General features: G+C 41.7%; 3 protein-coding genes and 1 long non-coding RNA gene across 11 annotated transcripts; 2 read left to right on the top strand and 2 right to left on the bottom strand.

Annotated features, from left to right (window-relative positions):
* Positions 1-33,467: 33,467 nt before the first annotated feature.
* On the bottom strand, positions 33,468-39,934 carry lipg (lipase, endothelial). 2 transcript variants are annotated; one of them, XM_071483471.1, is made up of 11 exons: positions 39,785-39,921; positions 39,621-39,672; positions 38,326-38,513; positions 37,870-38,049; positions 36,999-37,110; positions 36,687-36,905; positions 36,190-36,432; positions 35,869-35,989; positions 35,155-35,382; positions 34,932-35,036; positions 33,468-34,820 (listed from the first exon to the last, which is right to left on the bottom strand). In XM_071483471.1, exons 3-11 carry the CDS (start codon positions 38,446-38,448, stop codon positions 34,808-34,810), a joined length of 1,344 nt encoding a protein of 447 aa, XP_071339572.1. In that variant the 5' UTR covers positions 38,449-38,513; positions 39,621-39,672; positions 39,785-39,921; the 3' UTR covers positions 33,468-34,807. The 2 variants fall into 2 exon arrangements, with proteins under 2 accessions (XP_071339572.1, XP_071339570.1); XM_071483469.1 differs by having other exon boundaries at positions 39,621-39,934.
* Positions 39,935-43,066: 3,132 nt separating this feature from the next.
* LOC139624389 (E3 ubiquitin-protein ligase KCMF1-like) lies at positions 43,067-55,992 on the top strand. The gene is made up of 7 exons (XM_071483472.1): positions 43,067-43,375; positions 45,707-45,874; positions 48,308-48,447; positions 49,893-49,994; positions 51,647-51,827; positions 53,134-53,452; positions 54,254-55,992. The coding sequence occupies exons 1-7, from the start codon at positions 43,360-43,362 to the stop codon at positions 54,579-54,581; spliced, it is 1,254 nt and encodes a 417-aa protein (XP_071339573.1). The 5' UTR covers positions 43,067-43,359; the 3' UTR covers positions 54,582-55,992.
* A 3,191-nt stretch (positions 55,993-59,183) lies between these two features.
* slc20a2 (solute carrier family 20 member 2) lies at positions 59,184-105,038 on the bottom strand. Of its 7 annotated transcripts, none has more exons than XM_071483465.1 (12): positions 89,302-89,480; positions 88,387-88,501; positions 80,150-80,725; positions 77,423-77,563; positions 76,787-76,872; positions 75,406-75,502; positions 75,050-75,169; positions 73,668-73,898; positions 72,377-73,004; positions 71,989-72,174; positions 68,431-68,515; positions 59,184-64,181 (listed from the first exon to the last, which is right to left on the bottom strand). In XM_071483465.1, exons 3-12 carry the CDS (start codon positions 80,436-80,438, stop codon positions 64,017-64,019), a joined length of 2,028 nt encoding a protein of 675 aa, XP_071339566.1. In that variant the 5' UTR covers positions 80,439-80,725; positions 88,387-88,501; positions 89,302-89,480; the 3' UTR covers positions 59,184-64,016. The 7 variants fall into 7 exon arrangements, 6 of the variants coding, with proteins under 6 accessions (XP_071339566.1, XP_071339564.1, XP_071339565.1 ...); XR_011691652.1 differs by lacking the exons at positions 88,387-88,501; positions 89,302-89,480 and adding exons at positions 67,019-67,103; positions 104,769-105,038 and having other exon boundaries at positions 64,043-64,181; XM_071483463.1 differs by lacking the exons at positions 88,387-88,501; positions 89,302-89,480 and adding an exon at positions 104,769-105,038.
* Positions 81,442-87,438, top strand: LOC139623460 (uncharacterized). Its single transcript, XR_011691513.1, has 3 exons — positions 81,442-81,584; positions 82,954-83,106; positions 86,393-87,438. It is a non-coding gene; the product is annotated as an uncharacterized lncRNA (long non-coding RNA).
* Positions 105,039-109,626: the final 4,588 nt, after the last annotated feature.

The raw sequence follows: 109,626 nt of genomic DNA, 5'->3' as shown, positions 1-109,626 counted from the left end.
AAATTAATTTCAATTACATATACAGCAACAAATAGCTACAATGCCATTATGGTCTTTTGTTAGATAATAACATACCTCTGTTTTCTTAGAACTCCAGCATTAGGTTCGATGGGGTGATATAATTGTCTTTTATCTGCTGTTCTTACATGAAGTGTTTTATTTTACAGACTAACAAACCACTCTTTGTATGATTCTCATAGCAATAGAGACAGATGCTATATGTTCACCTCTACCTTAGACTGTGAATCCAATTTTCCTGTTACTGTCGTTTTTTTTACAATAACTATGGTCTTTCTGATTTCTGATCACTATCACTGAATATGCCCTGTTTTATCCAATGATGTTTTCATAGATTTCACAATTGCTTCCAGTGAAAACTCAAAAAGACAGCTGCTGCCTTGAACCTCTACTGGAAGTGTGTTAATCTTCACAGAATTAACAAAAATAACAACAAATATTTCCACAAAATGTGTTTGATAATTTTAATGATGACTGCAGGGAGCAGATTAAACTAATTATCTGCATATCTCTACAAATCAGTGCCCTTCAAACCATATGCCATCTTCAAATAATCAAATGCAATCTGCTGTTTGAGTGATCCATTAAATTAGAAGAAAGAGGTAATCATAACCAGTAAATTGTACTGCCGAGGATTTGATGTAGCAGTACAGAAAGTAGCACTACCAACACACATCCACTAGAGGGAGAAAGAGCCCTGTCACTCGCTCCTGAATTGTAGTCTGACTGATTTGTCACATCTAACCTATCACAGGAGACCTCACACAAAACAAACAGCGATTTATTTAAATATAAAACAGTTCATGTTTGCTTTGCACTGAGGCTCACACAGGGCTGCACCTTAATGTGTCTGTTCTCAGAGTTAGAGACAGTTTTAAATTGTTCTGCAAGTTTGAGCCGATTAGCTACTATACATCACAGTTATGTTACATTACTGGGCTGTTATATAACTCAAGTCTTTGCGAGGCCATTCTCATGCTATACTGACTTGACTAAAAAGCATTGGCTCCTGTATTTACAATATACTCGAATTCATTACTATTAACTAATTATTAACTATTTTTGATGTGCAGAAAATTGGCTAAAATATGCCAAACCACTCATATGTTCCTTTAGGAAATTATGGTAATCTATTTAAGATGTTATTCAATAGAGATTTTGTTTTGTCTAGTTGCTCCCATATAGATATCCAGTATTTACACCTCATTAATGCCGACCTCACACAAAATCATTCTCTGTAAATTCACAGAGGGTAGAGGAGTTCTGGACAGAGGGTTCATTGGCTATGACCACGGAAAACCTTGGATTCAACATTGCAAATTCATGGAAAGCAGAGCAGCGTACGAGCGTTGACCAGCCTGAGGGTAATTGTTATGGTTGGCCCCACAGAGCGGAGCCTCCAGCCCTGAGTGGGTGTGTGGTTGGTCCTCCATCTGCCACGATGTGGGGAGCCCCAGGTGCTTTTTCTGAAGCCACAGTGGAAACGGAGCAGTCCAGTGAGTGCAAACTCAGGCATTCAGCTGGTAATATGAGCAGAGTCAGCCCGTTTTGGACACTGTGGTAAAAATTCACAGTGCCTGTTTAAGAATGATATTATCCTTATGGGAATTATTGTATGCACAGTGGTATTAAGATAATAACAATTGACGTACACAAAGTCTGTGTTCTGTGTGGGTGTAGAGGAGCCACGGGGACCATTTAATCACGAAACACTGTGCTCTTTGTTGAAAAAGTTCTTTGAGCCTTTCAGATTATATCAGAGATCAGTGATTCCTTGAAGCACAGTGAACCATCACACTGCATGTCCTTCAACAGGGAAAGCCCAGCCTCAGATCATCATAGCAGCAAACAACTGTCCCACCAAGTGTCCTGGAGCAAGATGCTGATTCATTACCAGCTGCAGTGATGTTGCTCTGGGGCATCATCCCCATCTCTCTGAATACCAACAGTCTGCCCCTGCAAGGATTCATTTCATATCCCAAGATTAGTTCAGGTTTTTCTATCTTAAAACATTTTGTTTTTAGTTTTTATATTTTTGTGGTTTTTTTTGTTGCCTAATTGACTCCATTAGTAAACAATTTTACTTCTAAATCCTCAGAGGGTCAACAACTGGATCAGATATTTTCCAAGTTGTTATGTCTGTCACTTATCAGTGCAGCCATCAGGTTTCAGGATGTTCAGTTTTTAAGTGTCCTCCCTCAGCTTACACAACACACAGTGTTATTTAGCATAGTATTAAGGGAGACCTTGTAGTACAAATATTTGAAGTACGTTTTTAGCTAATGTTTAATCACTTGCCTTAGGCCAAAGTATATGGGAAAAAAAAGCTGAATTTCAAGAGGACCAGGAAAATAATTGTTCCCGTAAAATTACAAGGTGTGTGCATCTCATTACCGTGACAGGTGGCAAACCAGTACTCGGTCAACTGGAGAGGCTGGTGTTACTGGTTGTCTCTTTGAAATCAGATCGTTCATTCTCTTTTTGCTCATTCAGCCCTGAGACAATTGTGCTTTTGTTGTCTGCTGTTATTCAAAACTTGGAATTAAAAAATAAATAAATAAATAAAAAGAGCCACAGCCACATCTCCTATCATTGATGTGTAATGTGCAGTGAATTCCTGGTACCAAAATGTTGTAAGTTGCTTATCTGGTTTCATTTGAACCATTTTCACATATTACTGGGAACTCTTGGTGTTATAAGTGCAATGGTTCATATGCCTCTCCTTCCGGTGAGTCATTGCGGGCGTTTCAGGCTAAAGAGAAGCTTCCTATGGCATGTGCTCAGAGTCCTTCACCTGTGGAAGAAAAAAAGAAAACAGAGGGAGTGCCAAGAGATGAGTCATATGTAAACTACGCTGCTTTCTGGGACCTAAAATACAAAAATATCTTTATATGAAACTATTTGAAGTGTGCAGTTAGTGGCATTTCAGAACATAAACACAGGGGATATGTTTGCTCAACCTTGTCGTAATTGATGCTTAATCCTTGATAGATTATAAATGGAAACTCTAAATGGCAGGAGGGATGAAATATTGAATTCACGTCTTCTTTCAAATGTTTGGGCTTGTACAGATATCAACTTGTGTCTGCATCTTTGCAGCTGAACGTGTTTTTGTAGGTGTAAATGTGTATACACTGGCCTGTTTACTTTCCTCCTGTGAACCCCCACTGTGACCCAGTCCCCAGAGCTTCTAACTGATGCGTGGCACCGAGCCAGGATCCGAACATGCTGCTTCTGTGTTTTCTCCCCCTTCTTTCCCTTCCATCCGCTGTGCTGCACAACCCCATCTCAGCCGGAGTCACAGAGGAATTCTGCTCTCGGTGGGCTCGGGACCTCAGGACACAGAGCCATCTTTTCACAGGGCCTTCACAAACACACCAGGCCCAGAAAGAACCTGCCTTTGACAGGGGGGAACCATGGAAACTGGCAATGACCACAGAGCCTAGTTTCTAGGTATCTCAGTGCCCGGAATCACGCCCGGAGTCCCGCAGTCGCCAGAAGAGCAGCGAGGACGGAGGTGTTGGCGTTCAGAGGGCGATGCGCTTTTTCATGGGGCCTTCTGATTGATTGGAGAGAAACAGTGCGGCCATTCTTGTCAGATGCACCGGATGAATGCTAACAAGCCTGTGAGGATGCTCCAGAGTGCATTCTTTTAGAAAAAATAGTTGAGAGGTTTGGCAAGATAAGGCAGTTGATGGGGAAACTGACTAAGCAAATAAATGATAGGTAGGTAGGTGTGTGTGTGTGTGTGTGTGTGTGTGTGTGTGTGTGTGCGCGCACAGGTTGAGGGGGGGTTCAGTGGTACCTCGCTGCAACAGTTTCGTCTTTATATAGTCCAAGCTCCTTGCAAAGAGCAAGGAGTCAAGTTTCCGTGCGTCATGTCTGTTTCAAGCACTGACTGAGTCAACAGAAGGTAAAAGCTTCCCTCCACCGAGGAGCTCTCAGAAACTCTCGAATATTCAGAACCTGACATGACTGATCACCTTATAGAGCAATGAAAGAAAAAACACACACACACACACGCATGCAGGGGTGTGACTGTACCTAACAGCCATGCCCCAGTCAAACCTGTGAGCAATGCTGCAAGTCGTTATCACATGAAAAGATCCCTGTTCAGCTACACCACAGCACACACATGTGCTCATGCACACATCAACATCTCTGTGATATGGATCATATTTTGATTTGATTGAGAGGGAAAAAAAAAAAAAAAAAAAAAAACGCCACACATTGCTAACAGTTATCAGGGTGTGGCATCATGATCCACTTGCCTTGAAACCTTCAGTTAGTCTGAATGCTCTTCAGCGTTCGCAGGAAGGGCTCGATCTGCTTTAACTTCTGTAACAGCACATAAATAGACTGACAGTTCAGCTGTGTGTTACATGTCTAAGATCGCGCCTGTGCTTCTTACTCAAACTGCAATGTGCCCCGCAGCTGCATACATTGTGTTCTTTTGAGTCCTCTGTAAAGGGGAAACTGGTGTTCAAATTTTTTTGTTGCTGATTTTGTTACCGTTTGGCTGGTTGATTACAAGAATCACGCCAGTACCTGCCAGTCAGGTAGACCATGCACCTGTGGGCCATAAAAGCACCAAGCCAACTAATTTTGTTTGGGAATATGTTGCACTAATGGAAAATATGCAACTGACACGATGAGAGCCATAAGGTAGATTCAGTCATAGCAGAATGGCCCTGGGTCTGAGTCTGACAACTGTTTCAGAGGCTTTTCTCACTTGAGCTTCAGTGTTCTGCGCTATGTCTGCGTTGGTTTTCTACAGCTGCTCTGGTTTCCTCCCACAGTGCCAGTTAGTTGAGACTCTCTAAACTGGACAGACTCAAGTGAGACTGTGTTTGTCTGTCTGCGTGTTTTAGCCCTTTGAGACTGGTAACCTGTCCAGGGTGACCCCACTCCTTGTTTCATACATGCTCCACGACAGCCCACACACACACACACACTGGCTTTAACAGCAATATGAGATAACCATAGCCTGGTATGTTTTAATTCAGCACCTTTTGTTTGCTTTCCACTTCTTTGCGTGCACAGCCCGTAGCTAAGATTTAAGCACATTCTTTCCACAGCCCGTACGAGTATCATGTACTTTGGAGCTGGCATACAAAAACATTCTTTGTATTGAAGTAAGCTAATGTATTTTATAGATTTTTACACAAAAATGTCAGTGTAAAATAATTCCAGCATAAATACTGGTGTTACTTTCACCAGACCATTCCGGCTTAGCCTTCAAACTGCCTGGCAGAGAATAATTTCAAACTGGACGTGGCTCTCTGCCTGTTGACTAGGTTTCCCTACAAAACTCCATGGGGAAAAAAAAAACAAAACTCAGTGAGGAGTACAATAGGGAGTTAATGACTCACACTATACTCTTTGATCTACATCGTCATGGAGCGCTCACTGTAAAGGCTAACAATGAGAGACAGCACTGACCCTTCGGAGACTGAGCTATGCCTCAGGCACGCTGACATTTAGGCGCATGGAATTCCTCTAGTGTAGACAGAGGAGCCTCTCTTTGTCTCTTCTTAGATGTAGCAAATGTGTCACAATGATGAAAAAAAAAAAAGTTAAAGACTCCCAATAAAAGCTAAATCGGCTGGCAAGTTCCTATGCTAAGTGTTTACAAACCCATGTTATGCATATGGATCATTTGCCTAATACTTTGGAAAACACTGAATACCTGCTCTGAGCTTACTGAAGTACTGAGCATTTGCACGAAGCGTGGGGGAGGTGGGGGGATGGGATGTGGGCCATTCAATTTTGGAGCAGATCTGGCTAAAGGGACAGTCCAGGATTTTTTAAAATTCACATTCCTTAACATTGTGAGGTAGGGTTAAGATTAGACACTGTCATCAATTTATCAGAAAATAATGTATAGATTGGTGTAAAATCAGACTTATTTATGGTATTGGAGGTTTAGTTTGTACAATTTGGTGCAGATCCAGATAAAAAATTACATTTCATTCTTAGGGGAACACAAATGTCAGTAGACAGTTTATTCACAAGCTGTTGTTGAGATATTCTGGACCAAAGTGGTGGATGAACCAACTGACCAACACTACCATCCCTAGAGTCATAACACTAGCTAATAATATCCTGAAACACGTCTATTTTGCGGGTGAGGTTAAAACAAGGTTTACTCGGTTATTGTTGAGAAAACGGGTCAGTGACAGGTCAGAAAGAGAGCAGGAAGAGAGCAGGGATATTAGGCAAAACAGGAAAACAGAACAAATGAACAATAGACTAGTGTTTGTGGACAGGTATATAAACTGAGTGGGGTGGATGAGGGACAGGTGTGGTTTAATGTGGGAATGAGCAGCAGGTGTGTAAAAGGGTGCGGCAGTCAGGAGTAGAGGTTTGGAGACAGACAAACTTAAGTGTTCTTATCCACATGCATGTATTTATTCAAGCATTAATATAAAGCCAGACACTGAGATAAATTAAACTTGATTAAGTTTTCCAGCTGGTAACCTCTGACCAATAATAACACCTTTAATTCTTTCAAATTGATAAAAGATTACATTTTAATAATGAACAGATCGATTATGTCCCTTAATTAAAATTCGAACTGTCCAAGATTATCTGAGAAGTGACTGTGCCGAGGCTCACTCGATCTCCAAATATCATCCAACAGACAGAGGTTTTGTCCAGAGAAAAGGCTGTTTTTTTCCAGTGGGGGATAGAGATTAATACCCAATCTTATTTAAGAACATTGCGAAACCTTAAAACTCAGGTAACTATTTAATCGGACAAGTAAACTCATTGTGACGTATCTTCTAGAGGTTTCTCATGGCTTTGGAATTTAATCCAGGGAAAGAAACACATTTACACAAGGCCAAACATTGAGTATCATTGTGCATTTTCTTAATCTTTGGCTACGTCACAAATCTTTTGCATAGTCACTCTTTAAAACTGTTATGGACAACTTTACAGCTGATTCACTGTCCTGTTCAGGGAGTTATGAGAACGCTGTGAGCATGTAGTGATAAATAACTTCATTTGATAAAAACATTTATTTTCCCTGCAGCTTATATAGGGATGAGATTCTTTATTATTTGATCACAGATCAACAAAGCTCCCTCTAACTGATTGTCAGTCTCTTCTCGATAAGCTTATTTAATTAGTAACATGAGGAATGTGGATTTTCAGGTTTTTCCTATGAGAAGGTTCTTCATAAAATTAATTTTGCGTGAAATATCTCTGGAAGTCAGACTGTGCTGTTCTTCATACAAAACAAGCAGTGAGTAACCAAGAGCACCAAGATTCATCAGGCTCTCAAAGGACCTTGTGCAGAAATGTGCTGGATGAAATACAAACAGAATCTTCCAGTTATGTCAGACAGGTCCTCCCCCAGGTCCTCGATAGTTACTGTAAGTATCAACACTGGACTGAAATGATACCAAAAGTAACAAAAACTGAATTTTCCCATTATCTAAGTGTCAGAATCACTGAAACGTGCTCCGAAGCTGCTACACGTTGTCTCACTGCTAAAATCCCATTACACCCATTGTATCTATCAGAGAAACAGAGGTCTCATCACATGTTGAGTAAGACCAAAAAGAGGCCAAAGGCAGTGCTCAACTCACTTCATGTCAATTTTATTTGTGTATTTTGGTCTTGTTATCTGGCCCAGACTTCCCAGTGACCTGAGACCTGTCTGAACTGTGTCATCACTGTGTCCACATTCAAACCTGTTCTGTTTTCTCAGGCTTGCGAATACCTGATTTGTATCTGGACTATGAACTTTAAGGTAATGTCAAGCACACTGAGTTTACCTGCGTTGAAATATGCCATGAAAATAAAATTGCCTTCTCTTGCCTTTCTCTCGGTGGGGAAACATGTTCATTTTATCTCTCGTTAATCCTCAACCCACCTCTCTTAAACACCTGGCTGATAAAGTGGTTTGATTCCCGGCTCCTCCACTCCGCATTTCTTAGTGTCCTTGGGAAAGATACTGAACCCCAAAATACCCCTGATGAATGATTGGTGTGTGAATCTGTGTGTATGGTAGGAAAGTGCCATGTGTAGGTGCTCTGAGTGGTTGATAAGACTAGAAAAGCACTATATACACGTGCAGTCCATTTACCATTTACAATATACCTGTTGAGCTAATGATAGATATGATTTGGGTGTGACGACTGATTGGATGAAAGAATGGATGGGGTCTGTTCCAGTTTGGGTCAGTTGGTGTTGACAGTCGGCAGATAAAATCATGTACTGTCTGATATGTAAAGGTTGTACTCTCAAGCCTGCAGATCCAGACACTGACAATCCTTCTTGTTTTCAACATGTTTGATATTTATGACGTACATTGGCGACCAATAACACCCCTTGTGTTTCAGCCAGAGGAGACATACCTGTAAATAAACAGCTAAACCTGGAGATAGCTTCATTTAAGTTCACTCACCCCAAATTCCCTCTGTGGCCATAATGCCCACACTTTTCTATCCAGTATCTAACCCAAAATCTTTTCTCTGTTTTTGCCTTTTCAACATAAATTACAATGCATATAAGCAGTCGTCACTGACCACCCGCTCTACGTCAAGTGTTTATGCTCCTTCCTGACTGAATGACAAAAAGATCTGTGCAAGTTGGTGGAAACAATATTTATGCGTGATTTGTACAGTCCAGTCTTTATGGGTTTCAGCTAGTCTTTGGGTTTGTCCCTAGCTTAAGTCTGCCAGTTATAACCAGTTTAACCACAGAATAATTTTGTTTTTCTCTATTTATTTGAATAACTCAAGTCCTGGTCAAGTAAAATCATCCAGCAATTTACAACGAAAAAGGCAGAAAGTTGGGAAAAAATATAGATTTATGCCACAGAAATGTGCTTGTTCTGCTTTCTTCTCCTGTTAATCGTCTCACTGGCCCCAATGTGATCCTTTTTCTTGTTATTTTATCATTGCATGTGCATGATGAGACCCTGCATGCACATATTACACACTGGCTGTTGGTCTGCCCATAAATACTCGTAATTAAAAATTGCCCCTGTGAACCAGAGTGACCCCTCACTCATTTTAAGTCACTTTGGATGTGTGTCAGCTAAAGGCCTAAAACAAGGCTAAGTGTAAAATGAGATGTACTGTAAGACTCCATTAATAGCATGAGTATCTACTTGTGATGTGTTAAAACTGAGGTGACGCCCTCATGTTTGCTGATGTGACTGAAATGTGGCTTAAGTGTATCAGTACAGACAAATTGTTCACATAAATAAACAAAAATGTGTTAATTTCTTTAAATCAGTCAAGCCCCCCCCAAACTAATACGTGAAAGAGTATGTTGTCCATCTTTGTGGAACTAGAACTGACCCTCTTACAGTGAATGCATATTTTAAGGCCAAAAGCTGTCAGGGAGGAGACCTGGAAACTGAGAGCAGACACACTGGCGGTGTCTTGGTGTTAAATGTCAGTACAGTAAAGAAAAAAAACATAACCCATACCAAAAAAGTACTCGTAGGGAGGCAAGTGCGTAGACCGGATAGGGGAAGTGGTGGCTTTTTTTGATGCCTCTGATGGTAAATAACTGAAACTGTAGAAAGTTTCCATTTCTTTTCTAAAAAGGTCACAAGAAAACAAATTATTCAGTGAGATTTCACTTCCCTTTAGTAAAATGCCAGTTTACGTATGATAGGACGAAACTGCCGTGGGGAGGTGTTGCGTGGCAGCCGATATGGGCAGGGTTTGACTGCAAACAGCTACAGATAGTTCCAGTATATTTACTTTATGAAACATGCCATCATGATCAGAGGATCAACTTTCACAAATGGAAAAATTGTGCTGTTGACCAATAGCAAACTGTCCTGTGATGAGGGATTGGAGAAGCTGGGAGTCCAAAATGGAGGAAGCTATAGAAGTTTATTAACTGTGTACCTTCTCCTCTGTCTGACTATAAAATGTTTCATAAAAAAACAATGGTTAACACACAGTAACAATGGTACGAATCCAACTTTTGAGTCAACTCTGTGAACATATGTCCCCTTTAGCGTCCAAGCTAAGCTAACAAATTAAGCCAAAGTCAGTAACTTTTTATTGAGCATAATGGTGTGAAATAGTGAAGAAGCTCTGAGGGGACTGTAAATAGAACAGAAAATAGAGATAAATTAGGGTGTAACCTTGGAGCTTACACAGAAGTGTGAATCCACCTGTAGCCTATATGAACTTTCCAGACCACATCTGTGTCCTACGTCTATCTGTTGTCCCACAATATGATGCACAGTGGGGGGAGCCCAGCTAAAAAAATTAAAGGTCCTACACAGCCATGCTAAAGATACATGATTGATTTGAATTATCCTGTCTTTATTAGACCTCAAGAGTGTGTGGGTGTGTACTGAGAGTGTGTTCAGACTGGGCTTGACTGACAACTTTCTCACTGTCTACTTAGCACTTTTGTCCCTTTATCTTTCAAGTTACACCTTTTTCTTTTTACTACATGCCTGCAGGGGTCTAAACATCCTGGACAAACAGAATTGAAGACATTTGTTAAGTTGTGCAGGGCTTTAAACACAAATATGTGTGGTGGTGGTGGTGGTGGTGGTGAGGAGGCAGTTCTTGGATCTTGGAAAAAGTGAACAAAACCAAAATATTACATTTTTGGAAAAACTTTTTGCTTTCTCTTGGCAGTGTCAGTTTAAAGCCATGCTCTGACTTATGGCCATGAGCACATAGGTATTGCATCATTTCCTGTTAGTATTAACAGTAAAGTACACCTCAGCTGTCTGGATGTGGCCTCAGTGTGTTGCCTCAGCCCATCACCTGATCCTGCCCCTCCCTTCACTGCTGAGCCTCATTCCCTCATCAGGCCACACACACCAGATATATGAGCCAGTTTCCTATTTACTAAAGTGCCTAGCTGTCATTGTGTTTCACCAATTTCTGCCCAAATTTTACATCCCATAAGGTTTAATTAATTTTTTCTTTCAAATTTAAATCTGTCTGGTATTTGCTATTTGTGTTCAAGATTTACTGACCTGTGTCTGTTTGCCTAATACATGCTATTTTTTAAATACATTCACACTTGAATAATAACATAATTAAGTACACTATACCATAACATACTCACAAAAAATGTGTTGATGGTTGCTCTCGTCCCATAATGCAACACACAAATAGAGGCAATTACCAATAACCTCCACGTGATTATCAGTGTGTTAAATCACACAGTTGAATGCAACATATAAAGAGCCTTATTTTTAAGTTTCCTCAGGCCACACTTACAGATATGTTTATTATATGTTGACTGCACTCGTGAAATGACTTCCCTTAGACTTTAAGTCAGTCTGTAATGTTTATTGCATTTCAGCAGTTGTTTTATGGTGTAGGCTCTCTCAACTTCTCTCTACTGCAGTTACTTCCTTTCAAAGATTTACATTCAAAATCCCCTAGAGATTGGTTTGGGTCAAATGTAGTTACTATCAGTAGAGAAATTAGAATGGATTTCTTTCTAAGGGATGGATCCACATCTGTGAAAAATGAGGGGGTCTCAGTGGAAGCCATGCATGGCTTTAATTCTGAAGATCTGACACCAAAACCAAATTTTTCATGTTTTAAAAACCTGCAAACCTGAGGCTGCCAGTTTTTGACAGGAATAAGAAAAATTCACAACCAGACAGCAACTGCAGCTGTTTTTAACAGTGTTAATTGTGAATCTGCCCTGTCCATCCAGACTGTCAGCATTGTCCACATTGTCCACAGCCACTTTGATGACCACTGTTGTCTGTGAATGCGGCGAGAGGCACAGAGTCTCTGTGTTTAAGACTGATGATAATAACAACAAAACAATCAACCATTAAGGCTTTATCCTGACTGCAGCAGCCCGGGGTTCGAATCCAACAGGCAGCCCTTTGCTGCATGCCATCCCATCTCTCACCAACTTTCCTGTCTCTCTCTCACTATACCTATCTAATAAAGGCATAAAAATACCCCCAAAAATCAAAGCACCTGTAAAATCAAGAAAGTCCCCTGAACTTAAGAAAACCTTGAATCCCCTGCAGGCCAATAACTAACTCAACAAGTGACAGTTGAAGGGTGCAAATGACTAAGGTATCTAAACCTGAAATTCTCCCAACAAACACACATAATACTGGTGTGGTAATCTTAGACTCCCAAAGGGCATGTTCAACTCATGTAGTATACACAAACACACTGTGAAAAAAAAAGGTGGCAGATGTTATTTGGCACTGGATAAACTTCAAAGAGGATTATGAACAATGCAACACCTAAAAGGAAGAGTATGAGCAAAGACACAAAAAGATGTTCTATCAACAAAAATGACAATATAATCAATAGAGGAAAAAACAAACCCCATAAAAATCCAACAAAACTGCATCCACGGTTTCACCCGTGATTTTCATGCTGCTGGATTTCTTCTCTGTTTCAAAAGAAACAGCGTTTTAAGGATAATTTACAAGTACATACAGTACATACTAGTCATCTCTAAAGAATGACAGTTTCTGCCACACACACACACACACACACACACACACACACACACACACACACACACACACAGATACACAGAGTAACACCTGTTACTGGTGACTCCCTGACATCCAATTGGTGAGAAGTGGTGTGATATGTATGAGGTGACTGTGATGTGACTGTGTGGGTGAGTGTGTGCATATGTGTCGGGTTTCAAGTTGGGGGGCGGTGTCAGAGGGGCTTCGTGTGCCAAATGACATGACAGTCAGACAGAGTGGTGTGATATCAAGTCTATCTTTCAGATGGCTGAACAGACTCACACAGACGCTCGCTGTGATAACCTCAGTCTGCTGGGAACCCTCGTCTGCAGCCAAAGTTTTTGTCACTCAGAACAAAGGTGTTAAGCACGCCAAATTTTCTCTAAGCAGTCTGAGCCGATGAGCACATTCCTTTCCGCTCAAATATTGCTTTCATCATATAATCAAAGACAAAAAGTCGTGTGTTTTTGGCAATTTATCAATTGAGGTCAAATGTCTTGTGGTTGTTAGTAATCATAAACATGATTTTTGGTAAGAGATCTTGTTGGTGGGTCCACTATAGAGAGACAGAAAATGAGTAGAGAGAAAGATTAGGGAAAACATGCAAACAAAAGTCCTCAGCCAGAACAATTGTAATTTATCATTATGAAGTAAATGTTGATTGTGCAATGAAATGGAATAGAATAATGAAACTATCGACATTTAGATTGGTTCCCTATAAGCTTTGCCTTTTCCTATACAATCCTTTCTGCCACCAGGTACAAAATCTCCAAGGACAATGAGGGCTCAATTTATGGCACAATTGTAGCACGTCTGCCACTGCACGACCAAAATAAAAAAGAGTATAGCTCTTTTGTTTCCCCACCGTAGCTACTGGTTGCTTCCCCCAGTCACCAGAAAGGGCAGATGGTGGAACAACCAGAGTAAGTGTGGAGAGGGAAAAGAACCCCCTTGTCAGAGAAGGCAAAGAGGAAGAGTGGTAGACACTGAGGTAAAGCAAGAGTGAACCTAACACAGGCATGCAGCGCACAACAGACAGCAACTGCAACACATGGTTTCCACTTTGCTTGTGTGCGTTGTGGTCATGATTAGGTCAATTTCACTAGAGAGAATAAACTGCTAACGAAGCACGACGCAGAGCACAAAGTGTTGCCATGGATACCTGCAGTTAAATACAACGACTTTATAAATTATTTAGAAGGTTAGTTGACCAGAAAAAAGGATATGTTTGCATTGTTGAACTTGTGATTTAAAGGACTGCATTTGTCTTTTTTTGCAGTGTTATTTCTATCAACATTTTCAGGCAATAAGAAGAGGTTGACATTTTCAACAATGCACAGGAAAAAAGGTCTCTCCGTGACATATACATTGCATCTTAAAGGCAATAAAGAACGGACTAAATAACAAACTGGACTCCATATAAAGATATTTGATAGTATTGTACATCGTGATCATATTGCAGGTAATGTCAGTGTGAAAATTGCAATCCAGTTATCTTTTGTTGGAAGCCATTTCTGCATGATTTCATGATTCATAAACATCTAACAACAAATATATTTTCGAAGGAAATGTACCAGATTATGTTTTCTATCAGCATAAAGAGGAAACATTGATACTGAGCCTATCAGTGAAATGTTCAATGACAATGTCTTTCATTTGTTTTGGAGTCAAAAAATGTTGTTTTATCCTCTTCCAACAGAACTGTCTCCAGGACCTTAAGCTGGTAGTCTTATCCTGGCTTTCCCATCACTTTTGTCTCCTTCTCATGTAGTGTTTGTTTTAGGTCTCCCCAGGAAGGGATGAGGAAGTTGCAGAGGAAAAGGATGTCTGAGTCATTCTCCTGTGCTTTTTTCAACCCAGGTGCTGGTTGGATAGATGGACTAAAACGCTTCTGGCCAATCAAACAGCATTCAAAATGTCAAGTCATCCCTTTAGGCAGACACACACAGGTTGTGTTTACCGTGTAATTGTTGTGAAACGCCTCTCCTGCTTATTGAGCACTAAGGCAAACCCCTGTGGCTCACAACGTAAGGTCTGCTCTTTGAATGTTTGTATCGTACTGTTGACCTAATTGCACATAATAGCGCATGAAGCAACAAGCTGGAATTTCCTCAATACCCTCTAATTAAGTTTAATTTAAACTTTGTTTAGTTGCCCCCAAAGTTAAGCTTTGACTTGTCCTGTCTTGATGAGAGCAGGTCTGAATGTTTTGAAAGCTCTGAAGGTTTTAAAAAGTTTACTTGCTGTTTGTCTCAGTAAACGTGAGTCAAAATTGTTTCAGATTTCAAAAAGTGAGAAGAAAAAGAAAAAAACTCTGCAAATGCCTGCAGAAAGCCTTTTGTTGTAGTTAAGCCTCAGGTCATTCTCATCATCTTTATGTGCTTCTGTCATTTACTTAGTAAAAGTGAAGGTAAAGAGTGTGTTCACACTCTATTCAGCTGATCAACATTGCTTTCAACTACAGCCTGAATCATTTATATGTCTGTATCTATATATCACGTTTTTAAAGTCTCATCAGGTAAAATGGGGTCAGTGAGTACAGTTTTTAAACTTCATGTAGGAATTTCAAAGTTACATAAACAGTCACTGACTACAAATAACCCTCAGGTGATTTCAATCAACACAGTCAGTGGATTACATTTCATGGCTGCCAGTGGCTGCACAGCATCCTTTGAAGTGTTCTTTCATTTGAAGTAAAAGAAAGGTCAGCTGAAGGGTATTTTGACTTTCTTAGCTCACTCTGGATTCGATATACAGTGTATGTGTCAAGTTCCTGAAATATGCAACTTAAGTTTTATGTTGAAAATAAGTAGGTAGCAGGTGCACCATGATCCAAGCACCTAACACAACTAAGGTGCAGCATCTTGGGGCAATCAGCAGGACAGAGCCTTCACTGATCAGGGCTTTTACAGCTTGTTTTGTTTAACACGCTGAGACGGCCTCCTGCAGTGCACACTGCCAAGATCTGCTCAAATACTCGATCCCAGGGGCTGTGGAGTCTGAATTTTTGCCAGGCGTAATATGTAGAATTTCTATTAGCACTTTAAGTTCTTTTATTCCTTTTACTCATTTGTTATTCACTGTATTATGAAACTCCTTAAAACAGCAATGACAACAGAAAAAAAAGTTGATGAAATCTTTTGAGCTATTAAAGTTGAGACCCCATTTACATCCGGTATTAACATACCATCAGCATCTGGAAATCCTATCTGGATAAGGAAAAACACATTACTGGGTGTAAATGCATTCAGAATGCAGAACACATTTGGAGGTGGTCTGGCTCGCATCACAGTCAGCTTTTCACCCTAAATGTATACAGCGTATACATTTAGGGTCTTAAGGAAAAAAAATCTGCCCAGCACTGTGAAAGGTCAATTCAACCTCCTCCTGCTAACTCAAACAAGCCCAGCAAAGGCTGCAGATAGTAACTGCAAGGCTGACTAGCAAATCTTGTCAGCCAGCATATTGAGATCCGATCACTACGTGGGCACAATTGAGAAGGCATTTTAAAACCATGTGTAAATGGATTGGGTGTAATCATCCGTATTACATATGCGTCTATAAGACTCATGGGATGAGCGGCTGAAGACACAAACAGCTGATGCTTGTTATATTTGTTCTAGCATCATCCCTTGAGATGTGTTCAGGATGGAATGAGGTGTGTGTCTTGTGTGAAGCGCAGGCATCACTCATACTGTATACAGAGGTGGACAGCTGCAGGCTCATGTGTTCTCCAGCTGTCTTGTCACAGCCCTGCAGCTCAGTCTGAACTTCCGTTAACTGACATCAAATGCTCATCATCCTCCTCTCATCTTCACGTCTTTGGATGTGTTTGGTGGGTGAGTCACCAGGCATATATGTTACTCTGCAGGACCACATCAACCTGCTTGCACTGTCAGTAAAAGAAGAAGCAATTCTGTCTGTTTCATCGTTCAGCCTTGGCCTCCATGTGGTTTCTGGGAAATGGAAATGTCCCAGAATTATTTAGACAAAATCGAATAAAATAATACCAAACAAATATTTTGGTATGTGAAGGCGAAGTTAACTAAACAAAAATGAAGGCATCTGCTATAAACACAAGGGGGTCACATCAACTGGTTTGCCAGATCTTCACTTACAGTAAATACCCAAAAGTGTGGATTAAGCCTCTTCTGATGAAGTTGTGGTTAAGAGGTAAACACTCTTTTCAGGTAAACTTAAGACCACCCACCCCTCACAGATGCTTACTTTCAGTTTTGATATTAAACAGCAATGGCTAAGATCATGACTGCCGGCAAGTAAATCAGTCTTTTCTCTGTTATGATTGGCATCACCAAACATGTCATTTCTTACTCACTTTACAACCATCCTGTCTGCCTGTAATGAAGACAAATGGGGGATTTTGAAGGAGATCTGTAGTGCCTGGCGTCATAGGTTTTTAAGGACCTGAGGTGTTTTCTGACCAAACAGTTCTGGGGAATTGTCCACTTTTTTCTGTTTGAATTCACAGCAGCCAATAGGAACACTTAATTTGACAAAAGCCAACAGACAACAAGGTGGAGGATCTCGTGACCGGAGCTATGTGTCTGTTGTGTCGTTACGAGCCGTTGCTTACACAGCTAACATACTTACTTATAATACTTATATCACTCAAAGTTCCACAGAGTGCACTTAAAATGCTTTTTTATAGGGATTATTATTATTTCTTTGGTAGAAAGTAGTTATACTAAGCAGCTGTAAGACAATACCTGTATTATATTAGAGTGGAGACATAAATCTTAGAAACAGTATATCTCAAAACCTTGCATAAAAACAGCTTTATCTGCATGGGTAGAAACCACTATTGAAAAGATTATTTTTTGTTATCTGGTTGAAACAATGTATAAATCAAATGAAAGGTGTGTGAAAGGAGTCGCTCATAGTGACAAACCCAGTGAGAACTCAGGTCCCCTCGGCTGTACAGAGAATTTTAGCATCTTTCAGCTCATTGTTTTGGTTTGATGGTGTCCAAAATTACTATTTTGGTTTTGGTAATCAGAATCAGCTGTATTGGTGAAATACATACAAGGAATCAGACTGTGGTTTCACAGTGGCTCTCTGTGTTCTTATACATAGTATCAACAACAATTTTAAGGAGATGGAAATACACGGAAATACAACAAAAACAAGGACAACAAGATAAGTAAACATGAACATGTAATATACTCATAACCAACCTTGTGTCCAGCTGCAGTAGGAACCTATTTCAGCAAAAAAGGCTTCGATACATTCACTGCACACTTCCTGCTCACCTCCAAATTAGCAGCTACTGTATATACGCTGTGGCTGTTCAGAAACGCTACCAACTACGCTACCAAGTACTATTAACAGCCTGTGCGTCAAGTCTCAGGTTTTACCTTCATTTCAATGTCTTTGTTCATCATCTATGACAGTCAAAATGATAGTGTGGTTCCTCTCCTGTGCTACGCCGCTGATGGTGCTGTCAGCCAAAAACAGCGGATGGCAGCAGATGAAGTGATGTCAGTGGCTGCTTCAAACGCAGCTTCTTGGACTTTATTAGCATTCAGCACCAGAGAGCATCAGAGCAAGGAACTGAGGGAAGAGCAAACTGAGTAGTGCTGTTTTGCTTCTCACTGCCCTCCCTTTACATCAGCCTTCTGCTCAGGCGCTCTGTGACTTCCAATAATCAACATTTAAGGGGATTTTCATTTTTTCATTTTCATTTATCTAGAAATGTGAATTGTTGTTCTGATCTACATATTTGCACATATTTGAGCCAATTACATTCATTCAATCACAGCTGAAAAACAGTGGAAATCAATGGACTGAAACATAAAAGTACTATAATTAGAAGCATAGGTAAGTTTATGTAATTTCTCATGAAATAAAGTTTTATTATAAATTTTCCTCTGATAAATACTAAGCGGATCTGTAAATTTGGGATCAAAAGTAGGTCTGGTGGGCAAATAACTAATCATAGCCTCTTTCCCACAAAGTGCTCGAGTTGGATTTGACACAAAGTCCCTTTGTTTGGCCAAGTGCCACACATTCAATGGCTAACATTCAAAGAGAGCACAGGGTCACGGTTCAGGGATTAGGGTCACTTTAAAGGTTTGGTGGAGGAAAGTGAGGGTCAGGGTTAAGGGTAGAATTGGCATGGGGGGTTGGCTCCACTACACAGAGTAGGAATGTGTACATGCCTACAAATGAATTTAGTTTGAATTCAGATTTTACGGTCCCTAGTGGTATTTTCCAAGCGATTACTTTCCTTGCCATTGCTGATTACACTGACACACTGCTTGTCACATTTGAATGCCTGAGTGGTGCAACCGAGAAGGAAGTTATTTGTTAAACCTTGCTAATGTGATGCATCACACTGCTTCAGGTTTTTTTCACTCAGGTCTTTGAGCTACGATTTAAAATATTTATGGAATAATAGGTTTTTCCGTCACAAATACAATCCTGGGGTAACACCTCTCAGGAATTTTCTGACAATGAATAGAACAAAACTGTGATTGTTCTTCCTGGATTTGTGGTGATCAGGAATGCACAGATCAATGCCCGCACATGCTGCTGCTGATTTGGAAGGCATATCTTTGTGGTGAATGTTTTTTCTCAGCCACGCCAACGCACGCACACATGTATGGAAATCTCAGTGTCATTGAACTGGAGTAACCCTCTTTTAAGGTGAGGCCATACCTCTCAACCAATCACAATGGGCCTAGAATCAGGCACTCAGCCCTGAGCCAATCATTACGTTTGTGCTTTTTTCTCCCCCACTCTCTCTTTTAGTTTCCCTGGATCCTTTTCATTCTTTCTGAAATACTATTTCATGACTAACAACCAACCGCCAGAGGAAGAAGTGGTTACCATGTGTTGCTAGTCAGTCAGTTTTTTTTCTCTCCTAAATCTCTCGTCCTTGTAGCTCTTGAGCTTGTCTGCCACGCCATTGTGTGCTACTCATTCATTCACAAAATACACAGTCCCAGGGGAAATCCCTCAACCTCCGAAATCTATTCTGCTCATGAGTATGTCTGTGTTTGCACTGAACAGGAGTGTTTCCCATTTGTGGTCACCTTTAATCCTGTCCTCTTTGGAGAGGTTGTAGTCGGGTTTGGAGCCATGTGTGAACGTGAGTGTAGTTAGGTATGTGCACAGATGTCCCATTGCGAGTGTAACCTGAGATGGGAGCACTATCATCTGCCTTCGGGGGTTGCATAATCTTCATCAAGCCAAGACATGGCTCTTTCTTACTCAACACAGATTCCCACAGAATATCATAACATACAGTGAAGCTCAGGGGGTCAGTTCCCATACATCAGGAGGATGGGAAGGTTGAGAGGTGACTGTTCTTGATATCAAGTCAATGTTTTATTTGGTGCGATCGTTGAGGGAAAGTAACACAAACCTGCTTTTGGAGGATACTGTATGGTTTAATCTGATACAGAGATTTAAAAAAAAAAAAAGTAGTGATGGGAAAAACAATTTAAAAAATGGAAGATGACAATAACACAAGTCAAGTCAAGGTCACACCACAAATTTGCCGCAAAGAGCCTGCAATAGCTGGTATACAGAGCAGAGAGAGATAGCCATAGGAAAATTACAATATGGATAAACTGAATGACAATATAATATAAAAGTTAAATTGCAGTGACCCAAGCAAGTTGACTACATCTGTAAGAAAATAGCAAAATTGTTCACTTATCAGAGTTTTAACCTGATAAGTGAACTATTATATGTAGTATAACTATTATATGTCTGAGTTACTGTAGTTTGATACTACACAATTTCCTGTTGAAATGAAACTCCACCTTTGTATTTGCACAATTTCCAACGTTTCTTTATGACATCAGTAAGTTCAGTTGAAATCTGATTTTGAGATGATTCCCCTTTAATGTAAAACAAAGATTGGAGTTGTCATACAGTTTAACTGGCACTGTGGACACTGCATTAGTGTCCATTTGCAGTCATGTTTCTAGCCACGAGACCAATATAAGCCCAATATATGCCCTTTAGCCCTTTTTTTGGTCTCCACTAATTCCTGAGTTAACCATGTGGCTCTGTAGCTGGTTAATGCTCCACTATGTTCATGAGCCAGCCACTAACTTCCTCTGTCTGCTGTTTGGTGCTGGGCAATTAAAACAAAAGCAAGGTCGATGAGAAACATTGAATTTGTGGGCCACATAAATGGAAGCAATGAGCTCAAAGATGCTAAAGTCCCCATAGGGCTGGCAACTTTCACATTACACATAGTCATTTGGCACATTATTGAAATAAAATATTGATTAGTGCAGCTTTATAATCACTTAGCGCTGCGGTGGAATAAAGCTCACTAGACTAAAACAAACAGGTACTGCAGTTTCAGAAATCCAGTCTCTAATATCACCAGCTCCAGAAAAAGTTGTTATTTTACAATGAGTTCCCACACTTTGTACGCCAAAAAATCACCTGGTGTGTCTCCTCTTCCAGGAGGGCGTGCCTCAGGCTTACACTAATGATTCATTCGTCACTTAAGTAAATAAGGCTGCACGTAGGGTGGAACTTCTTTCTTTGCCTAGACAGCAGGTTAACAGTAGGTTTAGGGTCCTCACTAACAGACAGAAAGCAAATACCACAATGAGAAGTTTTAAACTGGTGCTTTGTAGTGAACACACATACATCGTTACCATGGTGAAGCAGAGTGTCTGCACTAAATTGCTGTGTTTAACATGTTTTATAACTTACACTTAATTAAAAAAAATTCTGCAGTACAATAGATCCAAGAGGCTGCAGTTCAATAGCAGCACAAACCCAATAAAATTCCTCCATGTTCTCCTGTGTCCATTTAAAGCAAATAGAACAACCAGTTCACAAGATCCCCTGAAACTCTGCTTCTCTCTTCATTGTCTCTTCATTGTTAGTGGCTTTTATCTTGAAAATTCAAAGCAGATGTACTTTTGGACCAAAGACAGTCATTGTCCGTTTTGTTTCACTGCTGCTCTTTAAATTATGCTTCGTCTGAGTAGATGGCATTCTTTTCTTTGGCTGTTGTGCGACTGCTCATCTGTCATTGATCATGATAAAGACAAAACCTTTTAAACAGCTGTTATAAGGGCAAGGAACAAATGGGACACAGTTGGTTAGTCACTCGCACTGGTTTATAACAGAAAATTATCATTTAAAGTATTTCTGTGCTTATTGATGCAGAGCAACCATCTGTAAACAAAACCAAACAAACAGTCATTCATTGTTTATTGATTGTTGCTCATTTTATTTTCTATATGTTGCACTGCATGTTTGTGTGACCACAAATTTTACATGTTGGCATGCTCAGCTGACCTGTTGTACACTGACTAAGGACACTTTCACACTTAATCTCTTTATTGGTCCAAATGAGAGTGAAAATTATACTTTTAGTTAATTTTTTTCATTTGGTGTAATTACACTGCACAGACTAGTAAACCAGAAAGGAAAACAAATAGCTGAGAGCCTGTATGCAGGGCCATGGCTGCAAAAAAAAAAAAGGCTTTTATCTCCTTAATCAGAAATTCAAACAAGGAAACGTTAATGTTTCACCAGCATTACCTGGTATCAGTATTGAGGAGGCCGCAGAGCCAGAGGTGAACATTGTTTCATGGTTACATTGGGGTTTGGGTTTAATCTGGCTTTTATTGCATTCTCCCTGCAAATTCACATCTGCCCAATCAAGCTCACCAGGATTGGTTTGCACCAGTTTGTGTGTCCAATGTTCTTAGTGAATGCTAGCCAGTTTTGCACTAGTGATTTATTAAATTGTGTTGCACCATAAAACCTTGAGGAATGTCTTATAGTAAAGATTTTAGTAATGTGCAAAGCAGTTGCTAGAAAACATCCAAGCACCATCCGATCAAAAGAAACCGTGTAAACTGGAAGTGACTGTAGCAGGTACAACAATATAATCTAACTGCTGATCCTTTGTAAATGTGGCTATGGCGTGGTTTCATATCTGCATAGATAGAATAATGTGTTCAAGAGTCAGTATATTCATGCTGTTTAGGATAAATTCATGTCCAAGTAACTTAACCAATGCTATTATCAACCTATTGCTGGTTTTGTCTGTTTGCTATCCAGCAGGTGTAACCTGTTTTCAGTTGTGATATCTAAATCTCCTCTAAGCCAACGCTCCTTAGGCTAACTTAAGAACAGCTGGTGCCACCAGCTTCTGGAGGGTAAATGCACCAGGGTTCGACTCAAATGAACTAAATACAATACTGCAGGTAAAGACATTTTAGCACCTGCTAAAATGACTCTAGATTGGTGAAAGTGGACCGACTGGACACTAGTAAAGTTTCCATCCAAATGTAGTACACATTTAAGTGAAGGGCTAAAGAATGGGCCAAATGGAATGGATTTGCATCCACTACTGTTAGGGGTTAAACAGTTGGAGCTAATTCTCCAGTTGGGGACCATTAAAGTATTGCAGAGGAAGAAGGTGCCAGATGATGTAATTACAAGAGCACTAGTCAAATAATGGCGAACCATGTGGAAGACCTGATGGAAATATGGCATTTATGTCCTTCTTATCTCTGTGATAGACTGCTGACCCGTCCAGAGTGTGCCCACCTTTCGCCTCTGGGGTTGGCTCCAGCCTCCCGCCCCACTCTCAAAGGATAAGTAGTACAGTTAATGGATGAATAAATGTATGTTTGTCTAATGTATTGAACTGAGGGAATGTTAAAGTCTTCTTATAGGTTCACACCGGCCTGATGTTTAACCATTTTTTATGTCTGTAGTGGAAGCATGAATAATGTTTAAGTCTCATGCTTTCTTATGTGACATGATCTTTGTCTGTTTCCGTTGCTCTTTGCCCTATTTTGCTTTTATCAATAAATACACTTGTGCACCTCAGCGAAGTTTAAAAACTTTTCTGAATTTCTGGCATTTCCGCTCTTTTTTAGTCAGGCTAACAAACAGGGGAATGTAAACACAACAGTCTCTGCTTTTTCTATAATTAGTACAAGGTACTTTATATACTTTACAAAGTATAAGCTGATTTCAAACATTCCTTGGAAATTATTAGGAAATTGTGGACGTACAAAACAACGTGTTGCTTTGGGAGGATTTAAGAGTGTGATGAGTGTATGCCCTCTGTGCACTTGCAACTGCCCCTCCCCACTGTCTTCCCCACGAGAAAAATGTGTCTTTGAAACATGCTGTTGGTATTAAAAGATTAACAGTAAATCCTCATTCCACACCAATGTAGCCCTGATGAAAAGTGAAGTTCCCTTTGAGGTGGGATCTGTCTGCTGCTGCAATGAGTTGGGCTATAGACGCACCACTGTGTTTGATCTACTGTAAAAGTTACTTACGTCAAATCTTTAGATCATATGAATCAAACCTCGTGACTTTAAAGACAAATACCTTTATATGCATTTCATGGATTTGGCTTGGCAGAAGCACAATGCGTCTCTGACCTGAATCCACGCTATTAAAGACCAATGACCATTTGTAGACTGTTGCTTATAGTCTCATAACGCTTTGGAAAGTGTGTTAATTAAACTTTTGTCAACATGGACAGCCAAGAACCACAAGCAGATTAGACTGAATAAGAAACAACTGTAAGTGTTTTGGTGTATGCCTTCGTCATAAAGCTGATTATTGTGTTATGCACGCAGGAGAATAGGTGTAGCAACTTCAGTCAAAGCTGTAACAGTTCCACATGGAGTCTCGCCCAGACCAAAAAACTGTCCCTGAAAAATTGCACCTAAAATTCTTTTTAAAATCTGGATATTCATGTGCATTGCAATTGCATTGCAAATCCAGAAAAAAACACAAAAAATATCAATATAATCAAAACACAGTCAAAATCTAAATTATGCAACACACTTCAAAAATATCAATCAGCATCGTTGAGTCCTGGCCTGCTTTCTCGTGCCCAGACTGTATTGTGACTGTAAATGTATAAGCTGATTTAAAGCAGTAGAATTTGAGAAATTAAGCCAAATCAACATAGACAGAAAGCTGACTGTATCCTTTTGTAACATGTGAGAATTACATAAATCCTATTCTTAACAGATTAAAGTTTTTTTTCCCACTTTCTTTCAGTTAGAAAAGCATTTCTTTGCATTCTTCGTTCTCGTGTGGCTCGTTCCCATGAGAAAGTCTCAGCCTACTCTTCTGACTCCATGAAATGGCCTCAGAAGAAATGACAATGCTCTGACTTGCATCAGCGGCTGTTTGTGTGAGTGTGGGTGTGTGTTGGAACAGAGTGAATCGAAGTTTTCAATTGAATAATGTCCCAGTAACAGTGATGTTCTCTGTAACTCTGTGGGAGAGCTTCATTTGTACTTTTGTGAAGAAATTTGAGTGAAATTTTTTGGAAAGTGAGAACATATTGGCTGTTCCTCGCTTCGTCAAAGAGCTGTTTGATGGTAAGGACTTGGTTTTTGGATGATTTTAGAATTAGGTTTGTCACAGCCTGGCTCTCACAGCCATGACAAGGAGGGAAACACACCAATGTTTGTTCCAAGAATATTTATTAGAGAAATAAAGCAGTTAAGTTATAATTCCTAACAAAAAACCTAGGTTGCTCCAGGAAAGGCATCCAGCAGAAAACCTATGGTAAATCAAATATGTGGATCTTGATCTTCTGTGTCTCAATGTGAGGAATCATACAAATGGGCATAACAGCGCACACTTTGATGGTATTGCTCTCAGTTGTGTGCATGAAAAGTGATGGAAGTAGTGTGGAATACAAAAACACCAATGAAAGGGTTTGGGAGAGAAGTTCCCATCCTGCCTCTCTTCTCACCAGTGGACATCTGGCCAGTCCCTGTGTGAATGGGAAGCAAAATGTGAGGTGTCGTCAGTGAAAATGACTTAAAGATAATTAACATCTTTAATCCAACAATTTCACCAGTTATCACAGTAATTTTGCAGTTTAATGATCAATTCACAAAATTGTAGTAATCATACAAAAGGTCACTTAAAAATGTACTCCATTGTTGTGATTGCCTGCTCTAAAAAAAGAACAGCCATTAAGAAGGGTCATTAGGCAAGTTTAACATAACTCAGGCTGAAATCATTGCAGACATTTCATCTACTACTTGTGAGCACAGTGAAAGGTATGGGGACACAGGGAAAGCATTGTTTCCCATTATTATTAATAACGCCATTACCGACACAGCTGTTCCTGGTCTCTCTCTCTTCTCTCCCCTCTCCTCCCCCTCCCCCTCTTTCTATCTTCCCCTAAACCCAACCGGTCGAGGCAGACGGCCGCCCACCCTGAGCCCGGTTCTGTTGGAGGTTTCTTCCTGTTAAAAGGGAGTTTTTCCTCCCCCCTGTCGCCAAGCGCTTGCTCGTTGTGGGAACTGTTGGGTTTTTCTCTGTAACAAAGTAAGGTCTTGACCTTACCCTGTAAAGTGCCTTGAGATAATGTATATTATGATTTGGCGCTATACAAATAAAATTGAATTGAATTGAATTGAATTGAATTGTTTCTGGAAAAAGTGGCGTCAGAGACTAGATGTGCTCAATTTGATGCCATGTGGAATTTCTGTTTACAGAGTAGTTTACTGAGCTACTGAATAACCTCAATAAGAGAGGCAACTCTGTTACGCCCGCTCATCTTTAGCCTCTGACGTCTTCTGGGAAGTCTGGCTGCAGTGTGAAGGAGTGCAAAAGGCGTCAAAGCTGGAAATCGACCTGTTCCCCTTAATGATCCTGAATCCTTGCCCTTTTCATTGTCTACTGTTGCCTCTCAACAGTGAGTCATCTCGCTGTCTGGTGTTGTAATGTGATTTTAGAGCAAACTATTGTCACACACACCTTTTTAAATTGTCAGGGAAACATTGTTGAGGTTAGGGTTGGCTTCAGGTATATTGATCAACCGCTCTTCCTCTCTGAGAGTTAGATTCGTAAAATCAATATCAAAGTCATAATTAAACTTGAGCTGCGGTGCAACCAGATTAGCTTTGCATAAAGACTGGAAGCACCAGGATAAAAGGTCTTATATCTAAAACTAAGTTATTAACATTTTGTGTCTCGTTTGTTAAATGTATACACAAACAGAAATGTAACAACTGCAATTTGTGGTTTTAGTGAGAGTTTGGTGCTTGCAAACAGCTGGGTTGTTGGGTGCTGTGCAAACCGGTAAACTGTTGTTTGTAGTGCAAATTAAACAAGCAAGATACAACAGGTTGAGTAGTGAGCTTTAGAGGTCAAAACTCCAGCAATACTTGCAGTAAACCGAAGAACTTTATTGGACTTGTGGCCTTCATCAGGATCCTCGTCAGGGAGCTTTAGAAATGCTAGTGGGTATATTTTTGAACTTTTGGAACAGGCTACATATAGGCCTACTACCCCTTGCTTTCATGTTTTATTCTAAACTAGGTTATCTCCTGGACCTGACAAGAGAGTGGTACTGACTTCATCTAAGTGAATAAGATCATTTACTGGAATTATTCCTTTAAAATGTTAACCACTGCTCACAGGAATATTTAGTCTTGAAAAAAGGCGAGATCCCATGCAGTTAAATGTGAATCTGCAGAAGAGAGTGATGAAAAAAAAAAACAAAATAGCACAGCCTTGTTCATCAAAACCACTGAAACAAGTTAGTTGGAAGCTTAGGCGGAGTTTTGCATGTAAATAGCATGAGGATTTGGACTTCCCCAGCAGTGGAAACCGAAATTGATCAAATTTTCTGCTTTTGTGACAAATCACAGTTTTCCATCAAAGTATTACAATAACCTACTTGTTTGAATTGTCTGAGTTCCTGCTTATAAGATAACTCTGTAAGTGACATTTGGCATTTCGAGACCAAAGTCGTGGTAAATGTGCAACATTCAGACGCTGCCAGTAAATCTCCTCTCAATAGGGGAATTCCATGAGAGAAAGTGATGAGAACTGCTACTGATTCAGGCAAACAGCTGACTGGGTCAGCTGGGTTTACTATGGCCAGCTCTACCACCATTGGCTCACCAGTCTCTCCAGTTGTGATTTTGTTGATATACTGGCGTAGGGGTGTGGTCATTGCCAAATATGGCAACTTCCTGTCTGTGGGGTGAATTGAGACGGAAGACAGCAGGGAGTGGGGAGCATAGAGCCAGGGCAGAGGTCCAGCTGGGTACTACAGGACAACGACCCCTGCCCTTACCTGACCCCTTCCCTTTCTGTTTGAGAAATGAGTTTTGACTTCGGGAAATAAAGCATTGTTCGGTTACGGAAACATGATAACAGAACCTTGCTTCACTTCCTGAAATTCATCCCCAACAGTATGGCAAAAAATAAAACTGAGTCAGCAAGGAAAACAATTCTCTTCGCTCTCCACTCATATGTTTTAGAAATATATCAATTCTTCCATGGAACCATTTCTTAGAAGTCCAATTTATCATCTTTTCAGTTAAACTTGCTTAAAATGCTGCCAGGAACCCAAAATACAAGAGAGAATTAAAGAGATGCCTTCAAAAAATTCGGCAGTCTTTACAAAGTTTAAAGTATGAGTTGTGCAGAACAGTTCAAAATTCAATTTGAACCTGGGGTTCTCAAACTAAAATGGGGCCAGCAGCGTTTCCAAAAGTCTCTGTTTTAGGCACTCAAAAAATGCCAGAGTAATACAAATGGCTGACGAGAACGTAGCAAAACTGATGCGTTTTAAAACTAAAACGTGGTAGTGCGAATGTACCTAGTTATTGTCCACTTGGCTTTTAATGATGCCAGAAGAAATTAATGTTACTCCAGATAAATATGCTAAATGTTTATAACCAAGAATATGTTGAGTTTCAGCAGCTGAGAACCTGATACAGATACAGTCATAACAGCATAACAAACCATTGTGACAGGAAGTGATTCATTTTGTAGATGAGCCGGTGTCTGTTGGCAGCAGCATGCAAGTGTTACTTGACAACTTCATACGAATCAGTCAACAATGTGAATGTTGCTAATTTAAAAGATTTCATGAGGTTAACTTATACCCTTCTTTGAGTAGTCGGAACAGTTGGAACAAAGTACACTGATTTGACATGTCAGTTTCCTTTGTGACACATACTTGCTAGCTGATTAATCTACGTCACTACATTAGACCGTCAACGAACTTCAACTTCAACAGCACCCTTATAGATCCAGAGCAATTGTCTCGCTCTTGCCGCTTTCAGTCTGAATGTACAGTGACCCTGAAAATAGTGGCTGGTCACTTCAGAACATCGATGTTTGACTCTTTAACAGAATTAATTATTCAAATTATCATCCAGCTTGTTTTTGAAATCTTCTGTGACCTTCACTGTACCAAAATGTAAAGGATGTCACCTTAGATCTGATTATTATGAGCTTGACCTGGGACCAGGAATTCCTCCTTGGAAGTTGTAAAACATGTCCTCATCCATCTAACAACAGCTGAGACGCTGATGCACCTCTCAGTCAGTCACAACATTGTGAAACACAGCACTGATCCCACACATACTCCGCACAGCTTAGGTAACAAGGAAACAAATGTGACACCATAACAGTGGTGTTGAGTTTTTGACGGGTGCACCAATAGGAGCTGAGGAGACCTGTGGAAAATTGCCCACCCTCACACACTCGTGAGCACTCACGTATGTATACAGGGACCAGATGACAGTGTAATTATAGCCGCCTGTAAACAAACATAGCGTGTACTGTCAAAACATAAACATAGACCTCTTAGCATGCAATCTCTGATTGGGTATTCATTTTTACCGGCCACTATGTGATAGGATAATAATGATACCCACTGTACCACCTAGAAACAGCAGTGGTCTCATACATGTGAGCACTGTTCTCTAGTTTCATTTTGACGTCATGATATACCCCAGATATGTCACAAAGGGCAGTGTACAAGGGCATAACGTTAAAGGAGACTGGGAGATATTTGGAAACTATCCAGGACAGGGAGCTTACTGTAGCTTGTGAGTGTTCATCTACTGTAGTTGTTGACTAGTTTCACATTTTAATGCAAATGATGCAGATGCTGGGATGGCAATGTCAGTCTGTTCAAAGTTTTGGTGCAGACTGAAATAGCTCAACAAATATAAAATTGATTGCCATAAAATTTGGTACAGACAAAGTGCTGCATTATGGAACTGGTGAGACATAAAATACAGTGTGGGAAGTCCAGACAGGATTTTACATCTCTTGAAAGTGATCATGGCTACAACATTTTATCTTTCATTGTGATGATTGTGAGGCAAACAGTAAAAATACTATGCAATCCACCAGGAATGTGCATTTGCATGTATTTGATTGGCCAACACAGCACCTTGCAAAATGACTACGCATCTTAAAAGTTGATCACTGGTTCAACATTTTGTAGTGGGGTCCCCTGCGTTGGCATCTCTGCTTGCGCCACCAAATCAGCTCCACTGAAATGAATGAGAGTGCTGCATTTGTTCACATGGGGGTACTGTTGATCTGAACACGATATTAGTCTTGTTTTTCCTGTTTGCAGTAGTGGGAATAGCCACATATGAAAAGAAAATTTACTTTTATTTTCTTATTAATTGACATTTCTGTCTGCCAATTTCCCACAAAACAAAATCATGTCACTGACATCCAAGGCAGACAGATAAAAAGCCAAGTAGATGACTCAATTTGGTATCTTTACAACTAAAAGGGAATCAAGCTTTTCATGGTAAAGGCAAAGAATGGTTCGTGACTGACTCATCCAGTGTAACTCTCAACTGCTCCAGGCTTTCATTATCACAACATTATCAACAAAAACATTATTCTCAGATCAAATATCCAGTGGATTATTTGTTCAAATAATCATGTGAAAGAACATATTCCTTGAAAATAAAAGTCAGGTCCACCATCGTCCCTCTCACAACGTACATTCCTGGAAAAGTTTGAGAACGTCTTACTTGGAAACAGAGAAAGACCATATGACCTCAGCGCTTTTAACTTTTGCCAGTTCCTGACTGGCATGCCACAAGCACTCAACTGGCATCACATTGAGTACAGTACATGCAGTGAGTGTGGGGAGGTCAACAGCCAGCTCTGCTGAAAGTGTTTCCACTGTGCCCACTGTGATGTCAACTTTTTCAGCCACATCTTTCAAGTGGTTCCTCACTGTGACTTACATCAGTGTGTAGATGGACTGCCAGGATTATGTGAGGTGACCTCCCCCGCCTCTCCGCCCCTCTCTCTGCTCATGATCTGCGGGGCAGCGGCTGGTGTGTTGCTTGGGCCAACATCTCACCATGTGGCAATGTGTGCACCACCATCCTTTAATCTGCAAGGCACGTGGCACGGGGGTAACCAGCAACGCAGACCTACACATGGCATGCTGTGACAAATGATCTGGAAGCAATGACAGGGACACTGCATGAAGGAACCCGAAACGAAAACATTTAGAGTTGCAAATTTAGTTTACTTTCCTCCATCACAGGGCTTGCACAGAGGAATTTACAGCTGGACTGCAAATGCAGGGCGAGTTGTCATAAATCTCTTTCATCATGTGATTCAGCTTCAGAGGCTTTGTGGTAACGGTCTGGATCCAGAGTGCTGCATTAGGGCTCAGAAAAGTATCAACAAATGTTGTGTGGAATCCTTGTTCCTTTTTAATTGGAAAGATGAACCTTAGTAAGTTGTTTTTTTTCTGCCAGGTTTCTGTTTTCAGTTTTTGTAAGTGGACTTCCCCTGAATTTTGCAGTTGGCTGAGAACATCATATAGCAACAGTGGTACAATTTGGATGTTTAATAGATGTTGCACACTGCATGTTCATCCTACCAGTAAAACAGTGATAGTAGTCTATGTAGAGCAGTAGTCTTTCAAGAGTGTTTGAAATCATATTCAAGATTCATTCATAGACATAAAATAATAATAATTCCTGCTTTATTGTAAAATATGCGAACAGTATCACAAACATTAATAACTTTTTCAATTTAGTTGTCATCTGACAGTAGTCGTAATACATTTTCTGTCAGTTAAATTGGCAGTGATAGTGCTTTCCAGTTCTGTTTTTTGAATTTTTAAATAGTTGTGTTGTTCATATTTCGATTTAGACAGTACTTTTAAACAAAACATCCACCAGGGCCCAGTTCCAAGAAGCAGGTTCCCTAAAGAGAAGCTGGGCATCTCACTTCCTACTATCCAGTGAGAAATTATTTTGAAAAAATAAAAAATATGTATCCTGAGTTTATCCACCTCCCCATTCGTCAGAAAACTGCCCCTTCTATGTGAGGAGAACTGCCCTTGTTATTCTATCTACTAGACCCCTTCCGCAGTTTATGGACAGTCCCATAGAGATGAACTGAATGTAGTTGGTATTTGATGCCTTTAATTATAATGTATTTGATATGATTATTGATATTTGCACATTATTGTACATCTATTGCTAATCATCTGTCAACATCCACATCCACCTGGAATGAGCGGACAGCTGGTGAAAGATCAAGAGGGCCCTCAGCATCCAACACCAAAGACCATAATTGCACAGTGACACAGGGTATGAACAACCCCCACAGCCGACCTGTTATCATTTGACCAAAGTCCCACATTTTAGTCAGGTGATGACAACTGAGGGTACGCCAACGGCTGATGTAGAGTAAGAGGTAGAGATGCAGTTAAAGCTGTATAAAAAAAAAAAGGTAATAACCTTGAGTTAGGATTTTCTCATCAAACAACTATCTACAGCTTTAAAAATACTCACTAACTCTAGCAATGAAGTGCCAACAAGCTTGGCACTCTGGTGGGTTGAACCACTGATGTGTGCTTTTTGTAGTATGCCTGGCTAATGCAAGACACAGATGTTCCAGCTGTAGACTTAAAAGAAACTTTACTGGATGACCAGACAGTGACTAACAAGGTCGTGGTTTTGTTATATATGGGAGGCGGTTTGTTACATATGGGAGGCAGAGAGCATCAGGATGGTTAAGATACTCCATGACTGTCAAGCTGAGTGAGTTAACAAATAATCACATGCTTGTTATGTTAGTTAGTGTGGGGACATGACAGCTCCATGCTCTCAGAAATAGAAAGACTTGTGTGGTTACAATGAAATTCACACGAGCAAAACAGTGAAGATGAGAAAAATACACGAGGGATGAAAAGTTTATAGAGTTAAAAAGAAAAAGGTATGAATCATCATGGCTGTCAGAGGATGACTCAACTACACTGATGTAGTAAGTGTAGCACACTGAAAGACATTTTCCCCCACAAAACATGACAATATTTGAGTTTCTGTGAACTAGTTTTTTTCTGGCGTGAAGTTTAACAGGAACAACACAGGAAACAAATGCTCAGCCAGGATGCTGCCACTTCACTGCTTCATGCACCAACACATGCTGATGTGTCATTACAGCTCAAGAATGTTTGTGGCATTCCTGTGTTATGACTACTCACAATCCACACTATGTATTTACAGAGAGGTGTTACCTAGTTGTTGAGAGATAGGATAACTAGTGAACACGAATGTGTGGCGACAAATGAAGCGCCAATCCAAAGGTAGAAAAAACTACATTCAAACAAAGTGTTAATACTATAACACTTACTATACGTACTAATAGTAATTCATACTAATCTATACTAGTAAACTGTCCAGTTTAGAGGGAGCAGTGCTGAGGCTGGATAAAGGAGCTTCTGTTAAATGAGACCTGACAAGGCAAAATAAATTAGATTTCCAAGTTGGCACATGATTCAAGCAGAACTGGCAGTGAAACTAATCAGTGTCGGGCATTTAAAAGTTACCGTCCTAATAAGGTATCTGTGGAAAAAAGTTATTTTTAAATTGTCCTTATTCTAGTAAAACGTTTAAAGAAGTTAACATGCTTTGTAAAAAAAAAAAAAAGGCCATGCTTATGTTTCTCTCCACATCTCATACCTTATCATGCGTTCTGAATGTTAATTCGGTCTGCCCCTGAATGCATCAGTGAGTGAGGCGAGCAGGTGACAGTTAGATTTTGTCTGCCTCAGATCGTGGTGACATCAGATGGACATTTCTTTAGTGTGTGTGTCCATGCAAATAACCACACACACACACACATAAAGAAACCATATCTTGGCTAACTGCTATATTAACAATCTGAAACAGAGACCTGGAATCTGCATCTTTTTATTCCGCTCTCACCTGGACATCAAATGCTGTCCTGACCGACACTCTGAAGTGATTGCTGCCACACCTTTAGAGACATTCTTTCACATATGCTTTGGTTACTGAGACGTGACCTTTTAAGGCTGGTACATGTTTCTCAGGGATCATTTAGGCAACGCCAATTATATTATAACTGCAGATTTCCATATCTTGTGTTTTCCATAACAAACCCTCAACCTGACATGAGTTGGATCAACCAGTAAGCCTGTGATGCTCAGGCTTCTGTCACCTGCAAACTGCAGATAGATTTGAGTCCCATGGGGCCCTTACACGCTCATGCATAGGTAGAAAGTATGCAACTTGTTTGGATTGGTTAAACACTAAAATTAAACTGAAAGGAAATGGTCACATTGTAGCTTGTATAAACCTAAGATTAACAATAAACAACAGTTTGCCTCTATCTCTAAGGACCATAACCCCTCCCTTAATGAAGCCGATCACAGTAAAGACACTAAAGTCTTTCAGGAGAGATGTGATGGTTAAAAAGGGCAAAGGGAACCGTTTTTTTTTTTTTTTTTTTTTTTTTTTTTTTTTTTTTTTTTTTTACAAACAACGTGTGAATTTATTTTTCCAAAATGTTATTTACATTATATACATAAACACATGCCCCCCCCAAAAAAAAGCCACATACAGTAACAGTCACACTACGCACAAAGCCTCGGAAAGATCGTGTGCAATGAGATTGCGTATCTCCTTCAGTTATACAGTGTATCAGTAATCTCTCTCAGCAGAAAGGCACATCTCTTGGGGACAAAAGAAACTCACACTCCCAGACAGACACACACACACACACACACACACACGCACGCACGCACGCACTCAACATATGCTTCATTACGGGATGTGCTCTGATAAATAATGTTGGTCTTGCAGTGCTTCCACTTTTTTCATAAATAAAAAAGAAATATTTAAACATGTACAGTACAGCGACTACAATTGCTGGTTTATGTCCACTGGCACAGATCTGTATTCTACTTCACTAGTCCACAAAAAAGGAACATTCTGCAACTCCTCAGCCAAATCTCAACACATTTAGGACCACCTCCGATTCCAGCCTGGGAGCCGTTTTCCAACTGTCTCGTACGCTGGACAGACCCCGGAGTGCTCGTCTCCAGAAATTACAGGAAACCTTCCAGAGTCTGAAACCTGGAGCTCCTCCCCACTGTGTGCTGATCAATCCTCCTCTCACGAAAAGTGCTCAAATAAAGAGAAGGCCGTGCCTCTCACTGATCTGTGTTGGGTCCCCCAAGGTGACGGTGCATTTGTTGTTGGAAGTGCAGAGTTGTTACATAGGCAGCCTGTTGATCAGAAACAGTAGAATAATCACACACTACAGTCACTACAGATTCTAAAGAAATCAGGTATTTCATACATATTTATTTTGACAGCGCTTTATCATGTCATCATACCGCTTTCTTGGTTTCACTTCCCAGCCATCACGACATTTCACAAAAGTTATGGAATCTCCTGGTGAAATTTCAGTTTGTGAGGGGTCTTGGGCACAGAAAGTAAACCTGTGACCGAAAAAAAAAAAAAAAGCAGCCTTAGTGAAATGTTCAACCAGTGCAATAAAACCTAATTCTGCACAGTGGTAGATATGTGGTGACGACTCAGCTTCTCCTTTCATCTTACTTTTTCTGCGTCTCTCCGGCTTTCACACGAATCCGCCGCACTTCCAGCACAGGTTTGGGAGGCTTGGCGTTCCAGGCCCAGAATGTCTTCTTGAGGCTCTTCCAGACGGAGGACCAAGATTCAGCGTCTCCCTCCCAGCTCAGACGGATCTTCAGCAGGTCACCAATTTCCTCCTCAGTGAACACCAAGAAAGTGTTGGTCAGGTTCAGACCGACAGTGTTGTCATGGCTGGAAAAAGGTGGGAGAAACCAGGTTTAGTCCGGTGCCAAGAAAACTGAGGATAGAAGTTCCTGCAGGTGTGTGTTTAAGTCAACCATTTCAATTCTGCATTAATTAAAGTAATTATTCATTAAGTAGTGAGTGATGCTCTGAGCTGCTGGGATGCCTGCCTGAATGCTTTTACATCCAAGGTTGTGAAAAAGCTGTTTAATTACCATTAGTGTCTATGGAAACTTGAACTAGAAGCTACTGAAGTTCCTCCTCCAGTCTGAGCTTGTTGTACGTCACAAATCTATGTGATTAACACTTTGAAAGGTCAGTACAAACAAGGATCAAGTTCGAATTCCAAACTTTTAATCACAGCAGGCAGCACAGCTACCAGGCTGAACACACTGGAGGACAGTACCCAAACTAGTGTGCGGTGGTGTCATGCATTGTCATGGTGACGTGCTGTGAGAAAAGACTGGTTTTGCACGATTTAGATTTTGTACTTACACATTGACAAATATGTTTCCTGTATCATTATGGGCGCCGTACAACTTGACATGGAAAGTGGGATCTGCATTGTCTGCCTGTTTCCTGTTGAACACGTGCATCTTCATCTGGTAGTGGTAGCCTTACAGGAAAACATAAAAACAGTTAATGTTTGATCCACCATGGAGTTGTGTAGAGTAGTAGTTTACACTGGGAACTGTAAAATCATAAATGTGTTCTCGCTCCAGTTGCTTATCAGTTTTACTCCAGGAAATAGACATGGTAGTAAGAGATTAAACTAAATGCAATGTATTTGCAGGTCATATCTTTACTACAACTCACCTCCGAAGGGAGTGTCAGCACGCGTCTTCAGGTACATTTTGCTGTTGCGCCTCTTGCGCATCTTCCTGGCATTGTAGCCGATGTTGTTGCATCGATTTTTGCGGCAGCTGAGGCAGATGCCCTTCTTGAAGCGATCGGGGCCTGTGCATTGGTAGGCGAAGCTCATATGGTCCTTGTTCATCAAGGAGTCCACAAACAAGTGCACGGCACGCTCATGCTCACATTTCATCACCTCCATGAAATCTGCAGATAAAAAGGAAGGTGTAGGTTAGCTGGGTTACAGCTTCAAAACTTCAAGGATAGGTTAATAAAGACTAAGATACAGTGTCATTCATGCCTTCACTAGAAGGTATATTGGATGCAAACATACATAGAACATAACCCATGGTAGCTGAACAGTTAAATGATCAATTAAACTATTAAAATCAACTAACAACTACAAAAAGAACTGATGATTCTTGTGACCCTACTGTCCACAACAAGAGTGAAGCACTTACTTCCAGCTACTGCCAGCACCTCACCCAGCGCACAGCCGGGCTGCACTTCACCACCATTGGGGTAGATGTCAATGTCCCCAATAGGCTGCTGGATGCCAATGCTCACACCCAAAGCCTCTCTGGTGTATGTGTGCAGAACATCCACAAAGTCGGCATCATCAGGGGACAGACGCTTCTGTTCCTCTACACCTTCAAACATTGGTCCTGCTGGGTCTAGACCTGTTAGAAAAGGAGGAGACAGAAGGTCAGGAAAATGAGGCAGCACCACCCTTGAGTTGTGCTTATTGCAAATTCACTTTGCACTCAACTTACCAGTAATTCTGCCGATGGTCCCTCGTACGTACGTTCCTGCGTAACCGGCCACGTGAGCGCCTAAACTGTAGCCAATCAGGTGCACTTTCGCCAGTGGCAGCTGTTGCTCGTCCTGTTAGAGAGAAAATTTACAACATTCACATCAGCAGCTGCCACCACGGACACTAGTCGACACTGAACAAATCCTGGATATCAGCCAGTGATGATCAGTCGTGCCTGCAGCCGAGCCAAGCTCAGTTAACCCGGACCGACTCTACTGACAGTCCCTTCCATGCAACAGCGCCTCCACCATCTGTCTCAGTTTGTCTCCATGAAATACTCTTTGTCTATGTTTACAACTACATGGCAGCATGCCTGAATCCTGGTCCAATTTTGTGACAATCCTGCTGAATGGGAATTGTTGTCTTTGCCTCAGAGGTGCTAAATAGACCGTGATCCTTAATAGATTCTCTGGTGAGCACTGATCTAATGGTAGTTAAAGTATGCTAGGACAACATACCAGTGAGAAATGAAGCTAATGCCCTGGGTTTAATTTGGGAATTCCAAAAAACAGCCAATAAAATGGATATTAATCATACCATTTCACTTCTTCTAACACATTTTGACAGTTCTGTCAGGCTCACAAAAGGCTGTGATCTTTTAAAAATCACGCCAGTGAAAAGACAGAAGTGGGGCAGGTTTTATGGATTTGCAGGTACTCAGATCTCACACACACACTACAAATCTTTTTTTTTTTCCTTTTTAAACACGCCAAAGAGTGAGAATCTAGGAGATACATAACTAACTAGAAACCCAATGATGTATTTGCATGACTCATTTGAGGAAAGTTATTTTCACAGGACATGTATAAAGAGTATAAATAACTACACACCTGAAGCCAGTTAAGCATGTCAGCAATATGAAGGCCGACACTGTGGGTGTGGTTGACTGCATCTGGGTAGAGCTGCTGAGCCAACAAGAGCCAATCAACAATCACCACATTGGCCTCATTTTCACGCTGCATCACTGCAGAGACCAGCTTGTGCATCCAGCCTTCGAACATCCCGCTCATCTGAGAAAGAGAAAAGGATAACAGGAGTCAGTCAGCCATCCATCCATCCATCCATCCATCCATGCAAACTGCTTTAACCTGGTGTCCTCTCTCTGACACATTGCACTCAGTTATTTCACACTCGCATGATAAATTCCAACACCACAAGCACTCTGGTTGGAGAAACACCTCCATTAATTCAGAACTTAAGCCTCCTTTCACTGGTTGACCCAGACAGAGCAGGAGTTGGACAACAACTAGATGGGAATGATAAAAAGAACATTTTAATTTATGTACCGTCCAGCCGTGAATGATGAAGATTGTCTTGGCTGTGGCATTGAAGCCACACTCCTCTAGACACTCCTTCTTGCCAAGTTGCAGGTAGCAGCCCTCATGCTCCAGGTCTAAACTCTTTCTCATGTTGTACTTGACGCCATTGAGAGCGTTGCTGTCTGCTGACAACTCATCGAAGCCACTGTCTTCACCTGAGGGAACATAATGCAAAAGGATGTTAGATAGAAACTGAGGAACTGCACCGGTTCAATTGGTTTTCTTAAAAAGGCAGGCCCACACTAATCTGTCAAAGTGATTCAAATCCACAGTTCAGACCCCATTCAGCCAATCAGCCGTCACACTCGGAGGCAGCCAATCAACTTGCTTTTGTCGCCAACATCTGCTGCAATCATCGCGGCTGGGTGCAACTTGCACCGAGACGCAGGCGCAGAGCCGAAATGTCACCGCCACCCATCCCTTCTTTTATTTGATCCTCTTTCGCACAGCTGCAGCCAGAGCTCATATAATTACGACTGACTTTAACACACTGTGTTCTCAGCCTGAGGCCAAAACGGTGCAATTAAAAGCATCCGACTGACGCAAGACGCCTTCAATTGGAAGCGGTCAGAGGATGCTGATAGTTTATTCACAGGTTTCACGAAAAACACAGTTGTGAAATGCTGACAATGGCCTGAGGGGTGAGCCTAGTTCAAGACTGTGCAGCCCCAGATTATTTTCTCACATGTTCTCACTGTGTTTGATTCTTGATTCTCGGGCTGATGAGTGGGTTAAAACCCGCCGCGCACAGCAGAAACGTCAGATCTGGATTTCAATGAACTCGCCACCCTTTGGTGCTGAGCCACTCAGACCGAAATGACTGAAGCCGGGTAGTAAAAAAAAAAACTCTGGTGAGCGGTCCGTGGTAAAACGCGGATTCAGCGGAACATCTTTCACACAGACGTGGCGTTGCGGGTCCTTTTCGTGGACCCCTGGCTCCAGGGCTCCTGACGCTCTCCCAAAAAGGACACGTCGCACTCTTGTCTCTTGAATCCATCCCCGATTTTCTGGTCCACTCAGCCCGCCACACTTGTTCTTATTTGTAATTTAGACTAATAAGCCTAAAATGAGGATTCATTTCACAGAGCTGTGAGGAAATGTGAGGTTTAGGCTACTTTTTCATTCATTGCACCAGTTTCTGTTCGGCGCATGTTTGGCCGACTTCACATATGCGATGTTGGATTTTTGACACTTCCCTTTGAGGCTGGGAAAGACACAGATGATAGTAATGAATGAACAAAAGGCACAGAGCCGTTTCTTACCTTTCAGGACAGCGTTTTCCCCAAGAGCAGAGCTGAAGAGCGCAGCGGCACACTGTAGTAAAATCCACATTAAAAGGGTTTTATGATTCATCTCTCAGTCACAGGCGAGTTGTGGAGGAATTAAAAGCTCCCTGAGAAATACCAAATGTCTTTGTGCCGCTTACTGCTGTTGGTAGGGCGGTAGGTGGGTGAGTGAGTGAGTTTAGATCCAGTGGTGACAAAAAGGCACACAGAGCCGGTGGTGCGTTTTGGATGCGCTCCTATGGAAGCACCGCTCAGGAGATGTGTAAACTTGAATACGTGTGACATTAGAGTTTTAAATAGTTTCTTCTTTTCAGTCATCTGATCATCGGCTGATCTATCGTGGATCTTATTGGTCAAGCCCCCATTTGTTTACGTTGAAGGCGTGGCGAAGTTGAATGAAGGCTTCTCACGTTGCGCGTATTTTAACCCTTGTTGGGGTGTGTATCCAAAGACTGACGCAAGCGTAGGCTATCCAGTGGCTTAGTATTGGTATGAAGGTCACACATTTGTTGCCTAACCGGATTCCAGTCATGTGTAAAAACAGTAAAAAAAAAATAATAATACTAATAATGAAAAAGAAAATGAGAAACCCGTCAATCAGCCTACCGGAGGCGGAGTGACGGGAGGTGTCCTCAGAAACAGACCCTGTGCATACGCCCAATGGTTTTTCATTCTTACAGAGAAATAGGCTAAAACAATTTTTAAAAAAATCTCCCTCTGCTCATTATCACAAGTGGGAAAGCCACAATACCGGTTCGCACGTCTGTGGAAATATTTAAAAAGCTCTGAGCCGTGTTGAGGGAGGAATTGCGAGGCTCCCTCCCCCACGATAGCATCGTCTCCTCTGCCTGGCGCGCTGCCAAACCATCAGTTTGGCACACCGACCAGTTTCAATTGATGAGGCGAAGAATGGGCGCACTCACGCAAGGGTCTCTGCCACAATAACACCACTGTTGTGTGTACATACAGCAGCGCCCACCAGTATAGGAAGAGCCAACCTGCTTCCCCAGCAGCCCCTGGTACCTTGAGTCTAAACAGCGTATAGGCATCAACGAAAACAAAGTGATGCTGGTGTTTACAATGTGCACTAGGTCAGTGGGTTTATCAGGTCAGACATTTAACTATTGAGTGATTGAACCCTGTTATCTATCTATCTATCTATCTATCTATCTAGAATGATAGGCCTACTTTTGCACAACAATGTCACACCACTTGCATTGTGTATAAACAGGATGCCAGTGATGGTACCTGTACTATCTGACTTTACAGTCCTACTGATCATGTCCAGGAGAGATCCAGCCTCTTCCATATTGCCAGCTTCACTGTGACTTAGACTGACATGACCGGAAATAAACGTCTCCTTATTCATCTTTTTTTAAAACCAGAATTAATATAAAAATTTTTTTATTCAAAGGAGGAGAGTGAGGCTATGCGTGGCACAGCGTCCAAAATAACTTGTCCTATTTTTAGCACAGGGTCGAGCAATGGTGTATAAATATCCATATGCTTGTAAGAACATAGCAGAAGGTGCATGATACCGCATCTTGAGAGGGCACTAGAGTTCATACGATGAGATAATGCAGTGCAGTGTAAAATCCATCCTGCTCACTCACTCTTATAGAAATGATGTGTTCATAGACATCAGTGATGTCTGGGGGGCGGCTGTCATTGCTGCATCTCAGGATGTGTTGTGTCAGAATTATGAAAGGCTGGAAGATATTTGAGGAAATGATGATATTGTACCGCAGCACTCCTTGAGAGCACAGTCAGTTGTAATTCATCTTGTTATCCGTTTCCTTCACAGGGTGACAGGGTCGCGCGGTGGAGCGGAGCTTCTCAATGCAGGCCATATGTCTGGGGTCAAGAGAGGAAAAGTCATGAGTTGGTTCATCACTTCTGTCTGTTATCTGTGCCAATCTGGAGTCTTGCATGTTGTTGAACTATTGGCAGAAAGTAGGGCAAAGGACAGACAATGTACAAAAGTGTGCATGAGACAAAATACCCCAGACAGCATTGCTTGAATGTAACAGTCATGTGCGGAGTTTCTTACAAAATACTGTTAATTGTAAAAAATGGACCCAGTCAGACAGATCTTCATCATGAAGCAATAATGATTACAACTGTCTAGTTTGGGGTGAACATGAAGACAGATCATTTTGTAGAGGCAATGGCCTTCAATAGACCCGGATTCTGTTTTGAATCGAACATATTTTTTTAAGTTTCATTGACGTCTTACTGCAGTTTGTATTTACGTCACCCCCTCCTTTTATTTATGTTCTTTATCTGAACATCAGTGACTGAAAGTCTCTAGCTTTTCCATAGAAACTCAAGGACTTCTGAGAATCTGTGTGTTTGACTTACCTGATGTCAGACATTGGATGTTATATTTAATTCAAAGTAAAAGTCACTTCTTGTACAGGGGATTGTTATTATTTCCATCCACAATCCACAGCTAACTGCCCAGTCTGAGTGCCGGTTTGATTCTGAACTGTGCTGACCTGTCCTGATTTTACCCTGCAAGGTGTGCCTGGCAAGACCTAACAATGAGGCACTGTGAAACATTAAAACAATCAAGTTAATCTGTGGGGAGAGCAGAGGTAGCATAATTTAAACATTTTTATCTAGTGTAACATTGTTCGGGCTCATTTTTGAAGTTATTCTAAACTACAGGTGTGAACTGTGAAGTGTTTACAAACCACAGAATTTCATATGTGTCGGCAGGAACTGCTGCACACACCCTGCAGGTCTTAGCTTGTGCTTGATGTAAAATCTTGTAAATTAAAAAAGGAATTTGGATATATGTAATGGCATTTTGCTTTAATTCTAATAAATTCTGTGTAAATTAAAACTTTCAGAGATCCACTTGGTGATCACAAAAACATTGCTGACATTTTATAATATATTATAATTACTATTATTTTTTTTTTTTACATTTCTGGACATTTTCTCCAACCTGACATCTGAAACATGTCAAGTGGCCCCAATTAGGCATTGCTTTTTTGTAAGGGGTCACAAGCAAAAAAGGTTGGGAAACACTGATTTAATCTTTATCATTATTTTGTATTTTATAGCTTTATCAACATAAGTCTTAATATTGATTAAAACTAACTAGTAACTATATCTGTAACATAAATGCAGAGGAGGATAAAGTACAATATTTCCCTCTGAAATCAGTGTTGTCAAAGTTTTAAGTAAAATTCAATGGAAATACTCATCTAAAGCACCTCAAAACTGAGCTTAGAAATGCAATGCAGCCTCCAAAATCATCATACAGTTGAATCAACACCTCTTTAACACCACATCAACAAAAACTGAACATTATAACCTTCACGAAAGGATGATTTGTCATATTAGGAACACCTGGCTTTGTCGAAGCTGTACTGACAGTCATGGAGCAGGTGACAGGGGGTGACACATCTAACCTTTCATCACCTTTCCCTGTCCTTAAGGGGGTGGGTGGCCCACTCAGCCAACCACCGGCCAAGGGCACTTTCAAACCAGAAATGAGACAGCAGCGCCACCGTGTGGACAGAGGAGCATCGAGTCGGACAGTGACACAGCAGGAGGCGGAGGGGGGCAGTACGCCAGACCGGATCCTTCATGAGGGAAGAGGCCAGGGACAGCCAGCCAGCCCCGGCTTCTCTTCTCTTCACTGATATTATTCTGTATTGCGAGCCCCGGAGCCCGAGCAGTGGGCTGCGCTAGTGTCCGTAGGATGTCCCGTCATGAAGGTAAGGATACACCTGAGCACAGAGGTATGAGCAAGTCAGGATTTGTGGTAAAAACGTTGACAGAGCACCTCCAGCTAACGTCAGTTAGCCGATAATTTCTTGTTTTGCAGCTCATCCTAGCTAGCGTTGGCTAGTGTTAGCAGCAACGTTGCAGTGTAAGTTAATTTCGTGAGTACGCATTCAGGCGACCGCAAAATATGTATCTGATATAACGGCCCTTGCAGTTGACGCCTATGTGTCAGAAAATGCATAACACTCACTGTTAGTTGACCAAAACAACGCTGACATATGAGCGGAAGAAGCTAGTTAACGTTAGCTAAGGGTGTTAGCTAGCCTTCAAGCTAACTGGTGATAGGTTATGTAGGTTAACGGTACCGAGCTGCGGAGCAAGGGGGAGTGCCGACAATAAGGAACATAAGACGGCAACGCATACCAGATGGCGTCGTGGGGTCTCAGCTTGTCATATCGTTAATGTTAATGTTAATGTTAATGTTAGCCAGTTTTAGCTTCCTTCCTGGTAAAAGTTGGCCTGTGGATTCGAATTTCGCAAGCTAACATCTAGCAAACCAACATTCACCTCGTCCTTGTGGCCAACCTTGTTGGCTTGAAGTTCGCTGTTAGTGTCAAATAAACGCCGGTTAACATTGTCACTGGATGTTTCAGCTCACCAACCGGTAGAAAGTTGAGTTAGTTAAGTCTACCACAGCTGTCTAGCTTGTCAGCTAACAGTTCAGCTAACAGTAGCTGGTTTATTTGTTAATTGGTTAGCCAACAGCGAAGGTTAGTCAGGCCGGGCGGCCTTTATTTTCCATGCCTGTGTTGTTGTCAACTTTGCTGTAAGTAATGATCAAGTTATTTATGTCTGAGAACCAAGACGAAGTGGTCATCATTGTTACTGTTATTAACGTTTCTGCAGAAGCTAGTCGGCAGCCGCCGCACAGCAGGATCCGGTTGGCACTGAGCTTGTACAGCTTGCAAGCTTTGAATGGAGATATGAGGAGTTTAAACAGCCTGGTGTCATGCAATACACCGAGGCTGCACGACTGTCCTAGTCAATCAAGAAATGTCTGAACTTGAAAACAGAGGCTCACATGTAACCTATAAGGAGAAAACCTTTAATACATAATGTTGGAATGAATGAATTTAGTGATGAGGATGGCTTTATGAAGGAGTTAGTTATTGAGAGTGTAGTTTTATGAAAAGGTGAAAGAAGCAGGCACTAGTTTATAAGTCTGTCACTTAAGAGTTACAGGATTGCTACAGGAGGCAGACACAGTAACGTACCTGTAATGTATGATATGGACAATATCCCTGTAATAAACATACAAGTAATCCTTAAAATGTTTATTGTGAAGGTATTTATTTTAAAGCATTTTTCGCCATTGCCATCTTATTGTGTTTCAATCAAATGGGAAAAATGACTTAGCAACACAGACAGCCAATCCTCATCACCCATATCCTAACACAACAACAGACGCTAAAATAAAGCCAGAACAAACTACAAAAAGTCCAGCAAAGGCAAACACTTGTGTAGATATTGCAATCCAGTATACCACCAAAGCACCACAAAAAGCATAAAATCATCATCTGTCACAGCCTAATATTACTGCATATAGATGTTGTCTTCTTAGGTTTGATTATGTTTTATAGTTGTTCATGTTATTATGTGCACCCCATGCATATTATACCTTTGAACTTTGATCCAGTTGTGATGGAATGGTCTAATACAAATTGTTGAGCAATCAACTCAAAATAAAAAAAACAGTACTTTGCATCATTTGTTTTGCCTTTAGCAAGCAGTTCAACCAGACTCTACATTCTTAAAATTAAAATCCCACTTTTCAGCACCATTTATTTTTGTTGATGTCATTGTATTTGCAAGCAAGTACTTGCCATTCTATTATAAAGAGTCTGTATAATAATGCATAATTCTTGAATAAGTATGTTTTGAAGTTTAAATTTTTAAAGGAAAGAAAAAGAATTACCAAAAGTGTCAATATTATTTATTATTTTCAGTGTAATTCATTAAATCAATTTAAGAATACATTTCTGAGTTAATGATTATCTTGAATTGGTTAAGGAAATCCCAGTTAGAATTTTATATGTAATGTTTAATAAGAACACAGAAGACATGATAAGTAGTTGCCAGGAATTTGTTTATCTGCTTTACATGTGTTAGATAAAATATTCCTCAAAATCTGAAATCATGAAACACAGTATTTTTGAATTAACTGTGCATAGCCTGTTAAATAAGCTGTATTGATCAAGTCAAATTAAGTTGACATAAATATTCAACATCTAACCTTTCCTTTCTCCTTTCTCTTCCCTTAGGCGTGAGCTGTGATGCATGTTTAAAAGGCAACTTCAGAGGTCGACGATACAAATGTTTAATTTGCTACGACTACGATCTGTGCGCATCATGCTATGAGAGCGGCGCAACTACAACCAGACACACCACAGAGCATCCCATGCAGTGTATATTAACCCGAGTCGACTTTGGTGAGTACAGTTGATATTCACATCGGCCTAATTAGAAGCAGAATATGAGTCATGTACTTTTTGTAATTTAGTATTTTGATGTTTGTTTGTGTGATGAAAAATATTTGGTAACACTTCTTCTTCACTATCTGGATAGGCAGATGATAACTAACTGACAACCTTTGCTGCATCATTACAGTACAGCTCTACAATTAACCACAAACCAAACACACAGTATCTTTTAACTGATTCTCTTCAGCACCTGAACATCAATTGGGAGTCAGACCTTATCAACACTGAACTGGGGGGTATGTGCGTGCATGCATATTCAAGTGGTGTGACAGGCAGTAGGCCAGTTGCAAGACTGTTGTTGCAGAATGGAAAACAGAATTGATAGTTAAATAAAGAAATGATTTAGAAGGTTTTCAAGTTCAGCACAATGATTTTTTTTCTTTTAAAATTTAAATATGCACTGCACATAGGTCAGTTGTAGTAATTTGTCATGTCATAATTAAGGTAAGCCCCTTATCCTTGCGGTCTTTGGAAACCTCCCTTCAGTGGCTTTAATAAGCCTGCACAAATAAAACTATTGCAGTTTAGGTTATCTTCTGCTGGCACCGGCTTTTGCTTTCTGACGGAAAGGCTGCTCCCAACTGGCTTAGCTGTGATTGATTTGACCCAGACAGTCTGAGGTGTGTTCGGAGTCTGTTCTTAGGCTCTGGGTTTGTTTTATCTATAGATAAATACAAAATGCAGAGGCAGTGATAATAAAAATATTACAATCCTAGTTAGTTTATCCTTACTGTAAATTCAGTTACTATCAATATTTAATCAGCTTGGCAGTAGGTTTGTTATTATCTCAGATTTACAATAATTGTGAGATAATGTTTTTGAGTGGACTTTTTCTCATGCTTCTGGATGATTGCTTCTTTTTATTTTTATTGTAATGCACTGGCACAGTGAAATATGTTTGTGTTCATCCTTTGACATATTGGAAATGCTGTTTTACAATGTGTACAAACTGCTGCCAAAAACACAACAGAAGGTGCAAGCTCGCACAGAATTCTTCCTTTTTGTAGTTGTGGTTTTGTATTTTCAGTTTGCTTGTTCCACGAACAGAACCAACTGTTGGTGGATCCCAGTATTTACACACACCTCAGTTTAATGGTTGAACTGAAAACATTTTATTGTTTTGAAGAAAAATGCTGCACTTTTGTGTTTAAATAATGTGTGTAATGATAGCTACGAAACCACAGAGAATTATCACCAGACTCTGTAAATCTGCTCAGATCTATGGTAATTTGTAAGAGACCAAATCTTAGAAATTACATTAAAATTAAAGATAACTATACTACTATGCAGAACAATATATAAAATAAATGTTACAGAGAATATAAAGATCTTTGTGCTCGTACTTTACCACTATTGAGGCAGGCAGATAAAAAGGTGTTCATAAAGAGCAATGCTTCTGTGTTTTATCTGGTCCTGAGGCTGTTGAGGATGAATTTCATTTTGTATTTCATTGCTTTCTGTTTGCTGAATTAAGGAAATATTTGTTTGACAAGATCCCATTGAGGAATCCTTATTTGTTTTGGTTGCCTGATGCTGATATGTTGAGTTGGTTTTTTAATGTGGAGATGTTGTTTGGTGAGATTTATAGAAGATGCTTAGCAGCTGAGACAGAGGACACTGTATCCAATATGATAACTGAATGATTTTATTTGTAGTTTTTTTTTAATTTATGGAAGTGTGCATTTTGATTTGTCATGTAGTCATCAAGGTTATGATTAAGTGTCTTGTAAGTCAATATGGGCAGGGCACTGGAGCTGCATGATGCTGAAATAAACAGTCAATCAATCAATCCATATATCCATCCATGCAGCGTTTTTGTATCTTTCAGATCCCAGCTTTTTAACAGTCTGCAAGTGTGATGCTTGTTTCAGTCTCACCATTGTCATCAACCTTGTTCCCTGCAGATAAACCCAGAGAGCCAGATGCTACACTGTAATGTAGCATTAGTTCTGGCTGTTGCCAGCCTACTTACAGGTGGTTGGTGAGGAAATGTTGAGTTATGAACTGTATCCTGTAATATGGCAAAGCTAAAAATACTGTAGTTAACTGGGAGGTGTCTCTCATTGACTAAAACTGTCTGAGTTGAACTAGATTAATAATACATCGTTTCCATATAGGCTTTAATACGACTTTATGTGTAGTTACATTCTGGTAATCTCTGACTTTTGAACCTTTAACCTTCTGTTAATGTCAAGCTCCCTTCACCAGCATCCACAGCTCTTGACCTCTTGGTTTTTTTTTTTTTTTTGTACATGGGTTTTTATCATGTGTCATTCTGTGGGAGGTTTGATGAAACTGTGGTTCTGTGTAGGAGAAACGCCGCAATCTCAACACCTGAAATGGACTTGGAGATAAAACATGTGTTTGTTGGTTCTCCTCCAGACCTGTACTACGGTGGAGAAGCATTCTCGGTGGAGCAGCCCCAAGCCTTCACATGTCCCTACTGTGGCAGGATGGGCTACACAGAGATCTCCCTGCAGGAGCACGTGGCTGCGGAGCACACAGAGACGTCCACAGAAGTGGTAAGTTGATGCTGAAGCCTCAGGTGCAACCACCAATGAAACCTTGACTAGATGGTTGCACAGATCACCTTGAAAAATGTACATTTGTGCTGGCTTTCCTCACGTCTCACAGTGTCTGAGAATGTTCCTCACAGTAGAGGAGCCTGTAGGTTGTAAAGGTATGGTGTCGTACATTTGCATCGTTTGTCTTACTTCACAATGTTACAGTCAAGGCCTAGTTTTGATCAGAGCTTCAGGCTGCAAGAAAAATCGAACTGCAAGTGATGTTAAGTAGACTGTGCAGCTCTATTTATAGATAATCACTGTTTTCTTCTGATGGCAAGAAAACACTGGTTTCAACTGTTGAGAAATACTAAGCTCAGCTGTCAGGTTTTTCCAATGCATGACTTTTATTTTAGATTTTTCATTTTGGTGTGATTCTCCTACCTTCTAGACAACAACTGATTTCCATTCATTTTAGGACCATACATTGTTAACTTACAGATTCCTCAAATTTGCTAGAGAGAGGCTCAAACCATTAAATTGATATGTGTTAGAGTGGCACAAGTAAATGCTGTTAAACAGAATGGACAAAAAGAATGTCCCTACTCTGAAATTAGTCTTCATTTTGAAATTGTTTTTGGTTAATTAAGGTATATTAATTCTACCACATTGTGACTAATAGTTTTACTAAATCTTTAGTTATTTAGTTGATTTAGTTACATTACTTTGAGAGCATGAAAGAATAAAGTGTTGATCTTCAATGTACCAAATACACTTTTTGCTAAAATATTATACACTGAGCTACTATGAGTGAAATGTTTTCATGCCTACTTCTGTGATCAGTCATTGCTCTCATTAGCTGACCTGAAGCTATGTAGGAAAGGTTTTGTGAGTGAGTATTCATGAGTCAAGACTGTCAGGGTAGCCAATTAATGTCCAAGACTCAGTGACTTAGTTAATGACTTGTCTCCCAGTACAGCAGACGAGCAGCAAGTGCCTTGTGAAAATCAGAATGTAGATTATGTTCACAGATATTATTTCTGCTATTATATAGTTTTTCACGTTATGCTAGTTTAGGATATGATAGTAAATAATTTTCCTTTGAATGGAAACACCTATTTTGGGTCAACACTGGAGATAGACTCAGCTAATTTCAACTTAAAGTCTTTTAAAAACAAGAACCTGGCAAAATCACGTGATGCTTTTCACAGTGTCTGTGCAACAACAGTACAGCTCATATGTCATTCTGTTTGGCAGCCGACTGTCAAATTTGTGATGGTGGAGCTTCCACCAATAAATTTACTTGCATGTCTTCATATTTGAACACAACATTTGTACAGTGGATATTTAGTCTCTAATCTCAGTGTTTGTTCAGGAGCATGCAGCACCAACTGGCTAATGATGAATGTGCAGTGAAGTGTGTTGATAATGGCATGTACACTCTCTCTTCCTGTCCACTCTAGATCTGCCCCATATGTGCAGCGCTGCCAGGTGGCGACCCGAACCATGTGACAGATGACTTTGCTGCTCATCTCACACTTGAACACAGAGCACCCAGAGACTTGATATCCTTTTCAAGTAGTAGTCCCACCTCCACATACAAGACCATAACCTGGCTGAAAAAAAGCCTGTTTGTTTTTCAGTCAGTTGTGTAAAGAGAAGCAGACATTTCAGGGCTTCTGTGTGGAAAACTATTCAGATATTGCTGCTTATGCTACAGGAAAGAATTGATGCAGCTTGTGTCATCCAGATTGCTTTGTCATTTTAAAGATCAGCACACCATGGGGACATCTGTTCACTGAAAGTGACATTTGTTGACATTTTGATAATAACATTAAAGCCTCCTGTGGTACTCTTCCAAATTACTATGGTGTCTGAACATAAGAGGTAAAATATAAAATATGTGCAGTAACAATGGATCAATATTGACATTCATACTTGCCAGGTTAAGTCATACTTGCCAGGTTAAGTCAATGGGACATTGGTCAGCTTCATCCAATTTCTTTGTCATTATGAATTTTTTCTCCACCATTAGTTGTATTTCTTCACTCACACTGCGCCAGTAATCCCTGGCTTCATGTGACCACACATTAAAATGTTTCCAGTGAGTTTTACAGAGATAGAGGACTGGTGTTGGATGGGTGCTTGGTAATGAAAGATACCCTTAGTTAAAGTACTGGAGTCATTATCTGGGGAGAACAAGCTGAATTAGTGCATCCCTAATGGTTTGCATTGTTTTCATCACCTGCCAACTGGCATGCCACAAGCACTGCAGTGAGGTGACGCACATTTATGCCAAATGCAGAAGTCAGTAACAGTTGGGGGCACAAAAGTAGTAATGTGCCAGCAAAAGAGAAAGACAGCAAACAATGTAAATAGTGCAGGCTTGAATGTTTTGCAATAACATGTGATTGCGTTTTAACCAAGATAGTTGGCAAAACAGCAATTCAAGCAGAGCAGGTTTCTACAAAAAAAGCATTTTTCAAGAAGGTGAAGGCAGTGAACATTGAAATGAATTATTTATCAAACTATGTGAGGGTTTTAAATGGCATTATCTGCTTTTGCCTTTAAGGAACCAGCATATGTACTATACTGACATACTATGTGAGTTGCACTCTGGGATACACTCAGATGACTGATGACAGCAGTCTATGTATAACTTATTTGAATACATGCTGTGGAGAAAACAAAAGATGCAAACATGTATTTAAATGAAACGCAGACAGAATGGGTGCGTCTTCAGCTCCACAAAATAGAGCCATAGCTTTTGTTTGTGGGCATTGTGTGTACGATTTCATGGTGACCTGACAGCACCATGCAAATATGTTAGCAGCTGGTTCAGAAGGCAGAAGGAAGAGAGCTTTTAGAGAAGTGGCAGTGAAGTCAATTAATAAATTTGCTGATAACAGAGAATTAATTGTTGACTGTTTTGATCACTTAATGATTTAAGTAATTTTACAAGCAAAAATTCAAAGTATTTCCTGGTTCCAGCTTCTCAAATGTGACAATGTTTTACAATATCTTAAGATAGATATCTTTGGGTTTTGGCTGTTGGTCGGACAAAATAAGCAAATTGAAGACCCTCTTGTGGGGCTAATGGTTCACAGTTTTCTTGACATTTTATTAATTAAATGTGTAATCAAAGAAGATAATGTGACTACATAAAATTATGAGCTATAGCACTACTCTTCATATATTCCTTAATGGCGAGCTTCACGATGAGTCCAGTGGGGTGCGGCACGTGAGGAGGATGTTTCACCCTGGGCGTGGGCTTGGGGGTCCGCGAGCCCGCAGGTCTAACATGCACTTCACCAGCAGCACCACAGGGGGGCTCTCCACCAGTCAGAGCTCCTCACAGAGCTCCAACTACAGCAGAGAGGCCATGGACCCCATAGCAGGTCAGTCACAACACACACACTCACTCACACACTCACTTGTACTTTCTTTGTGAGGACACTCATTGACATAATGCATTCCCTAGCCCCTTACCCTAACCTTAACCATCACAACTGAGTGCCTAACCCTAACCCTGACCCTAACCTTAACCTAAACCTAATTCTAACCATAACTCTAAAACCAAGTCTTAACACTCAAAATGTGATTTGAAGATGTCTCAAAAAGTGAGGACCGGCCAAAATGTCCTCACTTTCCCAAAATGTCCTCACTCTGTTAGTAAAATACTTTTTTTGGTCCTTACTATGTAGCAAGTACAAGTGTACACACACACACACACACACACACACTGTCAGGAAATGGAATGGTTGCACTGTGAACCCATGCTGACATGTATGATACAGACTCCACATAGTTTCAGCACAAGAAACTGTGGAGCTTGATGTAGGTCAGACAAAAAGACTATATCCTTGTTATCACTACAGCGAGTCATTAAACAATTATTTTTAAATTCAGTATCACTCAGCTGCAACTGCAGGAGGCCTGACAAACACAACACTAGTGCTCAGCAATAAGTCAGATGTGTGGCTCTCATAAAGAGCCTCATTTAATAAGTTGTCTCAATATAACTAGTTTCTCAGGCAGATTAATTACCTGCGGTACCATAGATATTACACATGCCTTATTAGTGTTTCAGTGTGCACTTAAATGTAGTCTGGATAATACACCCTGTGTAGGCAGAGTTGTTGCTGTGGCAATTTCTTGTTTATCCTGTTCCCAATTTTAATCCGGTTCGGTGCTTGGCATTCGCCATGTCAGCTCCAGCTGTGCCATAATGAGGGTCCCCGCTCAGTCTGCTTCACAAACAGGGCACCGGCCTCCTCTTGAATGACCTGTGACACCTGCTGGGGCCGTCGATCTGACCGGTCCAGTTTTAGCTTTAACACCCCACTGTCGGGGGTCTTCTCATGCTGTACATGTGTGTGTTGTGCTACAGTGCTGTACTTCTGATGGTGGATCAGAGGCTGCACAGCAGTTCTACTGGACTATTGCTCAGGTTTTAGTTCTGTGACACTGCAGCTCAGGAATGCTAGTTTTTAGGGGAAAACAATGTAGCCAATTTTATTAACTTATGTTCAATTGATAAAATAATTTGGGAAAATTATTGCATTAATTGAACTAGCATCAGTATTCATTTCATCAGAGCCTATTGTCTGGTTAACTGGTTTACAGCCTCACACCGTCCTGAAAACTGGTCCATCGCAACATTTCTGACATTAAATACGTCTCTTCTCCATCCTGTTCCTCCAGAGCTTCTGTCCCAGTTGTCAGGGGTGCGGCGTTCGGCGGGTGGCCAGCTCAGCTCGGGTCCGTCGGCCTCTCAGCTCCAACAGCTTCAGATGCAACTCCAGCTGGAGCGTCAGCAGGCCCAGGCGGCACGTCAGCAGTTGGAGACGGCCCGAAACGCCACCCGGGGCGGAGGCCGAGCCAATGCAATCCTCAATACCAATTCAGCTGCTGCGAACCCCAACCCCAGCGCCAACCACAATACCAATCCCAGTCCCAACCCGGGTCCACCGGAGTCTAACACACAGCATACTGCACACAGCTCCCAGTTTCTACTCAGCAGGTGGGACTGTCACTCTCATTTTTTGCATCTACTTGAAAGTCCTTCACCATGCAGAATCATGTATATGCAGAGTTAGGGCTACACATGAAAGCTCTTTTCTGATTTATCTGTTGAGGGGTGAAGGTTTCTGCGTTCATTATAAAGGTGACCTGTGGAGTTCGTTTGTAAACAATGTCCCTGTTAGACTCAGTGTGTAGTTGTTGTGTGTAGTTTTCTAACAGACATGTTGTGTGTGTTTCCTTACTCATTAAACATTTGTGAAGCTGTTTTTTGAACATTTTGAAATCTTTGTTTTAATCTCTGTTCACTTGCTGAGAGTCTTGTACTCGCCTGTCTTTCCTGACACATTGCTGTATTTCTTGGCACATCACTGCTACCTGTCATTCAGTGGGATCATGTGAAACAGTTGTGTGTTGCAACAACCACGTGTGCTCAAATACGACAAATAAAACGTGGATCTGCTCATAAAAAACATGACTTCACTGTTCCACAAATGTTTAAGGCGTGTATCTACAAGCAGGACTTTGTACCAATTTCGTAAACCAGCAGACATCTCCTGTCTAGCAGTAAAACTAATGAAATTAACAGTATTTATTGAATTCGCATTTTTCAATTAGGGAGAAGGTGTCGATGCATTTTTTGTCTTGAAATGTATCTGGAGGAGAACTTGAAACTGTTCTTTTTTTTTTTTTTTTTTTATATTCTCTATTGTTACCTTATTTGTCCTCTACCTGTCTTCATCCCAGCTTGAACATACTCCTCAGACCTTTGTCTCATTACTGTTCAATCTCTCTCCCGCAGGCTGAGCGAACCGCGGCTGTCTGAGGTGGAGCGGCAGGCATGCGAGGCCCAGTGGGCTGACAGGAGCTTGTTTGTGACGGAGCTGCTGCTGTCCACACTGCTGCCCGACGAGGACGCCTCAGCCTCTTCCTCCGAGGACGAGGACGACTGTCACGGTTCGTTGCGGAATTTCGCTGACTTCGAGGCCATGGGCTGTGTTGAGGTCATGACCTTGGACGTGGCACTGGAGAACCTCAACCTCAAGGAGACGACCCCGGCTACCAAGCCAACGAAAACGACGCCCAAAACAGCACCAACGAAGAAAGAGCCTCCCGCGCCGCCCCTTTGATGACATGGCCACTCCCTTCCCTCAAACCACCATTGTAACGGGCTGACTGCTGAGTCAGTCCAACTGCCAATGGATGACAAAAAGAGACTGCAGTTTTATTTTTTATTTTTTTGGCTTTGTTTTTTTTTTTGTTTTTGTTTTTTTTCAGTGATTGTCATTTCAGCTCTGTCGCTCCCCACTCAACCCCATGTTTATTAAGTTGTGTACATTGAATAAAAGTAGTGAGACGAGAGAATGTGAAAGCAAGCAAGCGTGATGGGTGCGTGAGAGAAAGAAAAATAACTATATAAATATATTATAGAAAAATCTATATGAAAATTGATAATCAATTCCACATAACCCGTGTTTCCTCTAGCAGATGAGCAAAGCGTAGTTAGCTGTTTAAGAGACAAACACGTCACACACTCACCCAGGGAGAGGAGGCAGACACAAACCTCTCCGGTAAAATCGCTGCTGTGTATTTATAGTTATTAATTAAAGAAGTGCTTGGATGGTTTACCACAACTTAAGCATGAGCTTAAATCACCATGTGCCCATTTTTAACTGCACAGTCACCAGATGGGGAGGTCATTCTCTTTTTGTTCAGACACCTGAGTAACTGTAAATTAAAGGTGCTGAGTGCCACATTACTGGCATTTCTCCACCACACACACACACACACACACACACACACACATACACACATACACACAAACAGACTGAGGACTGCATTTGGTTACATTCATGTCTTGTCTCAATCCCTCCCCCTTATGTGACATCAACTGTTTTGGGTCATGTGACCTTGCTTTATATCAACTGTGGGCACTTTGGTTTTGAATTGCATATCCAGTGTCCATTTGTGTACACTACAGATGCTCTACATAAAGGCGATACACAACTCGGAGGCAAACAGAGATGAAACAGTCTCTTCAGTGTGACCATTTTCAGGCCTTTTCTAACATTGAAGAAACACAACAACCCTGGTCTTCATATGGTTGTTTGTTTTTTGTTTTGTTTTTCTCTCTCTCTCTCTCTCTCTCTCTCTCTCTCTCTCTCTCTCTCTCTCTCTCTCTCTCTCTCTCTCTCTCTCTCTCTCTCTCTCTCTCTCTCTCTCTCTCTCTCTCTCTCTCTCTCTCTCTCTTTTTTATGGAAGACCAGATGCTACTTTCTCAAGCTTCCCGTGATTGAAATTAATCTTCTCTCCATTACTCTTGAATGCAAAGATTACTCATCATGTGACTTGAAGGAGAGAATCCTGCATTGCTCTTTCCATTAATTTCTCTAAGTCAAAAAAAAGATCTTTGTATGCCTCCACTGCTACCTGAAGAAATGCAATGTATGTTTTTGGCTCAGCAAACAAGCCAAATCACAGGGTAAACCTTTCAGTTTGGAGGACAATAAAAATGTTTTGGATGGAAATGAACTAACCCAATCCTGCTCTCTGGTTTGAGTTTTTACTTTCTTTCTGTTTTTCTTAGTTGCTAACTTCCTGGCGAGCATGTACAGCATATGGTAAAAATAAACACCTATCTTACAGGTCGAGTTCAATCAGTTAGTCTTGTCATCTCCTGATGCATGTCCACACTCACAGCAGCAGCGCAAGGTGAGATTAACCTACTCAAATAAGTACAGGTGATATTTAAGTGGACTAAAATTGAGGATGAGAGAAGACTTCAGAAGAGAACAAACATGCAGTATCTCACTTTGGCTTTAAAAGACTACACAGATTTAGTAGGTGACATTACTGACTCGCAATGTACACGGTTAAAAGACAGTATCAAAATCTTGTATCATTATTATTACTGATGTGTTAATGCAAAAGCAGGATTTTACAATTATAGCTGGTTGAGTTAATTTTAATTATTTTATGTAAGGCTTTAGGAATAGACTGATTGTTTAGTTTGTTTTAAATCAGAGAATTGTGAGAAATTACCCAGAGCCCCAAAGTGACACCTTCACAGCGATTGTTTTGCCAAACTAACAAGACAAACCCCAGCCTCGTCATCGATGTGATTGATCACATCCATCCTTTTTATATACCGCTTATCCAAAACCCGGTCGCCAGGCCGGGGTACACCCTGGACAGGTCGCCAGTCCATCGCAGGGGTGGAACCTTCTCAAATAACATATTTGTCATTTGACATATTTGGTATTTTGCATGAAAAATGACAAACGGAGTAAAAATAGCCATATGTTTGCCATCAGTCTGCCATAGCTGGGCCATGGAGACAGACCATGTAGGGCCAAAGAATCTCAGACATTGGCAGAAGGAGTCCACAATATGCCTGGAATTACAACATTGCTTTTGGGCATGTGAGTACATTGTTCACCTCTGGGAACAGTAAGTGTTACAAAGTAATTGAAAAGAACTTACTTGCTTTTTGGAGTTTAAAACCTTGGTGGTCTTCTTTTGAAGGGGATTTTCCCTGGTCTCTGGCACAAATCCTCTGTAAACTGGATCATGGGACAAGTGTCTCTCACTACCATACACACTGGCACAGGTGACCCTTTGTGAGAAGTTAAGCGCTTTTAGGAAGCATGTAGCCTAAACATAGCATTAAGTTAAGACTTTGCACAGCACTGAGCTGATTGTTTGTTTCGTGCCAAAAAAAGTGGCATAAACTATCACATTTAGATTTATTCAAACCTCAAGGGGGAAAAAGATTCAAAAAATATTTGTTGATGGTGATGCAAATAATACAGATTAGAATTTTCATATGAAGGGGGGTGTTATTGTGAAACCAAAGAACTTTTGATTTAGCAGAGCAGATACTTGCTGATGGACATAAATGTAACAGATTTGACTCTCAGTCTTCATTTTTTGAGCCAAAAAGCTTCTGACATCCGGATGATTAGATTTAAACTCAAGAAACCTGCTTTTAGCATCACACCTCCCGCTGAAGGTGGTGCGCCAGCTTCTCAGTGCAAGAGAGAAAATCTGTTTCAAATGGTTGTGAATGACACTTGATTATAATTACATTTGCTACATAGTGCAAATTACACCGAATGGTTTAAGTATAAAAATAGGTCAAAGAGGAGAGAGGAGGAAACTACTGTATCAATCTGCTGGAAAAACACGAGCTTCTCCACGTTGAACATTTTTACCAATTACTATGTTAAAGTGAGGCTGTATTTTAAAAGTCACTATAAACCTGGAGCCGGGGTTAAGTCTGAATCCTGATGAGACTTTCAATAGTTTGCAGGAGCCACACTTTATCACAGCTGAAGGACTTTCTGTTGTCCATTAAGATACAACTCAAGCACCACAAATAAGCAAATGGAGTTGAACAGATGTCCTTCACAGCATGAACAATGTCTCTGTTACTGCAACACTGCAAACCCTTGATTGCAGGGAAGTAATGGTTTCCATTTCATGTTGGTTAAACCAGTAACCAAGAGGAAATAGAAACCATTAATCCCACTGAATGTAAATGGTGTCAGTCACTTTGTACCAGCATCAAGCCGACATTTCTCAGCGTTACTGTAGAGACTTCTTAAATTAAAACCAGCACACACGGCCACAGAGCTGGGAACTTTATGTGTGATCTGTGCCAAGTCGCTGAATTATTTTCTGAGCTCAAAACCCTAAATAACAGTGGCCTGAAAAGATCTGGCAGATTCTTTCAGTCTTTAAAGAGGTTGGTAGCTGTAGGAAACCAAATGCATGTAAAGTGGAAGGAAATGAGCAGAGATACAACCACAACATGAAATGTTTTTGGGGGACGATATACAGATAAACAGCTTCCAAACCAAAACTGAAGTTGATGTCAGATGTCTGAAAAAACTATGTGTTCCTAAGCACATTTAAAGAATACCTTTATATTTCATTAATGAGACTGGTAGTTAAAAACAAAGGAAAAAATAAATAAATGAAAGTGTTAATAAAACAAATGAATGAAATAAGAAAGCATAGGTTAATATGCAGCAGCTGCCCAAGAAATATTGACTAATCAAGTGTCCAATTACTTTTGCACCCCAAAGATTTTGAGCACTATGTGGTAAAAGCTAAATTTCACACAATTTTCTTTATAATGATGCAAACCTACTGAAAGTAAAGCTGAGCCTTGGCCCTTTAACGTAGCATCCATCCCAAGCACAGAGCCTAAATAACAAAAAAAGCTTAACTGTCCAAATTGGTACAGCCTGGACTGTATTACTATATCATGTACGCTCGTATATACTTATACCTATATACCTGCCCCCGAACTCCAAAACCAGACATCCCCTGTACATGTGTGGAAAAAGCTCTGTAAGAAAAGTTCTGTAAGAAAAATCTCAGTTCAATAAAATCTGTGTTTTATCAGGATTTTATAAGAAGAACATCTTCAAGAATTTCTTAAAGACTGATTCTTTCTGAGACCAACTCCTCTCCTAACACCCCAACATGCCTAACTTGTACTTACTGTGCACTTTTGGTAATACTGCATATTATATCTTATCTTATATCTTGCTTTACCTGTACAGTCTGCATGTGTTCAAAGTATGTGATAAAACAATGAAAACTTGATCACATTCACACAAAAAGGAGAGGAACAAACTGTTTCTCGAGTTCCCAGCTGGCCGTAAGCATCTCATCTTAAACTCATACACATCCTTCCAAAAGCAAGACACAACTCAGTGGAGTTTAGGTATCCTTTGTAATTTTAATTCCCATAATTTAGTTTAAATGCAGACATTTTTATCACTAAACTCTTAAATAAAACATTACAGTACAATATATGCAAATCAGAAGAGCTTTAAGATTTCGTAGAAGCAGGCTACAGTTTCTTTTGATTTTTTATTCGTTTATTATTGTTTTTCTTTTACTTTTGAAGGACCGGACAGTTAAATAGCAGTAAACAGTAAAAAGACAACATAGAGCTGTAAAGCCTGCAGGCCAGCCAAGGAGCACATTCTATTACAAAACAGACCAGAAAACTAGAGACAGCACGCCACATCCAGATGAAGGTCTGAACTGATGCCCCTCTGCCTCTGTGAGGTGGTGCTTGTTCCACACAAACAGGAGAGGGCGCTATTACACCGGGGCAGGTGGAGCTACACGACCACAGAGTGACAGCAATGTAGTTGCACCTTCACAAGAAACAGCTTGTATTGCACATTCAGGGAGAAAGAAATGCAACATTCTGTTTCTCTAGTATTTCTCTACAAAAATGTTACAAAACAGTTATAATGCAGAAGAAGCACAGGAACTCCCTCAATGGCAATCACACCACACCACTGGTTGATTCATACTGATCAGTTGAAACGGACTGGTCTAAAATGCTGTCCCTCTCTACGGGGAGGGAAAGCGTCAGACCACGTCATCTAGTGGCTGCGTTCACGCCGAACCAAGCTGCCCACCCTTTAAAGGCCTTGACAACATTGTGCCCACGACTACACAATTTTCTGCAGGTTTTCAGGGGCGTTAACTTCTACGTAGCTGTGCTGCCTTAATATCTCATGTGCAGCCCCAGTTGTTTTTGAACAAACATGACGAGCCAAATCACAGTTTGAGACATTTGTCAAAGACACTTAACGCTGCCACCAGAGAGCGATTTTCACTTTCCCTCCCCATCTTGAGCAGTGCATCCCTTTTGGCCTATCAGGACTGAGAATGCATGGAAAAACAAGAAAAAATGACAGTGTGGGTTACAAAGGGGGACGGCAGAGCATGGTGATGATGTAGAGACCAGATATCTGAAGCGTGCTGGCTGACCTCTGAGCAACAAGCTTCCACCTGGCCACAGAAAGTTTCTTTCAGTTTTGTGAAAAAAGCTGAGATGTAATTAGTGGGGTTTTATGCCCATATTCTAAGAATGCGGTTTCAACGTCTGTTTTAGACATCAACAGATGAACTCCTTGTTATTTTAACCATGAAAAAAATAAAAGGTTATTATGTTAGCATTCAACAACAGCTGCTGACACGAGATTTTAACTACACCTCCGAGGCTGAGACTCGTGGGAGCTGCAGTTGTTTAACGTTAACATAGTTAACAGCTCTTTTATCCGGGTGCTATAAATGCTGTAAGATAAGATGTTCAAATGTTACTGTCTAGTACAGCAGCACATGCCCATTTATTTATACCAATAAAAACATTTTATCACTGACTTTTAATTGTGGCTATGTCTGAATGAGTCTTTCCATAGAGCCAGTGGGAGATTTTGCACTACTAGAAGTTTACAGTGACTGGTAAGTAAGAGACACTTACATTCAAACAAGGAAAAATTGCCAATTAAAGCAGCCCCCAGTGTAACACACAGCCTGGAAGAGTAAAAGGGTATGAGCTTCAAGAGTGGTCACCCGCCAAAACAAGGAAACAGATGTCCTCACAGTCCAGTTTTCTGTTCCTAAGTTTAAGATTTGCATTTCTCAACTACGCAGATTTTGTTTCTAGGTTTCGCCTTCAGTGAGCAGTTGTCCTGGTTTTAGCAAGATGCTGTCCTGCTCTCACAGCTCATGATCATGAAAGCAGTAGGGAAACAAAATTACAAAGTGTTTTCATTTAAAATTCAAAAATAAAAATGGTAATTTAAAAATCTGATCTACTGGCAACCGACACATCAATCTACATGTTAGAAGAACACACTGGGCTTAGAGGGAGTATGGCGCATGGCACCAGCAAGGCGGGACACCCCTGTAACAAGACCTTTTCTCATTATCACTTAACTAATCCCTGTTTACCAATTTCCCATCAACCCCACAGTGTGTCCTCCAAAGTGTCTGGAAGCTCACCCAGGTTAAAACTCAGATATGGTAGAAAAATATATAGTCTTGATGAAATTTCTCTAGTTATTCTCTTCATTACTGAATTGCACCCACACACGTAGTGTTAATGTTTTGTAGTAGCAGTGTAAAGTGACGGGGATCATGATTAGCACTACTACTCCAACAAAAACGAAAAACAGGTCATCGCGCACACACTTGCTCTTGCTCTCTCTCTCCCTCTAGACACTTCTGGTTATATATATATGTTTTTACTTGCACTTAAAAAGTCATGGTTAATAGTTTGTCTTTCATTGGCATCATTAGGCAACAGTTGTTTTTTTTTTTCAGATACTCTACAATATGGTTACGATGTAAACACCACAGTACTTAATTATTTTACTGTATCTGCACAAAGTAAAACACAATGTTACAAGGCAAGTGGCTAATTAAGCATAGATTTGTTCATGAGAAAAAAAAATGAAATTAGGAAACACACCACAAGAACAGAAAGAACTTGCAACACCTGGCATTGAGTTTTTTCAAATAAAAAAAGCTTCAGACTTTGTTCATCTACAGGTCAGACGACCCTGTTAAAAAGCTGGTGATGATCAGTACTATCCCCCCCGATACCATCTCATTCAAACATAATGATCCGAAGACAACAGTCCTGTGATATTTTATGACATGAGCAGCCTTAAAACCCCGACCAGGCTTTGATTCAGCCCTCAACTTGACTCTATGATATCTTACTAACCTTTAGCACTTAGATTGAAAACACAGTTGATCAACAGACTTAATGCGTCTACGCTTCAAACACCACCAGCCCATTTGGACGAGCTACAAGAGTGGCTGGGGTTGAATCCCCCTTTCCATCCACCTCTGTATAAGTGGCTGACTTATAATACAACAGTTTGACTTTTTCGTGTTTGATATGACACATAATTACTGTCTGACGCGACAAGGCTTTCACTTTTGGAGGCATCTCGAAAGACGTACCTCAGATTTGTCACATGACGGTTATGAGACTGAGGTTCAGGGCTACTGAAACAGATAAGACATGTAATCTGACCGACGAACAGGGCAGGAGGTCTGAAGTGACCCGAACGTGGACAGTTTAGAGGTCCATCATTGGCAGGGAGCCTTCAATATGAGGAAATGACTCCAGTAGCTGAGCTTTATGTATGAAAAAATAAAGGCATACAGATGCAGATATGTGAACCTTTTGTGGGCCCTTCTCAGTGTGTGTTTGTATCTGTTCAGTTTTAGTGTTTTTTGGCTTCTGCTGCACCTAAACCTCAATGTTCTGCTTTAAATTGGCATGCTGACATGGCGACGACACAGCTCACTTTGGCACGGTGCTGCTCTCAGAAAGAGCGACCTCCCTCGAATGTCGCCATCTGAAACCCACCGAAACGCCTCCTCTGTAACTAAAGAACTTTCTGTCAATACTGTTGAATTCACTGATGTGATGAAATCGAAAGGAATGAAATATCTCCAGTTTTTTTTCCTACTGATGACAGGTTTGATTCATTACTTTAAATTTAAACACCATTTTCCAATCAATATACTTCTGCCACCCGCCAAACAACAGCAGCCTGTTGTGTGTGTGTGTGTGTATAGTGTTTCTTTGTGTGTTTTCTCTACTGTGAGCCTCTGGGATGAAACACACTGTATATTATGACATCATGAAGAGGTGAACAGGTCTCCCCTACAACATTAAATACAAACCATGATCCCTCCCACCCCCTCCCCCCTCCCCCCCAAACTCTTTAAGGACAGTATTTACAGTACAAATTACAGTATAATACATCATTAAAAAATATGAGATCCATCTCTAAAAACATACAGGAGCTTTTGACAAAAATCAACTCTTTAGCAAATCAGGTTTCTATGGTATCATGTGGAAAATAAAAAAAAGCAGAGTGACAGTCCCACCACCGCTCTCTGAGGCGTCCTTTCCATTTGGCCCCAGTTGTACCTGGCTAGCATGTTAAAAGGGAGATGATGGATGGGTTGGTTGACCACACGCACATCTTTTCTTCTTCTTTTTTTAACTTTAAAGCAAGCTGCAATACAACAAATCACACTCAATCCAATACAACAATATGTACAGTTTTTTTTTCTGGCATTTTGGAATAATAACAATAATAATAATAATAATAATGATAAGAACTTGACCAACTATGCTACCTGGGATTGGAGGCAGAAAGATAAAGTTTTACTGCAAGCATGTTTGTCAGTTTAGGTTTGCAGAATTAACTGTTTTTTGATCATTTTTAGTCATGATTTTTTTTTTTTTTAATGAAGAGACAGAAAATGGCCACAACTGTTTCTCCATCAACCATAATTCTTGTTAAAAGTAATTGGAAATGTTACTATTATTGTCATATGTACAGCAGATTGAATGGTACGGTGAACACGTTGGTTACACACTTTCTTATGCACCCAAAAAAAGAGAATAAATAAAAACCGATCAGAAACTCAAATGAGTCAAAAAGATCTCTGGACTATGGAGCCAGGCAGCATGTGAACCAACCCTCCTCACATCCACAGTACAACCAAGTCCCTCTGTGAACCTCTGCAGCTCCCTCTCTCTCTTCTTCTCCTCCTCTTCGCCATCACCCTTGCCCTTTTCCTCTCTTCCTCAATTCCTTCTCCTTTATCTGAACCCCGACACTCGAGCTATGATTTTTACCCAAGTTTTCCCCTCTCTGTCTCTCTCTCTCTGACTCTCTCTTTCCCTCCCTGCTCTCCCTCCCAGCCACGTGCCCTCAGACGAAGGGCAGGATGCCGTAGACGAACAGGGCCATGACGGCTGCGCTGAACAGGCCGGCCACGGGCACCGTGACGAACCACGCCAGGAAGATGTTCCTGAAGAGGCGCCAGTCCACCGCTTTCTTGGAGCGAATCCAACCTACGGCCACGACCGAGCCCACCTGGAGGCCGCAGCCAGAGGGGAAGAAAACACAACAATCAGCAGCAGAAGTGTTTAAAAATGGTAAAGCCAAAGACACTGAAGAGCTGACGGTTGTCAAGGCTTTCTTCGTCTTCATGAGCAAATAATCATTTAATGTTCAGATAATGCCTGCTTGTTTTATCAGGAATCTGTTTCCCTGCCCAGTCTGTATGTTTAGCCACTGTTAGTCTAACTCTAACACACCTAAAAGCCGACAAGAACGGCTGATGATTTGACACGGTGACACAGTTTGTTTGTGGCCTCTGGCTTTAACACTGAGGGTGGTGGAAGAAGTGCTCAATTTCTTTACTTTTACTAAATATTAATATCACAGTATAAAAATACTCTATTACATGTAAAAGTCTCTACTCAAGTAAGAGTACAGATGTATTGCCAGCAAATATTCTCAAGTATCAAAAGTATTCCTACTACTCTTAAATACTCTACTCCAACTGCTTTTTGCAGAGTGTTATAATTAATTCTATATATGTTGTATCATTGGATGGTGATCACTGATGTATTCATGGGTAAACTTTGTGGTTGAAATGAAGTTATTTTAACACTCATGTATTCTTTTGTTGTCTCATCTATAAAAATGATCATATCTTACAAGATGATCACACATTTAGTAAAAAGTACAATATATCTCTTGGCTGAAAATCTAAACAGAAAACTAAAATATACAAATACCTGAACATTGTTCTCAAGTACAATACAGTACCTCAGTAAAAAGTACTTAATTACATTCCACTATTGATAATAGTTGATCTGACCAAAAAAGAAATACAGGCAGGGAAACAAAATATTAGCATCTGGACAGGAAAGTCTGTACACAACCTTCAGCTCTTCAAGACGTTAGTTAGAGCAAGCAGATTAAGATAGTTACTGCTACTTAAATTCAATTTCTGCATGTGGAAGTCTGAAATTGGCAGGTGTCATGTAAATATTTAATATTTCTCTCTTCAACGCTCAGAAAAATGGGCTAATTTTAGAGATTTTTAAAAAAGTTTTCTTAGATATCTGCGACTGTCAGACTTCCACTGATGCATTCTTCACTCACCTTTATGAAAGAAATCAAATCAGAATCCCACTGAGTGCAAATTAATTTTGGAGAAGACACACACGCACACAGCGCAGACACTTCAGTGGCATGTGCAGTGACTGGTTTCAGCTCTGTTGACACTGTGGGCAGGCGGGTGGGAATTAAACTGTGTTTGCCTGCTCTTATACGACCAGAGACACATGATACACCCTCTGTCACTAAATGTGGAAGGTTGGGTCGATAGAGATCTGTCATGTATTCCACAGGCCAGTCTTACTAAAGGCTACACTAGTGCTGGCCTACACAAAAACATCCTCTGGTGAGATTTTAGGCTGAAAGTCAAATTCTTCTCAGATTCTCCTACATTTGGATACTTGACATTGTTCTCAGAGCAGCCTTTGAAATCAGGGCCTGTGTGGAAGAACGTCTACACTTTGTGGCCATGATGTTTGTTTACAACCATTTATAGTATTTCAGGAATGCAGTGACAAAGCCTGAACTCAGCGTGACCTCGGTGTTTAGGCCCTTCAGAGCTTCTGAAACGAGTCACTGTGCATAATCACACCACAGCGCCCCACACATCACACGTCAGGGCTGGGCATCAATTCAGTTTAACCTCCACAGAAGAATAGAAAAAAAAAAAAAGAAAGAAAATGGTCAGTCTACACTGACTGAACTGAGACAAAACCAAATAGATGCCCATTGCTTCTCATTCTCACACACACACACACACACACACACACACACACACACACACACACTCACAGCCATCTGGGAAATGTTGACAGATGTTGTTGGCTACTTTCTGAAAACTTCTCTGTCACTTTTAACGATCAGGAAAAAAATGCCTTAAAATAAAAAGCTGTATTGCAAGTTCATTAATATCTGATTTTGGTCCAACAACATGTGTGGATCCCCCAGACACACACGCACACACACACACACACGCTCACTAAAATCAACCAAATCACCACCATGATTGTGTACCTCTAACCATCAGTAGATTTAGCATTTTGGCATAGCAGTTGATTATCCGAGGTTTTAGGGGAGAGAGGAGGGTGTTTGGAGGTGAGAAATAAACTAAGGTATGGATGGCGATGTTGATGTTTAGACAAATTGATCATCATGAATTAAAAACCAGTTTTGAGTCTTGTGCAGTTTCCCTTCAGCAGACCTGACATTTTCTTTAAGTATTCATCCAAATTAAAAACACATGGTTGTTTTTCCTTGAAGTTATTTACTAATATGTTTTCACTGATACAGTCATTATCCACACAAATCCAATCCCATGTTTATACTCCCCCAATACAGGCTACCTGAACAATTAAAGGAACAGTTCAATCTTTTCCTTTAAATATTTCTGCTTCCAGAATCAAACCTCTGTTCTATTGAAAAAGTGACTACAGACAAATGTGATACTTTTAATCTAATTGGGAGAATGTGAACAAGTAGATCAAAATCTGGCTACCAAGAAAAAATGGAAATATAGAGAAATAAAATGATAAATTCTCATGAGTCTCCCTGCTTTTTAAGAGAGTACAGTTCAATTGCTCTACACTTTTGATACATTGCTATTTATTTAATAAGCACTGAATTTGCTAAAAATCTTTATGGATTGGGGAGATTTAGCTGCCGCAGGAAAACTGCACGAGAGGTCAAAACTTCAACTGCGGGAGTTGTGATTGTCTTTGGCGATTGACAGCTACAGGTGAAGCGATGAAATGGAGCTCTGGGAGGGCTCTCTAGCACAGCTTCACTACCAATGACTCCAATACCTTGCAGTGGGTGGAGCTTATTGGGATGCCCACATTTGATGCAACAAGCACTGTTAGCGCACTCATTACTTCAATGCAAAATCCGCTGTGAAGACAGATGAGTGGAGAGACACAGAGAAAGATGGAGAGGGAGAGGTAAAAAAAGTGGAAAACAAGTGAGACAGGTGGGGTTCAGGGCAGGAGGCTGGTGGTGGGGCAGGAGGGGGGGGGGTCTGCTTGCAGCCAAGCACAGGAGGGTGGAGGACCCACATACCAAACCATGCCAGTGCTGAGAGGGCAAAATGGAAGAGAGTTGGTGGAAATGAAACAGAGGATGAGACACCATGTTGATGTGGAGGGGGTGGGGGGTGGGAGGGACAGAGTCGGAGCTGGAGGGGTCCGCTACGTCTTCCAGCCTGGATCCGGTGTTCCTGCAAAGAGCAGGGGAGAGGGGCTGCACACTGCTGCCTGGGGATGTCTGCAGCGGGCTGGACACGGCTCGAATCATTTGTCTTTTAATGCAGTGAAACGATTGATAGCGGTGATTGTCAGACGCAGGAAATGAGAAGATAAGTCTGGTTTAGTTTTCATCATTTCGGTAACGATTCCTAACAATAATGATGTTAACGTTCTCACCAAGTTAACAGGATCTGGAAAAACAGTGACATTGAAGTGAGATCTTCTTCAAGCAAATACATTTCTCCATTATGAATGCTTAAACTTAAAATCATGTTTATTTTCTTTCCTTGATAGAGACCTTTACGATAGATAATACTTCACATATTTAACAGATAAATGATACTTTATTAGATTATGTTGCCTCTTAACTACAAAGGACACTGTACTTTTGGCACTGGCTTATCTTCTACTGTTATTCCTTTATCACATGGCTTTAGGGGAATATAATAATATTAATAACTGTAAGTAGTGCCTGCAGATCTTCTTTAGGTTTGCGTAGCAGCCCCATCAATCTCCAGCAGCGAGGTAGGACAAGCATTCCTCCCATCCCCAGTGGAAACGACAGCCTCGCTTGTTTATCATGACTGATTGTAGGAACCTCTATTGTTTCTTGTCCCGTTTGACTTTGCTGTAGCAACGTCGCTGTGTTGCCAGATCTCAGCAACTACTGTGGTGAGTGCAATCTTATAACTAACAAGTTGTACTAAACCAGAGGTTCTCCTTTTCTGCCACGAGAATCTGAACTTTGCTGTCTCTGGTGAAACGCAGGACACAGACTGCCTGACAAAGGTGGCCTCAGTGATGTGGGTAACAGACACAAAACCCACAGACGTTATGTGACCGAAGCACCGTGTGTGTGTGTGTGTGTGTTTATGATTCCAGCCCGGTGCCCTGGGAGGCAGTGTGAGCTCCCTGTCCCCTGGAGATGCCTGGAGGGGAGGTGAGAGAGCAGCTGGAGGTCCACTCAGTCATACCTTGCAGTGTGTGGTACTGACAGGGATTCCGATATTGGAAGCCAACACGACTGTGAGTGCAGAAGCCAGTTCAATAGTGAATCCACTGTGGAGGAGGGAGGGGAGGGGAGGAGAGAGGAGGGGGAGGGGGAGGGCGAGGGGGGGGGGCAAAGAGACATTCTTCATTGTAATGCCTGGGACGTGCTGCTGACGGCACGGTCCCACCATATTCCAGCATCCACATTAACCACAGTGGGACATTCAACAGCTCTTTTAAGTATGCTTTACACACACACACACACACACACACACACACACACACACACACACACACACAAAGGAAAAAAGAATGGTTATCACACTTTATCTCTCAGAAACACACACACACACACACACACACACACACACACACACACACACACACACACACACACACACACACACACACACACACACACACACAGACAGAATAAAGACTTTGGTTGCATGTGGTGCACAGACTGGGTGTTTTTGTGTGAGTGTGTTGCCTTGTGCAGACTAAGAGACACTTGGTCTGAAGCCAATTTCCAGAGCTGGAAGACAACCATCCCCCAACCAAAAAAAAAAAAAAGTCTCCAACTGACAGAAAAATAAAGAGAAGGTGGATGAATGAGAAAGCAACTTGAAACTGAATCATTTAGCTTTGTACTTCTTTCACTGCAGTTACTACACTGTAAATAAAACGAACAAACAAAAAAAAAAAAAAAAAAAGAAGACGCAAACAACACTCGGGTGAGATCCTGCCATCAGACACCATTGAAATGCGATTGGCCAAAGTGACGCCACCAGCAACATGTCACTCCGGTCGCCGTTGTGGCGCTCCTGAACAGCACGGGGCCAATCTCCTTCACAGCAGTCTTCTAATTATTTGACTTGAGCTGACTGTGAACGGAACTCGAACCCATCTGTAAACGGGCGCTCGCCTTAAGTGTGTGTAGAAACACTTCAGACTGCATCGGCGTCATCACACTCTCTCTCTCTCTCTCTCTCTCCTCATTTCCTGTCATCTCTCCACTGAATGCCATCAAGCGAAGGCAAACAAAAGGTCCAATTCCCACAGAGCTGTGACACCTGTTCTGTGGGATCACAGACAGCTCTTGATTTTCCACTCCATGTTTTTTTTCACAGCAGACATTCTGACTCGTCATAGTTGGAAGAGCACAGATGCTCATCACAAAGACCTGGAGAGGACTGTTTGTGTTTTAGATCTGCAGCAGTTCATCCCTGTGGTGCTTACACAGGAGAGCCGTTCATACCCACACCCATACTTCGGGTTTAAGAACCGTTTTTTTACTGCTCTGCTGTTCAAGTGTTCACTGCGCCGGGCAGACTGGGCTATATACACACAACTACACCTACACACACATACACACTTTCCTTTCCTTTCCCCAAACAAACTCTTTTGTCAGACTGATGCATGGAAACAGACAGTGGAGGAAAGGGAGTCTTTAGAGGAGTGAAGCAGAGCAAATTTGTCTTTGAGTCCTGGTGGAAAAAAAAAAAAAAAAACTAAGCCGGTGTTGGAAAGGAAGAGATTAAGAAAGAAAGAAGGCAGGGCCAAAAAAACAGGAGGAAAGAAGAAGAAAGGGGAAAAAATCATTAGATGGATTGAGCATGAGAATGACTGCAGGACTTTGGGGGAAAAGAGAGAACGATTTCAAAACGAGACAAAAAGATGCAGTGAGGAGAGGAAAATGGGAAGGAATGAAGCAAAGGAAGAAGAGAGTTAACCGCAAAAACAGAGATTTACAGAGAGAGGGAAAGAAAAGTGCAAGAGGAGTCAGGCTGGTGTTCCTCCCTGTGGTCTGAGAAGAGAGGCCAGGGTTCCCACTGTGGCTTTACCCCTCCCTCACCCCTCCTGCTCCACTTCTCTTTATCCAGAACGCCAAATAACTTTCTGTAACCCTGTGTGATGTTCCTCTCAGGCAACAGAGCGCGTGCGCACACACACACACACACACACACACACACACACACACACACACGCGCGCGCGCGAAAACATAAAATTGCTGGAGCAATTAGATCTTAACATGCTAACAGTGATACAGTACATTCAACGCACAACGACCTGCAGGCAGAGCCTGGCTTCCTTAAGCTGACACAATACAAAGAAACATCCTTGTGGTATGCGCACACACACACACACACACACACACACACACACACACACACACACACACACACACACACACACACACACACACACACACACACACACTTCTGCTGCTGTGTGGGAAGAGAGAACAACAAAAGAAAGAAAGAAAGAAAGAAAGAAAGAAAGAGAAAGAGAGAGAGAAAGAGAGAGAGAGAGAGAGAGAGAGAGAGAGAGAGAGAGAGAGAGAGAGAGAGAGATTGATTTCAAGGACAGAGGAGCAGCAGTAAGTGGTTAAGGATGCGTGCTGTCCGTTGCTTAGATTGTAGGACGAAGTGAGCCCAAGGGCTTTATGTGTTGTTGTTGTCCAACTGGCTACTTGTTTATTCATAATTATTATGTAATAAGTCAAAGGGCAGAGGGAACATACAGAGAGAGCGTTTCATTCCTATTTCACTGCCTATGCAAAGAGGCACTGGAGAGACAGTTATTCTAGTAGATCTCTGAATGTGCTCCAAAGCTGTCAATAATTATCTCCAGCAAAGTTAAAGTTCCTGTAAGAGTGAGGACTGCCAAAACGATAATTACTTTGTTCAGATTATTTCTCATCTAATTGTTTATTGCGTTTATCTCTGGGAGGAGAAACATTTTTTTGATTGCATTTGTTTGCTGTAAAAGATCAGAAAATATCCTTTCACTTTTGTATTGTCCTCAATGAAAATTAAAAAAATAGTGATAGAATCATATTTATTCAGTAAGCTGTCCTGATGAGGTAATATTAATATGATCGCACTTCACATATATTCCTCCACAGATGCATCTAACATAGACTTGGATGTAGAAACACTGTATTTTGCAGGTTGTTTGTGTAGTAGAAGTGTGTGTTGCCTGCAGAAGCTCTGTTTGGAAAGCAGAGTGTGGTTAACCAGACCATGCTCCAGACAAATGTCCTTGATCAGTTTGGCAAGTTTACTGTACCTGTGAAAACAGAGCAGGCCCTCTCAAAGTGACTGTGTTGCCTCAGGTTTTTGCACTTCACTTTCAGCATAGTGGGGATTTCTGTGTGCGAGCCGAATGGCAATTACTTGTTCAATAACCTTTAACAGCCTTATTAAAAACAGTGTTTGTGTGTGTGTGTGTGTGTGTGTGTGTGTGTGTGTGTGTGTGTGTGTGTGTGTGTGTGTGTGTGTGCGCGCACGCCTTTTAATACAGCTGTGTGCACATAAATACTTACCAAGGAAGTTGTGGCCCTGGTTGCACTTGTGTGTGTCAGCATGTCGAGACTCTTTGGGTGACTCATGCTGGGTTACTTTACTTTTACCACAAATACTCAAATACTCGTCTCTCTTTCACACACACACACACACACACACACACACACACACACACACACACACATATCCACACACACCCTTCCACTCACTCTCCCACGTGGTGGCTTTCTCACCTTGAGGGTGTGATGGGAGTCAGGTCCTTCCCCATGGTCTGGATGACGCGGCGGCCCCACACCCACAGGCCAGCGCAGATGCCTATGCCACCGTAGAACAGCAGCCAGATGGGAGTGGGGGCATCCTGCATCACGCCGCCCTGGGCGTAGATCATCCACAGCGCCACCAGAGGCCCGATAGCATTGCTGCACAGGTGAGGGAACACATTATAACCTCATTCAGCTCCTGCGTGCTAGACTGAAACTAAATGAAGTCAAAGCGGCACAGTGAAGTTTTTCTATTTGTTGGAATAACAAAATATATTAGCAGGTATTAGTAAAATGTATTTTAACCAGTGCAGTGGCCATATACAATGCTGTCTGTCAGGTGAGCAGCAGGAGGCAGCACCTGACGTCGTTGCCTCCGTGGGCAAAGGACCCGAAGCAGGCGGTGAGGATCTGCAGGAAGTGGAACAGCTGGAACACCTCCGGCTTGTCCTTCTCCTCATGATCCTCCTCGGCCAGGTCGTCCAGAGGCACAGGAGCTGGCGCCCCTTCTTCCTCCACGCCCTCCAGCTCTGTGGCCAGCTTCATCTCCACCCCACCCTCCTCCGCCTCAATTTCAGCCTCGGCCACGGCGTTACAGTACGAGGAGTAGCTATCGTAGCGTACCCTCTTCTTGGAGTAGGACACGCTGTTGCTCCTGCCGCCCCCCTCGCCCACCAGCTTTTCACTGTCCTCCCGCGACTCTGTGCGCATGAGCGGCTGGACGGGCATGCCGCATATCGCTGCTGTGTAGCAGGTGTAGCTGTTGTTCCGGCGCAGCAGGCGGTAGTTGTTGTCGGCCGGGCCGGCGTTGGAGCGATCGTCATCCATGCGGCCCAGGTGGATTTTGTGAAGCAGGTCTTTATAGAGACCCGAGTCCTTGTGTACTGTGTGGTACACCTGGCCATCGCTGCGCATGTGGCCATCGAAGCTGAAGCTGCCATTAGAGATGGGCGACTTGAGGCAGCCGTTGGTCATTGAGTGGGTCCGACCTGAAGGAGACACCATGGAAGAGAGGGTGTGGATGCATAAACTTTGTAATAATTGTTGCCAAGTAGCATCCAATAGCAGCATATTTACATTCTCTTAAATACACATGAACTGAAAAGGCATCTTTAATAAAAGAGAAGCTGCTCCTTAAAAAGAAGACATGAAGACACTTAAAGCCCAAAGAGATACATGAGGAACTAGAAGCCATTTCTATAGAGTTCAGTGAATTACATCTCCTGTTCTGGATCCTATTTAGTGCTAAACATCTGAGAATCAGTCTATTTTACCAAATGATGGGTGACAATATTCTTTGTCCTCAGTGTTGTTTAATTTAAATTTTTTTGTGAGGGTGCAAAACTAATTAATTAACAGTATTTAAAAAGGAACCAGAAACAGGTGGCTGTGAACAAAAGAGTTGTGTTTTTTTCTTTAATTGAGTTGCAAGAGAAAAGTTGCTAACTCATGTTTATAGAAGCCGTTTGGTTGAGCTCTAGGTTTTGTTTCTCCTGAGTATCCTGACCTCTCTAAAATCTTTAATGCAGCAGCAGAGCTGCAGTCACTCTCCTCATCCACAGTGTCACAGTCACTGTTTTTGTCCCTCAACAACAGATGTAGTGATCTACTGGCACATCTCAAATCAGTGGTGTCTAGTGTTTCAGTTTTACCATACACCCTGCCATTTGGCAGGACGGTGCCTCCGTTAGCTAGGTTGGCGAGCTCTCCGCTGGAGTCACGGGTGGACCGCTCGCTGCCCCCGGTGAGTGGCAACACGGCCTCATCTGTTCCCTTGGCCCCCGGAAGCTCCTTAAAGACGGGACTCTCCTCCTCCTCTTCAGGTATCTTGTCCAGGCTCTCATCAGAGATCCTGGACAGAGCCTGCTCCTTCTTTAGACGACCTATGGGACAACAAGTGAGGGGAGGTTCAGTCTTGAAAAGGAGAAAATATCACCAGCAGGTAAAAACAATGCTAACATTATTTAAAGGGCCTTATATACATATTATGAGGAAATTACCACAATTTTATTCACATGTCAGGCCTGAAGTCTAATATACCTGAGTAATCTTTTACTGAGACTGAGACTGTGTGGAGAGACCTATGCAGCAACTTTCCACAACAACAACTAAAGTATAGCCATCAGCTGATCCAAACTAATCCCAGTGCTGATAGACTTGATGCCCCTGTCCCCCCCGCCCACCCACTCCTCAGAAACAGCCCTCAGTACAAACACATAAACAAACTCAGCCATCACCCATTTCATTTTGACGGATGCAGTAATATCCAGATTAGGAGCGATAATATCACCCATAATCCTCACAGGCATTCAGCGGTCACGACGCCTTAAGCAACAGGTCAAGTTGGCCTCGCTGGAAAGTTCGAGAAAAGAATTGTTATATTTTAATCCTCAACGTGGATGTTATCGCTTCAATAACAGCACTTCTTATGTTGTTTAAGGTCTACGAATCCAGTAAAAACTGTTTCAATTTAACCCGGATTTGTATTTTTATATCAGCATCTCAGAGGAACAGAAGTTCTTATTAAGTTGGGTTTAACAGACTGGCTGCCTCGCTCATGTCCAGTCTCTCAGATACTCCTCTTACTGCTCTTTCCACTGTTTCATTTAATGTGTCATGTGTTTTATGGCGTTGTCTGCTCTGCTGCAGGCTGATTTTCCCATTAGGGAAACAATTCCCAACCTTGATCTGAAAGCTTTCTACACTGCAGGCTATGATTTGAACTCCCTGCTTCTGGCCATGTAGTTATACACCCCAAAATCTTAAGTGGCTGAGCAAAGCAAGTGAAGCTCTTCACAGAGTTCACAGGGTTTTTTTGGTGGCTTTAGTGGCTTTGGCAGAGGCCGATGAGAAAACACATCCACTGGCTTCCAATGTTTGGTGTCGGAGCACAGAGTGTGCAAGCAGAGGCTGAGGCTCTGTTGTTAGGCCCGGGTCAGAGCGCTGGGCTTTCAGGCGGCGTGAGAAAGACTGGAGAGACACACACACACACACACACACACACACACACACACACACACACACAGATACCTACTTGCAATTTTCCTCCTCATCCAAGGACACACGAAAAACCAGACCAGCGCTGCACAGACCAGCGACCCCGCTAAAGTTATGAGAAAGATGGCCCAGACCGGTAGCAGCTCCAGCCCAAGCACTGAAATTAATGCACACACACACACACACACACACATGGGTATAAGAACATAACATCTTGTGAGTAGTTTTGAAGTGTTAAAATCTACTTATACTCTTGTCACACCTCCAGAAGGAATTTTGAGCAGGCAAACGACACTGGCACTGAGACCGAGATGATAATTTGATCATACGTTGGTGTCAGACTAAATAAACACTGACAACGTCTATTAGGAATAACGATTGCCCAGCACTTACACGGTGCTCCAGTGTACATGATGGAAAATGTGTTGATCCCGATGGTGGTGGCATAGAAGAGAGGCAGCGCGCGCAAGCCATTAGGGACGGAGTCATCCTGAGGAGAAAAACACGGGTGGAGTTTTAGTCCAGATTCTGATACAGTGATAAGAGAACTATTGGTTTTATTTTTATCTTTTTTTTTTAAATTCTATTTATTTTTAATCAAAAAAGCCAAACATGTTCTAAACTTAAGTTTCACTAATGGGAGGATCTGCTGCTCTTTCTTTTGTCATATATATCTTTGAGGTCACACAAACCAAAGACTTTAAGATGTGAACTTGGGCTCTAGGAAATTATATTATTATATTTACTTTTGGAATATAGGGAAAATTGTATTCATATTGTGATCTTTATGTAAATTACAAATATCTCACAGCCCTACTTATGCGCCTGTTTATTAAACTTTTTTTTTCTTGTTTTCCTCTTCAGTTTCTTATGTAGTGACCAACTATAGCCTTGTAAAGTCTGAATGAAAGGCCCCCTGATTATGCATCACTCTGGGCAAAACATGAAAATAGTAAGGAGAGGTCAAGATGAGCTGAAGTCCAGTATTGCAAGAGTCAAATACAGGAGGTGAAATATTTCTGCAGATAGATCACTGATAAGATGTTGTGAGCAACATGTGCTGCGTAAGCCGAGTAATAAAAACTGAATTTGTTATTGCGGTTGCAAGTTTAGCTCAGGTCAGTTCATAGGTGTGGACACGGTGAAAACAAAACTATATATATTCATTCTAACGTAATGTGTGGTTTAAGGAAGGGTGATAAGCTATATGACCAACCTCCCAAAGGTAAAAGTCTCATATCTAAAAACTAAACTAAACCTCAACACAGCACAGACATAATAGAGAGATCACGTATTCTGACTTAGCTGATGCAAACAGCCTGCAGAGACAGATATGAGCTCATCCTGAATTTGACCCAGCTTTACAGTAACTCCAGTCCAAATGACAAATCGTCTCTATGAGTCATTCATACATAATCCTGCAGTTGTGACCTTAGGATGATCCAGAACGCTCTTCTCCTCCTCGTCTGTCAGCGATCGCCTGTTACGTAACAACAGATCTGCGGGTGTTGCCAAATCCAAAAGATTTTATCTGTGCTAAAGTTCTTTGGACAGGTCTGTGTGTACACGTCTATGTCTGAGTCTTCACTCTAGTGTTTGAACTTGTGGACAAACAACTCTCTCTATATGTGGAGAATTACCTTTACAGGTCTAAAACTGAAACTTTTAAAAAAATGTTTAAACACAATTAAACCAGAAAAACATAAAACACGAATAAGAAGCCTGTCTCGGAGAGTGGCTAAGTGAGTGTCACTTCGCAGTGATGTGAGCCCACCTTGTTGAGGATGAAGTGTCTGATGAGAATGAAGAGGAATCCAGACATGAGTCCAGAGAGCAAGGGGGAGATGAACCATGATGCCACTGCAGACGGAGGAGAAAACATCGTCAAAAACAGAACAAAAAAAACAGCACAGTATCATCAGATTTTTTTTATACTTCAAACACCTCAATTAGTAGTTTCCTGCATTTCCCACAATGACTTTCAAACTTTCAAATCCTCTGGAACTGGTTTTGTATTCAGATGAGGGTTAAGATAGCAGGAGTTATTTTCTCTGGCTGGGGAGAAGTGATAGCTCCATCTTTCACTTTACAGGTATTTTTAAGATGTGTTTTGTGGCTGCATTGCAATCTGGTCTACTGAGGCTCCTAAAGGGGGAGAAACTGGTATCTCTGCTGCTTCTAAAATAAATTAGCTTCTGTGTAAAATGGTCGAGGGAGTCATCCTCACTGACAACAAAATCTGATGATTACTACTCTCTGTGTTTCACAAAAACTCCACCCGAGCTGCACTGGAAACACTCCAGTGTGATGTTATTTGGTATTACTGCCAAAGGGAAAGGGGCAGTTGTACATTAGCAGACATGAGGATAAAAGCATTGGAAATACACACAAACTGGCCCTCAGTCATTACCAATCTTGACAAGCTGCATCCACTGCACGCCCTTGGTGCCGATGGCTACCATGGAGAAACCGATGGTGGCGCCAACAATGCAGTGAGTCCCAGAGATGGGCAATTTGAGGAAGGAGGCGATTAGCTGCCAGACTGCTGACCCTGTGATCAAAACAAAGACACGAACCTCAGACGTTTTTCATATTTAATTGGCCACTGTTTCTGGAACAAGGGCAAGTTGGAGCTGTAAACCAGACAGAGCACTACCACATGCATCCTTTTGTCATTTTTTTGTGCTCATTTATACAAAGCGGTGACATCGTGTTACTGTTAGCGGTTAACTTCATAAAACTGAAGATGGAAAGAAAGAAAAAAGATCAGTCTGGGTTATGACAACAAGGCATTTTAATTGACTGAAAACTGTTTGAAAATTATTACTCTAAATTTGCATTGTTTGTAAAAGTTGACACATATGAACCTGGATTTTAAGTTTTAGTGTCGTCTGAATTCTGCAGACACACGATCCTCCAACACCACAGAGTCGTTGTCACAAATCTCTGGTATCATATAAACATCAGCATGAAAAGACCATGAATATCTTAACCTGAGGGATTAAGACTCTCTGACAAATGCACTGCTAATAATGACAAACTGAGAATAATGGGTCATTTATTGAGACAAAAATCCCCCTGGGGATTTATTTTTGTTTTGCTTTGGGAAGAGAGTCCATTTATCTGAATAATATGCCCTCAGTGTCTCATTGTCAAGCTTGGAAGAAGAAGCCCTAAATTAGACATTGACAAATATATACTGTGTGCTGTAGTGTATTGTTCTGTTTCTGTGGACTGTTGTGCAACACAAAAAACTTGAAGCACACAATGCAAGTATTTTCCTGCCATTATCGAATTAAATCAAGATGTTTAAAATTCTTCAAATTCAGTCTGAACAATATCACAGGAAAAAAGTTTCCTGTCTGAGATGAAAAAAAACCCTCAGCGTTTCCCCAACATTCACGGGAATCCCCCCGTGCATAATATCACCTTATTTATCAGCGTTTCCCAGCACTCACTGTCATTGAAATGGCTTTGTCCCATCAGTAGGCCCCATTGTTTTTTATTCCACACCATTCATTTACTGAGGTCATCGAAAGCTGATGTGAAAAGCTACTGGTGATGCTCAACAATCGCCGCTTGTGCTTCACTGTAAATGTGTTTTAATGTGAAGGCATTGGCCGGTGGAGCAACTCCTGAAATGCTCTCTGGTTAGTTATGTCACCAAAGACTGACTTATTAAAATATATCTGCAAATATATTTACACATTGTTTCTCAGGAAACAAATTTTATAACATCTCTCATAAAGCCAATAAAAAAAAAAAAAAGTGGTTTGGAAAACAACAGCAGATATATCAATGAACAATTATGAACTTTTACCAACTGGAACACAACAACACATTCTGCAGGAGTTATGTAATTTAGTGGTTTAGTTCTGGTTTATGAGCTAAAAGAAAAACAGGTGGAGCTGCACACAGGTTACAAGAAGAGGTGCAGAAGCTTTTTACAGTTTGGGAAAAGTTCAAAGTTCACACATGCACAGTAATATGATCAGATGAGTGATGACTCTTCTCTTCTGTCCACGAGGCCCGTGGACGCACACACAGGGCAGTGTGACAGCAGCATGGACTCTGATCACAGCTGCACACACACCATCTCACTGAACCCAGAGTTACACGCTTTTTTACTTTCATATGTGTATAGCAGAGGGAGCAGTAGAGCCTGCTTCATGAATTAATTACAGTCAAATTACTTTTTAAAGTAATTTACAGAGCAAAAATGACAAACTTGCTGATTCCAGCCTCTCAAATGTGTGAACTTTCTGCTTCCCTCTGCTTTATATCATTGTAAATGTAATGTTTGGACTGTTGGTCAGATAAATCAGCAACTGGAAGATGTCACCTTAGGCTGTAGGAGACTTTGATGGTAATTTTTCACTCTCTTATTTTTTTAGATAAGCATCATTCTGACTCCACTCTACCATCACAGATTAGGGGTTAGCGATTGAGAGTCACTCATCAACACATGAACTCATGGAACTCATTTTCGCAACAGCATCAACAGCACATGTGGCAATAGCAGAGGTTTCTTTTTTTATGTTTTAGGGCTTCACCTACCAGTTATTTTTACTAGCTGATTTATCTGCAGTTAACTGATTGTTGAGTCTATAGCATGTCAGAAAATAGAGAAAAATGTCTATAATAGTTTTAGAACCTGTGATGAACAGTTTTCTTTGAAAAATAGACTTCAATGATATTTTTTCCAAAATTATTGATAATTATTTCTCTGCCAATTGACTGATCCACTGATCAATATATTGTTTCAGATCTAATGTCTTTATCCATTCTGTTTCTCTGAATGTCGGAGCCAGGAAGCAGCAGGAAGTCAGCTGTGAATATGAAACTTTTCTGGCTCCAGCTCTCTGTTACACTGATGCCTTTTTGCCAGTCAGAAAAGGGCGACATTTACTTTAATGTTCCTCACAGTTTCTCTCAGATATGAGAGGACATTTACAGAAAAAACACTGTTACTGGGTCTGACCTAAGAAGACTGCCCTTGTGACTTTTATATAAAAGTGACCCGGGTGCTGTGACGGACATGTTCAGTCGCAGTGTAAACGGGTGCAAGTGCAAGTCTGACATTAGCAGACGTAAGCACCCACATAGCTCAGTGGAAATAAAAGCTAGTCCAACTTACCGACCATGGCGCTGACCTCCCCTGCCATGAGCACGGGCACCGTGTCGTTGTACAGGCTGACATCTATGATGCCCTTCCGGATCGTCTCGCCCACTTTGGCCCCCAGCAGCATTGAGCCCAGCGTCTCAAAGATGGACGCCAGGATACAGGCCTGCTTCAGCGTGACCACACCGGACCCGACTGCTGTGCCAAATGAATTGGCCACATCGTTGGCGCCCACTGAAAAGGCCAGGACGAAGGCAATGATGAAGCCAAGCACCACCATCCACAGATACTGATCCATTTCCATCTTGATATGATTTCACCAGAAAAAATCCAAGTGGAGAAAAACAAACAAAACTCTAGTTTAAATATTCTACAAAAAAAAAAAAAAAGAAGTGCTCTGTGCGTTTGTAGTGGAGGACTTGGTAAGCCCGCTCCTTTTGTTCGTCCCCTGGTTGCAAAGAGTTCGAGGGGAGAAGCACAGCCGCTAACTAAGCGTTTGGAGCTCAGTCCAAAGATTGGAGACTAGTGATGGTGGGTGCAGGGAGCATTCCATAGCTTAGTGTGAGACAGCCTGTCTGCACGTTCCTTCACCTGCAAGAGAAGTGAGAGAGAGGAGACACAGAAACAGATTAGTGTCATAAGCCATGATTTCTCTTTTTCAACAGCTGCTACCATGTGACAACACCTCCCTGTGACTTCCCCTAAAACCTAAAACAAGGCGGGGGAGGGACTAAGAGAGAGAGAGGAGGAGGAGGAGGAGCAGAAGACAAGAGGCAGAAAAAGTGAAGGATTCAGGAATGGATGATGCTGATTCAGAACTGGCTTTTGATCAAACAGGGAGAGCACTCTAGTGGGGGGGGAGGGGAAGCTGAGGACATCTCAGATAGCTGCAACAGGAAATCATAGTCTGCACTTCAAAGAAATCAAATCAGACCGTTCAGAGGGCTTGCTGTCAGCGCTGAGACTAAAAAAAGAACACAGTATCGAGATTGAGACGTGAGCAATGCTCCCAGCATTAGAGTGGACTGTTAACACCTCATCCGCACACACCAGGGCAGCTGACATTTCTGCCAAACCTGCTTTTATTTCACAGGTTTGGCCTTTGCCACACATCCAGATAGCCTTTAGTAGGAAGTTATGATATCAGACTGCTAGACCACCTCCGCCACTATCACACATTTGATGCTAAAAGTGATAATAAAACAGAATTACCAAGGATTTTAAATCCTTCACATCACAATACTGTGGCACTTCCTGAAACGTCCGGAAGCAGTCTGATCAAGCCGATCTTTTTAAAATACAAATGTTCAAACATAATCAAAGTCTTTGCTGCAGCACGAAATAAAAAAAACAAAACAAACAAACTCCAGACTGCAATGCAGAGAGAGCATCAGCCGTTACTGCTGCTCCGCATGAGAGCAGTCCACACAACTGCACCTCTGGGGCCCAGGTAAGTCAACTGATCATGTAGTAGCGAAAACAGAACTTCTCTGTGTGAACTTCATTGCGACTCCATGGACGCTGGAGGTCATAATGTTGAAATATATAATCACACAGCAGGTAAATCATGTGTTTTTATGTAGAACTTACTGACAAAATTTAGTTGCTCCATTTTATTTTTTATGAAACTTGACTTAAATTTTACAAAAACAGACAACAACTAGTCCCAAGTCTTAATCACTTAGATCTCTATAGAGCTTGAGGGGACATTTCTATGTAAACCTACCACAAGAAAAACGCTGGTGTCTTCGGGTTAGAACAGGCGATCTTCAAGCAAACATACCAAACATTCCCATGTTTCAGCATCAAGACCTGCTGCTTCTCTGTGTTTACATCATTGTAAAGTGAATATCTTTCACTTATAGTTTTAGATAGATTTTAGATATTGTTTAACCTTTTTGTAGATGAAATGATAATAAAAATATAAGATTAATCAGTAATAAAAGAATGATTAGTTCCAGCCGCACTTAAATAACTTCTTTTGAGCTGTGGTTTGTTCGGTGATCCGGTGACTCTGAGGTTCTGGCGATGTACTTGTTGAGTTCATCTATTAGAGGAGGCAGTTTCCCTGATTCCTGTAAAGTTCCACAAGGCTGATTTACATCGCAACAGTGACAACATGCGTCAGAAACAGATGATGAGGCCACCAACACTGAAGCCTCTGGTGGTCCCTGAGAAACCTCTACACCACAAATGACTCGCTCTGGGTTCTTTCTCCCCTTTTTCTTTTGTCTGTGCCACATAATCAAAGTCATGTCAAACGGGTTAATGGCAGAACATTTCCTTCTTTGGTTTAGCCAATTGTTAATGGGGAGCATTAAATGTAAACAGCTTGAAGGCCAGACTAGTACATTCTCTCGGCATGAACCGACTGTGCGCTCCTCGTCGTGTGGGGGCAGGCAGCTCCTTTCTAAATAGCCTGCAGCCAGTTATGGCTCCCTCCATGTGACCAACAGCTCCATCTGGAACAGTTGAGGTCACGTACCGCTATCCCTTTATCCTTTGTTGAACCACAACACGCACATAAAAAGATGATGATCTGTCTCTAGATCAGGTCCGTGGAAGACCTCCCTGAATCGGGATCCAGTGCTTTAAATGACACTGAGAAATATTACTGTAATAGTTCTTAATCTGAGAGGAAATCTGGTATCTCTTTCTCACAGTAACTCAAAAGATCACAGGGCAGTTTAAAAAAATCTTTTTTTTTTATATATAGACGTGAAGTGAAGGGTTGCCAAATCTCAAAAAGACTGCTTGATAACCTTTGATTCGTCACTGATCTGTGGGGGGAAATTCTCTTTTCACCTGCTTCCCTCCAGAGAGAGATCAGCATGCAGGATCAGAGTGAAGCATCAGTGCCCCCGGACTTCAAGATCCAGAGTCTGGAACACAGAGGCAGGAGACTCTTTGGATGAAAAGTCGATAAACTGAAGTCATGAACTTGTGTCCATCAGGATAATTGCTACTAAAAGGTTAACCAAGTTAATCATTCATGACTTAAGATAACAACAGAATCACAGGGAGGATGCTATCCCTATCTGAAGTGTCCTTAAGTGCTTCGTGTAATGTATAGCTGTCTCTACGTATAGTAGTTCATCAGGAGCTTTAAAGCGCTACTGTATTAAGTCTGCACCAAATGCAGACATTTGAAAGCTTTTGAGACACTTACGAGACTTTAATGAATAAGTTAGAATTTGATTTGACATTCTTTGTTTGACAACTTCTTCAACACTCAACTGCTGAATAAATAATATGTTTTACAGTCACTGCACTGACAGTAGCAGAGTTTGAAGGACTAACAAGATGCTGTGTAAATGTTTGATCAGTGGAACACCACCGCCACGAGAGGACCACACAGTCAAACATGGCCCTCCACCAAGCTCAACCAGAGACTCCACAGAGGAGAACGGTCAAAACACGTCAGCGGGGAGAGCAGACAGTCCATCCTTCAACTGTGTGTGTGTGTATGTGTGTGTGTGTGTGTGTGTGTGCGCGCAAGTATGGGAATGAGGAAAGATGAGCATGAGTGACTTGAGTGTGGGAGTGCACATGAGTACCAGGCCATTTTAATCAGGTCTACAATTTTCTAAACAGGGAAACTCAACGTGACAGCTGCAGCTGACACGTGGTTTTAAGACCTCGTCCTACTGTAACACATGAACACTAGTTCACATACCACCACCCGCAGCAGTCCTGCACGTAAAAACTATTACTACTATTACTAAGTACTATTATACTTGTACATTACAGAAGTGCAGTGAAAACCTGTGTAGCCGTCTTATTGACTGCTGTGCTGCACAGGAGATTCAAACAGTCCAGTATAAGTGTTAAAGCAGTGAACTACTCAAAAAAACAAAGTCCTCCAGCTTCAACTGCAGTGTCAGGGTTCAAGGATGTAGTCAGCAAATGCAGTGAAATCCAAAATGACCCAAAAGGTCCCTGAGGTCTATCAGAAAGACTTATTTCGTTTATATGTCAACTTCACCCTGATCATCTGTGGAATCTGTACATTTAATGGCGTCATGAAGTGGGAGGAGCTATTTCAGCCTCTCCTGGTTCTGGGAATACAACTCTCCTTCATCTCTTCCAGTTACGGTGAATCATCAGTATAAAAGATAAACCACATTACTGCACAACTACATGAGAAAATATCTAGTTCTTAAAAAAAAAGTTGAAGGTACAAGCTCATGTACATAAAGCCTTTGGGGTAAAGGTGCATTTCAGAAGCAAACATCCAATCACAGAGCTTAAAACTCTCGGACATGTGCTGCTAGCAGCTTACGAAGGCTAAACATTCAAATTTAGAGGAAGCTGACAATAAAATCTGTTAAATTCATCTACTTTTAAATTCTGGGTCAATTTTGGTCCAATTCTGCAACTATGGCGCCACATTTGCTCGAGACACTTAACAACAAAATGTTCTGATTCATGCCTCTGAGTAGCTTTTCTCCATAGCAACGGCTCATGAATACTGTGGTATTTAGACCCAAAAGGACCTGATTTCTGAGGAACAGAAGTGAAATGATTTAAACTGATTGCCACAACATAAACCTACATGATCTTAACATTAACCAGGAGGGTCCTGTGTTTTAATGTGAAGTAACACTGAGGATTTTATTTAAAGAAAAACTAGGGATGTAGAACAGGGAAAAACAATTATGAAGCCAGCAGCATCTCCCACTTTTAATATTTTTAATGTGGTTTTACTCTAGCTTAAAAGGCTAAAATGCCTGAAAGAATCCAGACAACAGGCTACAAACTCCTGATGATATTAAGTTACACTTAATTTAATGACTGCAGGGAATTTTTGATCTCCGTGTTGGACCCATCTTAACTACTTAGCAGCAGCCACAGCGCAGTGCAGTGGGGACCACCTCAGTTTGATAAAAAAAGAATATGTATGCATTCCCACAGACGAAGAAGTATATATGACCTTATGTCCTTGACTTCTAAGCCAACAAACCTGCCATGCCTTCCTTTATACATTGATTTGCACATACAGCCAGCATTCACAACACACCAGAGATTCAGATACAGATTCATGTGTGTGGCCCAAGCTAAACTGAACTCATATGAAATGGCTTTCCTGCTAACAGAGTGGCAATATGACCTTCAGCGTGTTAGACCAATCCTCCCCATCTCAGGCTACACAGTCAAGTTGTGTGACTCGTGACTGTTTACACTGCTCCAATGAAAGATTCATTAGGACCTTGAAACTGCAAAGACTTTAGTTCTTTGGAAGCAAAAACACTGAATCTGAATCAGTTTACAGTGTAAAAATCAGTTTCATAAAATGTTATGCAACCTGTCTGAAGGTTATCCTTTGGCTCTTCGCTTTGATTTCTCCACATCAAGAATAGGCCACTTAACAAACAAACTCCCCACACAGCAAAAGATTTTTAACATGTCGAGTGAAATACCCACCACATCTATTTGTAATTTAGGAATATTACACATTAAAAAATATAATTTGGTAATGAACGCTCAGCATCAGAAGCACAGAATAGAGTCAGGGCTGCCAATAAGAAGCAAGCAGAGGCGGCAGTGCCATAATGCACATTCACTGGCAGGGATTGTAATTGCTCTGTGCTGCCTGGGTAAGAACGAACTGCACTGATTATGTTGACCTTTTGCCGGTCAGTGGGACGCAGAAAAATAAACAGGAGATGAAACAGTGAGACACTGAATTTAATTTGGAAACAATGGTTATTTGATCAGTTTGTTTGCTCAATCAAACAATTTAGTGGAGATGTTTGAGATGATGTGCAAGCAATGATGATGATGATGATGATGATGATGATGATGATGATGATGATGATATAGAAGCACTAACAGGGAGCAGGATACAGTATGACTTGATAAATTGGGTGAGTTAATGTATGGTAATCCTGCACAGACCTGCATATATTAAATCCCAGCTGCCTTCACAACCCATGGGTAGTAATTTCACAGTAACAATAATAATAATTTCCAGTACAGAACAAAATAAAATAATTGGTTTCAAAGATCACGGTGGAAATTAATAGATTGTTAATGAGTTCATTTCTAGCTGTTTGAGAATCCCTCCGCGTATAAAAAGTGACAGCGGCTCATGTTAATGTGACTTTATCCGCCTGGAGGTTTCTGGGTCACGGGAACGCTTGTGTGAATTCAAAAGCTAACCGAGCTAACACAACGCTGACCTACGATGATAGGATGCTTGCTACATACTGCAGACTTTCAGTAGATCGGTATGTAACATCCTGCTTCCCTCTTCAGCTCAGGTGCATCACACATAGCGTTCTGCACAAAGCGCTGTCCGAGGTGCTGAACCTGGGACCACCAGGGATGCGGGAGCTGACCGAGGTGATTGCTGCTGTTCCCGCTGTGATGTGCTTCACGACGCCAGGAGAATCTCCAATGAGTCTATCCATCAATATTTTAGCTACGCTTCATGCACATGGGACATACTGAACATACTTTGGATTAAACTGCCTGTGTCATTTCAAATCAGTTATAACTGTTTTATTATGATATTGTCTGCCAATACCACAAGATGACAGATTGGTGGAGGAATGTGGAATATTTAGTTGAAGTTTTCCTTTGTAGAAGAAATACAAGTGTTCATAAAAATGCAAACTTCACTTTCTGGGGGCTGTGACTCATGCGGTAGAGTCTGTTGTCTGCTGTTCAATCCCTGTCCACATATAGAAGTGTCCTTGAGCGAGACGCTGACCCCCATTTTGCTCCCAATTGGCAAGCTAGCACCTTGCAGGGCAGCAGTGAGTGTGTAAGAAAGAGAGTGAGAGAGAGAGTCAAATTGTAAAGTGTTTTGTCTGCTAAAGTAGAAAAGCCTGGTAGTGTATTGGATAATTTACCTTCTCAGCTTCAAATAAACTGCTGTCCAATCTAAAAAAGCTGAAGCCCTAGAATAAAAACACTTGGAAGTGACAGAGTCTGAGAGGCAAAATGCTCTTGAGGCTTATTACTGGCAGACAAATTTTCTTCCTGTGGGTGCCAGGTGGCAAACAGTACACATAATGAGGACACTAACAAAAAAAAACAAAAAACAGACACAACACAGGGAAGCAAGACTAAATTAGGTCTTCATGTGTTTAAAATACCAGAAAGTTTTATCATGACGTCCAGAGGACAAATTCAAGATTTTAATTCTTCACTACATGTGGAGAACATCCAGTTAACTGCAATTCCAACTATCCAGCTCACATCGCAAGCCGAGCGGAGCTTTTTATCTGCCACAGCATCCGCCTCTGGATGCATGTGCGGTGTGCCATGACCTGTGTGCGAACTACCCACAGCGATCACTTCTCTAACCGTTTGCTGTTTGTCGCTAGTACAACGCTCATTAATCTGCCTGAGATGCCACTGCACCACTGCCACAGCTGGTGCAAAACACTGTGTCACGAGCTACAGTCTGCATTGACACGCGGCTGCACTATCCACGCAACGATTCAATCCCCCCCCCCCCCCCCCCCCCCCCCAAATCCCTCCTCCTCCTTCTCTCCCCCCCTTCCTCCCATCAGCTTCTTCTCCCAGCACATGCTGAAAGGAGCAGAACTAAAAGAGAACATACATGCAGCGTCAGATAACGAGCAGCATCCTAACCAGTGCCGGCTCATTGTTACACCTGAAGCGTACACGACTGCAGTCTGTGCCTTCAAGGACGCCGGATTTTCACAGCTACCAAGACGGCTTACGAAGTTAAAAGAGAGAGAGATGTGGTTAAGGCAAAAAAAAAAAAAAAAGACTAACAGGGAGGCAAGGAGAGGAGCCTTTAAAGCCTGGAAATCAACTCCACTCACCTTCATGTCTCCTCACATCAGTAGAAGGCGGGAAAGTGGGGGAGATTAAGTGTGGTTAAGGGAAAATGACAGCACTGGGGAGGAACGGCAGGTCGAAAAACAGAAGAAAAAAAACACGGAGCTTAAAATGGGGGTGAGCATGTGATTGATGGGAAATGAAATCATGAGGAGCGAGTGGAAGAGAACAGCTGATGACAGGAGGAGAGGAGGAGTGAAAGGAAGGAGGGAAGGAGCAGCAGAGGCTTAGTGAGAAATCAGCAGGTTGTGGTGGTGTTGCAGGAGGGAGAAGGAGAGAGTGAGCGAGCGAGCTAACAAGAGAGCAACAGAGAGAGAGAGCGAGAGAGAGAGACACAGTGTAGCCAGCTGAGTCTAGACTGCCCCTTAAAGGAAAGCATCCGCATTCACAGCACACGCCAGCCAATGACAAATGTCGGCGAGGCGGAGGTGTACCTTTGACTGGCTGTCTGTGCGCAGAGAGGACGGGTGGATGGAGAGGATGGCAGCCAATGGCTGCAGAGGAGGATGACCAAGAGGAGGTGAACCTGTGCGTGGATGTGCTTTACAGCTGGAGAAAAGCATGCAGAAGGATCAAGGGCATTCAGAGCACAGACACTGGCCACAACACAATACAAGTTGTATAATGTGCACATTTTGGCACCTAAATACTGACGCACATGTTCAGAAGGAAAGCAAGAGTGTGACAAGCTGAAGGAATGAGCTGCGGGTTACACAATCATCCACGATGCTTGTTACAGCAAAGAGTCTCAGGATGATGAAATGAGCTCGGCCAGTTTGGACCTTTTATTTTTTCTTGATAACACAAGGGCCCATCACAGAAGAACACACACCGGTAACTGGCTGTGAGCCACACGTCACTTTCCCTGCCTTTCTGTCTCTGCCACAATTGTCCCTTTCAAAAAGACGTGCTGAACACAGGACGCCTTTATGTGACTGTTTCAGGAGGCAGAGACAGAGGCGGTCGTCGACACAATGAAGAGCGCGGACCAGAGTCACTGCAGACTCATCGCTGACAAAACACAAAAGAGTCCACGTCTCTTCAGCAGTTCCTCAACACTCACTGCTACAATGAGCAGGGAAAGGAAAGAAATCATGTAAACAGACCACCGCAGACATACAAACAAGTCTTTCTAGTGAACTAGTCAATGAGAGATAAAGCAAGAAAAGCATTTGTTCTAAACTATGACTGCAGCACAATACCCTGGGCTGTTTTAAATCTTACAGCATCTTTATAAATGTTTTTCCAAACTTTGCCAGAGGTTTGGATCAAACACAAACAACCTGCCTCACACAGATTCTGTTGCACTTGACCACACAGCCTTTAACTTAAAAACACTCAATACTCACGTACACCCACTGAAGCTAAAGCAATATCTGGTGCAGCTCAGGTCCTGCTCCCTTCGCTCTCACATACTATGCAAGGAGTAGAATAGGGGCGATAAATTCATTTGTCCGGTCCTGCTCAGAGGTCTGGTCTCGTGTTTGTTTGAGCTCCTGTGGCTTTTTCCTCTATCGCCTCTCACTCATTCTCTCCCTTTCTGTCCCCCAACTGGCCCTGCCTGCTAAAAAGCCTATCTGCGTCAGCTGCACCTGCTGCCTCTGACTCTGTGCTTCGCAGCAGGGAGGCACTGTCTCCTAGAACCCAAACACACACATACACACACTCGGTACAGTGCTAAGATCAGTCAGCCTCCACGGGCGGGGGGGGGGGGGGTCGCTTAAGAATGACAACAACGGCGCGTATGACTGCAAAGACCATGTCGCTCTCAAACAACATCTTCAAAGGCTCATCTCTCACACACACACACACACACGCGCGCGCGCGCACACATTTCCATAAATCCTCTCACTCATTCTATTCTCTCCCCACCATCGTGGGTCTGCATTGCAGCACTAAGTCAGATTGTCAAGAAGCAAGTAACTCTGGGAATCCTCCAGCTCGCTGCTGACGGCCAAGACACACTGTCATGAATACATGTGGACGTGCAGCTACATCGATAGATTACAGCGCACTTTTTTTTTTTTTGGCTGATTTTCCCTGGTAGAGATGAGTGATCATCATCCTTTTGTCTCTCCTCACTGTCACGTCCCAAGGCAGCAGTGAAACTCGAGAATCCCTGCCTTGAAACAAAAATCGCCTCTTTCCTTCGTTGTTTCATGAATATTTATTTTCCCTTCACAGTTCATTTGGGTTCGTTTATTGTTTATATATTTAGATGGGATTGTGCACATTAATCAACACTGAACACTGATGGAAACGTTCCGGGGTTAGCGCCACAGCTAATGGTGAGAACTGACAGCATGTTGTTCCTATATTAGTTTCAAGCTGCTTTCATAGCTGGAAACTGCTGCTTTCATGTACGATTCAAATTCATGAGCCACATCTGAATATACTGTAAACATGCTGTTGATGATTTAACAGACGGATGAATGGATTTTGTGTCACTGGCACCCCCGGACCACCGATGACAAAGATAAACAACAGCCAATTATCCATCTGCATCATTTTAACACAGATTTCTACCTGTGGTCTTCAGATCCAGCAACAAGTGACATCACCTGAGGCAAGTTCACCAGACTGCACGCAGCTCCCCCTCAGATGCAACTTTCTTCGGCACCATGCACGTGGTGGTAAAGACACGTACAGACTCAGATGTGGAAAATCGTTGGACTTACCCTTTAAGTATCAAACGGCCTTTTGAACTCACCAATTTATCAATTCATTCTTAACGCTATTTCTACTGAGAGCCCTGTCAGGTTAGTGTTTGCTGTCTGTGACATGACAGACTCTGCCACTTGGTCATCTTCACTCCTTCTTCTGTGGATCGTCTTAACTCCAGCTCCAAAGGATGACAAAATCAGAGAGACGTCAGCCTCACACTCCGCAGACCGAACAAGTACCCGAGCTTTTAGCAACACTAAAGCAGGCAGTGAAACAACAGCAAACAATCGAGCCCCCCCTCTGGCTTTCAGTGTTGAGTAAGCCTTATGTTTAAATACTCTTAAGGTCAGCTCTCTCTGGTTTCAGGGGAGACTGTGCAAGGGTTTGACTCCCTCACCCTGAAATGGCAAAGTGACTGAAGCGACTCCTCCCTATCCCGAGTATCTGTGTACAGACACACTACACTGTCCGTACAGTGTTTGTAATGGTTTCTAAAGGGTAAAAAAAAAAAAAGACACTGAATAACTAATTAGAGGAACAAATGTCAACACTAAACATACACAGATATAACTGACTGAACATTTCAGAGATGTGAAAATTCATGATTTCAACCAGCAGTCTTTTTTTCCCTTGCAAGTCAATTAATACTGGATTTGAAATTATTCTCTGGAAATGTCCAGCTGAGCACACACACACACAAAGACACACAACGCAAAAACCCACTAAGGCCAAAATAGCAGCCACACAAAGGATGCAGTGCTCAAAAATAATGCTGTCCAACTGGCAGAAACTATTAGTCACCTCTGAGAATAAACCATGCTCACCACTGCGATCCTAATTGACCAATCAAAATGTGCCTCAAAGACGAATATAGAGCCAAGTACTTTATTACCAACAGTAAGGGGCCTGGTTTTGTTGGCTAGGCTTCACATCATATGATTACTGACACAATTAGGTTTGGTACCTTACCAACAATTGTGGCTTTTTAAGGTCGGGGTCCGGCTTTCTTCTCTTTCGGCCATCTGTCTCCATGTTCCTGAGAGTAGGAGTCATCTTACCTTTGACCCTCTCGCTGTTTTCCTCTCCTCTATCTCACCCCCCTCCCACACTCAGCTTCAGCCAGACAGTTCCAGTTCTCTTCCACGAATCAGCACAGGTGTCCAGTGGCAAAACGAGTCCCGTTCGCCCCTGTCCTTCCACTTCTTGACTCACCCTGCCTCCCCCTCCCAGTCTCTCCTTCTCTTAGGTGTAGAAACTGAGAAATGTTGATCTGGCTGTGTACTCACACAGCACTGCCAGGACCTCCAACCTACCTACCTCTTTCTCGACTGCTGAGACTGGTAATCTACTGTTGGCATGCTCGGTGGCATTAAATTGTGTTACTGGGGCAAAGTGGGTGCCGGTATTAGTGATTGCTGAAAATGCAGTGCAAAAAGGGCAAGAGACTCGGTGAGAAAGGAAAGGGACCAACATGATTAATGATGTTTCAAGCCACGTCCACACTAATGGGGACAAATACATCTTGTCGTCCCCGTTTTGGTCTTCCATCCACACACAACTTGCCGACCAACCAATGAAGTCTTAATCAAACTGTTCTCCAAAGAGGAGATCCAAGTGTATGTGTTGCAAAGGCCGACACATGACTGTCATGTGATTTCATGTTCCTGGTTGTCGCATGATCCATTGGAGAGACTGGACTAGCGTTAAAAAAGAAAAACACGGTCTGAATGTGACGGAACCATGATAATCAGAAACACCGTAAAAGCTCCTAGCTCAGAATGTCTGCGCAAACTGCCTACTAATGATGCTGACAAACAGAGAAAGACCCCTGTCCTGCCAGACTGAAAACAGATCAATGTAAAGTGATCCAAATAAATTGCAAATATAAAAACACAGACTACTTTTCCAGGCACTCTGCTGTGTATTGTGCTCATTTTGATGACAGGTCCGTCTCTTTGAAAATGACCACAATGACCGAACAGACGTGCCAACCGCCTGGGAAAGTTCTACACAGTCCGAGCGCGCTGCCAGTGGAGCAGCATGTGGTAAAAGGTTAAGGAAGGACACAATTAGACACACAAACAGTTTAACGTCTCTGCACTGATGTGGACACGGGCTCGCTATGTGACAGTGTTTAGTGTTTGTGGACAGATTTCAGGAAAAATGGAGCAAATTCATGGGGAAAAAAAAAAATAAGCTGTGGGTTTTTAATCGACCACAGTAGAGTATGGAGATGTTTGTTTCTATTCAGCGTGTGTGCAACTACAGTATAATGGACATTTGTGACCTTGGATGGCTGTGTCCCCACATGTGAGGTTAAAAGATGAGCACAGAGGCAAAAAGAGAGAGAGACGGACACAGAGAGAGAAAAAGATAGAGAGAGAGAGAGAGAGAGAGAGAGAGAGAGAGAGAGAGAGAGAGAGAGAGAGAGAGAGAGAGAGAGAGAGAGAGAGAGAGAGAGAGAGAGAGAGAACGCTGCCTCCTAAGCTGGATCTAGTGGCCTGTGCCCTCCTGCTCTTAATCCTGGCTTCTAGCACATGACCCAGCTAACAGTATTATGAAGTGCTTTGATTAGACCTGCTGCTGTGCGCACGTTGTGGTAGACGTGGCGGCGGTGGGAGAACATGGGGTCCTGCGCTCTGCCACCTCTTCGCAGGAATGCCAAGCCTCTGTACATACACATATGCATGCGCGCGCACACACACACATACACACACCCGCTGCATTAACCAGCGTTTAACCTCAGTGTACACAGCCTACACACAGCGGAAGAAAAGACAAGAGGCTGGTGGGATTAGGCCTGCGAGTCAGTGACTCAGCGGATTACCCCGGCACTGTTATTCTAGGTTTAAAACTAAAAGTAATGTTAAAAAAGGTGCTGCTAGCATTAGCTGAGGGTGATGGGCCGCAGAGTGAGCTGCAAGAATGGCACTTCCGGAGGGGAATTTCACATGACGACCTCAGCAGGAGGCTTTAATCGCATCAAGGGGTCTCACAAGGGAGACATTTATTGTCAAATTTGCAGCTGATTGGAAAAACAACCTGAAAATTAGGGGCTTGGTATTTAAAGTCAATGAATTATATCCATATCACCAAATACTGAAGAAAAAAAAAAAAAGGTTGGCACTGAATTTGTGGTCAGATTTCCTGGTTTACATCTTAATTTTGTTTACCGTGTACTATATAAACACAAAGTTTATCCTCACTAAAGGAAAGGCAGTTTTGTTTTGGTACGAAAAAAGGAGGGAAATGAAGCTGAAAGCTGGCTTGAAAATAATACTGTAAACTGTTGGGGAATTCAGCACAGCATGCCTTCACCGTGGGAGATGAACTGTATGTTGCATTCCCTCTAGGGAAGGTATTTCTGTCTTTACAATGTTTGCTCAACAAAGACTCCCAGAGGAAACACAATCAAGATAAACACAGAATACATCAACACAAACGCCACAAACTAGTGACAACCGTCCAAGGTGATTTTACGTCAAGTTGACCTTAAGTCACTGAGGATATAAGATTGTCAAACAGCTGAATCTATTCTAACTGAGAGATTTCTGAACTACATCAACTCCAAAAAAGGCTGCAAAAGAGACAGAAACTCAACAGTTCACAGGCAGGTTCCTGACAACAACAACAACAAAAATCTCAATCTTGAATTTAGGATTGTCAACTGACCAAAAACACTGCACGGCAGGGGGGCGTAGACCTACGCTGTTGCAACTGTTCCCACATGTACTGAAGCATGAATGAGTTAATCTTAAAATTACAGAGTGCGCACTGTGTGACCAGTGTTATCTATCACATGTTTGCAGGTTGGGTTGCACACCAGCGGGCTGTAGGAGTGGTGCTCATTTTTGCATTTGTGGAACAAGTTGGCAAATCCGGTTTCACCCCGACACATTTTATGATACATCTACTGTAAAACTAAATCCTGCAGCTTCGTCCGTCAGTATTCAACAGTTTCAGTATTTAATGTTATGTTATCAACAACTTTGAAATGAATTCTCTTCACAGGCAAAACGTCTATGTTATCACTCTAGTTCTGTCCGTCTGCTTGCCTAGAAAACAAAACACCACCATTTCAGACTATTAGACAGAGAGACTGACCACAGAGAAAGAGAGAGAGAGAGAGAGAGGGATATTTTTGAGGACAGCATCGTTTCAGGCTGTGTGTGACATGTGCTACTTTCTTTGTGTCTGAGTGCTGTCGCAGCATGCTCAACCCTGAAGGAAACTCGTTGTGACAAGTGGTCTGCTGGTGTTCCGGTAATGGGGGGTAGACGGGGAGGAGGGCAGGCTCGCCTGGGTCACCTTTAATCTTTTTGGGATAAAAAAAAAAAAAAAAAAAAAATCATTTCCATGAGACTTTTCCACCCATCGCCTCAAATCAGAACGGCATCTTGCCCCACCAGGAGGAGGCACAGTGAAGCTCAAACACCACTAGAATGTTAAATGCACGGGGTTCAGCATTTTCACTGCCATAAATACCATTCAAAGTCTAAAAAAAACCACATACTGTATTTGCCACAGCAAGAAATTACTGCTGTCTCTTTCAGTTTGTCTTACTGCATCTGCTGCAAGGCTACAGTTGTTCTCATTAAAAACGTGCTGATATACAACAGCCTGACTTTTTAACGAGACATTCTTTGCCGTGGCATGAAACATTGTTCTGTTAAAGCAGAACTGAACGTGAACAGACCACTTTGTGTCTTCAAGCTAGATGCATCGTCGCTACTCCAAGTGTCAATTTTCCTCTTCGCTGCCAAACCTAAGAACATAACAAGAAGCGAGACACAGCCGCATTAGAACAAACAGTACGAGCTTCACACTGGCGCAAACAAATCAGCATCTTCATGGACGTTCATGTCGATTTGAGGAAAACATCTAACTGCAATTGTGATGTAAATTGCTATTGTTTTCTGTAAATTAACCAACCAAGCCTGCATTTGCGGTTTACATCGACACGATATGACTGTACCCAGCTTTACCACAAACCTCCTGTGTTTCTATGTTGTTGTATAAAATGATGCAGATGTTGCCGAGGACCTCCCACAGTTCAGACAGTTAGACAAAAGTTCACTTCTGAGTCAACTTGCCCAGTTTTATGTAAAGAAAAAAAAAAAAAGACCATATTTTAAATAAAGAAGGCATACTTGACATGAATCAATAATATTGGCTTTATATTGGTTGATGAAAGTTGTATATTTGCCTACTTGCAGTAATGATGACAAACTGCTGCTCAGGCATTTAATGTTGACAGCTCTTAGCTTTAGCTGCTTAAGCTAACTTGAACGTTAGCTTCACAGGTTGACAGAACAGAGCGCCTCACGGCCCCGAACCCCCGCAGGTCTCACGTCGGAGCTTTTCAGGTGTCGAGCGTGAAACAATGGCACGACAGGGAGAGTCGGACACCTCTGTCCATCAGCTGTCTGTCACTGCAGCTGGCCAGCGACCTGCTAGCGTTATGTCCAAAAAGACACACCGCTCTGTCGGTCTTGGAAGAACAGCAAGAACACACTCTTTAGCCTTAAAAACCTCCTTAAACTTTTATTTCGCAGCTTAATCAGAAACTGTTAATTATGTAAGTTATAATTAAAATCACAGCTTAGAATTTGAAAACTGCACGCCTACAAAATTACCATTTCAATATAAAGATGATTAACAATTCAGCTGTGGGCAAAAGAAAAAAAAAAAAAAAGATCATATATTTTCCAAGTCACAAACCGAAGTGTTTATGTGTAAAGCATGTTGACAGGTTTTGTGACCACGGTTCATACTGGGTAACCCTTCTCAGCATTACTGGGGTGATGGTGGTGGGGGGGGTCACTCAGTGTGGAGCCATAGCGGAGAAGGAATGTGTGAAACATTATGGATATGTCATCACCTGTTCAGTACAGGGAACCCTGGAGATTTTAAATGATATTTAATCCTTGTCACCAATAGTTTACTGGCCTGACATTACTCTAGAACAGCACAAGGACAGGACCCGTTTATTCTGCACACATTCCACTTTCAGCGTTTTCCCCGGGGTGTCTTGTAGTACAGGAGTATTTTTGGTGCCAGTGCATTTTCTAGACTCCATTCTGAAATGGTTCTGTTACAGTACAGTACAGTATCATGGAGAAAGAGGACCAATTATACAATTTACCAATTATACAATCCTCCGCTCAGTTTGAATCCCCTGGTTAATTATTCTTTCTAAAGAAAAGAATTCCCCCCTTATACTGTGTAATGCAGTCTCTGCTTGTTAGAGCTTAAGTACTATCACCGTATCTGATCACAATGGTATTTCCTCGATGCTATCTAATTACATTTCTCGGAAATGAAGGATATAATTTACATAATTTACTGGTCAGTACACAACTGTGAGACGTCCCTTTAACTGACAACACTGATCTGAAGTTTTGTTGTCAATATTGCGTCATACACTTTTCTAAAACGTAACATCAACTCTACGTGGACAAATCTAGCATCCCAGAAATCATGTACCATGGCAGGGTGACAGTTTGTTAGGTCCACCCTGCTTACCAAATTAGGTAATGTCGCTGATCAGCACACTGAGAAAAACATGGGTTATCAATACCAGAGGTACAAATTTCAGGCATGCCTGCAAGGATCTTCAATTACAGTATACAAGACAAGACACACAAGTCATCTGAGGGATTAAGGGACTAAGATGGCATCCTGATTGTTTGATTTGGGAAGCCAACTGGCCCAACAAATGCTATGTCACAGTGACCACACTAATCCATTAAGGTGCCATTTAAGATGAGAAAACTATTGAGAAAATTATATTTTCGAATGGTTTGTTACATAAGCAGACGAGCCAGAACTCAGAAAAAAAACTACTGCAACAAAACCGTCTGATGTTTTGACATCCTGTCAGCAGCCATGATGGATGTGTGTCAGCCAACAGTTTATTTTGAGGGTGTCCACTAAAAAAAAAAATGTGCAAACATTATTTGACAAATGGCTAATTTGTGGCGACATTCTGAAAGTCAATTGCCCAGAATGCCATTGTTCTACCTAGCTTATCCACCCCCTGCAAGGTGGCCTCTGGATAGATCCCACCAGACTCTATCTGACAAACTGCCCCCACCCTCCAGGCTCGCTGCTTTCTGAGGTGTCACATATCCACCACTCGCTCTTGTTGCTAAAGGCGGTAGAGAGGAGGAATGATTTGGCTAGAAATAGCAGTGTCACATGAGTGTGTGCAGCGACCAGTCAGCCAGCTGCTCATCCTTACATGGAGCCCTGCCCCGGCGTACAATCAAATGCAAATAGGCGGTAACTTTATCAACAGAACAGCACAGACCAGCACAGACAGGTTCAACCATCATCTCCGGGGCTTGTCACACCCTTCACTACTCTCTGGTGTGGAACTATGCAGGGTTAAAATGCACACGTGCGCTCACACCTGTTCAAACAACAAGTTTTCTACAAACTCAGAGGAGCTCTCACATGTGCAAAAGAAACACCTGAGCCCCCATTTATCCATTAGAGGAAATGAAAAACACATACTTCATTTATAAGGTTATGTTATTTGACCAAAATCTCGCACACAAGACATTGATGTTGACATATGATCACAAAACTATGTCCACCGATCTCCAAGACATTTCACATCCAGATCAGCTCGTTTACTGGGGCTTCTTGTCTCGTGCAGAATTACCAGACTTAACATTCAACACAAAAAAAAATATTGAAAACGAAAACTTGTCTTTTATTTTAGCTAAACTTCCCACTCACAAGTAGTGTCAGAGACAATCCATGCTGCAATCTGAAAAAATGAAGTTAAAGGATTTTGTTTTTTTTCCAATATTGCACAGCCCACCCACAGTGTGTTAGAATAGATCTTTGGTCATTTGGAGGCAATTTGTAGTTAACAGGGCCATAGATTTGTATTCACCGGCCACAAAAATGACAAAACGTGCCGCTAACATGACATGACATCATCCCGCATGCCAAGAATAACTTTTCCCATGGTTCTTTCAGTAGTTCCTCCTGTGTTTTGCCATCAAACATTTTCCAAAACCTCAAACTGACCCCAGGCCTTAGTGGCAACATTATGACTCATTAAACACAAGCTCTGGGTGTTCTTGGACAAATGTATTTGAATGAGGAGAACAGGGAAATAATGTCCATTCTACCTTCCATAAATACAACCACAATGCCTCACAGTTCAGCAGTGAGCCTGTCATTAGCATAGTTAACACCAGGCCAGCACCCAAACAAGAGACGCTCTGTGCGACAGTGCTTTGATACAGACCCTGCCGCTTACAGAAGGCCACCAGAGACACTACAAAACGGCTCTCATGGCCCGAGTGGAGAGCACGGACGAGGCCAAAACCACACAACAGGTCAGAGTAAGCGATGTAGCACAAGCAGTCACACGCTAACTAGGGAATTAAATGACTAATTGTTTACATGTAAAGGTGGTATGGCTTTCCTTTTGAGTGGTGAGAATAAGGGATGTGTGCCATTAGTTGACTTCATGAATAAACATGGCTACCCTCACTAGTTAGCACCATAAATATAAGTGGGTTAAACTAATTATTACTATTTCAGTAATGGCGGCCACTAACTGAAGACGGCGGCTCCACTCTCCTCACGCTATTGCCCCTATGTTGTAAACAACCGATATGGAAAGTGGGACAGACAACATCCTGTAAAACCAGTGCAGTTTGGCAGAATTTTTATCTGGAGAAGTCAAATAGTACCTGAAGATGCTGTCATCACACTCTGTCTGGAAAGGTAACACAGCTCATCGTGACTCTCTTTCCTGAGGGTTTTCTTACTTCTAGACCGGTCGACTGCTCTAAATTTCAACCTGTTTAACTGTAAAAATAGAAAATCTTTGTTCAGAAAATAGCAAGAATCTCAAGGTTTTGTCTCGTAGGAGGCCACAACTTAAAAAGCAGAGGTTTACTTGTGTATGTCACCCTCCCCAATTTAAAAGGGAGGGTCTCTTCAAAGCAACCAAGACAGGAGAACTAACAGGAAGCCTACAGTCGCCAGCATGATTAAATAACTGAGTCTGTGGTAACTGTAAACGCTGATATTTGTCAAGACGACAGAAGGAACCGTAAAAAAATACCACAATCATTCAGTGAAGACATGTCGGTCAAAAGGGGCTATTAAGGCTCACGTTCACGGTCGTAGAAGAATGCAGGCCTGCGTGACATCGGTAACAGGAGGACAGACAAGCTTTGTGGGATGGCAGCATTTGTTATCGGTTATAAACTTTGCCACTAGAGAGGAGTTCCCTGAAACCAGCTGCAAACATATACATGTGTACAAACCACAAATATTTAAGTGTATAAATGCAGCCTCAAGTATTTGTCCAGACAACTTAGATCTGGTAAGATGCTGGGGCAAAACTGAACCAGTGGTTCTAAAGTAGTCCAATTAAGAGCTGAAATGGTTTGGATGACTTTTCCCAAGCTTTAAATGGTGAAATTAAATCATCAAGAGACTCACGGAACTGATGTCTGAGTAACGGCTTTTCTGAAGTTTCTGCCTCCCGTCACTGACAGCTAGCAGCTCACTGAATGTGCGCTCCTCTGTTTCCTTTGACAGCAGCAACAATAAACAACAACCCTCACACGCCGACCTTTCCCGCTCTTCTCTGTCCACCGTGCTTTGCTTTGACCTTTGTCAATAAAAAATGAAACGACACCTTATCAGCTCTGCCTGATCAACGATACACTTAGTCTGGTTTTAAGCTATAAAATGGGTTATAGCAATGCTGGTGCTGCAAGACACACACACACACACACACACACACACACACACACACACACACACAGCATGAAGATTCCCACTCTTTTCAGTGCTATCATGTGATGTTGCCATGGCGAAGGAGGCCTCAGACATAACAGTGTGATTGTGCTCTGAGGGCGAGGTGGGCTGATCAGAGAGACAGACTGTTCTCTGACTGTGACACTGCCAGCCCTGGTGCCAACTGCCCCTCCGCCCACAGAGACACAGACACACCCACTGGCAGAAGGGCCAGCCCGCACGGGGCCCTACCGTCATGGAAACCAGAACAGACTGCGGCGCATTCTCTATACATTTCATTTTCTTTCCTCCCTCTCAGGGCGATTCCGCGGGACCAAGGTCATTTCTTTTTGTTAGAAAATGTGAATTCACGTCTGAATGCCCTCTGTACTTAAAGCTACAGTGTGTAACTTTTTTCTAATGTTTTTTTTTTTTTTGTTGAAACGTATCTTAAAACGTGAAGAGTTGTCATCAAAGCTTTCTGTGACAGAGATTTTCCCTTCTAAAGCGTCTGAGCAAGACTCGCAACAACTACTCAGGAACTAATCCCGTACCGGGGCTGAAAGCTAGTATTAGCTGCTGGAGGATGTCGCTACAGGTGACAGATCACACGTCAAGGATATATGTGAAGGGCTGTGAGGAGTTTTTGGAAATAGGAGGAGGAGGGGTGATTTCCAGAATTTTCCTATTGTAGCTTTAACAGTGTACCGTGCTGGAAATTTACAGGTTATGCAGTTATGCTGGCACCTTCTACGTTACGCCGTAGGGCAGCAACTATCTATTTATTGTTTTCTGATCAATCAACAAATAATTTGGTCTTTGAGCATAACAGTGAAAGATGCCCATCACAAGTTCTAAATCTCCAAGTTAAGACTAAGAAGACTCATTGATTCATCTTGAAAGGTATAATCTCGAACGTTGATCAAGGGAAAAATTACACAAGGGAAAAAGGAAATCGCAATGCAGAGCTGAAACGTTTAGTTGACTCATCAAATCGCCGCCTGACAGAAAATTAACTGCTTCCTATTTCCATGAGCGACTCATCTTCAAAAAACTTTTCAAGCAAAAATTCCAAACATTGATATATAATATATCTAATAATAGAAGTTGCTGTTTTTCTCCATCTTCTATGATATCATACTAAATGTGTTTTGATGTTGAACGGTCCAGAGTCCATCAGACCTCTGCAGTCATACACCTTGAATTAACCCTGCCCTGCTGTGTGTCTAAAAAAGAAGAAACAGCAAATAGAGCATTAGAGAAAAAAGGTGCGCCCTGCACAGAGGGAGGCTGTGGAGTAATGTGGCGTGACCTGCCCGCTCATGGAGGACATTCTTGTCATGGAGTGATAGGCCTAAGGTGAATTTAACATTGACCTGGAACTAAAGGTGAAGTCGTGGATGGCAGAAGGTTCATAGAAACAGTCAGCTGCCAGTGCACGTGTAGTGAGAAAGCACACACCTCCCTGAAAACTGGTCTGACACAGCTTTCTCAGGACCTTGTTGAACATGAAAACATTACACAATGTACACATACTTCTTCCGTCCATACAAAACACCTCGTCCCCGCGCCTCCTCCACTGACAGCAGGCTTCAACACAGAACTTCCAAAACACAAGCTTAAGCTGTCTGACTTAAACTGCTGTCTAAATATGCACCAGCCTGTGACTGTCATGAAGCATTTGGATTTGAGGGTTTGCATAAAAGAGAGACTCTATCAACAGTGTGGCCTAAGCTGTGGCTGCACCCTGACGCCACAGAACCGTCAATTAAGTGTGAATCACTCTGCCTCCATTGTGTTGTTTAAATTTTGTTTTGGTTTTTTTTTTTTTTTTTCCAAAAGGATTACACTCATAAAGGGCAGGTCAGAGTACAGCCCAAATATAAATTCAATCTGTCCTTATCTTTTCTGTGAACTCACCTTAAGTCCACAAGATAGTGACAGAAAAATTTAATTAAGGCTCAGTCAAAAGGAGGGCAGCGACAGTATAGCTTTTCTGCCTGATGAGACAGCATCACTGCAGAGGGACTCGCCGCGGTTCAACCCACAACGGTAACTGAAACGTTTCTTGGAAAGTCGGATCCCTCAGCAAGTCAGATGGCTTCAGATGCAAAACAGGAGATTAAACTGTGTGGGTGCAAGAACTTTAAATTTTTTATAAATCCCTGCATGACCATGTTAAACCAGTGGAGTAAGCTTAAAGGCCGTTTCTAGGCTGGCTGGCTAGTCTTCAAGAGTTACTACAAAGAGTGTATCTGGGGTATAAACACAGGTGAAGGGTGTGGAGAGCTGCAAATAAATTGTAGTACCACTTCATAATTATTTAAACACACTTCATAGAGAGGTGGGTGTTTTTTTTTCAACAAAAGGAGGGATGGGAGAGGACGCAGACAGTCTCCTATCACTGAAACAACAACAGAAGCTGCAAACTGTGCACTCGTGTTCACATAAGGCATAAAGGTGTGTAAAAAGAGGGAAGTCATTAATCTGTCTATCTTATCACAATAGGCTGTCATATCAGTCTTATAGCCTCTATGGCCAGACAAGATACAGCAATCAGTGTATTTGGTTGTTCCACGTTTACGAGCCCCTGCTGTGTAAAACTGTAACTGATGTCACAATTTCTCATCAAAGCTTTTCCCGTATATAACAATTAAATATAACAACTTAAAGAAAACATGCGAGGTAGTGAAAGACCACCAGCATTCCTCTTCTTTCTCACTCTTTCTTATCACAGTATAGAAATCAATCATTAACTCACACACCCCATTCCAGCCTCTGAATGCTATGCACTTCCACTGCCTTTGTCGGGAACAGGATAAGATATCTTCAGTGTGGCGTATGTGAAATATAAATTAGATAATGTGAAGACTGCGTTTGACATATTCCATACAGTAAATACTTGTAAACCCCATCTTTAATTTTTATTTTAATCTGCTCTGCGTTACAATAGTGAAAGGTAACTAACACATCTACATTGGTAACGTACTCATTTGAGGCACATGTGTTTTACTTGATTCATTCCACATTTTAGAGGGAAATCTAGCACTTTATACTCCACTACATTTGACAGCCATACTTAAGAGAGTTAGTTTACTGAGTATAGTTCCATACTATAGCTCCATCAGCATCAACAGTAAAATAACACATAATAATTACACATTAATCAATCAGTAATAACAGAATTATATGTTATACCACTCAAGAACACTTTGCTAAATCTACTTACATACTACCAGACTGCAGTTTATACCATGCTGTAGCTCCACTTTCACTGAAGTGAATGGTCTGAATACTTCCTCCAACCACGGCTGAATTATTTTGCGGGGTTTTCCTGTTATTCTTTCCACCCACTTGCATGTATCGCTGTGCATATGTTCCAGTGTTTGTGTGATTTTACTGAGAAAAACAGCTATCTGTCACGGTGACAAAGGAAGAGGCTCGCCCTGGAAAAGCTGGTTAGGCCTCAGCAGCGGGAACACGGTGTGTGCCACAGTAATTTGTCTGGCTTGTCATGGAGAACAGGTCAGGTTTATTTCCCTGTGCCACAGAAACAATGAAACCACCCACAGGTAAAATATCACAGTAGACATATCAGCACAGTGACAATTAAAAAAAAAAAAAAAAAAGCCTGAATCCTTGAGCTCTTGATGGAGACAGAGGAAGTGACCTGAGGCACTTCTGAGCTGTCTGGGACGGTCTCCCCCAACTTCTTCTTATTATTATTATTAGGCAATGGGAAAGGTAGTGGTTGGTGCTCACTGCGCATGCCCAGTCGTCGACCCGCCTTGACAGTGCTGCTCTGCGCACGAAAGGCTCAACAGAGTGAAACGATCTCCCGTGATTAACAAGTCAAATGATCAGACTCTGGTGGAGAGCGGCTCTGCAGAGTCCCCACACCGGCTCAGACCCGCGGATCGATCCAGACAGTGGATCCGAGCCTGAGCTACTGTGGTATCGGATGTGGGGTCGCACACGTGTGGCTGCGGCTCGGTTCACTCATTTAGTTTTTTTGTCGTGCGACCAGCGGCGACAATAACTACGAGCACACTAACACGAAATGCAGACACTTCCGGTGAAATGCAACATTTTTTTTATTTTTTTTTTTGAGGGGGGCGATTGTCTGTCAAAGCTACATGAGCGCGAGTGGGAAGCCTGTGTGCCAGCTGATTTCAGCACGCAGACATTTCCACTTCACGCCGTGTTCACACTCACCAGGCCCGGTCCTCCTGCACTGCAGCCCGCACAGACGCTCGCCACAAAGAAATGCGCAGGGGAAAGTGGCTCAACAGGACAGAAACCCCGTCGACGGGGAAAAGACACAGTGGGGAAGAGATTTTTTTTTTTTTTTTGTTGCCAGACAAAATGTACTTACCAACGAAATAGGACACCACAAGGGGGGAAATGTGCTGTTCCTGCTCGGCTCCACGCCTCTATCTCTGCGTGTATTTTCCCAGAACCGTTCTGCGTGGGTTGCGTCGAAAATGTCACAGATTCCAGCAGTGGCTCTGTCGTACCCCCCCCCGGAATGGTTGCCCTCGACTCGGCCGACTCATGCGACCATGTTGCCCTGCGTGTCGCCTGCTGCTCTCATCCGGGCGTTTAGGGATTGAGCCGTCGTCTCAGCGCTGCTCAGGATGACAGCTTTGGGATGACGGAGGGGAGGAGGTGGAGGAGGAGGAGGAGGAGGAGGGGGGGGGTGATAGGGTGAGAGAGGGAGGGAGAGAGAGAGGGAAGAGTAGTGGTCAGTGTGTTGGGTGCATGGTGACAGTGGTTTAAAAAAAAAAGTATACTGAATAGGAGCATTAATGTGTTCAGGGATATTTCTAATGATCAAAAATGGGTTAAAATGCATTTATGCATGTTGACTGTGTTTTTCACGATTTGATTTTATTATTCAGAAAATATCCGAGTGATCAGTAGTGTCAAAGAGGAATATTAACATTTGCCTGATATCATTTCCTTTAAATCGGTGCTGCTTGCTGCCTCGTCTGAGATAAATGTGAAATGTGTATTTTCCACCAGATCTATGGTAATGAAAGAAACCAGCCCTTTCAGTGTGTGTGTGTGTGTGTTGTTGTTTTTTTTACAAGCAAAGATGAAAACACACATTAGATCTAGCTACGAGCGAACACACTGCCCTGCTCCCTCCCCACAGTCTGCCTCCACTGTGGATTATCTCAGTGGTGGAGACGCAGAGGAATCCGTCTTTTTTTTTTTTTTTTTTTTTTTTTTTTGCCGGAAAAATCTGTTATTTAACCAGAATTTCCCCTGACCTCGCCCGTGGGGTTTCCTGTGGACGCCGCGACCACTGTGGGGGTGGGTGGGGGGGGGTGATGTTTGATCCGTCTACATGTTGCCATCTATTATGGCTGTGGCCACGTGCGCGAGGCATAAACGTGTTACGTAACCGGCTCGAGTCAGTGAACAACAGCGGGAGGGAGGGGTCGCAATCACCCCCCCCCCCCCCCCCCCCCGACTTTATGATCGGGATTTACAGTATACAGTGCAGAGAGCAAGAGCAGACGTTTCTTAATTTCACAGATATTTCTAATAATTTCAAAATAGAAATAAACAGAATATCCACATAAATCTCTTGTACCAACTGTTTCCACTCTCAGGCCAATTCAAAGTTTAATAGGAAAAAAACAAAAACAAAAAAAAAAAACATGACATTTAAAATTTGATTATGATACAGGAGCACAGGTGTTTATGATTTGAGGAGCAATTTCCATTTCCAACTGTATAAATGCTCGGTCTTGTTGAGACATGACTCCGTTCATGGTGTGGAACAACTGACTCTTACTGACTCTCCATACAGAGTTTCGCCCACGCCTAGCTGGGCCTACCTTATTATTCCACATTGAACTTAACAGTCATGTGAATTTGCTCAACCTACATAAGGCCGCAGACGTAACATATTACCAGACAAACCCAAACTGTATTTAGCCTGTTGGCCAACTCTGTCTACATACTCAACAATAAATAAACAATAAATCCAATGAGGCTTTTTCTTTTATCACAATCCTGTGAAATGAGAGCAGATAGGGATAGAGCTCTTTTAGTGCTCATCCCAAAGAGGATTTAAAAAAAAAACAAAAAAAACAATTTATATATTCAGATGTTTTTATTGGGTTTTCAAACATTTTTGAAGCCCCAAGGTCCCACGTCATACCCACCCCATCCCCTGAAGGACTGGCCAGCACATAAACAAAGGGACTCTGCGATGACTGTACAAAATTGTACAGAATGAGATGTTTTGTCTCAAGCAACAAGAAGGCCGCGGCATCGGCATGGGCTCGGAAGAGATTCAAATCACTGCCCAACTTGCTTCTGTGACAGGAGAAGGTTTAGAAATGTCAGCCCTGGCTCAGATAGAGCAATGGCAGGCTGGATCCAGGTATAAAGGCAAGATAAAGATGGCAGGACCACTTCCTGTAAAGATACGAAATGATGCAGTTTGGGACCTATTGTAGGCGGTTGTATGGATCATCTCAATGGAGTCGGTGACACAACAGATAGGAAAACATAAAAAAAATCTGAGATATAAAATGAACTTGTAGAACTTAGCTGGATCTAGGTGAGAGCATTCGTCCAAACACATGGTGGGAGTTTAAGAAGGGAAGGCAGGATCTTTTTTTTTTTTAAGGCACCTGAAAAAAGAGTCGGTGTCAGGAGCAACCCTGTGCAGAAGCTTATAAATGTACGATTTTTTCCTTTTTTTACAGCAGCATTTGTCAAGCAGACACTGAAGAGTCAACATCTTGTGCTTCAGATGTACTGTCTGCTGTCTAACAGTCACATCACAAATATCACAGCTCCATCACAGTTTCAGGAAATTGATCCCCTTTGTTCTTACTTTCCTGGAGTCTTCTCAAACCATGTCATGTTCTGGCTGACGACTGTACTTTTCACTGTCCAGTCCGTGCTGTTTTAATAAATATGTCATTAAAACAATTCAAATATCGTTGTTTTACAGCCGATCACATGCAGGTTACCATGTTCTCAGTGACAATCAAATGTACACCATGATTGTTTTTTCATCTGTTAAATCAACTGGAATGCATCAGCTGCATTATTATGTCTCCATTTGAAAATGGAAAGCTTATGGAGTTATGTCATTTAACTATGGGTTGGCAAACAGACCATGTACGTAAAAGTCAATAATTACATAAACTGCAGCTTAGCTTTTGTCACAAGCTATAATTCATACATTCTCTATAAGGCCCGTGCCCAGGCAAGCCTAGCTGGGTGTGGTGTTTACCAGATTTTCTGATTACACTCAAACAAACCTTTAGTCTAAATGTGTCATATGTACTATAACCTCTTCAGCTTCTCCAAATCAACAGCGTGCTTTCATACCACAGTGATATAATCAGCGAAAACCAAACAAGCTAACACAGAATTTTGTGTTATGCGTATGTTTTTACAGATGTTTTTTTGTTCCGAGCTTCATGCATGAATCACATATACTTTTTTATTTATGAGTTTATCCTCTAAAGCCTCTAACTTTTTTTTCTTGAACTTTTGAACACTGACATGCAGGAATCCAATTACACAACCGGCCCTACTGTGACAGAGATTATTTAGTCCTTATTTGAACAGTTACCATAGTGTTACCTGCTGTATACATCTTGCTTACAATGGTGAGTGCAGCGATAGCTCATAATACTTTTGCTTGTTCACACACTGCATGATTTGAACTTTTGGCCATGGTTGGCAGCACAAAAAAAATTTACAACATGAACAAAAAAGTACAATATCTGAAGAAACTGCAGTGGGATTGCTGCCTTCTGCATAAGCTGAAAACTGAAGTGCATTGCTTGCTTGATTTTGTATGAAGAAGCAGTTGAAGTACGATTAAGAGGTGGAAAAAATGGCAAGAGATGAAAAAGACAAATGAATATGATGATAGTTCATGGATTTTTTTTATCACTTTTTATTTTTTGACTTTTTGTTTTGTTTCAGTTCAGTTTTAATGAGTTTTAAAGCAGGTTTGCTAGTTAAGTCTTTATTTTTTTTTATATATGCTTAGTTTTAGTTTAGTCTTTATTAGTTTCAGTGTTGATATTTGTTTTTGTAATATCAGGGATCTGTCACATTTGTTAGGGGTGAGATTTGGAAAAAAAAGAAAGGTATTGTGTTATAATAACAAAACATTTTCAAAATGTAGTCACTGACAACAGATGAACAGCCATCCACAAAAGACAACTGTAAAATATGTGTGTTAGTCAGTGTTTGTGTCATTAACCAGAAACATTCAACTATACACAGCAACAACAGCACATTGTAGATATGAGCACAAACATGTAAACAGTGGATACAAGATGTAATTCTGCCTCTGAGGTGAGATGCAGGTTGAATCAATCGAAGAAAAAAAACATGAAAAAACTCAAAAAAACAATATAATTTCAATATTAATATAAAGACAAAATGTTCACACAGAACATAATGAACACTGACAACAATATCAACTTTTCTGGTTTTTGTGATCATGTTTAGAGAACTAACAGAGAAACGACTGTAGTCTTGATTAGGAGGAAATGTGCATCCAACTATGCATCCAGCAATCACCTTGCTCCTAGTTGCATATGAATGGCTTGTATAAGTGTCCCCATATTGTTTACTTTGCCCCTATTTTCAGTCCTGTTATCAGTCTGGTTAAACTATTAAGCTTGTTGGCCATAATCCTTTTTCTTTGTCTGTCAGTTCAGACTGTTGAATCATTTATGTACATAAACAACTCACTGTGCAGCTCCCTTCTGGGCCACAACATCAAAATCTAGCCAGATATGTTACATGTGATCTGTTTGTTTAATTCTTTGCGGACACCTGGTGTTCGTTTTCCTCTGAGATATTCAAGTATTGAAAATAGGTCCTCCTCGATTCAGTTAATGCAGCAAATATTTGCTGTCATCTTGTGGCGAAACAGAAAACAGCCACGACCTTGTTCACTGCATGCTGTAATATTTGTGTGGCTAAATTTTGACTTGCTCTGAAATATGTGGCTATGAAATAGGACCCCAATTCAGAAATAATTCACATTCTGAATTTCATTGAAATCGACCAGAATTGAGATAACAGTTTGAAGACAGTTTGCATACAAATGTTCGAGTGCAAGCCATGGAATTTTATCAGATGTGAGGACCATGGCAAAATATATCTTCAAACTTTGGTGTATATGCAGTATACACAAATTTAATAAACATGCTATATCTTGTAGTTGAGTCTCT

The sequence above is a fragment of the Trachinotus anak genome, unplaced genomic scaffold (assembly GCF_046630095.1).
Source record: "Trachinotus anak isolate AG129_WGS33_773 ecotype Australia unplaced genomic scaffold, CSIRO_AGI_Tana_v1 ptg000008l, whole genome shotgun sequence".
In the NCBI taxonomy this organism is placed as follows: domain Eukaryota; kingdom Metazoa; phylum Chordata; class Actinopteri; order Carangiformes; family Carangidae; genus Trachinotus; species Trachinotus anak.
This window is presented reverse-complemented; position numbering and strand designations above follow the sequence as displayed.

Bases quoted from the DNA above. Each gene is read 5' to 3' on its own strand.
- LOC139624389 (XM_071483472.1), top strand. The intron at 49,995-51,646 runs ATATCCTTTTCA...GGCGAGCTTCAC, and splicing joins ACAGAGCACCCAGAGACTTG to GATGAGTCCAGTGGGGTGCG. The intron at 53,453-54,253 runs GTGGGACTGTCA...TCTCTCCCGCAG, and splicing joins TCCCAGTTTCTACTCAGCAG to GCTGAGCGAACCGCGGCTGT.
- slc20a2 (XM_071483463.1), bottom strand. From the start codon at position 80,438: ATGGAAATGGATCAGTATCTGTGGATGGTGGTGCTTGGCTTCATCATT. The intron at 75,503-76,786 runs GTGGGCTCACAT...TTTTCTCCTCAG, and splicing joins GACACTTCATCCTCAACAAG to GATGACTCCGTCCCTAATGG. The intron at 73,005-73,667 runs GTAAAACTGAAA...TGTCTCCTTCAG, and splicing joins GCCAAATGGCAGGGTGTATG to GTCGGACCCACTCAATGACC.
- lipg (XM_071483469.1), bottom strand. From the start codon at position 39,711: ATGAATCATAAAACCCTTTTAATGTGGATTTTACTACAGTGTGCCGCT. The intron at 36,906-36,998 runs GTAAGTTGAGTG...CTTTTCTAACAG, and splicing joins GACCATCGGCAGAATTACTG to GTCTAGACCCAGCAGGACCA. The intron at 35,383-35,868 runs GTAAGTACAAAA...ACCTTTTTCCAG, and splicing joins GGAAACATATTTGTCAATGT to CCATGACAACACTGTCGGTC.